This window comes from Narcine bancroftii, chromosome 7 (assembly GCF_036971445.1).
Source record: "Narcine bancroftii isolate sNarBan1 chromosome 7, sNarBan1.hap1, whole genome shotgun sequence".
Classification (NCBI taxonomy): domain Eukaryota; kingdom Metazoa; phylum Chordata; class Chondrichthyes; order Torpediniformes; family Narcinidae; genus Narcine; species Narcine bancroftii.
In genome coordinates, this window is record NC_091475.1 from 202,203,052 (window position 1) to 202,347,230 (window position 144,179).

General features: G+C 43.6%; 1 protein-coding gene across 6 annotated transcripts; it reads right to left on the reverse strand.

The window, feature by feature from the left end:
* Positions 1–16,765: 16,765 nt before the first annotated feature.
* LOC138739621 (CD99 antigen-like protein 2) lies at positions 16,766–103,992 on the reverse strand. Of its 6 annotated transcripts, none has more exons than XM_069892024.1 (11): positions 103,551–103,987; positions 71,103–71,162; positions 65,181–65,237; positions 64,785–64,844; positions 58,526–58,582; positions 58,130–58,189; positions 52,297–52,356; positions 31,072–31,146; positions 30,708–30,752; positions 26,233–26,286; positions 16,766–19,432 (listed from the first exon to the last, which is right to left on the reverse strand). In XM_069892024.1, the coding sequence occupies exons 1-10, from the start codon at positions 103,606–103,608 to the stop codon at positions 26,246–26,248; spliced, it is 573 nt and encodes a 190-aa protein (XP_069748125.1). In that variant the 5' UTR covers positions 103,609–103,987; the 3' UTR covers positions 16,766–19,432; positions 26,233–26,245. The 6 variants fall into 6 exon arrangements, with proteins under 6 accessions (XP_069748125.1, XP_069748124.1, XP_069748126.1 ...); XM_069892023.1 differs by having other exon boundaries at positions 30,708–30,809; positions 103,551–103,982; XM_069892025.1 differs by lacking the exon at positions 30,708–30,752 and having other exon boundaries at positions 103,551–103,986.
* Between the last annotated feature and the right edge of the window lie 40,187 nt (positions 103,993–144,179).

Consider the following 144,179-nt stretch of genomic DNA (forward strand, 5'->3'; position numbering starts at 1 on the left):
AACAGTTGCCTCTTCTATCCCTGTTAAATCTTTCCCATCTTAAACTCTATCCAACTCTTTCAACCTTCAGTAGGTTAAAATGAGATCTTCATCCTTCTAAACTCAACTACCTTCGTTGCCCTCTTATCTTGAGCGTATCAGCTCCCATCCCATGTTATGATGCATCCAGCAAGTATATGAATGTGTTACAAGTTTTCCGATAACACCACATTTGTCGGCAGAATTACAAATGGCATTGAGGAAGTGCACAGGAGGGAGATAGGTCAGGTCTCTGAGTGGTGTCACATCAACAACCTGCAAAGCCAAGGAGATGGCTGTGGACTTCAGGAGGAAGTCGGGGAACACAGAGGGTCAAGAATTTCAAATTGTCGGGTGTCATCATCTCTGAGGATCTGTCTTGGAGCCTCCATGTTTTTTTTAATTTTTAAAAAATTTTTCACACTATGAACCATACTGACCAAAATACACACAAACATTTCCCTCTTGAATATACAGTGTAGTTTTTTCCCCTTCCCCCCCTCCCTTCCCTCCCTCCTTCACCCCCTCCTCCCCACCCACTCAACGTTCAACCTATATGATACATTAAACCCATTAAACAATGTCGTCACACAATGAAAATAAACAAGAAATTTGTGTCATCTACTTTTACACACTGGGTCAGTTCATTTCGTCTTCTTCTCCTTCTGTCATTTTAGGGGGTGGAGGTCCACGGTAGGACTTCTCTGTTGTGTTCCATGTACGGTTCCCAAATTTGTTCGAATACTGTGATGTTATTTCTTAAATTATATGTTAGTTTTTCCAATGGAATACATTTATTCATTTCTATGTACCATTGTTGTATTCTCAAGTTGTCTTCTAATTTTCAGGTTGACATTATACATTTTTTTGCTACAGCTAGGGCTATCATAATAAATCTTTTTTGTGCTCCATCCAAATCGAGTCCAAGTTCTTTATTTCTTATATTACTTAGAAGAAAGATCTCTGGGTTTTTTGGGATGTTGCTTTTTGTGATTTTATTTCATTCCTGATTTAGATCTCCCTCAAACTTTTTCACTTTCTCACATGTCCAAATTGCATGTACCGTTGTTCCCGTTTCTTTCTTACAGCGAAAACATCTGTCTGATACTGTTGGGTCCCATTTATTTAACTTTTGGGGCGTGGTGTATAGCCTGTGTAACCAATTATATTGTATCATGCGTAACCTCGTTGATGCAATCATGAAGAAGGCTTGCCAGTGGCCATACTGGTAGTCCGAGACTTCTGACCTATGCGAGTTATGTCCACCCATACATACAACCAAAATTTTTAAAAATTATTTATTAAAACTACTGTATAAATTTATATTTTGTATTAAAAGTACTGTATACAGTGGTCCTTGCTCCTAGCGACAGCCGGTAGACCCCACTCCCCATTCCCTAGCAGCAGCCCGAGGTCCCCATTCCCCGCGGCAGCCCGAGGTCCCCATTTCCTGCAGCAACCCGAGGTCCCCATTCCCCGCAGCAGCCTGAGGCACTATTCCCTGAGGCAGCCCAAGGTCTCCATTCCCCGCAGCAGCTTGAGTTCCTTGTTCCCCATGGCAGCCTGAGATCTTCATTCCCCGTGGCTGCCCAAGGTCCCCGTTCCCCAACTTACGACCAACCCTGAGTTACAACCTATCTTTCAGTCGCCATTTTGGTCATAAGTCGGGGACTACCTGTACTTTATGAGGTGTTTGAGGAGATTCGGTATGGCACCGAAGACTCTCGAAAGCTTCTACAGGTTCTACATGGAGAGCACACTGGCTGGTTGTATCAGGTATGGAGGTGCCAAATCTCAAGACAAGGAAAATCTCCAGAGGGCTGTTAACTCGGCCAAAGACATCACAGGCACCAGACTTCACTCCATCGAGGACATCTACATGAGGCTGTGCCTTCAAAAAGCAGCCTCTATCCTCAAAGACTCGCACCACCCAGGCCAGGCCCTCTTCACTCTGCTACCATCAGGGAAAAGGCACAGGAGCCTAATGACAAGCACTCAAAGGCACAAGGACAGCTTCTTCCCCTCCACCATCAGATTCTTAAATGATCAATGAACCAAAGACACTGCCTTAATTTTCGTGCACTATTTTTTTTATATATTACTGTTATAAGATGGTTCATAATATGAATATTTGCACTTTGACGCTGCCACAAAACACTGAATTTCGTGACTTGTTCATGACAATAAATTCAGATTCTGAAGTGTATTCTTTATGTGGGACCCTCTGCTTAGAATAGAGATGTGGAGGAAATTCTTCAGCCAGAGGGTAGAAAATCTGTGGAATTTGTTGCCGCAGGTAGTTGTGGAGGCCAAGTCATTGGGTGCATTTAAGGAGAGAGATTTATAGGATTTTGATTACCCAGGACATCAAGAGTTATCGGGTGAAGGCCAAGCAGTGAAGCAGAGTGGGAAAATGGATAAGCTCATGATTAAGTGGCAGGACAAGTTTGATGGGCTGAATGGCCTACTTCTGTTCTCATCTTGTGGCCTTAAATTTTGCCGGGGGAAGTTTATTTTTACCAATGTGGTTTTTGCTTTGAAAATGTGGTTTTGTTTTTCCAAGTTAGCTTTTTGGATGGTTTTCCATTTGTTGTCAATTAAAAGTAAAAAAAAAATTCAAGCCTTAAATGAGTGAGCCACTAGAGGGGGGTGTTGGCCTGTGTTGATTTATCCCTCCATCTGTACTCCCATTCTCCAGGCCTTCAGGTTACTGGCTCTCCTCCAAAGGCATCCTCGAGCCCATTTCAGATTTCCTTCTCTTCTCCGTGTCAACTCCTGTCAAGGTTCTGAACTTTGGAATTCCCTCACTAACCCTCTAAGCCTCGTCCTGAAAATCTCTCCAACCTCGCATGTTCCAAAGTCTCCCAAAGCTTCCAGAGAACGATGTGTGGCGAGAAGGACTCAGTGGGATAGACAGCGCCCAATGGTCAGTCATTGTTTTGAGTCAAGCTGCTTTACTAATCTTCCTGTAGCCAAATACTTCAAGTTCCCCAATTATCCCCATACTTTGATGAAGACCTCAAGTCCAGATCGTTGGTTATGTATCTTTATCTTTGCTATATAAAGTGCACTGTTTGACCTGTTGAGTTTCTCCAGCATTGATATGTCTGCCCTCAATCTCATCCATTGTCAGGGTGAGGCAAAACACAAACTTGAGAAACAACACATCATATCCAACCTGGAAAGCATTAAACCTCAGAGCATAAACATTGATTTTCTGAATTTTAAGCAACTCTCACCCCCATTTCCATCTCTTCTTTGCCTACTGTATCTTTCTCTCTAACATCTCCCACGTCCTCTTCCAGTCTCGCCAACTCTCTCAAATTGTCCACTATCCTCTCATCTCTTGAATCCTCCCCAGCTTTCTTCCCCCTTCATAAATGTACTTAGACTCAACAGTGGATGCTGCCTGACATCTAGAACAGCTCATTGCTTGCTCAAGATTCTAGCATCTGCAATTTTTGTGTTTCTCCATCCAGCTTCAAATTAAGTTTGATAAAACTCTAGGTTCAAGGTTCCTTTCATTGTTGCACATTAAAATGTAATATACGATATAGATCAACTTTTGCCTGTCATAAGGTAAGAAAGAAGTTGTCGTGAGCATTACCCGGCACCCCCAATAATAAGAGAAAGAGAAGCAAAACTGTCCCTTCAGAGACACTGAGTGTCCGTGGATTTGCCTCCAGTGCTCCTGCAGCCTCTGCAGCCGTACAGACTTCATGCGCAATCCACCGGCCGCCCGAACTCCAGGTCCAAACTGCTGATACGATCAGCAAGCCTTCAGTACTCAAGGGGTTAGGAGTCCTTCTTGCTCTCAGCATATTCTTGAATTCTAATACCTGGTTACCATAGGCTAGTTTCCAGCAGCCCGCAGCCTGTGTGAGTCCTTCAGCCGCTGAGGCCCTGACTGGTCCATGGCTGTGGTGACATTCCCGAACAGTTGTCTCCTCCACTTCTCCTTCTCAACATCAAAGTGGGGATGGGGGGGTTGGGGGTGTGTGGGTTCTCCACATTTCACGAGACTTGGGCTGGTCTGCTGGTTGTGCCCACGCCTCTATATTGGGCATAAATCCCATGGTTGCAGGATTTAAGAGAAAACACTGTTGACTAATTTAACAGGCCGTTTAAAGCCTGTACTGAGCCATTGGAATTAGAACTGGGAGGTAGGTCTTGAAAGGGTTCCTGATGTTAAAGGTGCTTTATAATTACAAATTGTTGTCGTTGGATTCTCTACCAGGTCCTATACTGATATACTTTAGACTATTGTACTTTCTGCTCCACCTATGTATGAGTTAACTTGCCTGGATAACATGCGAAACAAAGCTTTTTACTGCATCTCAGTACACATGACAACTTAATTCAATTTGATTAAATTAATGAAATGAGTTGGCAAGGGTCTAGCCAATGGAATAAACAATTGGTAAATATTAGGATATCCACTTTGGAAGGAAAAATAGTGGTTAAAATATTGCTATTTTACCTACTGTTAAGGTGGCAAAAAATTACAGCATGCTTTTGTGCAGCGAAATCTGGGAGGGCTTGTTCATGAATCACAAAAGATTATTGTAGTTTCAGCTGGAACTGAAGAAGAATGTTGAGAGAATTTTAGAGCAGGAAGGTTCTTCTGCAACTGTACTGAGTACTGGTGAGGCTGTTCCTGGAGAACTGTGTACTGTTCTGGTCTCCTTACGTGAGAAAGGATATACAGTAAAAAAAAAACCCTGGCATCCAGCACCTTTGGGGATAGTTAGATACATTTTTTTGCCGGTTGCTTGAATTCTGGATAACAGAAATTTTACTGTTCAGGCTTTGGAGATGGTGCAGGGAAGATTCACCTAGCTGATTCCAGAAATGTGGTGGTCATCAGAATGAGTAGCCTAGGCCTGTACTCTTTGACGTTTAGAAGGATGGGGGTAGAGAAATACATAAAACTATTTAAGGAATAGATAAGTTAGAATCAGGGAGTTTGTTTCTTCTCATAGAACATATCTTCAAGATTGAGTGTAGTAGATTTAGGATGGAGATGAGGAGGGGCTGCTTCTGCCAGAGAGTAGTAAATCTATGGAAGTATCTCCCCAACAAGCAGTAGAGGTAGCTTCATTAAACATATTTAAGATACAGAAAAAGAGATTTTTGAATAGTATGGAAATAAAGGTTATGGGGAACAGTAGGGTTGAATGGCGGAGCAGACTTGATGGGCCAGATGTTCCTATTTCATATATTTTAAATCCTGTGATGATTGTGAAGTTATACCTTGTCACTGTCCTTAATAACATTGTTAATGACAGGATATCTAACAGTGCGGAAGAGCAGAGAAACTTTGGGTCCAAATCCACAGATCTCTCAAGGTTTCCATACAGGTTGTTAAGAAGGCCTACGGTATGCTGGGCTTCATTAATAGTAAAAACACTGTTAGAATCTTCCTACATCTCCAACACCAACTCCTGCTCTAAACTGACTTCTCTCCCCCTTTCTCCTAAATTACCTGTTAGTTTATCCTCTCTCAGTTTACGGAAACAAACACATGACCCTTCTTAGAATAGCAACCTTGGATCGCTGGCACCGGACGGAATAAGACTCTGAGCCTGGAAATCTATCCTTAAAGGGTAATAGTCCATTTCTTCCCATAACATCAGTCCAATTAGCACCTCCTTGTGAAGTCTCCATAGGCACTCCTCAAAGTTTCTGTAAAGTCACTGTGGACATGAAGTTTCTGCTTATGCACAGCTCTTGCATTTTAAATGAAGTGTCTTTAGTGAAATGTTAATGTCTGTTTGATGGGTCACGTCTCCAGAATGGAGGACCATCGCCTTCCCAAGATCGTATTATATGGCGAGCTCTCCACTGGCCACCGTGACAGAGGTGCACCAAAGAAAAGGTACAAGGACTGCCTAAAGAAATCTCTTGGTGCCTGCCACATTGACCACCGCCAGTGGGCTGATAACGCCTCAAACCGTGCATCTTGGCGCCTCACAGTTTGGCGGGCAGCAGCCTCCTTTGAAGAAGACCGCAGAGCCCACCTCACTGACAAAAGGCAAAGGAGGAAAAACCCAACACCCAACCCCAACCAACCAATTTTCCCTTGCAACCGCTGCAATCGTGTCTGCCTGTCCCGCATCGGACTGGTCAGCCACAAACGAGCCTGCAGCTGACGTGGACTTTTTTACCCCCTCCATAAATCTTCGTCCGCGAAGCCAAGCCAAAGAAAGAATGTCTGTTTGTGAAGTGACCTACATTAAACCCCCACAATCTGTACCTTTTAAAGACATATTTTAATCATAATTTTATTAACTCAATCTGTAACAACCCTCTTACATAATGGACCTTAAGACAAGAACATGGAGTGGGTGGATCACAGAATCAGAACAGTTCACTTGAAGTTCTCAGCAAGGAAAGGGGATTTAATTGAAACCCATCTGTCCTGTGCTAAATAAACACAGATTGGCCGGTTTTTGTGTTAATTAAGGAGTGTTCCCTAATCATAATGGATAATTGCTTGCATCTGCCTGAGGGAATAGAGTAATGCAACTAGAATGTACCAAATTTGTTCGCTCTTACACAACAATTCCACTTACCCACCACTCCCCATTATTTAGAAACAGCTCCTCAAGTGAGCATAGCAGTCCTGCAGTGGGAATTCTTTTATTGTATCTCTACAAGCCTGCAGGGAAAATACGTCCTCATACATTCCCTCACATAATCTAGACATCCCAAAGGCTGCTACACCGAATGATGGGAAAAGGTGTGGAGAGTAATAGAATGGGATAACTGTAGAACTGATGTAAATAGAGTAAAACTCCTGTTATCCAGAATCCAAGCAACTGGCAAAAAAATCGAGGAAAATAAATTTTAAGAATTAAAATAAATAAGATTTTAAAAACCACACAAGCTTAAAAGTGATGCATAAATCTTTGGTGAAGTTGGGTGCAAATATTTTAGCAGTGGAATGCCTTGACCATGCTTTGCTCGTAGCCGCTGTTGCATGAAACAGCAGTGTCTTCGCCCAGGATGAAGAGCTGGTTGATAGCGCTTACCATTGGGGTGACTCCCTTATGGATTCTCCTTATCCCTGCTTAGTAAGAGTCACCCCGGTCAGTGGCTTTCTCTGTAAACTTTTGGGGGGAGGGGTTAATTATCCATCAAGTTATTGTTCATCTTTTGGGTGGCTCCATGGAGGGGGAGGAACCTGCAGATGTAGCAACAGTTAAGTGTTTTCAAAGATTGTGACTGAAAATAGTGTAAAATACTTTATAATTTATAAATTCCTGCAAATTAAGTTTGTTCATTGTAAGCTCAGTAGAGTATTTTTGTCTTTTTCCGTGCTGAAACTGTCTCAATACTTCTGAAGTTGTCATGCTACAATCCAAAACACAGTCATGCACCAATCTGTTGTTGAGAAACTTAAAGAGAGATGAGGAGACATTTTTTAGCCAGAGGTCATGGAATTATGGAATTTGTGGCCACACAGCTGTGGAGGCCCCATCCCTGATGGAGTTTAAGGGGGAGATTGATAGGTATATTGGTCGGGGTACCAAGGGATATGGAGAAAAGGCTGGAAATTGGAACTAGATGGAAAAAATGGTTTAGCTCATGGTGGATTTGTGGAGCAGACTCAATGGGCAGTATGGCTTACTTCTGTTCCTTTATCTTGTGTGATCTTGCATAGGTTGGCACAACATTGTGAGCTGAAGGGTCTCTGTACTCTGCTGTCATGTCTGATGTTATAACTCCAGTTCTGTGGACCAAACATCACCCATGAGAGAGAACCTCGGCTTAATTCCAAACCTGCAGCAAACTGGGAAAGAAAAGAACTATGGCCAAATCATCCAGTTCGCTGGAGTGCTCTCCCAATGTAGGACTTGCAATGTGTGCAAATGGATATCAGATGACAACAGGATCAGATCCAGATGTGCTGTTGCCATTGCAGCAAACATGTGGGTTAGAGCACCAGATGTTGTCTGAGCTCTGAGAATTAATGCTCAGCTTGGTGTGTCAACTCAAAAAGAAAATTGTGGGAAAGAAAAGGCTTGAATTATAAGATGACCTCCTTCTTCAAAACACTTGGTTTCCCTTCTACCACCATCAACTCAGCATTTACCCACATCTCCTCCATCTCCCGCACATCTGCCATGCCCCTTCTGCCTTTGGATGCAACAACAGGATTCCCCTTGTCTTCACCTAACACCCCACCAGTCTCCGCACCCAACATATCCTCCACAATTTCCGAAACCTACCACATGATCCCACCACCCAACACTTCTTCCCCTCTCCACCTTTTGCAGGGACAACTCCCTCTGTGACTCCCTCGTCCACTCATCCCTTCCCACTTATTGGCACCTTCCCCGGTGACTGACAGAAAGGGCCACACTTACATCCACATCTCTACCCTCACCACCATTTGGGACCCCGAACAGCTCTTGCAAGTGAAGTGAAACTTGTGAATCTACTCCATCCAGTGCTCCCTTTGTGGTCTTCTCTGCATCGAAGAGACTGGCTGCAGACCGAGAGATTGCTTGGCTGACCACCTTTGCTCTGACTGCATCGATGACAGTGATTTCTCAGAGACCAACCATTTCAATTCTATGCCCCACTCCTGCACTGAGACGTCTGTCCATGGTCTCATCCAAGGCCTCCCAAAAATTTGAGGAGCATCACCTAATATTCCGTCTAAACAGTCTCCAACCGGATGGCATTAACATCGATTTCCCTGGTTTCTGTTACACCACTCCCCATTCCCCCTCTCTTTCCTATCCCTCTGTTTCCTTTGCTCCAGCTCTCTACCCTCCTTCCCTCTGCATTCAGAGCCATCCAATCCCCCCCCCCCATTTGTTGATGTGCCCTCCCTCCTTTATGCCATTGGTATCTCTTTCCCTCAGGTTCCTATCTATATGTTTTGCCCATCCCTTGATGAAGGACTTAATTCTGAAATGTTGGTGATGTATCTTTATCTTTGCTATATAAAGTTTGACCTGCTGAGTTTCTCCAGCATTGTGTTCTTACATCAATCATGGTGTCTGCAAACCTCTGTGTTTTACTGAAGTATAAGGAGTCTGAATTACCTGGTACTTTTCTACCAGGAGAATAAGAAGCTGAGGGAGAACTTTAAGGAGGTTTATAAAATAATGAGGGGCATTGATAAGGTGAGTAGTCTGTCTTTTTCCCAGAGTAGTAATGAAATAATCCTTCCCAACAGAGAAAATGGTTGGGATCAATATATGTCTCGTGGTGTGGGGAACGTGCTATGTTAGTGAAAATCAAACCAGAGGGCATTGAATTAAGGTGAAAGGAGAAAGATTTAAAAGGGACCTGACCAATAGAGTCACATAGAAGGCAGTGGGTGTAGGGAACAAGGAAATAGTTGAGTCAGGGACAATTGTAATATTTAAAAGGGAGCACTGGATGGAGTAGATTCACAAGTTTCATTTCAGTTGGAAGGGCTATTCAGGGTCCCAAATGGTGGTGAGGGTGGAGATGTGAGCCTAAGTGTGGCTCATTCTGTCAGTCACTGGGGAAGTGGGAAGGGATGAGTGGATAAGAGAGTCACAGAAGGAGTGGTCCCTGCAAAAGGTGGAGAGGGGAAGATGTGTTGGGTGGTGGGCTCATGGGGTAGGTTTCAGAAATTGTGGAGGATGATATGTTGGGTGCGGAAACAGATGGGGTGGTAGGTGAGGACAAGGGGAATCCTGTTATTGTTGGACCCAAGGGCAAGTTAGGAAAGGGTTCGAGGGATAGGAGATCATGAGGAGTTTAGTGGGCATGAAGGGCTTATTTCAGTGCTGTTGAATTCCGTGCCTCTATAAATATGACATTGTGTTTCTCTTTCAGTGTGTGCATTGTTGAGAGGAATTATGACCCTTCAGTGGCAGGCACCACTATGGTTTAATTACATCTGAAATTGGCTGCTATTAATATGAAATATTTGCATAAAGTATCCATGGGAGATTGAAGCATCACCTGTGATGATGTGCAGATAAGGGCAGATCCTTCAGTGAACTATCATTGAGAAAATAAAAAGTTATCCAACTGTTGTTCAGGAACCGAGAAACTAATCAATGCAAAAAAAAAGGACAAGGGACTCATGCCAAGGCTTCAACTCATCATCAAGAACAAAATGATCAGCAGATTATTGACTTATTTGCCAAATTTATTTTCTTCCAGAGTAGATTATCTGGGTACTGGTGCTTTTGAAGATCAGAGAATCAATGAAAGAAGGTACAACAAAGGAGGCCACTGGGCTCTTCATGAGTAGCCAAGCATGGCTTCATCCCATCATCCACCATTTGCTCCATAACCCCAAACATCAATATTTCTCAGAAACTCTTTAGATGATGCAGTCAAGTTTATTCTCAATCGAATTGCTGTTTCCTCGGGTTCTTCTTGTGCAATCGGATGAGAATAAACCGGACTGCATCTTCTAAAGAGTTTCTGAGAAATATTGATCTTTGGGGTTGTGGAGCAAATGGTGGATGATGGGATGAAGCCATGAAGAGCCCAGTGGCCTCCTTTGTTGTACCTTCTGGGAAACATTAGGGACGTGTGCTTTAAACTGTCCAAACACCAAATTCAGTTTGTGAAGGCCGTCTTGTCAGTAGCCAGGCAATGTATAGTGGTCATGTGGAAGTCCGACTCCCAACTAAATATTATACGATGGAATATGGAAATGCAGAAATGCATTCCCCTGGAGAAAAATGTGGATAATTTAAGGAGGAAATGTGACACATTCATTAGAGTGTGGCAACCTCATCTGCAGTATACAGGTCTTCAGATATGATTATCCCTAATCGGAATAAGGGTAATGAAATAATCCTTCCCAACAGAGAAAATGGTTGGAATCAATGATATGTCTCGTGGTGTGGGCAACGTGCTATGTTAGTTATTTTTACTTTTTATTCCTTACCTTTGATTATTTGGTAATCTTGAAGGCACTTTTTATCTCCTAGGCTTTTTCCTAGGTTTCTATAGGGATCGTTGACTCATCCAGTAATTGGGTTTTTCGTATTTGTATAATTTAAATGACTTTATCGGGGCAAGGGAGAGTGGGAAAGGGGTTGGAGATTTTTTTAAATGGGCACTGGGTGTTATACTGATATTGGAAGAGATTACATTGTATGTTTGAATTCACACTGTTCTGTGAAAATCAAAAATAAAATATTTTTAAAACCCCAGCATTCTCCGGAGCTCAGTGCAGACACACAACCAGACTTAACAATGCATGCAAGCAATACATATGCGGTAAAGTCTCATCTATACAAGGAAGTAAATGAAAATGGTGAATTTCTTGTGTAGATATTAAAAGGACAAAGAGGATAAGGACACTTTATCTGAATGCTCACAGTATTAGAAATCAGGTTAGTGAACTTGAGGCGCAAATCGGTACCCATGCCTATGATTTGGTCGCCATCACGGAAACATGGCTACAAGGTGACCCTAAATGGGAATTAAACTTTCAAGGGTATCAGGTGGTGCAAAGAGATAGACAGGATGGTAAGGGAGGTGGAGTTGCACTCTTAATCAAAGAGGAGCTCCAGGCAGTAGTGAGGAATGATATAAGATCTAAAGAGCATAATGTTGACTCCATTTGGGTCGAGATAAAGAATAACAAAGGGAAAAAATTATTGGTGGGTGTTATCTATCGCCCACCAAATAACAATAGTTTAGTGGCACAGGAAATAAATAGAGAGATAAGTGAGGCATGTAATAATGATACGGCAGTAGTCATGGGGGACTTTAACTTCCACATAGATTGGGAAAATCAAGTTGGTCGTGGGAGTCTGGAAGAGGACTTCATAGAATGCATCCGCGATAGCTTTCTTGAGCAGCATGTTAAGGAACCCACAAGAGAAAATGCTCTCCTGGATCTAGTGCTGTGCAATGAGATAGGTAGAGTAAATGATGTAATAGTCAGAGACCTTCTGGGAAATAGTGATCATAGTATGATTGAATTTCTCATTCAGATGGAAGGGGAAATAGTTTGATCTAAAACTAATATATTATGCTTAAACAGGGGTGACTACCATAGGATGAGGGAGGAATTGGGCAGAGTGGTCTGGGAGCACAGGCTAATTGATGAAACAGTTGAGGAACAGTGGAAGATTTTCAAAGAAATATTTTGTAATGTTCAACAAAAATATATTCCAGTCAGGAAAAAGGGCAGCAAGGGAGGGAAAATCAACCGTGGTTAACAAAGGAAAATATAAAATATAAAGGAGAATATAAAATTGAAGGCACAGATGTACAAAGCTGCAAAGAGCAGTGGGAAACTGGAAGATTGGGAAAACTTTAAGAGACAACAAGTGGTTACAAGCAGGTAATAAGAAATGGGAAAAAGGATTATGAAAGTAAATTGGCACAAAATATAAAAACAGAAAGCAAAAAATTTTATAAAGATATAAAATGGAAGAGGGTGGCCAGAATTAACATAGGACCCCTGGAGGATGAGAAAGGAAAACTGGTAGCAAAAAATGAGGAAATGGCCGTGGCATTGAACAAATATTTTGTGTCAGTCTTCACGGTGGAAGACATGTCCAGCATGCCCAAGTGTGGAGTTAAGGATGCGAATGTCGGGGAGGGCCTTGATAATGTAGTTGTTACAAAGGAAGTAGTGATGGAGAAACTAATGGGACTAAAGCCAGACAAATCACCTGGTCCTGATGATATGCATCCAAGGGTTCTGAAGGAAATGGCAGAAGTTATAGTTGATGCATTGGGGGTCATAGACCAAAATTCCTTGGATTCTGGGCAGGTCCCGGCAGAACTGGAAGACAGCAAATGTCACACCACTTTTTAAGAAGGGATGTAGGCAGAAGACTGGAAATTATCGGCCAATTAGCTTGACGTCTGTGGTTGGAAAAATGCTTGAAGCCGTCATTAAAGATGAAATAGTGAAACATTTGGAACGCAAGGGTTCAATCAGGCAGACGCAGCATGGTTTTAGAAAGGGAAGATCTTGTTTGACAAACTTGTTGTGATTCTTTGAGGATATAATGGGTGCGGTGGATAGAGGGGAACAGGTTGATGTTGTATATTTGGATTTCCAGAAAGCGTTTGATAAGGTGCCGCACAAGAGACTTCTCAGTAAGTTACAGGAAAGTGGAGTCCGGGGAAGTCTTTTGGCCTGGATTGAAAATGGGTTGTCTGACAGGAGGCAGAGAGTCGGGATAAATGGGAGTTTTTCAGGTTGGCAGAGAGTGGTAAGTGGGGTGCGCAAGGGTCGGTGTTAGGCCCACAACTGTTCATCATTTACATTGATGACTTGGAGGAGGGGACAAAATGTGGTGTCGCCAAGTTTGCGGATGACACCAAATTGAGTGGAAGAGCAAACTGTAATGAGGATGTGGAGAGTCTGCAGAGGGATATAGTTAAGCTGGATGAGTGGGCAAAGGTCTGGCAGATGGAGTACAATGTTAGTCAGTGTGAGGTTATCCACTTTGGCAAGAAAAATAAAAGAGCTGAATATTATTTAAAGGGTGAAAAACTACAGCATGCTGTTGTGCAGAGGGACTTGGGAGGGCTTGTGCATGAATCGCAAAAAGTTAGGTTGCAGGTGCAGCAGGTTATTAAGAAGGCAAATGGAATGTTGGCCTTCATCGCTAGAGGAATTGAATTCAGGAGTAGGGAGGTAATGTTGCAACTGTATAAGGTACTGGTGAGACCGCACCTGGAGTACTGTGTCCAGTTCTGGTCTCCATATTTGAGGAAGAATATACTGGCTTTGGAGACGGTCCAGAGGAGGTTTACTAGGTTGATCCCTGGGATGAAGGGGTTGACTTATGACGAAAGATTAAATCATCTAGGATTGTATTCTCTCAAGTTCAGAAGAATGAGAGGAGATCTTATAGAAACATATAGGATTATGAAGGGTATGGATAGGATAGATGTAGGAAGGTTTTTTGAGATGGCCGGGGAAACTAAAATGAGAGGACACAGTCTCAAGATTCGGGGGAGTAGATTTAGGACAGAATAGTTTTTCCCAGAGAGTAGTGAATGTTTGGAATTCTCTAACCAGGGAAGTGGTTGAGGCTGCCTCAGTAAACATATTTAAAATTCGGTTAGATAAATTTTTACATGATAGAGGAATTAGGGGATATGGGGAGAAGGCAGGTAGGAAGAGTTAGGTCATAAATTAGATCAGCCATGATCATATTGAATGGCGGAGCAGGCTCGAGGGGCCATTTTTGGCTGACTCCTGTTCTTACTTGCTATGTTCCTATGAATATGAGAGTCTCAGATAGTTAATGTGAGCAGATCCTTTGGTCGTTCAGCATTCTCACTGCCCGTGGGAACAAACTGTTACTCAGTCTGGTGGTGCTGGCTCTGACCCTCCCATATCTCTTTTCCGACAGGAGCAACTGGAAGATGCTGTGTGCAGAGTGGAAGGGGTCCTCTATGATTTTGCGTGCCCTCTTCAGACAACTATCCCAGTAAATCACATCGATGGTTGGGGTGGGTTGGGGGGGGGGAGACTCCAGTGATCCTCCTCTCTGCCACTCTTATGGTCCTATGGATTAAACTCCGATTCACTTCTCTGCAGCAACCGTACCACACTGCGAGGCAGGCAGCCAGGATGCACCCATTAGAGCTCCAAGGGAAGGATGACAATGGTGGCTGGTAGCCTTGCCCACCTCAGTCTTGTCAGGAAGTACAGTCACTGTTGCGCTTTCCTGACAAGCAAGGGGATGTGTGTTCAGGATAGATCACTTGTAAATGGTCTCTGAGGAACATGGTGCTCTCTACTCCCTCCGTTACTGAGCTATTGATGTGTAGTAGAGGGTGATCATTCCTAGACCTCCTGGAATCCACGATCATGTGGTAATAGGCCCATTCGTCCCACGAACCCATGCCGTCCAATTACACCCAATTGGCCTACACCTCCAGTATGTTCTGAAGGGTGGGAGGAAACTGGAGTACTTGGAGGAAATCCACACAGACACGGGGAGAATGTGCAAACTCCTTACTGACAGCACTGGATTCAAACCCTGGATGCTGGCACTGTAACAGCGCTGCACTAACCATACCGCTTTCAAAACTTGCTGCCTAAATAATGCACCCTTAGGTATTGCTCAACAGTACAATTCATCCAAAATTGGCTAAAACTCCAGAAAACAATTGTCCAATATTATACTGATTTGGGGAAAAAAAACTCCAGTGAATCATTAGTAGATCACATTAACAAATCAGGTTGAGAAGGAGAAGCTTGGGAGATGAGCCAACAGGAAAGTGACAAAGTCAGTGGACCAGCGAGGAGCTTCGCGGCTGACGGACCCATAGAGCCCGTTGGTGACTTCCGGTCAAAGGGCTGAAATCAGGCTGCGGGCTGCTGGAGACAGGCTAATGGGACGGAATCGGGATTCGAGAGTGCAAGAAGGGCCCCTGAAGGGCCTCAGGCGCTGAAAACTTCCTGGTCCTGTTGGAGGTTTGGGACTGCAGCTTGGATTGCCAATCGATTGAGGCTGCAGAGGCTGTGGGAGCGCTGGAGATGAATCCACAGACACTCAGTGACTCTGAAGGGGCTCTCTTTTACTTCCCTTTTTAATGTTCGGGGTGCAGGCAAAAGTTGTAGTCTCACGTATAATATTCTTTGTATTTATTACATGACGATTAACGGAAGATTTGATCCCTGCTGATTGAAGCTAATTATTGCTGGAAGCTTTCATTAATTGTACCCATCGGAGGCTTTTCAAGAATGAGCCTTGAATGAAAATAAATTGACAATTTTTGCCACTAAGTGCAATAAAAAGCTGGATTTGCACTGATAGCTGGCGCAGTTAGCGTGGTGGTTGGTGCAACACTGTGGCAGCGCCGGCAATCAGGGTTCGAATCCAGCACTGTCTGTTTGTATGTTCTCCCCGTATCTGCATGGGTTTCCACCGGGTGCTCCGCTTTCCACCCACCGTTCAAAATTTATGGGGGTTGTAGATCAATTGGGTGGCCCGGTCTCATGGGCCAAGAGGGGTTGTGACTGTGCTGTATGTCTGTGGCACATTCATTGACCTAAAGATAACCTGTTTGCAATGGGGATGGCAACATCTGTGCAAAACGAATAGTCATCAATGCTGTTTGGCACAACATGGAAACCTGAAGGATATTGGCCCATTGTGTGTGTCCAAGTCAGGTCAAGAGCTACTTAAACAAATTCCAGTTCTAAACTTTCATCCCTTGCTCATAGAATCATACAGCACAGAAGTGGGTCTTTTTGGCCCACCTCATCTCTGGCAACATTCAAAGCCATAACCTGGATTCAAATCCAAGGCACACAAGAGACAGCAGACAGCGTAATCTGGAAGTAAATGCAAACTGCTCGAGGAACTCAGCGGGCTCAAGCAGCGTCAGTGGGAGAAAAGAATGGTTGGCGTTTCAGGCCAGAACGCTTCATCAACATGATGAATGATTCCAACGCCTAACATTGATGACATTTTTTCTCCCACTGATGCTGAATTCCTGCAGCTGCTTGTTCATAGCCAGGACATGGTGCTGCGACCTCATGACCTCTAATTGTCACATGATAGGAGAAAGGGTGGCACGGTTAGCCTGGCAGTTGGCGCAATGCTGTTACAGTGCCGGCGACCGGGGCTTGAATCTGGTGCTGTCTGCACAGAGTTTGTATGTTCTCCCAGTGTCTGCATGGGTTTCCTCCCAGCCTTCAAAACTTGCTGGGGTTAACTAGGTGTAATTGGGCAGCATGGGCTTGTGGCTGAAAGGGCCCGTTACCGCGCTGTGTGTCTAAACTTAAGTCGACAATGAAGAAGACTGAGAATTCAAAACTGCTTTATTTACAAAGTTAGAAACTGCCCCATAAGCGGTTTTCCCAATTCAGGTAATTTATCACGGTGTACATCAGAGCCACCAAGTTGAAAATGGCTATCATCTTTGCCAATTATAAAAGTTCATAAATAATTAGGGCACCAGTCATCTTGTGCCTTCCAACGTGGACACTTGCAGCTCCACCACGTCAAAATTATGTCGTACAAATCAGGAAACAAGGCAAACCATTCTTCGCACAACACAAACCTGCCTACGTGACTGGACATTTAACAGCAACGCATTAAGTCCAACGGTAAAACATTCCTGATGTGAAGTGATTGTGATAGAGATTTCTTTAAATCAACAATGGGAGTTTTTAAAAAGTAAACAGTAAAAACCTTGGTATCCGGCACTTCCGGGGATTGGTAGATGATGGGTAAGTGAATTTTCCAGTTGCTGGAGACCACGGGTTGCGTGAATGGAGCACACCAATTTTAAAATTTCGTACTTTTTACCCATATCCTGTATTTTGCCTGAATATTTTTTCCCTGGTTGTTTTAGGTTGCTCATTGCTTGACTTCTGTACAACTTGGATTTTTCTGTACCATAAAGGTTATGAAAATTTTTTATGATTCCACTATCATAATTTTAACTAGGACGACTCCTTCCATTTGAATGTGCACAGAGCACTCTCAGTAGACTCCAGAGGACAAGATAACAAGTTCTTTGGCCCTTTGGATCTATACTAGCCCCCAGATGAGTAGTCCCATCAGTCTAATTCCCCTTTTACTTGCATCCCTGTAATCTGTTCTCTCTTTCTTAGATGTGATTCAATTTCCCATTGATCTATTTTTTGGCTACTTATCTCCATTAAGGGGTCGTTTCCAGGAACCAATTAATCTACCAGCCTGTTTTAGTGAATTAAAAGGAAACCAGAGCAATCATCATCCATACAGGGAGCATCAGACGTCAGGATTGGACTAGACTTCTAGGACTGTGAAGCAGCAGTAATGATTATTACTGTGAAGGCTCCAGAGCATTAACTGCATTCAATTTCCACGGCTACCATGCTAGGATTTGAACTCAGATTGCAGGTGACCAGCCCAGTAACCATTGTGCCGGCACCACACCCATATTATCCCCTCTCCAACCAGCAATAAAACCCTTTAGAAGCGATTGTGGTGAATGTAATAATCTCTCTGTCTCAATGAAATATTGTGCAGACATATCGAATGGTAACTGCATTTTGAAAACATAACAGGAATGCCTTGTCCTTGAAAAAAACCTTTTTAGCACGTGTGAATTCTTTGATCTGCTATTTTAGAGGAGACATTGATTTGTTTAAAATAAAATATATATACCCCAACATTTATGGTAGCTTGGGTGGCACAATTACCATGACCGCTATTAGTGCCAACAATTGGGATTTGGATCCGACGCTGTCTATCAGGAGTTTGTATGCTCTCCTCGTGATCTGGTTGGCTTTCCTTGGGTGCTCTGGTTTCCACCCACCCTCCAAACAACAGACGGGGATGTTGGGTGGCACGGGCTTAAATGGCTGGAATTCGGCTTCTACCGTGCTGCAAATAAAAATGGCCAAGGCAATGGTTGCATCTAAAACAGAGATCGGTAGGTTCTTGATGAGCCAGGGCATCAAAGGTTATGGGGTAAAGGCCGGGCAGTGGGGTTGAGTGGGAAAACGGATCAGCTCATGATTGAATGGCAGGGCCAGACTCGATGGCCTGAATTGCCTATTTCTCCTTCTTTCTTATCATTTTCTTCCTCTCAATATCAGCAATGTTCAAGCCCAAAGGTCTAAAATTCCCTCCCCAAACTCCTCTTTAAATGTCATCGAAAATTTTTTCAATCACTTGTCTTAAAATATCTTTAACTGATTTTTTTTAAATCATCTCGGGTTATTTTATGAGTTTGGTCTGATACTTCCTCCAAAATGAACAAAGAACTATAATAGCATTCTTCTGGTGGAGATTGTTTAAGATTCTGGGAGGGACTGATGCAGAGAGCAGTCGCCAACAGTGGTGGAGAAACTCACTAGGACATGCAGCACCCACAGGAAGTGAAAGACAGTTGAAGTTAAATATTTTGAGAATAACGGGCAGGACATTTCGCAAAGAGACGGGAAGAATCATCTTCATGAATAGGATTATAAATTCTCCACTTCAAGAAAGCTTTGGATGGTCAGAATTTGATCTAAATTAAGACCTAAAGCCATTAAAAACCACCAATCTGCATGTAAATTACATAGGTTCAGCGCAATATCAATGAATAATTCAGTGTGTTCAACCAAGTGGTGACATACATGCTAGAAATTAAACATTGACAAAGAATTTCCAAAACCACAAATAAATTTAAGCCAGTAATAAGAAGCAGCACCTGTGCAAGTTTGATTTAGTAGGTGCACAGAAACAACTGTTCTGGCACTTTAACCCCATGAGTTATCCTTTAAAATAAAAATCTTTTAAAACACGCACAATAATTAAATTCACCATGTCAAGCCAGGTTCACAAAACCAGTCAAACAACACATCTGAATTACAAGAAAATTCATGCAAAACCCAAAAAACCTGACATTTTACCACAGTCATGTGTTTTCTATGTCCAATGAACAGTTAGTTTGTTCTTTTCGATAGGTGCTTTGATTGTACTGGCCAAGCCTGGGTAGAAGACACAAAAGGATCGAGTTTAAAGGCCTTTAATCCATGCAGCTTTGGACAACAGTGAAGAAAACATTGTTGGTTGAATAATAGGAAATGTTGAGTCAGAATACAGGATGGAGATCAAGAATCTCGTTGGGAGGTACCAGAACAGCAATCTTCCTCTCAATGTCACCAAGACCAAGGAGCTTAAAGTGAAGTCAAGTCACCTTTATTTATCGTTCATACCATGCTCGCACGCTAAAGATGAGATTATGTTTCTCCAAAACCACAAAGCATAGTGTAAGGTAAAAACATCATGAGATGGGACCGGAGAAGGAGTCACCCAGTACTAAGGAGTCACAGAATGCAGATGTGACCTTGTACACTCAAGATAAGCTTTGCACTAACAAGAATGATGTGCAGGAGGCTAACAGAGAAGGATAGCAACAGTTTATTCATTGGACAATGTCATGGTATGATAATTTACTAAGTGCATATCCTGAGGTATAAAAAAAACACCACTTGCTGATAACGGCAGAATGCGCCTTCTCCAACTAACACTGTTAGTTGCAAGTGTTACAATCCGGTAATAAAGAACAAAGAACCTTGATTTCGACTCAGTCTGGTGTCTGACTCACTCATTCATGAACAAAGCAGACCTAACAATAGTTACATAAATATGTTAGAATAGAAGTTAAACAGATTGAAATATTAAGTCCACGGTACACTATCCACATATGTTCTGGGAATTCAGGAGCCTGATGGCTTGGGGGGGAAAAAAATGGGCGTTAAGGACCCAAGTGTTACGGTACTTCCTACCAGATGGCAGAATGGAGAAGAGTTTACATGATAGGTGTCTGGGGTCCTTCATAATGTTTATTGCCTTTCACCTGCATTGATTGTAGCTTGCTGTGGGTTTTGTGAAGGGGAGGCCAAGGGAGCACTGATGGCCTCCTTGAGTCCACTTAGCTTGTGACATATCCTGGACACACATCTCCTCACTTGTCAGGAAGGTGTAACAGCAATTGGACTTCCTGAGAAGACAGAAGGGGGAAAGGTTTCCGGCCGCCATCCTGTCAACCTTCTACAGGAGCTCTATTGGGTGCGTCCTGGCCGGCTGCATTGCAGTGTGGAATGGTTGGTGCAGAAAGTAGGATCGGATGTCAATCCACAGGACCATAAGAGTGGCTGAGAGGATCACTGGAGTCTCCCTACCCCCCCCCCCTCCCCTTCCAGGACAGTTGATTGAAGAGGGTGCATAAAATCTTTTAGGACCCCTACCACTCTGTAGGCAGCATCTTTCAGCTGCTCCCATTGGAAAAGAGATAGAGGAGGAACAGAGCCAGGCTGAGAAACAGCTTCTTCCCATAGGCAGTGAAAATGCTGAATGACTAAATGAGTTCCTCACACTAACCATCTGAGATGCTATTATTTATTAAACAATATTTATTTATTTGTGTGAGAATGTATATAGATATATATAATAGATAGATAGATACATTATCCTGCATATGTGTTGTTTGTCTGTATATGTGTTATGTCTGGTTGTTGTCTGCATGTTTTACACCGAGGACCGAAGAACGCTGTTTTGTCAGGTTGTACTTGCCCAATCAGATCATAAATAAGCTTGAACTTGAATTCTCCTGGAGCCAGCACATGGAGGCAATGGTGAAGAAGACACACCAATGCCACTACTTTCTAAGAAGTGGGAGGACATGTTGTCGAATACTCGATCCAACTTCCATAGGTATGCTGTGGAAAATGTACTGTCACATACAAACATGTCAAAACAGATCTCATTTAGAATGCCGGAGCTGTGCTCAAGCCAGACAGTCCAGGTACTGGCTGCCTTTGCAAAAACTTTGAAGGAGGCCTACAAGGACTTCACAAGTAGGTGTTGATTTGACATGCTGTGGAGTAATGGTTTATTGTTTTGGAAAGCAACAGATGACAAACTCAGTAGATTGGGTCCGGTGCCACAGTCTAAGTGCAGTTTGCTGTTCTAAGTGGGTCATGTGGGTTTTCTCTGAGAGAGAGCGAGAAAGCGAGAGAGAGAGAGAGAGAGAGAGAGAGAGAGAGAGAGAGAATTCAGTTCTACAGTTCAGCAGCTGTTGCTGGGACTGGAACATGACAAGCTGGCCAGCTTGTGGAAAAACTCCATTTTGAAAACGGGTTATGAGTTCTTAGTTCAGCCTGGTGAACCTTGTGGTCCATACATGAGGAGATGGCTGGCTATATAATGTTTCACTTGAAATAAGGGAAACAAAAAAGGAACTCTGTGGTGACCTGGAGGAAAGAGGCTATCATCTGAAAAATCATGATGGGCAAGCTTCTTCGGCAAGACACTGACGTGGCTGATCGGAAGAAATCAGTTGTGGATCTCCAACGAGCAACAAATCTCTCTCTGAAAACCGACAAGAACCTTCCTGAGCAGTAACCATTTACTTTTTAAGTACCAAAGCCTGGTGAAGATTCATAAAGGTTAAATTCTGTGCACAGTTTAAGAATTGCCTGATACCTATTAACTTGGAGGAGTGAGAAGTGAGATTGGACTGTGAATGAAAGAACTTTTCTGAATTTACACACATACACATGGACTTCGATTTAGAAGGGGGTTAAGTTAGGTTAAGTTAATTGCAATAAGTTAAAATTTGGTCCTCTTTTCACGTTTAAAGATAACTAAAAGCAACCTTTGCTTAAGTGACCATTTAACTTGGTGAATTTCTATTGCTGCTGGGTTTTGGGGTCCTCTGCTCCCATAACACTGATCATATTCACCTGGTGAAGGAGCTGGGTGGCTGCACAGGTTTGGCACAAACCTGCCACCACTCAATTTCTCAAACTCAAACAAAAAGAGCAGCTCCCCCATGTCCAAGTAGACAGCCTGCTGGAGTTGAAGTTCAACTAGTTCAGGCAAGTGTTTCCCATCAACTCCCCCCTATCACCACCTTATGCCCTGCTCCCGTTCAGTTTCTCCTGTGCTCCACTCAATCACTCACACTCCTTGTGTTCACTCCACTCATAGTAAGTTAATTGCATTTGAATTGTTTCTTGTCATGTAGACCAAGATATAGTAAAAAGCTTTCTTTTGTGAGCTATCCAGGCAAGTCAACTCATACGTCATGTTGTGCAATAACAACAAATAAAGGAAGTGTTGGGCCCTGTGTTACACAATGTAAAAAGGTGCAGGGCTTAGAGAAGACTTCTACTGTAAATGAAATTACCCTGCTTAGAGAGTGCAGGGTACAGAGGAAAGTACAGTTAAAAACAAAACATCGCTTTTGCCAGGATAAGGCCCATTTAAGTGTCTGAGAACAACAAGGAAGGAACTATTCCTAAAATCTGGAGGCTCACATTTTCAAGCATTTTTATCTTCCGCCTGATTGGAAGTTGGGGGGGGGGGGCTGGTATTGGTGGAGGAGAGTGTGTCTGGGATAGGATGTGTCACCTGCTTTTCCAAGGCAGCAGGAGTGAGTCAAAGGAAGGGGTGGGGGTTGGTTGGCGTTATGGTCTGAGCTGCGTTCGCCTCTCTGCAGTTTCTTCCTGTTTGGGAAACAGCAGTTCCCGCATCGAACTGTGATGCACCTGGACAGGATAGTTTCTATCGTACATCTACAAAAGTTGGCGAGCCCTCAGGAATGTGCAGAATTCTCTGGTTCCTGAAAAAGTAGAGACTTCGGTGCACTTTCAAGATTGTAATATCAGCACAGCTGCGCCAGTTTAGGTTGTTAGTGATAAACTTCTACAGGTGTACCATTCTGGCTGGTTGCAGCACTATCTGGTATGGAGGTGCCAACTCTCGGGACAAGAAAAAAACTCCATACGGTTTGTGACTCGCCCAACGACATCACGGGCATCAGTCTTCTCTCCATCTTGGACATCTACAAGAGGCAGCATCCTAAGAAGCATAGCGCAACGCCTTTACGGTGCCAGCAAAGTTAGAATCGCCTGCTGTTTGTACGTTCTCCCCGTGTCTGCATGGGGCTCCGGTTTCCTCCCACTGTTCGAAACATACCGGGGGTGTAGGGTAATGGGGTATAAATTGGGCGGTACGGACTACGGGCAGAAATGGCCTGTTACCGTGCTGCGTGTCTAAATATAATTTTTAAAATTTCTGAATGAACAATGAACCATAGACATTTCCAAACTCTCTTTATCTTGCACTATTTTTACTGATTTTGAAATGTGGTTGATGTATGTTTGCATTGTGACACTGCCGCAAAACAATAAATTTTGTGACGTGCTCATGAAAATAAATTCTGATTCTGAGCTCTTCACCATCTCCACAAGGATGTGTTTCCTGAATTTAATAACCAGCTTCTTCTGCATGCTCCCTTAAGATTGGCAAGTTGACTGTGAGCAAAAGAGAACCATGGCCCCAGAGTGTAACAGCATGTGTTTCAGGTTTCAGTTAAAATCTGACTGCCACAACAAACAGCCATGCTTCCTTAATGCTCTGTGTTAACACGAGGATACCTAATTAGAGCAGTTGGGGAAATCCCACGGTACCCGACACCTCCTCTCTGGAACTTCTTTGTACAGGTATTCCCCCACTGATGTCCGTAATTGGGACTGAAGGAAAGGTTGAATTCCGAAATGGACTTAATTCGGAAATTTGCGTGGATACCAAAGCCTTAAAGCAAACTTTTCAATCAAATCTTTTTCTCGTCGTAGATGTGACGATAATAACTTAAAGCTTCCTGAATTTGCCGATCAACCTTGACAAATATTTCCACATTCAGCTCCATGCCTACCTTGTTAGTCGGCGTCCCAGGATCTGTAGGCTGGGTGTGGTCATCTTAACATAACATATAACATAACATAACAATTACAGCACGGAAACAGGCCATTAGGCCCTTCTAGTCCGCACCGAACCAAACACCCCTCTCTAGTCCCACCTCCCTGCACAATGCCCATAACCCTCCATCTTCTTCTCATCCATATACCTGTCCAACCTTTTCTTAAATAATACAATTGACTCCGCCGCCACTATTTCTCCCGGAAGCTCATTCCACACGGCTACCACTCTCTGAGTAAAGAAGTTCCCCCTCATGTTACCTCTAAACCTCTGCCCCTTAATTCTTAACTCATGTCCTCTTGTTTTAATCTTTCCTCCTCTTAACGGAAATAGTCTATCCACATCCACTCTGTCTATCCCTTTCATAATCTTAAATACTTCTATCAAATCCCCTCTCAACCTTCTACGCTCCAAAGAATAAAGACCTAATCTGTCCAATCTCTCCCTATACTCTAGATGCTTAAACCCAGGTAACATTCTGGTAAACCTTCTCTGCACTCTCTCCACTCTGTTTATATCCTTCCTATAATTAGGCGACCAGAACTGCACACAGAACTCCAAATTAGGCCACACCAACGTCTTATACAGTCTCAACATCACCTCCCAACTCCTATATTCCATGCAATGATTGATAAAGGCCAGCATACTAAAAGCCTTCTTCACCACCCTATTCACGTGAGTTTCTACCTTCAGGGAACGATGTACCGTCACTCCTAAATCTTTCTGCTCTTCTGTATTCCTCAATGCTCTCCCATTTACCACATATGTCCTATTCTGATTCTTCTTACCAAAATGAAGCACCTCACACTTATCAGCATTAAATTCCATCTGCAATTTTTCAGCCCACTTTTCTAAGCAGCCCAAATCCCTCTGCAATCCTTGAAAACCTTCTTCATTATCCACTATTCCACCTATCTTAGTATCGTCTGCATATTTACTAATCCAATTCACCACCCCATCATCTAGATCATTAATGTATATAACGAACAACAATGGGCCCAATACAGATCCTTGAGGCACACCACTGGTCACCGGCCTCCAACCTGACAGACAATTATCCACTACCACTCTCTGGCCTCTCCCTTTCAGCCAATGTTCAATCCATTTGACTATCTTAAAATGTATACCTAAAGACTGCACCTTCCTAACTAACCTTCCATGTGGTACCTTATCGAAGGCCTTACTGAAGTCCATATAGACAACATCCACTGCACTACCCACATCCACATTCCTAGTCACCTCTTCAAAAAATTCAATCAGATTGGTCAAACATGACCTTCCTCCCACAAATCCATGTTGAGTGCTCCTGATCAGACCCTGTCTATCCAGATGTTTATAAGTATTATCTCTAAGAATTTTCTCCATTAATTTACCTACCACAGACGTCAAACTTACAGGCCGATAGTTGCCAGGCTTCCTCCTTGAACCCTTTTTAAATAACGGAACCACATGCGCAATGCGCCAATCCTCCGGCACTATCTCGTGTGCATGCACGAGTCTTTGGTTGGCACATGTGCAATGGGTTGGTGTATAGGAGTGCAGTTGGTGCATGCGCGGGATTTAAGTGCCCTAATGATATTGGATTCACGCCCTTAATTCTCACACATGCGCCAACCGAATTCTAATAAGCGAACCCACCGTACATGTGCCAATCAAAACCTCGAGCATGCACACAGGAATCTAGATGGCCGCACCCGGCCTTTAGACCCGGGGACGCCGACTAACAAGGCAAGTACGCGCATTTTGGCCTGTTTCCTTGTTGCAGTTTGTTAACTACAACATAATCTGTGTTTTTTTAAAATTCAGTCGTATGTGCAGATGGATGCAAGTCAGGGGAGTACCTGTACTGAAATCTTGCTCTAACTCTAACATTTGTTCAGCTCGATAAAATGGTCACTGATCTCAATCTTCGTCGCAGTTCCTCAGGGACTCCCTGAGCATCTGCTCATGTATATCCTTGTCATTTCTTCTTTCAATTGTACAGTGCCTGGAGAAATGCTGTTATAGTTTCACCACGTACCATGTGCTTCTTCTCATTGTTCCTGTTGAGTATTGTACAGATCATTCAACATTTCTAGTAATACAAACAGAACGGATTAATGAGCAAAACACTTTCTTGACTGTGTCTCAATAGACATTCAGTCAAATGTAATTTTACATTTCCTCTTTGCCTGCAACATTCCACTTTATGTTCAAAAAGATTATCTCTATTGACACCAGAGGAGAATCAGGCCGTCATGCAATCTCATATTTTTTTAAAATTTCATTTACGGTAGAAGTCGACTCGGGCCATTTAAACCCGTGCTGCCCAATACCATATAACAATTTATGGCATGGAAACAGGCCATCTCGGCCCTACAAGTCCACGTCGGTTCACTCGAGTAGCTCCACTAGCTCCCCCACCTATTCTCCGCCCATAACCCGCTCACCCCCTCCTATCCATGTATATATTCAGACACCTCTTAAGTTAAAGTATTGATTCTGCCTCAACTATTTCCTCCGGAAGATTATTCCATTCAGACACCACTCACTGAGTGAAGAAACATCCTCTAATATTTCTCCTAAAATTTTGCCCCCTTACCCTCAACTTGTGTCCTCTTGTTTCAACCTCCCCTGCTCTCAGGGGGAAGAGTCTACTTGCATCTAGTCTATCTATTCCCCCCCCACCGTACGTTTTTGGAAAGGTGGGAGGAAACCGGAGCACCCGGGGGAAACTCATGCATTCATTGGGAGAATATACAAACACCTTTCAGACAGCACCAAATTCGAACTCTGGGTCACTGGCACTGTAATAATGTTGCGCCAGCCATGCTGCCAATAGCACTGACACATAGAATGGAGCTGCTGTTTCATGGCTCCAGTGACCCAGGTTCAAATCTGACACCCCTCAGTGTGGCGCATGCACATTTTCCCTGTGATAGTGTGGGTTTCCCTTGGACACTCTTTACACCCCGTGTAAAAATTCTGTTGACCAATTTTTAGTGTTACATTTATGGGGTCAACTATTACATGGATAATATTTTTGAGGGGCTGAAATTCACACTAGAATCCAAAATACCCTATCAGTGGCAAAAGTCCAAATGATCCCAAAACGAATCATGCAGAAAAACACAGTGAATTAAGAGCCTGTGGATTAAAACGCACATCCTACCACGGGGCCCACAGGGGAGCTTGGGAGCGCGGTAACCATCTGCATCATGAGAGGTATCAGGAGCTCTGATGAAGACGAGGCGAGACCCTGCTTTGAGGCATCAGGAAATCCGATGAGTTGGCGGACGGTCAGAGATGTGAGTTCACGACAGAGGCATGGGGGAGCTCCTGCTTATGGGTGGCCAGGGCCGAGGTTAAAGACTAGGGTTGACTTTTACACAAGATATACGGAAAAATGCAGAATTTTCAGCCAAAAATAGGGGGGGGGGGCAGCTTTTACATGAGAATATGTGGTAATTGATCACTCCAAGTGTGTGTTGGCAAGTGGTGGATTCGAGAGAGGGTTGATTGGAGCATGTGGAGAATTCAATAAGGATAATGTCCGATTCAATTAAGATGACTAGTAAGGACACGATGGGCTGAAGGGCCTGTTTTCATGCTGCCAAATGAATTTTAGACACAGGGTATTGGGAGTAACCACTACTTGCTTTCCATGAGTGACTGAAGCCAAATTGCTCCCCACAGGCTCCAGGGTAAAAATGCATTATTGGAAACATGAAAATCATCTCCCATTTAATTAATTTCACCACCATCCATGGTGCTGTCAAGCTGCCAACATTTTAAGCTCAAATTCCCTCTGTTACTCCTTCTGACTTTTGTTCCCTCTTTTAAAATACTTCTCGCCACTTGGCCCTTATGAGACGTTAATCTCCACTCACCAGTCGAAGGACAACTTGTTAAAGATAGAAGTTGTAGGCAAGCGTTCAATACAAGGACATTTTTCAAAACTTGGCGCAGGACCAAAAGCAATAGGCCAGTCTGACAAGAGCAGCAGAGTGGCTCAATTGGCAGTTCTCGTGATCCCCATTCGATCCTGAACTCTGGTTCGTGTCTGTGGAATTTGCATTTTTTTTTCTCTGAAACTACCTGGATTCCCACTCCTACATGCAACAAAGATAGAATTCCTGTCATCCTCACCTACCACCCCACCAGTCACTGCATCCATCACATCATCTGCCGGAAATTCCGGCACTTACTGCAGGTTCGCCAGACACATTTTTCCCTCTCCTTCCCTCTCAGCCTTCCTCAGGGACCGCTCCCTCTGCGATTCCCTCACACACTCGTCCCTCCCCACCCATCGCATCGCATCCCCCCCCCACCCACCCCCGGCACCTTCCCCTGTGCCTGCAGGAGGTGCAACTCTTGTGCCCACACCTCCTCCCTCACCACGGTCCGGGGCCCCAAACAGGCCTTTCATGTTAAGCAACACTTCTCTTGTACATCCAGAGGACTTACTTATTACATTCGGTGCACCCTTTGTGGCCTTCACTACATCGGAGAGACTGGTCGCAGACTGGGAGATCACTTTGCTCAGCACCTCCGTATCCACTCTGTTCACAACTACAGCCACCTCCCAGTGGCCAACCATTTCAATTCCAAGTCACACTCCTGCACTCACATGTCTGTCTATGGCCTTGTGTACTGTCCCACCCTGACCACCTGCAGATTAGAGGAACAACACCTTATTTTCTGGCTGGGCCCCCTCCAGCCTCATGGCATGAACATTAACTTCACTGCTTTCTATTGAATCTGCTTCCCTTTTCTTCCCCCTCCCCCATTTCCTGTCCTTTCATTCTTTCGCCCACCCTCCCCCTCATTGCCGCTGTCCCCTCCCTCCTTTCTCCACCTATTATCTCCTGCCTTTCCACCTCCCCCTCCCTAACCTTTTGTTCGGACGTTTGCTGGCATTTTCTCAGACTCTGATGAAGGGCCCAGCCCAAAACATCTCTGCCCTTTGCTGCGTAAAAGGACAGTTTTTGACCAGCTGAGCTTCTCCAGCAATTTGTGTTTCTACTATGGGTTCCCACTTGTACTGACCATAACCACGCCACCAGAGCGAGTATAAGACAGCTTTAATAAACTATGTACACTAAGAGGTCTTGTCTCTCTGCAAGACAAACCTGGAAGGCTAGACTGTAGCTCTGGACTGCTTTATAGACAAGGTCACCAGGGCCTAGTGGTGTAATTACATATCACCACACCACTCCCATTGTTCCAGTTCTCTCCCAGATCCCTGGGATGTGCTGGGAGATAAATTGGCTGCTGTTAACTTGTTCCTGGTGTAGATGGATAATTGGTGTGTGAGAGGGGAGTTGATGGGCATAGGGAAGAGAATAAATTACAGGGAACTAAGTAATGGAATGTGACTGGTCTGATAGGCCAAAGGACCTCTGGCTATGCATTAAAGAATATATGAGAAAATATCAAAACATAAATGTAAGTTAATGGATGGACTTCCATTCGATACACAATAAAAAATAAATATGGGTGTCCTGCACCACTTATTTCTCACTTAAGGGCAGCAAAACATACAATCCCTCTAGCTAGTTGCAAGCTGACTGACAGCGGGTTCAATTCTACAGTACACGAACAGTCCCTATAAGTCCAGGCCTGATTGGCCAAGTGATGCCTTCTTCCCTGCAGACCTTTGTGAGGGATAATTTTTCTTTCAAAGGACGGGGTTCCAGCCACATATGTTCATCCTCCCTGGAATAAGGGTGAGGGCGGGGGGGGGGGGGTTTCGAGTGCATTGCAGCCCCTCAGCTCAAGGTGTTGGTGCTCCACCACAGCCTCATTGCTGAGACCCCTGGGAGATCAGATGTAGCAGCATCAGGACCAATTAACGCCGCACATCCACGTTGCAATGGACAGGCACAGAGATCAGGAACAGGGACAGACACGCGCGCACACACACATATGTATGCACATATATGCACATGTCTTCTTTGGCTTGGCTTCGCGGACGAAGATTAATATAAAATGTAAAACATGTCTTCTTTGGCTTGGCTTCGCGGACGAAGATTAATATAAAATGTAAAACATGTCTTCTTTGGCTTGGCTTCGCGGACGAAGATTAATATAAAATGTAAAACATGTCTTCTTTGGCTTGGCTTCGCGGACGAAGATTAATATAAAATGTAAAACATGTCTTCTTTGGCTTGGCTTCGCGGACGAAGATTAATATAAAATGTAAAACATGTCTTCTTTGGCTTGGCTTCGCGGACGAAGATTAATATAAAATGTAAAACGCACACATTACACGTAGAGATAACATGCTCACATGCATGCACAACACAGACATGCACATACACATGAACACATGCATGCTAACATACATTGCGCACGTGCACGCACACACACACACGCACACACACGCACACACACGCACACGCACACACACACACACACAAGCATCAAAATAAGTACACATAACACATGCACATAGACACAGATACACTCTGCAACTACCCAGTTGATCCCCATGAGCAGGGCACACAACCTTACCCAATATACTGAAGCATATCTTCTTAAACTGCTCTGATGTGCCACCTATTAGAGACATCAGAAGGTCAGTGATGAGGTCGGTCGCCGCTGGAGGGTCCTGAACTGGAGAGGATTTCGAATAGACCATTTAATACCTCTATAAATGTTTGGATCAATACAGAACTCTGTTAAAAGCACGGCATAATGCTCTGTGTATACATCAACAATAGTAATGACAGGAGAGCAGCAAACCTATAAATGTGTAACTGATAGAGATAAAACAATCTACCCTTCTGTGTTTTATGTACACCCAGAACTGTGTGGGCAAACAGCACTCCAATTCTACCCATAAATGTACAAAATAAAGTCAGCAATACAGGATTACCTTTGGAGTTGGTCTTGTCTGGTTTATAACCATTGTCTATGACATATTGTAGATCAGAATCATCAAAATCGGCACCTGCGGTATTATCAATAATAAGCAAAAATAATTGAAATGGGAATTGTGAAGATCGGTAAGTTTGAGCTCCTGCTCTATGTATATCTTGGAGTGCAAAGTTCAGATTTATTTTCAGATTACATACATGCCATCACATACAACCCTGAGATTCTTTTTCCTTCAGGCAAGGTGGAATTAACATTTTTTTTTAAAAACTGTACTCAACACACATAGGTAAACAAAAATAGAAATGTAAGTAAACTGACTGTACAATACAGAGAGGGGAAAAAAAATCAATAACGTGTACAAGTTTTTAAATGAGTCCCTGAACGAGTTTGTTGTTGAGGGGTCTGAAGGTGGAAGGGGCAGCAGATGTTCCTGAACCTGGTGGTGCGAGCCTTGTGGCTCTTTCCTGATGGTAGCAGCAAGAACAGAGTATGTGGTGGGTGGTGTGGATCCTTGATGATTATTCTGCTCTCCGATGGTGGGGAGGGTTTTGCCTGTGATGTCCTGGGATAAGTCCACTGTCTTTTGCAGTGCTTTTCACTCAGGAGTACCAGAACGTAATGGAGCTGGTCACCGCACATCTGTAGAAAATTTGCCAGGGTTTCTGGTGTCATACCAAGTCTGAGCAACTCTTGAGGAAGTAGAGGAGCTGACATGCGCTCAAGTGGTGTTATTGCTGAGTTACCAATGCTGTTGCCTGGATTGACCCCTTCTCTTTTACTCCTCTGCAGTACGTTTGGAATAAATAGGAAACTCAAGAGAAATTCATATCTAGCCATTGTGAAAAAGTATACATGTGGGACCCCCACTGAAAGTTTCCATTTTTGTTGGAGCAGAAATGTCTAATATCAGCCAAATTTACGGAAGCTGATCCTTGGATTGGATCAGTTCCAGCTAAATATGTGCTTGGCAACGATTGATGGTGGAAACATACCTTCCACTACCACGAGGACATGGATCAACAATTGAAACAGTTTAGTGGCTTAATTTCCCCGTGGCCAAACTGTACAAAGACATACAGTTTCCCAGCCAGAAAGATTGGGAATGTACCTAGTGTGACCAATGTCCGATTGCCCCAAGGACGAAATTTTCATGACAGTTTCTGCAGTGGAGCAGGTGTGCAGGGTTTGGGGGGGATGGAGTGGGAAGGTTGGACTAAGGCCCATGATGCAGTCATGTCTAGCATCATTCAGGCATTTTTAGGAGATAAATCTCATATCACAACAATTCATAGTGTTACAGGCCCAGAGGACTCCAAAACCCACCAGCAATAGAAATTCACGAAGACTTAAATGAAAGTTGCTTTTAATTTTCTTTAAACTTAATAACAAGATCAAACTTTAACTTATTACTATGAATTTAATTTAACTTAACTCCCTTCTAATTCTAAGCACATGTGTATGTAATGTGTATATGTTCAAGAAAGTTCTTTGTCTCACAGTCCAATCATTCACTTCTCCCAGTTCACCAGTATTAGACAATTCTTAGACTCTGCACAGAATTTAACATTTGTGAATCTTCACCAGGCTCTGGTGCTTAAAGTTAAATGGTTACTGCTCAGGAAAGTTCTTGTTGGTTTCAGATAAATATTTTTTGTCCGTTGGACACACACAAACTGATTTCCTCCAATCAGTCACTTTAGCGTCTAGCCGAAGAAACTTGCCACATCATGGGTTCTCTAAATGATAACCTCTCCTTCCAGGTCACCACAGAGTTCCTCTTGTTTCCCTTATTTCAGGAAAAACACTCTAGCTAGCCATTTCCTCTTGTAAGGGCTACAAGGATTTTGAACAGGTTGAACTCAGAACTCACAACCTATCTTCAAAATGGGATCTTTCAACAAGCCTGCCAGCTTGCCATTGTGCAGCCTCAACTGCTACTGTAGTACTGACCTCTCTCTCTCTCTCTCTCTCTCACTCTCTCTCTCTCTCACTCTCTCCCTCTCTCACTCTCTCCCTCTCTCTCTCCTCAGAGAAGAATCGTGTTGGTTTTTTCCTCTCTCTGCTTGTAAAAAACCAAAAACTTCTCACAAGGCTCCAAACCCAATCTTTGAAATATCTTATCAGTATCTCTGAGCCTAGACTGTATTGCCCACACACAATAGATCAGTATTCTTCATTGCTTCTGCAAAGCTACCGGAGCTTTAAGTCTGGCTTCAGAAAAACTCTTGCATTTTAAATGAGATGTCTTTTGTGAAGTGTTACTCTGTCTGGGAAGTGGCCTACACTAAACCCCCCACAATCTATCTCTTTTAAAGACATATTTATCTCTAATCATACTATTATAACCAGTAACAATAGTGTTTCACCACAGATGCAAAAAAACACGTTATATTCCATCTCGTCATTCCCCAACCTGTGACAAGAATATTTCGAGGTGGTTTGGACTCCGTAACAAACCAGACAGCATCAATAATCAACTTCTCCAATTTCTGTTAAACCATTCCCAGTCTTTCTCTGCTCCTCATCCCTCTGCCTTAATTTCTCTACCTCCCTAGCCCCTTCCCTTTCTTCTCCTAACAGAGTGCTCACTTTCTTACCCCTCTGCCCTCTCCTCCATCACCTTGGTTTCTACCCTCCCACCTATTACCTGTTAACCTGTGTTCCTCCTCTTGCACCTTCCCCCGCCTGACCATTTTTATTAAGGCGTCTGCCTAATTTTAAGCACACCTGAAGAAGAGCTGAGTTCCGAAAGGCTATGGATGCTGTGTGACACGGGTATCCCCAGCACTTTTGTGTATTGCACCATATACTAGTACCTACATATTTTCTTTTTGGTCCCACTTCTGACAGTCTTTGCATTTGTTTTAATCATTTACGGGAGAGGGGCTTTTTTAAATTTTATTTCAATTATCTTTTTTCTATCTTTTTTCAATATAAGGCATCACAGTTGGTGCAGCGGTTAGCGCAACACTTTTCAGCACCAGTGATTGGTGCTGGGGTTCGAACCGCACACTGTCTATAAGGAGGTTGTACGCTCTCCCTCTGTCTGAGCGGGTTTTCCCCGGGGGCTCTGGTTTCCTCCCACCATTCGAAAAGTACTAGGGGTGTAGTTTAATTGGGTGCAAATTAGCCAGCATGGATTTGTGGTCGAAATGGGCTGTTATACCTTGCTGAAGGCTAGCATGCAGGTTCAGAAAGCTGTGAAGAAGGCAAATGGCATGTTGGCTTTCATAAAGAGGGGATTGGAGTCTAGGAACAGAGACGCCCTTCTGCAGCTTTACAGGGCCCTGGTGAGACCCCACCTGGAGTATTGCGTCCAGTTCTGGTCTCCAAACTTGAGGAAGAACATACTAGCTATAGAGGGTGTGCAGCGCAGATTTACAAGGTTAGTTCCAGGGATGTGTAAGGTAAAACATCATGAGATGGGAATGTGTAGGGAGTTACCCTGTACAGGGCAGTAACAAGAAGGGGAGGTGTCCTTGTACTCCTGTTAGGTAAAACATCATGAGATGGGAATGTACAGGGCTGTAACAAGATGTAAATGCATCCTTGTACTTACAAGATAAGAGAGACATTGATGGATTGAGAGGCAGGAAGCTAGCAGGGAAAGGATAGCAACAGTTTTAGTCATTGGACAAGTAATGATATGATGATGTTCTAAGCATGTATCCAAGGGTATAAAAAATCACCATTTTGCTGATAACGGCAGAATGCATTCTCCGACTAACCTGGTTGGTCGCAAGTGTTACAATCCGGTAATAAAGAACAAAGAACCCTGATTTCGACTCAGCCTGGTGTTTGTCTCACTCATTCATGAACAAAGCAGACCTAACAATTTGGTGACCCCGACGTGATGGGTGAGTGAACACTGGACGACGGTTTCTGTTTTTTCTGACAATCATCTCAGCCGGCTGATAAAAAGGTCCAGAGAAGCCTGTTTTAACAAAATTCTCTTTTTTTTTAAAAATCTTTATGATTGTCAGTAAGAACTGGAGATCGGACAAATTAGACGACCACAATTGAAGGTCGCATGCCAGGATTGTAACACGTAAGTGATTACAGACAAGATAAAAGTCCTTAAGGTGTTTGAATGACATTTATTAAGTGCTTCGCAAGAAACTACTAGAGTTTAAAAGTCTTTATTGTGTCGTTGCAAAGTCCAATAGAGTGAGAAGGTGGTCTATAAACAATTGAGGACCTGAGTTTTCTGCCCTAAACTGGTTATTAAGAGGAGAAATCTCCCACGTGAAGGTTGGGCTTTGAAAGAAAACAAAGGTTCAGGCTTATTGGCCTCAATTGTATCTGAGAGACTGACTTATAAATGTCCGGTAGGTATGATAATGTCTGTACACTTGAGAAGTTAAGAATTTATTTCCCCAATTCGCCGTGGTGGAATACCACAGCAGACACTAGAGACCTTGAGACAACAAAAAAAGTACTCAGGGACGCCTGCCTGGTGAACAAGAACGACGACAGAAGGCTGCGACAGCTGTGTCCGGATCAGGTAGGAGATATTAATGAAAAAGTTGACAAACTCCTAAGAGACACCCAGTTTATTCGAAATACTTTTGATAAGTTAAATGAGGGTATTCCCAACATCACCAAGGAGATAAAGTTACGTAAATTCATAGATTGGTACAGGGAAACAGGACAAAAGTATAGCCCAAATATTTGGTTTTCTAGTTGTAATTTAACTTTCAGACCCCTTTGGGAAAACAGAGAGTGGAAAACGAGCAATCAGAGTATACAGGACAGTCTGAAGTCAATTGGAGGACAAGACTTAGACTGTTCCTTTAAAAGATATTAGTCATCCAGCTTGCAAGGAGACATTTTTAAAAGCAATTTTCGTTGACATAGATCCCCTAAACGGACAAAAACCTAAATTAAAACAGGCATTAGAAAGCGGTCCCGCAGCTATGGCTGTACACTTGCCTGCTAAGACTTTTGACCAAGTTATTAAGGAAATTAATCAGGAATTAGAGGAGCGAAATACCAGTAATGCGGCATTGGAAAAACAAAAAATGCTCCGAAAATGTGTAGACCGCTGGAGGAAGAGGGGTTGGTTACCCGGGGGCACTGAGATGTTCCTGACAGGTGAGGAAAAAAAAAATTTTAAAACGTAGAGGCTTAGATAAGCTGGAAGAAACAAAACACAGAAGGGAAAGGAAAAGTGCCTGTTTCCAGTTTACAGCCACGAAGTGTCCGGGTTTGCTCTCTCCCTCCCTCCTTTCACCCTCCTCTCTCTCTCTTCTCCCCCCCCTCCTCTCTCACCCACTCCCCCTCCCAATCCCAATCTGTGGCGGTGCTGCCCTGAAATCCCCAGGTTGGGCAGGGCAGAGAAATACAATTTGGTTTTAATTTTGTGCCCACAATTCCAGCTCCGCATCAAATGGGATCCTGTTTTATCCTCTCTCCCTCCCTCTTTCCCGCACCCCCACCATTGCGGGATCAGGGCAGACATTGTGGGCTGACATGTAGCTCACTCGAGGTGGGAGGGAAGGAAGGAGTGATAGTTCCCAGTGGTGGGAGACCCAATCTGATCCAGACCAGTGATCACAGGATGAGAACCTTTTAAAACCTTTGAAACGAAAGTGTTAATCTGAAGACTTTTCTCCCAGTGGGGCCAGTGCAAGGCATTTTCTCTCTCTATCTCTTGTGCTCTGTGTATCTGCCTCTCTATCTCTTTCTCTCGCTGTGCTCTCTCTCTCTCTCTCTCTCTCTCTCTCTGGCACCCCAGATGGGACACTGGAGTCACGTCCCTTATATTCATATATTGAGACACTGGGGTGTGACAAGAACCACGGGAATAGGGACACATCAGACGAGGTACAGGCCCCTTTAATAAAAATAGAAGGGGGAGTAATAGATGTAGAGACCCCTCTGGAGTCCAAGAAAATAGAAAAGGAGTTAGAGATACAGAAATGGAACATGAAAAAGGTTCAGGATAACATTAAAAAATTAAACAGAGATATTAATGTGCTGGGGCAGATCAGTGAGGATCAAAAAGAATTAATGGTAGGTGTATTGAAGGAAGTGGAAAAGATAACTACAACACTGTCAGGAGAAATTAAAGCTGAAGGAATGGTAATAGGAGTAAAGGACGAAAAGTGTAGTACAGATGAGGAAACGAGATACGATCCACCATGGGAGGAAAGTAGAAGGAAAAGACTCGGGAGGGAGAAAAATAGACATGCCTACCTGGACATAGTTAGGACAAAAGAGAAAGATGTGAAACAACTAAACTATGGCCGAAAAGATTATCTTAGAGATGAACGTGACCAATATACCTTTGACCCTGAGACATTGGAAGCTGATAGGGACAGTGACAGTGACGAAGAAGAGTCAGAACAAGGTGGGATAAATAAATGCATGCCAAGAGTAAAGAAGGAGCAGAAATCCCCAAAATTGAGATATCAATGCCCATTACTGATCACGGGACGGGGAACTCAAAAATATGTACCCTGGTCACGAATGGACTGTAATGAAGGGTTAAAACCATGTGCTCAGATGCTTCCTTGCTTATGTGAAACTAACAACACTGGGGCCACACTCAGGTCACCTTACTTTCAGAATTAGCAGATGTAATTAAACTCAGCCATGGGGATTTATCTGAAGATACACTTTGAAATGGAATTCCACCGTGAGGCCCAGGGAAAGCATTTGTCAAATACGACACTCTGAAATTGACGTATTGGTCACAACCTGTCTTGCTCAAGAAGTTTTAATGAGTCCTTGTATCTACGAGATAAACCAGGAAATCATAGCATCCTGGTTCCATAATAATCAATCTTTTTAAATTGTAGAATAGTATGCTCAGCTTTGATTTTGACTGACAAATGTTAGAGGGAGTGGGTGCATGATTAATTGTTTTTGGGGTATAAAAGTCTGTGGTCCTGCTGCTGAAGTTTAGACTCTCCGAGGGATGGGAACATCCCTTGTCAAGAAGGAAGAACAGCTAGAGTCCGAGCAACGTCCCGGTCGGGGGAGGTGAAGGAGCTGCTACCGGCGCCCCGGCAGCCTACTACAAGTGTGCCGTCATTGCCTCGCTTCGGCAGTTGGGACCAGTCCAGGCGTTGTTAAGTATGATTAGGCAGGCTTGCATATTGTAGTTTGAAACCTGCTTTATATTTGTAATAAACATTTGTGTAGACTGAACTGCTCTCAGTGTGTGTCTCTATTTTCTTTCGGTAGCTCAAACACTGTGACCAATCTAAAACGAACAAAGTGAAAGGTACAAGTTTACCCAAGACAATTGGCGCTGCGAGCAGGGTTGGTCTCAAGATGTTTCGCCGAAAGAAAGAGGTGAGCCCTGAGCAGTTTTTGATTCCGGGATGGACTTCCAAAGATGATGGGTTTGGCATGCTGGCTAATACCCTGTCTTTGTTGGGACCACCCATCAGTTGGGATGAAAGGTTAGAACCCTTAAGTGTGCCTCTGGGAGAGCGGGTTGCCACTCTCCTCCGAGAAAGTAAATTTCCAAAAAAACGGGGGACGCTGACAGACGGTTTTTGGCTGCTGGCCACAGCCTTACGCCACTCCGTTCAGCGTGAAGTTGAATTAGTTCAGCAGCAGGTAAAGTCTGAACATAAGAGAAAACAACTAGAGGAGGAAGTAGAGACTCTGCGACAGCGCTGCTCGATGATGAGCGAAATTGTTAGCACCAGTCAGGATCGAGCCAAAGAATGGGAGGATAAGCATGTTCAAACAATTTGCCGTAATATTAAACTCCGGCAACAGCTCTGTGCGAATAAGGAAAAGCAAGGGGTAGAACCTGATCCACACCGTATTCGTGCCATGATAAGGAATGGCAATGATCCTGATGTAATTGATGATTGGGACGGGAATATCTGGTATGATGATAATGGTAATAATGCAGATACCCCCCGGCATGTGCCTGGCATACTCCCCTCTCCCTCCGCTGTTCAAGCCCGCCCCGTAAGGCAGCGGACTGTCCAAGCAGATGAAGGCGAGAGGGGGGATGATGTAAGTGTAGAAACTGAAGGGACCGGTGCTCCGATCTCCCAAGCGGACCCAGGGGAAGGCTCCCAAACCCCTGCTTATGCTAGGTGGGCTCCCCCCTCAACGGGATGGTCTCAGCAGCCTCCCATGTGCCAGAGTGGTAACAGGGGTCGGGAGCAGTCAACAACAATACGTGACTTTACTATAAAAGAGCTGGCCGCCATTGGAGATCGTTTTAGGCAAAAGACAGGAGAAACTTTGGCGGCCTGGCTTCTGCGGGTTTGGGAGCAAGGGGGAAGTAGCATATATCTGACCCCTGAGGAATTGTTGGGGTTAGGATCATTAACTACTGATATTCGAGTCACTGCCGAATTACGTGGCAGAAGGAGAGATGTAGACTATTTACTTGCTACTCTAGGAGAAGCCCTGTTACGGGTGTATCCGTCACCAGTAGATTGGCATCTGCATTTGCAGAACCATTGGGGCACACCAGAGGAGGGTATAGCAGTGATTCGCCAAAAGGCCGTGGCCTCTGCTTTGTATGCGGGGCGCCTGAGGCTGTGGATGCATGGGGGGAGCCCTGATGAAGAATTATTCACAGCTGGAATGCATACCCGATTGGTTCGTTCAGCCCAACCTACTATACGGGGATTGGTCCTGTCTGTAACTAGTCCACTAATTGGGCACCTCGTATCTGAGGCGGTGCACGCCCTATCTGGACTCCAAGAACTGGAGTTGGGAGGTAAAATCCACTCACGTACAACCCAGGTTAAAGCAGACAGACAGGATGAAAGGAGAGGGGCTGCTGTTAATAATGGACTGACCAGAAAAGAGCTTTTTCTAACTTTGTTAAAGTTAGGCGTACCTAAAAGTGATATTGATGGGAAACCTACTGCAGTCTTGTATGCCCTTTATAAGAGGAAGGCAGGGGAACATCATCCCCAGATGCTGGGTCCTCCCGGCCCAGCTGTGCCTTCTGCTCCCACTGCTGCTTCTATCGAGTCGGCTTCTCCTGCCCCAGTTACCCGTGATGAGGTACAACAATGGGTTAAACAGGCTCTTAAGGATAACAATAGCATGTGGTCCTGGAAACCCCCGAACCCTTCTGAAGCCTGAAGGTGTGGGCAGGATTCCCGTGTCTATTCCATCGAGACACGGCGCACACACGGGGATCCGCGGCCCTACATACCATTAACAATTCACTGGGGTGGGGGTAATGATCGCCAATACTTGGCTTTGGTTGACACCGGTGCAGAGCACTCGGTGATTCCTGGTAACCCCGACCTCTGGAACGGACCCACATTTCGAATAGAAGGAATGGGAGGGGCAATCACCCTGGCAAAGGAAATAAAAGTCCGTGCCACGGTGGGTGATGGCCCTTCCCCCATATGGTTACATGCGTTGGTAGCTGCCACTGACGAGTGTATTCTGGGTATTAATATGTTGGCCGGTACAGCCCTTAATACTAGCCAAGGGGGGTTTGCATTCGGAATTCGGACTATTACAAAAAGATTAGTGGTGGGTCAGGCCAAGTGGGATCCCGTGGTGGTGCCACCCCCCTCAAAACCTGTATGCATTCCGCAATATCGCCTCCCTGGAGGGCAGGAGGAGATTACCGCCACCATTGATGCTTTGAAAGAAGAAGGGGTAGTGAGGCCTGCAACGTCGCCCTTCAATAGCCCTGTTTGGCCTGTCCAGAAGCCGGACGGCTCCTGGAGAATGACGGTTGATTATCGTTTTTTAAATAAACATGCCCCACCACTTGCTTCGGCAGTTCCGGACATTGTTACCCTTATTGAAAACATTGCTACTGGGAACTCAGGAACATGGTATGCTGTCATTGATCTCGCTAACGCCTTCTTCAGTTTTCTTATAGACGAAGTCTCACAGGATCAGTTCGCCTTTACCTGGAAGGGGCGCCAGTATACCTTCACCCGCCTCCCTCAGGGCTACGTACACTCTCCCACTATTTGCCACGGCCTAATTGCTCGTGATTTGGAGGCAGTACCAGTGCCGCCCTCCCTCTCGATCCACCACTATATTGATGATGTGATGATCCAAGGCGCCTCAGAAGAGATGGTACGAGAAGGTATGGAGAATGTCCAAGGTGCCCTGATGCAGAGGGGGTGGGCCATTAACCCTACCAAGATACAGGGCCCGTCCCAGATGGTTATTTTCCTTGGTATTCAGTGGCATGCTGGAGAACAGGTGGTTCCTGATAAGGTTCGCAATAAGATCGCAGTCCTAGCCAGGCCTGCGAATAAAAAGGAGACCCAGCGTTTCCTGGGGTTATTGGGATACTGGCGACGTCATATTCCACACTTGGTATTGCTTTTACGCCCCCTGTATAAGGTTACCCGAAAGAAAACAGACTTTGTATGGGGTGACGATCAGGAGAGGGCATTCCAGTCCGCCAAGCAGGCTATTCTTCAGGCCCTGCCCATCTCCCCCCGCATCCCAAATACCCCCTCTGAGTTACAGGTCTCCGTCACTGATCGGGTGGCATCCTGGAGCCTCTGGCAGAAACAAGAGGGTCGCCGAGTCCCGCTGGGATTCTGGTCACGAACTATGCCCGAGGCTGCCACTCGTTATTCTGCTTTTGAACAACAGCTACTAGCCTGTTACTGGGCCCTGCTGGAGACGGAAAGAATGACGGGCGATGCAGGTATTCAGTTGCGACCTGTGCTCCCCATAATGAACTGGGTCCTGGCTAATGATGCTAATTTAAAGATTGGACGGGCTCAGCAGTCTTCTATTGTTAAATGGAAATGGTACATTCAGAGTCGCGCCACCAGTGGGCCTGAAGGGGTGAGCCACATACACGAACAGGTGGCTGAACTTCCGTCTCTTCGTGAGGACATTGAACCCGCCCTGCCCCCTCCTTTACCCCCTTCACCAGTTCAATGGGGTAAACCATATGATTCACTCACTCCAGCTGAACAAGAGGATGCCTGGTTTACTGATGGTAGCAGCCGGTGGGTGCAAGGAAAGCAGAAGTGGAAGGCAGTAGCATACCACCCCAAGTCAGGAACTCACTTATCGGAGGAAGGGGATGGTGGCTCTAGCCAGTATGCCGAGTTGAAGGCGGTCACCCTACCACTAGACCCCCATGATCACCCTCTCCGCCTGTATACCGATTCCTGGGCTGTGGCCAATGGACTTGTGGTATGGATGTCTGATTGGCAGCAGAATGACTGGCTGATACATGACCGTCCTGTATGGGGCAAACAACTGTGGCAGCTGTTGTGGGATGCCTCCCACCATCGGGAGATAACTGTATACCACGTTGACGCCCATACTACTGCAATGACAAACATGGCCCAACATAATGCGGTGGCAGATCAGCTTGCCACGATCAGTCGCACCGATACTGTTCCCCTGGCTCGATGGGCGCATGAACAGAGTGGCCACCTGGGGGAGAAGGGATCAGCTATGTGGGCCCGTACCCATGCCTTACCCGTCCATCAGGATGATGTCCGCGAGGTCGTACATACATGCCCAGCCTGCCAGCTAGCAAAGTCCCGCACCGTTCCGCCTGGTCCGCATGGCCGAATAAGTAGGGGAGCTCGCTCTGCTGCAGTCTGGCAAATTGACTATATCGGTCCCCTGCCAGAATGTATGGGTAAGCGTTACGTCCTGGTAATGGTTGACACCTTTTCGGGCTTGGTCTTTACTTTTCCCACCAAGACAGCTGACCAAGCTAGCACTATTCAAGGACTAAACCATCTACTTTTTCGTTATGATGTACCAGAGGAAATTCAGTCTGATAATGGTTCCCACTTCTCCGGGAAGACAATCTGTGATTGGGCAAATGACAACGGTATCCTATGGGTTCATCATATTCCTTATTACCCACAGGCTGCAGGTTTAGTTGAACGGATGAACGGCTTATTGAAGGAACAAATTCGTTTGTTAACACCACAGGGAACTCTGAAGGGATGGTACCATGTGCTGCAGCAGGCAGTCGACAATTTGAATCATCGCCCTTTAAAGGGAGGTACACCTTTCCACCGGCTTCTTCACGCTTCTGAACTACAGCCTATTCCAGAGGAACGGTCAGTGCCTCCTTCCCCCATCCCCGAACCAGAGAACGTCGGACAAAAAGTATGGGTGGCACCACCAGTTAGTGGCCCTCCCGTAAAAGGGGAAATAGTGACACCGGCCCAGGGTAACACTCGGTGGGTTGCTATTGCGGGACAGGATGACTTGATGCGTTTAAATACTGAACGCTTACGGCGTCGTGAGTGACTTGTGTCAGAATTCTTTGTTCCAGGTTCTCTGTCCTGTGTTCTTGTTGATCTGGCTTAACAGCTGCTTTGGTGCCAGTAATTGGATTTGCAATGTGGAAGACGTTCCCAAGGAATTGCCTGTGGGGGACACGGCCCAATGCGTTACACCAAAGAAGTCCTCGGTCACCCGCCTCAAGTGCAGCTTGTATAAATATGTTATTGCCGATCACGGTTCCTTTGTTTTGTTTGTGGATGGACCGACTGATGGAGTCGCCCCCTACTTCTGTGATGATCGTGCATGTATCCACTTTGCATCGTGTAATGCCTCTGCACCGTCTGTAACTAAATGGTGGGCAGATTCCGGGTCCGTGAAGGATTGGTGGCCTTCATCATCAAACATTCCTCCAAATTTGTCCGACAATTCCTTTCTTCATGTTTCCTATGCGTACGCTCACCGATTGAATGTTTCTGATTGTTGGGTTTGTACCATAGGCCCTTTGCATTCCGGTTCAGGTATTCCCATGATCCCCATCCCTTTCACCCGGAAGGAGGTTGCTGCATGGAAATATTTTGATCCCTCCACAGGCAGGGTTGAAATTGATAAAACTGAGACTGCGCCTGAGGAGGCCCAGTTTTTTAATATGCGTGACATTCTGGGTATTTTTCAAGGATGGCATATTCCGACCCCTCCTTATAATATGGTACCCCCCCATTTTACCGTTTCTCAACATGTGAAGGGTTCTGTCTGCTTCTGTAAGTTCCCTAACAGGTCTGCTGATGCTTTGGGATACAGCGATTGTCCAGCATATTCCTCTTTTATTTCCAAGCACCCAATGAATGGAACATATTGGGTGTGTGGGTCCCGCGCCTACGCATGGTTACCCCTTACCTGGGGTGGTTGCTGCTACCTGGCATATGCTGTGCCCTACATGCATCATATTTCCCGTTTACAGAACCATCCCTCCCTTATGCGTGTGTCCTCTGTCCTGCGGCATAGGCGTGCCCTTTCAGGTGCCGAACTTTTCTTTGGCACCCTGATCCCAGGTTACGGCGTTGTTCGCCTTTCCCGAGAGGTTCATAAATTATATAATCTAATGAGCTCTATTGCCAATGAGACATCCTTTGCCCTTTCATCTGTCAACCGGGGCCTGGATGACCTTAATCACGAGCTTTCTGCAGTTAGGACGGTGGCCTTACAGAACCGTATGGCCCTGGATTTCCTTTTAGCAAAACAAGGTGGCACATGCGCCGTTGTTGGCTCTGAATGTTGCTCATATGTCCCTTATGTATCCAGTAATGTTTCTAATATTGTTCAGCATGTTTCCAAATCTGTTCGTGAGCTTCAACGTCTGGGTACTGTGGCCCATATGGACAGTATGAGCTTCGGGTGGAATCCTTTCTCATGGCTGACTGCTACATTTGGGGGAGTGGGCCACACTATCCTCCGCTGGTTGCTCGCATCATTGCTTATCTTTGTAATTGTTGTTGTTTTAATTTCTCTTTTTCGCTCCCTTTGTACTCGAATACTGGTTGGGCCTCGCAAATGACAGATTGTGACCAAGGGGTGGAATGTAATGAAGGGTTAAAACCATGTGCTCAGATGCTTCCTTGCTTATGTGAAACTAACAACACTGGGGCCACACTCAGGTCACCTTACTTTCAGAATTAGCAGATGTAATTAAACTCAGCCATGGGGATTTATCTGAAGATACACTTTGAAATGGAATTCCACCGTGAGGCCCAGGGAAAGCAGTTGTCAAATACGACACTCTGAAATTGACGTATTGGTCACAACCTGTCTTGCTCAAGAAGTTTTAATGAGTCCTTGTATCTACGAGATAAACCAGGAAATCATAGCATCCTGGTTCCATAATAATCAATCTTTTTAAATTGTAGAATAGTATGCTCAGCTTTGATTTTGACTGACAAATGTTAGAGGGAGTGGGTGCATGATTAATTGTTCTTCCCTAAATGCAGGATGGCACGGTATTGCTAAAGCCTTAGAAGTTTCAATAAGTCTTTGTATCTACGAGATAAACCAGGATATCATAGCATCCTGCTCCATAATAATTAATCTTTTTAAATTGTAGAATAGTATGCTCAGCTTTGATTTTGACTGACAAATGTTAGAGGGAGTGGGTGCATGATTAATTGTTTTTGGGGTATAAAAGTCTGTGGTCCTGCTGCTGAAGTTTAGACTCTCCGAGGGATGGGAACATCCCTTGTCAAGAAGGAAGAACAGCTAGAGTCCGAGCAACGTCCCGGTCGGGGGAGGTGAAGGAGCTGCTACCGGCGCCCCGGCAGCCTACTACAAGTGTGCCGTCATTGCCTCGCTTCGGCAGTTGGGACCAGTCCAGGCGTTGTTAAGTATGATTAGGCAGGCTTGCATATTGTAGTTTGAAACCTGCTTTATATTTGTAATAAACATTTGTGTAGACTGAACTGCTCTCGGTGTGTGTCTCTATTTTCTTTCGGTAGCTCAAACACTGTGACCAATCTAAAACGAACAAAGTGAAAGGTACAAGTGGTCACGAATGGACTTAGAGAGTTCAATGAAAAAACTACCTCCGTTGAGTAATGGGGCTAGTCCATGGATTTCTTGTTTTGAGCGAGAAACCTGCCAAGAACAATTAGCACTCGCAGATGTCAGAACTATCATGATAAAATTAAAGGCAGAAGGGGCCCTGAAGCAAATAGAGAAAATTGTAAGAAGCAGTAAATTGGGGGATGAAATAGAATTTAACCCACTTCGGAATAAATTTTGGGAAGCACTTAGAGAAACATTTCCTACACCCTATAGTTTGGATGCCTTGGTAACCCTTCAACTAAAGGAAGGAGAGACAGCACACGAGTATTTCACTCGAGCATGGGACTTATGGGAAACAGGGACTGGAGAAAGACCCGACCACAGCCCCTTAGGAAGGGCTCACTTTCATAATGGGATAATAAACGGACTACCTGCTACGGTTCAAGCAAAATTAAGGGACATTGTGGGATTAGAGACAATGTCAGAGGATTTGTGGAAAAGACACCTGACACATGCAATCAAACGACATCGTCAATCAGAGCATGCTAAGTCAGAAAGTGCGTCCCAGAAGGAGGTGGACAAAACAACCGATAAATTGGTGAGAGCCATAGAACATATAGGGGTTAAATTAGCGGCCCAACAGATAGTCCCACAGGTCATGGGGCCAGTGATAAATCCGGGACCCCAAGTAAGAAATGGTTGGGAAAGACAGCTAGGTACAATGTATAGAGGGGAACATGCAGTATGCTGGTACTGCCAAAATCCTGGACACTACCAGCGGAACTGTCCGGAGGCTGGGAGAGCAAGGGGAAAAAGATTACCCTCTATTAGAGGCTATCGGGGAAGAGGAGGAAACTTAAGAGGACAAGCAAGGGGTAGGGGTGGACACATTGATGGGCCCCAGAGAATCGGGGGGTGGCAGAGTGATCAACAAGTCCAGGCACCTCAGTGTAATGACTATATTGAGGAAGGTGCTGAATTTGATTATTGAAGGTGCCCTGGAGAATCAAAAATCACGCCTCCCTGGGAGCCACCAAAAATTTGGGGGACGGTAAATGGAGAAAAAATTGAATTTATGGTTGACACAGGGGCAGCAGTTACGACAGTGATTAAAAAACCCCCAGGGAGCACATTTTCGGGCAAAACATTATCTACAATAGGATTCTCCGGGATAAGGGAAACACAGCCCTATACAGATAACATCGACATGACATTTGGACGACAAAGGGTTAAAACGCCTGTCCTGGTTGTGCCAAGTTGCCCCATTAATTTATTAGCAAGGGACATTCTTACCAAACTAGGAATAACCATACGATGTTCTGAGAAGGGCCTTCGGTTAACATACCCAGGGGATACAATAAGAAGGGGAGGACAGTTTATAGTAATGACCCCATCTAACGCTTCAGAAGACTCTGTGGAGGTTAGTATTTTCTGGAGTCGGCTACTGTATGATGAACCAGGCCCAGGGCTGATTAAACAGTTTTTTGAGTGGAGGGCCAGTATTCCTCGGTATGGGGATTACCATTATCCACTAGATCCTATGCATGTTACATTAAACTACACCATCCACGCGGACCAGGAATATGAGGAGAGGTGGGACTCTCTAAAAGAAGGGAAGACAGAAACGATACATTGTCCATTTATCTTTGTAGGTAAGGAGGGAATAGCTGCTATGGTTGTCATGACAGAAGAACAAATGGAGTGGTTCTGCTTAGGAGTAGAAAGTGTGCCTCATGTGACCTTGGGTATTGACAAAGATCATCACGCTCGACAGCTGGGTCCGATGGTAAAGGAAGCGATAGGGTGTGAATACAGGCAGACAGAAATCCCGGGATATTCCACCTCGGAGGGAGGAAAATTTGTCAGACTGAATATTGAAGCATGGGACCAGGTAGTGAATGAGAAAGTAGAAAGAGACCGAGCCATAGAAGGAGAAAATATTGATCACAGAGACTCAGACAAATATCTTTCTAATCTGAGTCCACATATATGGACAACGGGGCCCTATGATGTGGGAGTAATAAAAGGAGAGGTATTTCTAGAATTGGCCAACCCCGGGCAGAAACCAATATGGAGAAAACAATACCGCTTGTCGCCCAGTCAGGAGGAGGGTATTAAAGGAACGATAGAAGGGTTAATGGAGTCAGGGGTTTTAAGGGCGGCACCTGACAGTATGTGGAACACGCCCATCATGCCTGTTCCCAAACAGGGTAGAAAAGACTGGAGGATGGTACACGACCTCCGGGAGATTAACTTGGCTACCAAGACCATCGGGAGACCAGTCCCAGACCCATATGTAGCACTTAGGGCTCTGAGTCCGGAGCACGAATACTATACTGTCATTGATCTGGCAAACGCATTCTTCTGCTTGAAATTAGCTGAGGAATGCCAAGACTGGTTAACTTTCACTTACCAAGCACATCGGTACACATACACTAGATTACCTCAGGGTTATAAGGACAGTCCAGGACTGTTCAATCAGGCCCTTAGCGAAATCCTAATGAAATTAAAGCTCCCGGAAGATGTTACACTGATTCAGTATGTAGACGACCTACTATTAGCAGGGAAAACGCCACATGGGTGCCTGACAGGGCAGCCAAACAGGTTACTGGTTATCATGAACATATACAGGGGATGATTTTGAGGTCCCATAACAAAAAAAATGAATCTGAAACTAAGGAGACTTGTAGCAGATTGAATGACTACACAGATGAGTTTTGTGGAGGAAGAGTGCTGTACAACTGGCTCCCCGCTAACTGGGATGGTCGGTGTGGTCTAGTAACCCTTAATGCGCCAGTGCTGATTGTCAAAAGGCAGGAGGGAGACGAGGATTCCCTAGAATTGCGCCACACAGAGAGTTGGCTGTGGAGAAAAAGGAGGAGTGTTGGACTCTTGGGGCCGGGAGGAAGGAACCCTGATGGGGTATGGATTGATGCCATTGGCCAAGCCCGGAATATTCCGGACGAATTTAAATTAGCCGATGAGATTGCAGCTGGGTTTGAAAGCTTTCCTGTTTTTAGTGCAATATTTCCCATCACTGTAAATAAAAATGTTAATAGGATCAACCTTATTCACTATAATGTCCAGCGCCTTGCAAATTTGACCAGGGACGTTGTTGAGGCAATACATCAACAACTGTCAGAAACTTCCCTTATGACACTTCAGAATAGGATAGCGATTGATATGGTCCTGGCAGAGAAAGGTGGAGTGTGTGCTATGTTTGGAGATCTATGCTGCACTTCTATCTCTAATAACACAGGGCCAGATGGATCACTCACTAAGGGGTTAACGAAACTTAGGGCATTGGCGAAAGAATTAAAAGCCCAGTCTGGAGTCTCCAATCCTGTTTTATTCTGGTTACAGGGAGTGTTTGGGAGATGGAGCACATTGTTAGGACAACTTTTGCTGGGTTTGTTCATTTCTGTATCAATTTTTATCACTTGTGGCTGTTGTTGTATTCCATGCATTCGAACGCTGGTCACGAGGACCATAGAGAAAGCCTTTGCTGACCGTGATGAACTGCCTCCGAAATATCAAGCTGTGCAGGCTGTGGAGCAAGACTATCTCACATTACAGGAGACGGAGAAAGTTGCTGAGATCGATCTGGAGTCTGAAGGGGAATGTGATGGGAAGGAGGGATTGTGAATTAGATTGTTACACATATAATTTTAACCTTGCTTGTAACCTAAATATTATAACCTTGATTGTAGAACAAATATTATAACATTGATTGTAACACAAACATTATTAATCAGATTGTAGACCATATGTTAACTTGGGTATTTACTAATGTACGGGGGGTTAGCTAGTTTTTTGCTTGGGGGCAAATGGGATGAAACTTGTAAACGGGCAATGGGATCGGGGTGACGGATGGGGGGTGTACGCAAAGGAGGGTTGGGGGAGCCCTCGCCCACCAGCCGAACTACCCTGTGAACAGAACCCGTATAGAGCTTGGCAATAATAGGCGAACTAATGTAACGCGGTGGTAGCATAGTCAGGGCGAGATTGTCCTCTAAAGAGGACAAAGGAGGGATTGTAAGGTAAAACATCATGAGATGGGAATGTGTAGGGAGTTACCCTGTACAGGGCAGTAACAAGAAGGGGAGGTGTCCTTGTACTCCTGTTAGGTAAAACATCATGAGATGGGAATGTACAGGGCTGTAACAAGATGTAAATGCATCCTTGTACTTACAAGATAAGAGAGACATTGATGGATTGAGAGGCAGGAAGCTAGCAGGGAAAGGATAGCAACAGTTTTAGTCATTGGACAAGTAATGATATGATGATGTTCTAAGCATGTATCCAAGGGTATAAAAAATCACCATTTTGCTGATAACGGCAGAATGCATTCTCCGACTAACATGTTTAGTCGCAAGTGTTACAATCCGGTAATAAAGAACAAAGAACCCTGATTTCGACTCAGCCTGGTGTTTGTCTCACTCATTCATGAACAAAGCAGACCTAACAGATGGCGGGGTTGTCATATGCAGCAAGGCTAGAAAAACTGGACTTGTATCCATTGGAGTTTAGAAGGATGAGGGGGGACATGATTGAGGTATACAAAATCATCAGGGGGATAGACAGGGTGAAGTCGGATTACTTGTTCCCAATGATGGGGGAGACGAGGACTAGAGGGCATAGTTTAAGAATACAGGGTAAGCCCTTTAGGACGGAGTTGAGAAAGCATTTTTTTACCCAGAGAAGTGTGAATGTGTGGAATGCTCTGCCACAGAGGGTGGTGGAGGCGAATTCGCTGACTATGTTCAAAAGAGAGTTAGATAAGACTCTTGTGGGTAACGGAGTTAAGGGTTATGGGGATAAGGCTGGAAAGGGGTACTGATGGTAATGATCAGCCATGATCTAAAATGGCAGTGCTGGCCCGACGGGCCAAATGGCCTACTCCAGCTCCTATTGTCTATTGTCTACATTTTAAAAAAATCATTCCATGGACCCAGGTTGAACCAGCATTTAATTGCTTAATTGCTCCCTAGAAGATGATGATGAGTTGCTTGTTGAAGAGTGGGTCGTAAACATGGCTTAGCCCATCACAAAGATCCCCCGCCCCCAAACTACCGACCTTGCCTTGGAAAAAAAAGCCAGCACATAAAACACTCACCCAACCCCAACAACATTCATTTGACCCCTCTCCTTTCCGGAAGCAGATTCACAACTACAAGATCACGTATCACCAGATTCAGGGACAGTTTCTTTCACCCCCCACCCCCATTATCAGATTCCTGAACAAACCTCAAAATAATTTTTAAAAATGCTGCCTTTGCTTCATACGAACTGATCTCTCTGTAACTCATTTGTCGTGCAACTTACCTGCTGTACTATGTGTGAGATATCTAACTGATCTGCTCACAAAGTAACTTCCATCACTGCAACTGTGATACATGCTTGAAACAGAAATTTCTCAAAGTGGAGGCTAGAGTTAAACACACGTCCACTAAAGCCCAAGAAAATTCTGGCTCACTTATCCTGGCTGTGATGCATCCATGAACGGCAAAATAGGAAATACTATTTTGACAACACAGTGCAGCTTCTCATCTTCAGACCGGATGCATCACCATTTCATATGGGGGTGTCAATGAACAGTACAGGAAAAAAATTCCAGAAAGTTGTTAACTTGGCCAGTGAGATCACAGGCACCAGTCTTCAGTCCATCAATGACATTTACTAAGAGGCAGGTATCCTCAAGGACTCTCACCACCCAGGCATTGCCTTCTTTATTCTTCTAACATCAGGAAAAGGTATAGCAGCATGAAGACCAAGACACAGCAGCACAAGGACAGCTTCTTCCTCTCTGCCATCAGATTTCTGAATGGACAATTAACCGTAGACACTACCTCTCTTTATCCTATTTTCTTGCACTACAGGTTGTACCTGTGACAAACTATATAAATAATTGGGGCAGGTTTGTAAGTGTATGTCACATTCAAGCACTTTAAAACAGATGTTATTTAAAAATACTGGAGCTCTGCTAATGCTCGACATGTCAGGGCCTCGGAAAAAAGCTTTGGAGAATGCCCAAGAGACTTCACTAATGGAATGTTGTTTTCAAAAAGGCATCAGATTAAAGAATTTGTCGGAGCCGCAGACTGTCTGGGGTGGAACTTGCTATTCTAAGAGGGTCATGTGGTTTTCAAGCAGAGAGAGTAAAACAGATTTTCTGAGAGAGAGAAAGAGAGAGGGGGGGGGGTGAAATTCAATTCTGCAGGTTTACAGTCATCAGTAGTTTGATAGATCTTCCCTGCATGGGACTCCTCCAGGTGCTCCCACATTACAAAGGCGTATGGGGTGAGTAAGTTCATTGGTGCATTTGGTCGGCACTGGCTCATGAGAGTGAAGGCCTTTTTCCATGCTGCAACTCTAAAATTTAGAATTTTATATTTAGAATAAACCAATATACCTATAACTTCATCTACACAGGTTCACAGCAAAAGGTTTAAATTAATTTAAGATACTGAATTATAATCCAAGACCAAAGATTGTCATGTATACATACCTGGGGATTGAGTAGTATCTTCGCTGAAAGCGTCACTAAGATCAAAATCATGATGGGTGTCTGAAAGGTAAATGGTAACAGTCACCTACTTTATCTTGCATTTTTTTCCAAAGAGCACGAGGATCAATTTAAGTTCAAATTAAGTCCTGGTTCGATGCACGAGTTGCTCATTGTCTGCAGGCCAGCTTTGGAAATTACAGTCTCTGAACATTACAGCACAGAAACGGGCTCTTCAGCCAACTAGTTTGAATTTGGGCAGAAGGGTTAGCGTAGTGTTCAGCGCAATGCTGTTACAGCCCAACGCTGATGGGGACCTGAATTTTAAAAAGTCTGATGCCTCACACATATTCCAGAATTGCTTTTGAGCAACAATTTAAAGAATCTGAGTTTCAAAACAAAACTGACTGAACTTTAAAATTATTTCCTCAGAATTATGCCTGAACTGTAATGGTTTGATGGCACGCAGCGCAGCCGCACGCAGCGCAGCCGCACACACACTCTCTCACACACACCCACACACAGTCTCTCACACTCTCTCACACACAGTCTCTCACACTCTCTCACACACAGTCTCTCACACTCTCTCACACACACCCACACACAGTCTCTCACACTCTCTCACACACAGTCTCTCACACTCTCTCACACACACCCGCACACAGTCACTCACACTCTCTCACACACACTCACACCTGCACACACACTCACACCCGCACACACACTCTCACACACACTCACACCTGCACATACACTCACACCCACACAAACACACACACATATACTCACTCACACACACTTATACCCACACACACTCATACCCACACACAAGCAAACATACACACACACACACACACACACACACACACACACACACACACACACACACACACACACACACACACACACACACACACACACACACACACACACACACACACACAAACACACGCATTCACACCCACACACTCATTTTTGCATCATGGGGTTAAGACAGAGTTAGGTAAGAAGTGTTATGCTATGAATAGTTATTAAGAAAAAATATTGTTTGGAAGATACCATTGCCTGGATGCTGGTCTAGTAAATAACACCACTCGACTCACTGAGTTCCTCCAGAAAAGTGTGCTTAACTTCAAAATACAGTGTCTACTGTGATGGAATATTTGGGAATGTTTTTGGGAGATAAATTTGTAAAATTAGAGAGGGTTACATACAATCACACACTTTAAAACAGATCTTATTTGAAATTCTCATGAATTCATATTCAGTGGCCTTACCGAAACTATGGAAAATGCTATGCACATTTCACAAGAAGGTGCTAATTGAAATGATGTTATGAAATGAATGGAATGGAATCAGGTCATCTGTGTTGGAGATTTTTCAAGGCTTCTGACCTCTCTGCAAAATGCTCACTCAGAGGTTATTGAGAGGTTTGTTTACCTAAAACTACAGATAGGAGCAGAAGACTGACTCCTGTTGTTTGCTGGAGAAGGTGCGGGGGGAGGGGGGAGGGTTTGCAAGTGAGAGAGAGAGAGAGAGAGAAGGCCATGTGGCTGGCAGTTGGAATATCAGATGGAGAGTAAGACTGAACAGTGTCAGCCAGGAGAAGCTTGTTGGAACTGAAACAGATACTCCAGAGTGGCGGATGGCTGGAAGTGATATCTGTCTGATGTTTCTCTTGGAATATGTGGAACATAAAGGAACTCTGTGGTAGCCTGAAAGAAAGATGTTATCATCTGGAGAACCCTGATGGGGCAAGTTTCATCAGTGAGACATTGAGGTGACTAATGGAGGACCCTCAGTTGTGGAAATCCTGGAACACATCTCTCTCTGCAAACCCTACAAGAACCTTCCTGAGCAGTAAACATTTACCTTCCAAGCACCAAAGACTGGTGAACTTCACACATGTTAAATTCTGTGCACAGTATAAGAATTTCCTACAACTAGTAAACTTGGAAGAATGAGGTGAGATTGAAATGTGAACCAAATAGTTTTTCTTAAATTTATACACTCACTACATTCACGTGGACTTAGAATTAGGAGGGCTAAGTTAAGTTAGTTAAATCTCTGGATTACTCCCTGTGCCACGTGACAGTGTGAATAGAAATAGAATGAGGTGGAGGATTAACACGTGGCTGAAGGGGTGGAGTAAGGGGCAGGGTTTTAAGTTTCTGGATAACTGGGACCTTTTTTGGAGGAAATGTGACCTGTACAGTAAGGACGGGTTACACTTAAATCCCAGGGGAACCAGAATCCTGGCAGAGGTATTTGCTAGGGCTACTCAGGATCCTTTAAACTAGAATGGTTGGGGGGAGGGAACAAAATAGTACAGAGCAGTAAGGAGAAGGTTAGAATGCAAACAAAGAAAGTTTGTAGTAAGTATTTGAATATGGATGGGCAGGTGATAGAGAAAGGAAATGCTCTGGAAGAAGATGAAGGGCAATTGGCAGGAAAAGGAAATAATGTTGTTATTAAAGATGAGGGAAAACAGGGATTAAAAATTGGGAAATCTCTGAAATTCATATATTTTAATGCTAGGAGTATTGTAAAAAAGGTGGATGAGCTGAAGGTGTGGATTGATACTTGGAAGTATGATGTGGTAGCGATTAGTGAGACATGGTTGCAGGAGGGATGTGATTGGCAGCTGAATATCCCTGGGTTTCGTTGCTTTAGGTGTGACAGAGTCGGAGGGGGAAGAGGAGGTGGTGTTGCATTGCTTGACAGGGAGAATATTACAGCGGTGCTTAGGCAGGATAGATTAGATGGCACATCCACGGAGGCTATTTGGGTGGAACTGAGGAGTGGGAAAGGAGAGGTTACACTTGTAGGGGTGTATTATAGACCACCCGGAGGGGACCGAGACCTAGAGGAGCAAATCTGTAGGGAGATAGTAGATATTTGTGATAAGCACAGGGTTGTAATTATGGGAGATTTTAATTTTCCACATATAGATTGGGAAACACATTCTGTGAAAGGACTGGATGGGCTAGAGTTTGTGAAATGTGTGCAAGATAGTTTTTTACAACAATATGTAGAGGTGCCGACCAGAGAAGGAGCAGTGTTAGATCTACTGTTGGCAAATGGGATGGGTCAAGTGACGGAGGTTAGTGTTGGCGAGCACTTCGGGTCCAGTGATCATAATGCCATCAGCTTCAATGTCATTATGGAAAGAGAGAAACCAGGGCCAAGGATTGAGGTTTTTGATTGGGGAAAAGCTAGATTTGAGGAGATGCGAAAGGACTTGCAGGGTGTGCATTGGGACAATTTGTTTTATGGGCAGGATGTAGTAGAGAGATGGAAGTCTTTTAAAGATCAGATTTTGAGAGTGCAAAAGCTTTATGTTCCTGTTAGGTTAAAAGGAGGGGCAAAAGGTTTGAGAGAGCCGTGGTTTTCAAGGAATATTGGAAACTTGGTTCGAAGAAAAAGGGAGGCGTATATTAGATATAAGAAGCATGGAGTTAAGGAGATGTTTGAAAGATACATTGAAGGTAAGAGGAATCTTAAGAGAGGAATTAGGAAAGCTAAAAGAAGGTACGAGAAAACTATGGCAAGCAGGGTGAAAACTAATCCAAAAGAGTTCTACAAATATGTTAATGGTAAGAGTAAAGCTAGAGACAAAATTGGTCCCTTAGAAAATCAGAGCGGAAAACTGTGTGTGGAGCCTAGAGAAATGGGGGAGATATTGAACAGTTTCTTTTCTTCGGTATTCACTAAGGAGAAGGATATTGGGAGATGTGAGATAAAAAAAGCAAATTGGGTAAATATGGGGAATATAGAGATTAAAAAAGGTGTAGTTTTAAGGCTTTTGAAGAATATAAAGGTGGATAAGTCTCCGGGACCAGACGGGATCTTCCCCAGGACATTGAGAGAAGTGAAGGAGGAAATAGCAGAGGCTCTGGCAGTAATTTTCCAAATGTCATTAGATATGGGGATAGTGCCGGAGGATTGGCGCATTGCGCATGTGGTTCCGTTATTTAAAAAGGGTTCAAGGAGGAAGCCTGGCAACTATCAGCCTGTAAGTTTGACGTCTGTGGTAGGTAAATTAATGGAGAAAATTCTTAGAGATAATACTTATAAACATCTGGATAGACAGGGTCTGATCAGGAGCACTCAACATGGATTTGTGGGAGGAAGGTCATGTTTAACCAATCTGATTGAATTTTTTGAAGAGGTGACTAGGAATGTGGATGTGGGTAGTGCAGTGGATGTTGTCTATATGGACTTCAGTAAGGCCTTCGATAAGGTACCACATGGAAGGTTAGTTAGGAAGGTGCAGTCTTTAGGTATAAATTTTAAGATAGTCAAATGGATTGAACATTGGCTGAAAGGGAGAGGCCAGAGAGTGGTAGTGGATAATTGTCTGTCAGGTTGGAGGCCGGTGACCAGTGGTGTGCCTCAGGGATCTGTATTGGGCCCATTGTTGTTCGTTATATACATTAATGATCTAGATGATGGGGTGGTGAATTGGATTAGTAAATATGCAGACGATACTAAGATAGGTGGAATAGTGGATAATGAAGAAGGTTTTCAAGGATTGCAGAGGGATTTGGGCTGCTTAGAAAAGTGGGCTGAAAAATGGCAGATGGAATTTAATGCTGATAAGTGTGAGGTGCTTCATTTTGGTAAGAAGAATCAGAATAGGACATATGTGGTAAATGGGAGAGCATTGATGAATACAGAAGAGCAGAAAGATTTAGGAGTAACGGTACATCGTTCCCTGAAGGTAGAAACTCACGTGAATAGGGTGGTGAAGAAGGCTTTTAGTATGCTGGCCTTTATCAATCATTGTATGGAATATAGGAGTTGGGAGGTGATGTTGAGATTGTATAAGACGTTGGTGCGGCCTAATTTGGAGTTCTGTGTGCAGTTCTGGTCGCCTAATTATAGGAAGGATATAAACAGAGTGGAGAGAATGCAGAGAAGGTTTACCAGAATGTTACCTGGATTTAAGCATCTAGAGTATAGGGAGAGATTGGACAGATTAGGTCTTTATTCTTTGGAGCGTAGAAGGTTGAGAGGGGATTTGATAGAAGTATTTAAGATTATGAAAGGGATAGACAGAGTGGATGTGGATAGACTATTTCCGTTAAGAGGAGGAAAGATTAAAACAAGAGAACATGAGTTAAGAATTAAGGGGCAGAGGTTTAGAGGTAACATGAGGGGGAACTTCTTTACTGAGAGAGTGGTAGCCGTGTGGAATGATCTTCCGGGAGAAATAGTGGCGGCGGAGTCAATTGTATTATTTAAGAAAAGGTTGGACAGGTACATGGATGAGAAGAAGATGGAGGGTTATGGGCATTGTGCAGGGAGGTGGGACTAGAGAGGGGTGTTTGGTTCGGTGCGGACTAGAAGGGCCTAATGGCCTGTTTCCGTGCTGTAATTGTTTTGTTATGTTATTTATGTTAATAGAGATAAGTTAACGTTTGATTCTGTTTTCATGTTTAAAGATCATTTTTAAAAACTTTTGTTTAAGTTACTTCTTGTTGTGGTGAATATCTATTGCTGCTGGGTTTTGGGGTCCTTTGGGCTCATAACACTGCAGTCTCCTTGTATCTCCAGCAGTCCTGAATGGCTGGAATGAACTCTCCATGAAATATTTAACTTGCATTCCCATAGATTTAGCAATTACTTTCAAAATATTTATGGAAATTAATGGCATCGCTTTTTTATGGACAATGATTTATTGGATGCAAAGGTAGGTGGAGTGACACCTGTGCACACAGGGGGCTAGGGCAGATGTGCAGGAAATGGAGGATATGCAGGTGAAGGCCATGCGGATGGTAGCAGAGGGCTAATGAGCAATTTACAGCCCAATCAATAAAGGTCTTCCTCTTACCTTGGGGTTGAGTAGCATCATCTGCGAGAGCATCATTCAGATCAAATCCGTCACTGTCATCTGAAAGGTAAATGGTAATTGTCACCTATTTAAGCTTGCAGTTATATCCGGGAGCTCTGGGACCATTTTAGTAAATTTGTTACTGGTCCGATGAACCAGCTGGTCATTGCCTGTACACCAGTTTTGGAAACAAGAACCGTGAAACAGTACAGCACATAAACAGGAGGAAGGAGAAGAGTATGTGTCCGGGATGTAATGAGTCCTTGAATATGTTGGCTGCCTCCCTTAGCAGCAGGAGATGTGGATGGAGAGGGAAGATTATGTTACGTTCTAAGCTACATTCATCGCGTAAGCATGTAAATATGGTCCACTGATATTCTGTTCAATGGCACCTACCTGCTGCATCATGGGGGTTTTCACTGAAAGCCTGATTAAGGTCAAAGTCATCCTGCCCTGGAACATAAATAGCAGTGGTCACTTAAATGCACTTAGATCATTTTCCGTTTCATCAGTTAAAGAAACCAGAGGTACAGTTAGCGTAGCGGTTATTGTAGCAAGCGTTAACAGCCCGAGTGGGAATCCAGGGCTTTCTGTATTAGTTTGTATGTTCTCCCCGTGTCTTCGTGGTTTTCCTCCGGGTGATCCGCTTTAGTCCCAGCTTTCAAAATGTACCTGGGTTATATTGTAGTTTAATTGGGGCATTTGGGTGGCACAGGCGCATGGGCCGGAAAGGCCTGTTACCTTTTTGCACGTCTAATTTTTGTTAATTTTTAAAAATTAATTATATTTTCTTTGTGGTGGATAGATCAGTGGGCTCGTAATCCAGGGCTCTGGGCTGAAGATTCAGAGAAATGAATTCAGACTCCATATGGCCTGCTGCAGCTATTTAAATCTGATGATAAACTTCTAATTGTTAGTAATCTAGTGGGTTGCAAAAACTTATCGGGTTCACTAACAGAAGACTGCTCCTCTCACCCAGTGTGGTCTAGCTGCAAAGACAGATCTACTCCATGAGGCTGAGTCTTCGAGTGCTGTGAGTATTCCCAGTAAAATCTTATGAAGGAACAAATTAATGGCTTGCCTTTCTCGACAGAGATCATCATGCTCTTTTATCCTAGAGCGCGAGGACACCCTTTACACCCATGGTTCGTGTGCCGTGGCCAAGCAAGCTGGGACGTGGCAGCGAGGTCCTTGGGTCGTAGGTTTTATATCGAGTGGCCTTCTCCTAGGCAGGTTTCTTACCCGGGCTGGAGGGGCCTGCCTCCCCTCCTAGGTTGGTCCATACTGCCCGGACCGGGGCCGAGGCCGCCGCAGCTCACCCTGTGCCTGGACTGGGGCCGCCGTCTCCCCCTTGCTCCTGCCCGGATCGAGGCCGCCGCCGTCTACCCTTCGCCCGGACCGGGGCCGGGGCCGCTGCTGCTGTCCCTGTGCCCGGACTGGGGCCGCCGCCTCCCACTCCCTGTCCGGACCGGGGCCTCCGCCTGCCTCTCTCGACCGAGGCTGGGGCCGCCGTCTCCCCCTTGCTCCTGCCCTTATCGGGGCCGCCGCCGTCTACCCTTCGCCCGGACCGGGGCCGCCGTTTCCCCCTTGCTCCTGCCCTAATCGGGGCCGCCGCCGTCTACCCTTCGCCCGGACCGGGGCCGGGGCCACCGTCTCCCCCTTGCTCCTGCCCTTATCGGGGCCGCCGCCGTCTACCCTTCGCCCGGACCGGGGCCGCTGCTCCTCTCCCTGTGCCCGGACTGGGGCCGCCGCCTCCCACTCTCTGCCCATATCGGGGCCTCCGCCTGCCTCACTCGACCGAGGCTGGGGCCGCCGTCTCCCCCTTGCTCCTGCCCGTATCGGGGCCGCCGCCGTCTACCCTTTGCCCGGACCGGGGCCGGGGCCGCTGCTGCTCTCCCTGTGCCCGGACTGGGGCCGCCGCCTCCAACTCTCTGCCCGTATCGGCCGCCGCCTCCAACTCTCTGCCCGTATCGGCCGCCGCCTCCAACTCTCTGCCCGTATCGGGGCCTCCGCCTGCCTCACTCGACCGAGGCTGGGGCCGCCGTCTCCCCCTTGCTCCTGCCCTTATCGGGGCCGCCGCCGTCTACCCTTCGCCCGGACCGGGGCCGGGCTTCGCCAGCTCTTCAGCGCTTGACGTCCTGCTTTGCGGAAACTGCCAAAATGTTTGGCCTGGAAGTCAGCCTGAAGAAAACTGAGGTCCTCCATCAGCCAGCTCCCCACCATGATTACCAGCCCCCCCACATCTCCATCGGGCACACAAAACTCAAAACGGTCAACCAGTTTACCTATCTCGGCTGCACCATTTCATCAGATGCAAGGATCGACAATGAGATAGACAACAGACTCGCCAAGGCAAATAGCGCCTTTGGAAGACTACACAAAAGAGTCTGGAAAAACAACCAACTGAAAAACCTCACAAAGATAAGCGTATACAGAGCCGTTGTCATACCCACACTCCTGTTCGGCTCCGAATCATGGGTCCTCTACCGGCACCACCTACGGCTCCTAGAACGCTTCCACCAGCGTTGTCTCCGCTCCATCCTCAACATCCATTGGAGCGCTTACATCCCTAACGTCGAAGTACTCGAGATGGCAGAGGTCGACAGCATCGAGTCCACGCTGCTGAAGATCCAGCTGCGCTGGATGGGTCACGTCTCCAGAATGGAGGACCATCGCCTTCCCAAGATCGTGTTATATGGCGAGCTCTCCACTGGCCACCGTGACAGAGGTGCACCAAAGAAAAGGTACAAGGACTGCCTAAAGAAATCTCTTGGTGCCTGCCACATTGACCACCGCCAGTGGGCTGATAACGCCTCAAACCGTGCATCTTGGCGCCTCACAGTTTGGCGGGCAGCAACCTCCTTTGAAGAAGACCGCAGAGCCCACCTCACTGACAAAAGGCAAAGGAGGAAAAACCCAACACCCAACCCCAACCGACCAATTTTCCCTTGCAACCGCTGCAATCGTGTCTGCCTGTCCCGCATCGGACTTGTCAGCCACAAACGAGCCTGCAGCTGACGTGGACTTTTACCTCCTCCATAAATCTTCGTCCGCGAAGCCAAGCCAAAGAAGAAGTACTGATTTGATGCACACGTTGCTCATTGTCTGGAGGCCAGTTTTGGAAATTAGAATCACTGAACATTTCAGCCCAACTAGTTTGAATTGGGGCAGGATGGTGAGCATAGTGTTGAGCGCAACACTGATACAGCAGCAGCGATGGGGACTTGGGTTTGAATCCCGCTCTATGTAAGGAGTTTGTACATCCCCCCCCCCCCACCCTCCGTGTCTGCGTGAGTTTCTTCCGGGTGCTCTGGTTTCCTCCCCCTGTTCAAAAATGAACTGAGGGTTGTAGGTCAATTAGGTATAAATGGGCAGTACGACCTTGAGGGCCAAAAGGGCCGGTTTCCGTGCTCTATGTCTAAATTCAAAAACTACAAATTTAGTCCACGCCACACTATTATTCTGCACACTCCCACTGACCTGCTCCGGATCATAGCCCTCCATCCTCCTCCCATTCATGTATCTATAACATAATAACATAACATAACAATTTACAGCACGGAAACAGGCCATTAGGCTCTTCTAGTCCGCACCGAACCAAACACCCCTCTCTAGTCCCACCTCCCTGCACAATGCCCATAACCCTCCATCCTTTTCTTAAATAATACAATTGACACCGCCGCCACTATTTCTCCCGGAAGCTCATTCCACACGGCTACCACTCTCTGAGTAAAGAAGTTCCCCCTCATGTTACCTCTAAACCTCTGCCCCTTAATTCTTAACTCATGTCCTCTTGTTTTAATCTTTCCTCCTCTTAACGAAAATAGTCTATCCACATCCACTCTGTCTATCCCTTTCATAATCTTAAATACTTCTATCAAATCCCCTCTCAACCTTCTACGCTCCAAAGAATAAAGACCTAATCTGTCCAATCTCTCCCTATACTCTAGATGCTTAAACCCAGGTAACATTCTGGTAAACCTTCTCTGCACTCTCTCCACTCTGTTTATATCCTTCCTATAATTAGGCGACCAGAACTGCACACAGAACTCCAAATTAGGCCACACCAACGTCTTATACAGTCTCAACATCACCTCCCAACTCCTATATTCCATGCAATGATTGATAAAGGCCAGCATACTAAAAGCCTTCTTCACTACCCTATCCACGTGAGTTTCTACCTTCTATCCAAATTTTTCTTGGAATGAGTAAATTCTGCAAAAAAACAAATGCTCTGTTCTGATTGTCACCTTCATTTTCATCCTATCTACTCAAAATATCCTTTCAGCCCTTTTGCCCGTGCCGCCCTGTAGGCTCTGTTTCCATTGTCCTTTACTGATCTGCAGAATAAAACTTTTCCCTCACCTCTGTCTCAAATCTGTAATTTGATTCTGTAAGACTTCTTCATATCCATCCTGTTAAGTCCCAAAGCATCTCAAACGTTTTGATCAAGTCCTCTCGCACTCTTCCAAACTCCTGTTGATGCAACTCGTGATTCCCATCTAAAAGCCCATCTACCCCAACCTATCAAAACATTGCTATCCTTCTTCAAATAAGTAGACTACATTACTGCAGATGTGGTCCCACCAGCACCCTTTATGACTGTAATAGAGCCATTCTACCTTTGTGTTCAATTCCCCTAGCAATGTAAAATAACCACCAGCACCCTTTATGTCTGTAATAGAGTTATTCTACCTTTGTGTTCAATTCCCCTAGCAATGCAAAATAACCACCACCCTGAAGTCCTATAATTTCCTCATCATGCACCATTTCAGCAGACTGATCCTTAATGACTGATACTCTACGATGTTCATATCCCCTGCATCTTTGCTAAATCTCACCAACTGGCCTATTAACAAGAACACTGCTTTGAGACATGACCGACACTCTTGCACCATGGCACATCCCCCTTGGATTCATTTACATGATACTCACAAGCACACATCAAAGGTTTAAATTAATCTAGCCCACTGATTAAAGTCTAAGACCAAAACTCTTAACGAAAAGGCTCTCCTACCAACATAGTTCCATTTCCCTGAATTCGCTGAATGGACTGATCTATGCCAATTAAAGTATTAAGTTTATCTGTCCAACTTCACCTCTCCCCTCTCCACCATTGCCCACTATCCACAATTCCATCCATCCCACCCATTCTACCAGCTCTTTCTCCTTCATACCATCAATCGTGACAAAGAGTTCTGGCCCGCTACATTGACCATTCTTTTTTGGTTTAGACACAAGAACACTCACAGACACAGACCCTTACACACAGAAACCATCTTGGAATTAGAAATGGCTGCTAAATTCATTGATTAGTGGAAGCTGTGTAAACAGCCATCAAACAAGCAATCGTCCATTGAAATAATGAAGACAATGAATGTTTACTCAGAGAAACAGCTGTATTTACAAGGAAGCCATTCATGGCTTCATCAACAGACAAATCGGAAGCACAGGCTTGTAAAACTTTTGGAAAAGATAAAGTAATATCCTTTTAGCATATAGATGTGACTTCAAAGACAGCAATGAAGTCATGTCACATGATTAAAGACACTTCCCGTGAACATATTTCTGAAACCAGAGACAGTAATATGTCTTGACCATCCTGTAAATCACAAAGGATTGAAATGCTGTAACATTCCATGAGTAGGGCAGATTGACAATGGCTGCAGAAGGGATGACTACTTTGCTATTTCTCTGAGGGGGGGGTAGAGAGAGAGAGAGAGAGAGAGAGAGAGACAGACAGAGAGGTGCTGCAGTGGCATTTTAAATAGTCAATTGTGACTGACCCAATTCTGGGGATAGGAAAGCAAGATCATCCCTGCTTCTGAATCATAACCTATTGTAATAGTTACTTCGACAGAGTCAAACGTGAATTTGTGAAATCATCGTGGAAGAAAACAGAAGTAATGAAACCTCCATGCAAGGTGGGGTGGGTGGGAGGGGGGTTGGAAATCATTCGGATGATGAAAGATTTTTCTGAGACTACTCGACAAGAAGCTTGTGAATTTTAAGAAATCTGATGCCTCACACTTACTCCAGATCTGCTTCTCAGCAACAATTTAAAGATTCTGAGTTTCAAAAACAAAGCTGACTGAACTTTAAAATGTTCTCTTTAGAATTATGCCTGAACTGTAATGGTTTTGGTTTTGCCACACACACATTTTTGCATCGTGGGGTTAAGACAGGGTTAGGTAAGAAGTGTTATGCTATGGATAGTTATTAAGAAAAAATATTGTTTGGTAGATACCATTGCCTTGGTGCTGGTCTAGTACATAACACCACTCGACTCACTGAGTTCCTGCAGCAAAGTGTGATTAACTTCAAAATACAGTGTCTGCTGTCTCCTTGTATCTCCATCAGTCCTGAATGGCTGGAATGAAATCTCCGTGAAATATTTAACTTGCATTCCCGTAGATTTAGCAATTACTTTCAAAATATTATGGATATTAATAGCGTCGTTTTATTGGGACAATGATTTATTGGATGCAAACTGGCCAGTAAGGACAAGGGGAATCCTCTCCTTGTTGCACCTGGGGACACAGGGGGCTGGAGCAGATGTGTTGGAAATGGAGGATATGCGGGTGAAGGCCATGTGGATAGTAGCAGAGGGCTCATGGGCAATTTACAGCCCAACCAATAAAGGTCTTCCTCATACCTTGGGGTTGAGTAGCATCATCTTCGAGAGCATCATTCAGATCAAATCCATCACTGTCACCTGAAAGGTAAATGGTAATTGTCACCTACTTAATCTTGCAATTATATCCGGGAGCTCTGGGACCATTTTAGTAAATTTGTTACTGGTCCGATGAACCAGCTGGTCATTGCCTGTACACCAGTTTTGGAAACTAAAACCATGAAACAATACAGGACATAAACAGGAAGAAGGAGAAGAGTATGTGTCCGGGATGTAATGAGTCCTTGAATATGTTGGCTGCCTCCCATAGCAGCAGGAGATGTGGATGGAGAGGGAAGATTATGTTACGTTCTAAGCTACATTCATCGCGTAAGCATGTAAATATGGTCCACTGATATTCTGTTCAATGGCACCTACCTGCTGCATCATGGGGGTTTTCACTGAAAGCCTGATCAAGGTCAAAGTCATCCTGCCCTGGAACATAAATAGCAGTGGTCACTTAAATGCACTTAGATCATTTTCCATTTCATTAGTTAAAGAAACCGGAGGCACAGTTAGCGTAGCGGTTATTGTAGCAAGGGTCGTCAGCCCGGGTGTGAATCCATTGCTTTATGTCAGGATGTTCTCCTCGTGTCTGCGTTGGTTTTCTCCGGGTGATCTGCTTTCCTCCCAGCTTTCAAAATGTACCCGGGTTACACTGTAGGTTAGATGGGGTGTTTGTGTGTCATGGGTCAGAAGGGCCCGTTACCGTGCTGTAGGTCTAATTTTTTATTTCAAAAAATGAACTCTATTTTCTTTGTGGTGGATAGATCAGTGGTCGAGTTAATCCAGAGCTCTGGGCTGAAGATTCAGAGAAACGAATTCATACACCACTGCAGATATTTAAATCTGACAATAACCTTCTAATTGTCAGTAATATTGACCACAAATCTAATGGATTGGGGAACCTGATCAGGTTCACTAATAGATAACCGGCCCCCTCACCCAGTGTGGTCTAGTTGCCAAGCCAGATCTATTCAATGAGGCTCTTCATCTTCAAGGGCTTGAGGTTTTCCAGTAAAATCCTATGAAGGAGCAAATTAATGGCTTGAATTTCTCATCAGAGATTATCGGTACATGATATTAATAGTCTATTGGCCCAGCGTCTTTCCTTTAAAGTCTTGTCTTGTTCTAATACCACTCCTTTACTCCATTCTGCTGTTCCTCTTTTTAAAAATGTAGACCCACAGCTCAGTAACAGCAGCCCATGAGCCTGTGTCACCCAATTACACCCAAATGGCCTACAACCCCGGTACATTTTGATGGGTTGGAGAAAACCGGAGCACCCAGAGGAAGCCTACTCAGACGTGGAGAGCATACCAACTCCTTACAGACAGCACTGGATACCTGTGCAATCCAGATTGTGTTTTTCACACTTATCCAATCGGATGGTTTAATTTTATCTAATCTGCGCTGATTATTAAAGATTTTTTGAGATGTGTGGGCTTTTTTGATCTCGGTCACCTCTTCCAAACATCCATCATGTTTCAGACAACAGCATCTTTCCCACCTCTCAAAATCAATTCTGAAAGCTCAACACAATCTGCTGGAGGAACTCAGTGGGTTGAACAGAACATGTGGGAGAAAACAAACTGTCGACTTTACGTGTCAGAACCCTTCATCTCTGTTGAGACCACTCTTGGAGTACAGGGAGGTCCCTGAGGATTCGGGGGAGGTCCCTGAGGATTGGAGAGTGGCTGATGTGGTGCCGATTTTTAAGAAGGGAGGGAGGGAGGGAGAAAACGGGAAATTATAGACCGGTCAGCCTGACGTCGGAGGTGGGGAAGATATTGGAGTCTATCATAAAAGGAGTAATAGCAGAACACTTAGGCAGAAATAATAGTATAAGGGCTAGTCAGCATGGATTCCTTAAGGGTAAGTCATGCTTGACTAACCTTATGGAATTTTTCGAGGATGTGACAAAGAGGGTGGACTTGGGAGAGCCAGTGGATGTGGTGTATTTGGACTTCCAGAAGGCCTTTGATAAGGTACCGCACGGGAGACTAGTGGGCAAGATCAGGGAGCATGGAATTGGAGGTAAGGTGCTGACATGGATAGGAAATTGGTTAAGAAATAGGAAACAAAGGGTTGGGGTAAGCGGGTCTTTTTCAGGATGGCAGGATGTGACGCGTGGAGTGCCGCAGGGATCGGTGTTGGGTCCTCAGTTGTTTGTAATTTATGTAAATGATTTGGATGAGGGGATTATTAATAACTTGAGCAAATTTGCAGATGACACGAAACTGGGTGGCGGTGTGGGGTGTGAGGGGGATGTCAGGAAAATGCAGAGGGACTTGGACAGGTTGGGGGAGTGGGCTGCTGAATGGAAGATGATGTTCAATGTGAGCAAATGTGAGGTTATCCATTTTGGGGGCAATAATAGGAAAGCTGAGTATTATTTAAATGGCGACAAGCTAGGGAGTGGGGAGGAGCAAATGGATCTGGGAGTACTTGTTCACCGGTCACTGAAGGCTAGCATGCAGGTTCAGAAAGCTGTGAAGAAGGCAAATGGCATGTTGGCTTTCATAAAGAGGGGATTGGAGTATAGGAACAGAGACGCCCTTCTACAGTTATACAGGGCCCTGGTGAGACCCCACCTGGAGTATTGCATCCAGTTTTGGTCTCCAATTTTGAGGAAGGACATACAAGCTATAGAGGGGGTGCAGCGCAGATTTACAAGGTTAGTTCCAGGGATGGCGGGGTTGACATATGCTGAAAGGCTAGAAAAACTGGACTTGTATCCGATGGAGTTTAGAAGGATGAGGGGGGACATGATTGAGGTATACAAAATCATCAGGGGGATAGACAAGGTGAAGTCGGATTACTTGTTCCCAATGATGGGGGAGACGAGGACTAGAGGGCATAATTTAAGAATACAGGGTAGGCCCTTTAGGACGGAGATGAGAAAACATTTTTTTACCCAGAGAAGTGTGAATCTGTGGAATGCTCTACCACAGAGGGTGGTAGAGCCAGATTCGCTGATTATGTTCAAAAGAGAGTTAGATAAGACTCTAGTGGGCAAAGGAGTTAAGGGTTATGGGGATAAGGCTGGAAAGGGGTACTGATGGTAGTGATCAGCCATGATCTGTAAAATGGTGGTGCTGGCTCGATGGGCCGAAGGGCCTACTCCAGCTCCTATTGTCTATTGTCTAAAGTGAAGGGAGGAAAGTTAAGGGGAGACATCAGGGGTACCGTAAGTTTGTTAAGCAGAGAGTTGTGGGTGTCAAAAATGCCTTGCTATTAATCATGGAGGAGGCTGAAATATTAGGGGAATTTAAGAGATTCTTAGACAGGCACACGGATGAAAGAAAAATAGAAGGTTACAAGGTAGGGAAAGTTTAGGTTTTTTTGAGGAATATACAGGTCGGCACAACATCAAGGGCTGAAGGGCCTGTCCTGCGCTTTTGTGTTTTATGTTCTGTCAGGTCAGTGGTTGTGGAAGCTGGTAATAATGAGGACAGGGTGGGAGGGATAGAAACAGGGAACAGTAGGGGATTGGTGGACCAGGAATGCTTACGGGCAGAGGCAATTGACTGGCAGATGCGAGATAGAGAGGGATAGAAGTAATTTATTTCAACCCCCCTTCCAATTTCTACACCAAACTCTTTTATCCTGAGCTGTGTTCACTCCCAGAGGGAAGTCTAACATAAACTAGAGGAACAACACCTCATCATCTGCCTCAGTAGAATACAGCCCGTTGGTATGAACATAGACATTTCTAATTTCAGGTAGTAGGTATAAATCACCTTCCTCCAACTCACTCCTTCGCTTCTTTTTCTCAAATACTTCATTGACACAAATACATCGAGTTAATCAAATAAATTCAAAACATGAACAGCAAGACAACTACAGATCTATATTCAAATGTTTCCATCACAAAACCCCCACATGTTCCCTTTTTAAGGACACCCGAGTGTGATCGTACCTCCAGAAGATGGCTCGCTCATCACTGCAGGTAGAGCGATTAAAGAGGGTGAGGCTAAATTGAAGCTAGAATGTGAGGAGCAGGCCACTTCAGAAAGGCAACGAATGGCTGCAACTTGTACGTGTACTCCACGTACACATACACTGTCTCCTCCATCTGGCAGAAGTGACACCCAGCTGGGAGATCTGTGTACCAACTTAAAAACTTGCTAGAGGGTACCGCTAAATGCAGTATCATCCACCCCGATCCACACGGACCAGAAACCTGCATAGGGGGACCGCCACTGAGGTACTCCCTGTCAAGCATATAGTAAAACCGAATGCCTATGAACAAGGGCGAGGAAGTGTAAGGTATGGAGCAGTCACCTATACAGGAACTTCCTACCCACCTCTCAGAATGGCATAGTAGGCATTGACGAGAGATGGCTCAGATTGTGTGGGGCAGGTTCTCGGGTGAGACCCCAGGGCCTGTGTTCAATGAGCAATTCCTGCTGAGCAGAGGTGAGTCCAGCCAGAATCATTTCCCCCATCCCTGGCCAACCTCTTCCCCCAATGTGGCATGGCTGGGGCAGGTTGATCCCACGGGACACTGCCACCTGCCAGTGCATTGTAATCTCAGCCAGAGGCAAAACATGTTACAGACTTTCAGTAGGTCCTGTAGTAGATGGCCACTTCCTTTGCTTCTCTGTCATCTGCCATCTCTCAGTCAACTGCCTCTATCACCCTGATGTACCAATCCCCACTGGCCCTGGTCCCATCAATCCCACCCATTAAACCTACTTGCTTTCCTCACACTCTCAGTCCTGACATAAATGTTCAGCCTGCTAGACTGACCATTCTTTTTTCTCTCACTAATGCTGTTCAACTCGCTGAGGTCCTTTAGCAGACTGTGGTTAACTTCAAAATCCAGAGTCTTCAGTCTACTTCTTGTCCCCAGCAGTTATGAAACACTTGGAATAAACTTTCCATGAACGTTTTAACTTGCCTTCTTGTAGATTTAGCAATTACTTTAAAAAAAATTATGGATAGACATGAAGGAATTGTATTATATTAATCTTTATTTATTTTATATATATTTATTTATTTTTTAAATTTTAGTAAAGTTATTTTTGGAGTTGCAAAGTGTGGTAAGCAACCCCAATAAAACTGGAAGTGTTTGTTCATTGGAATATCTAGGACAATGGGGTTACTCAAGGAGGACATCTAATTAAACAGAAGGCCCTTTACTTATTTACCTATTGTGGTAAACCACTGTTTGTATATTTAAATGTCTGGGCACGCTCATTGGCTGACTCTACCTGTGACCCCTCCCACAGAATAAAGGTGACTGATCCACAGTCCCCTCCCCAGTTCAGGGAGGTCAACCAGCATGGATGTGGCTCCATCCTATTGTTAATAAAAGCCTAGCAAGTTTTATATAACTTCCAGTCTTTTGGAGTTATTGATGGTATATCACCTATGTTGTTAAAATGGAGACTCTGATAACATCTGTTTCAACAAAAAGAAAAATGGGTTTTTGCTTGTGGTCAGAAAACTTTGGGAAAAGATAAAGTCATATGCTTTCAAAGTAACTTTGAAATAAGCTTGGAAAGACAGGAATGATGTCATGTCATTTGATAAAGATTCTTGAAGACAGAAAGCATTTTTGAATATTAAGGAACTAGTTTCAAACTGAAGCCAGAAGATGCCATACCATTCTGTAGGTAACACAGGATTGAAGAATGTGCCTGGCCATCCTGTAATTCACACACAGGCTTAAAAAACAGTAGCCTCTACAGAGAGAGAGAGGTGCTCTTCTATATTGTATTCTCTTTATCATGGGAGACACACAAAATTAGTGGCAATGAAGAAGAGCCACTTCACTGTCTCTTTTCAAAAAGAGGGCAGTTCTACTGTGTCCCATTTCTACATGGCGCTTTTTTGTAACCCTTGCCTGGGTTTGTTGAGATCATCGTGGAAGAAAACAAGTTCTGAAACCTCCATGGAAGAGGGAGAAATTATTTGAATGAATAAACAATTGTCTGAAAACTACGCTACAAGAAATTTGTGAGCTTCTGGAACTCCTGATTCCTCAGATCTCCTCCATAATTCCTGTTCAAAACCATTTAAAGAATCTGAGTTTCAAAACAAACCTGACTAAAGTTTAAAATCATCTCTTCAAAATGAAGCCTGTACTGTAATGGTTTTGTTTTTGCCCTCACCCACACATACATTTGCGCATAGTTTAACGTTAAGTAAGAAGTGTTAAGCTATTAAATAAAAGTTATTGTTTTGAATATACCATAGCCTTGGTGAATTTCTGCTGGTTTAGTTTGTAACAATAGCATAAATGAGCAATTAACAGCCCAATCTGTAAAAGTATTTCTTCTGGATACATACCTTGGGGTTGAGTGGCATCATCTTCGAGAGCATCACTCAGATCAAATTCATAACTGTCACCTGAAAGATAAATGGTAGTAGTCACCTACTTAAGCTTGCAGTTATATCTAGGAGCTCTGGGGCAATTCAATACACAAGCTGCTCATTGCCTGCAGGCCAGGTTTCGAAATTAAAAGCATAGAACATGGCTGCACAAAAATGGGCCCTTCAGCCCATTTTGTCTATGCCAAATGATTATTTTTCCTAGTCCCAATGACCTGCACCAAGACCATAGACGTCCAAATCCCTCCCATCCGTTCACCTGTCCAAATTCTTCTTGGCACAGGTAGATTCTGACAAAACCAGGTTATAACACAAACAGCAAGCTCCCACCTATAGCCACTTGCTAGAAACACCCATCCACAATGAGAACACAGGGATGGAGCATCACCACATGGCTTCTCGAGCATACTTTTATCTGATTGTAATCTCAACTCTGCCATCACATAATCTTTCACATACTTTGCTTATTGCCTTACTTTGCTATTACATCAACTGAAACAATTTTTTGCAGACCCTGCTTCCATATAACCATATAACCACTTACAGCACAGAACAGGCCAGTTCGGCCCTACTAGTCCATGCCGTCACAAATTCCCACCCTCCTAGTCCCACTGACCAGCACCCGGTGCATACCCCTCCAGTCCTCTCCTCTCCATGTAACTATCCAGTCTTTCCTTAAATGTAACTAATGATCCCGCCTCAACCACGTCTGCCGGAAGCTCATTCCACATCCCTACCACCCTTTGCGTAAAGAAATTTCCCCTCATGTTCCCCTCATAATTTTCCCCCTTCAATCTTAAACCATGCCCTCTAGTTTGAATCTCCCCCACTCTTAATTGAAAAAGCCTATCCACATTTACTCTGTCTGTCCATCGCCCTTTGAAATTTGCTCGTCTTTAGACAGCCAGAGAAAAAGCATTACCTCACCTTAATATGATCCCACAAGGCCCCTTCACATCCATCTTGTTAAGATCCCAAAGTATCTCAAATATTTTGATCGTTCTTTCTTCCTCTTCCATGTTTTAATTGACTGTCATAAAAATTGCCTGTCCCATGCTATAGAATAGTAACCAAAAATAAATAAGCCTTTTGTTGACAACATTGCTTTTTTTCAATTTAAAATGGTCCACAGAGTACATATGTCAAAAGTTAAATTATCTCAATTTTATTCTGATATAAACGCTCAACGTGACAAATGTAAAATTGCTGAGGCTTCTTTGATTCACATGTTTTTGGACTTGCCCAAGTTTTGAAAAATTTTGCAAAGATATTTGTCAAACATCATCAGTGATTCTTAAGGTTAAATTCGAACCTTCCCCTTTAGTTGCTCTTTTTGGATCATTTCAAGATGATGACGTTTCACTGACTTCAACTCAAAATTGAATTTTATCTTTCGCTTCAGTGATGGCCAGATGTGGAATTTTGATTAAATGGAAAGATAATATTCCTCCTATAGTTAAGTGATATTATGTCTTCTTTAAGTTTAGGGAAAAATTGATATCCCATTAAAGATTAAATACTAATTTCCTAAAGACATGGGACCCTTTTATGGACCATTATTATAATCTAAAGCAGTGGTTTTCAAACTGCCCCTAAACTTACATTCTATTTAAATAATCCCTCTGTGCTTAGTAAGGGATTGCTTAAGGTGGTATGTGAGTGGGTAGGGAAGGTTCTAAACCCAATTATTTGGCTTGAGAAGAATCTTCATTGGCCCATTTCCTTTGGAGTGATAACGAGTCAATGAGGTACGATTAAAAAAGTGGTTTTCAAACTTTTTTCTTTCCACTCACATCCCACTTTAAGCAATCCCTTACTAATCACAGAGCCCCTATGGCATGGAGATTGATTAGGGTGGAATGTGAGTTCAGGGGAGCAGTTTGAAAACCACTGCTCTAAAGTTTCAGGGTTGTTATAAGCTTTGATGCTGTGCTGTCTATTTCCAAGTTCTCATCACTTGATACCCACATTATTTTGTTTCCCATCCTTGTATAGTGGTGGGGGATTTGAATTAATGAGGGTGTTTTTCTTTTTCTTGTAATTTGTATTTCAATATAAAATTGTGTTGTTTATTTCTTGGTATTATTGCAAACTTCAATAAAAAAATATCTTGAAAAGAAAGAAAAAAAATACATAAGTAGTGCAAAAAAGAAGTGAGTTACTGTCCATAGATTCATTGTCCATTCAGAAATTTGATGGTGGAGGGGGAAGCTGTATTTGTAATGTGTCCTCAGGCACCTGTACCTCCTCCTCCTCAATGGCAGCAGTGAGAAAAGGGCAGGGCTTGGGTGGTGAGGGTCCTTGATGATGAAAGCTGCTTAGACGGATGCCCATGATGGTGCTGGCCAAGTTTACAACCCTCTGCCGCCTTTTCTTGTCCTGTGCATTGAAACCTCTATACCAGTCAGTGATGCAACCAGTCACGCTAAACCTGTAGAAAAATGTTTAAGAATCTTTGGTGACATACCGAACCTTCTCAAACGCCTAACATAATACAGGCACTGATGAGCCTTCTTCATGATTGCATCAACATGATGGTCCCAGGATAGGTCCTTGGGGGGGGGGGGGGGCAGATGAGAGGACAAGCCAGCAGGTGAGCATGAAATTTGTTGATGAGCACCTGAGCCTACACAGTCATTGATTGCGTCTCCACTCAAAGCCATCAATCTACTCTGATCTGCAATGCTAACGAATTTTACTCCAACGTTTAGTCACAATGTGACAGGCGCAGGACTGAAAAGAGTACTCTGTTACACATGTTCTTGTCTTGCACTTTCCCTTTTTTGGGAAGATCTTTTTCATACCTTATCTTTAGTCCTTAATGTAAATTTGAGACCAAATCCCTTAATTGCCCCATATGGATTAACTAAAATAACTGACTTGAATTTAACAGCCTCTCAAACCAATGTAATCTCCATTACTTCCTTTCTTGCTGGACGTTTAATACTGATGAAATGAAAAGGTGTAGTCCCACCTAATCATACTCAATGGCTCTCCAATATGATGGCATATTTAACTTTGGGGAGGGGAAAAAAAATCAGATGCTCTACCAACGTAATGCTTTTTATTTATTTATGGGACCCTTTTATTAATTATTTTCATAGTTTATAAGATACTCTGATATTGTTTTGTGATTTTAGTCTTCTCTAGATGGCAGTAAATTCTATGCAATAACCAACAACTTCGGAAGGGAAGGAGGTAGATTTTGTAGAAAAGTAATATCTTTTTTTGTCTTTTTCAATTAGCAACTTTATATTTGTTTAAATGCATTTCTATCTTTCTTTTAGTCTGTTTGTTGAAGTACTTTTTTTATAGATAATAATTTTTTTCTACATAGAATTACTACACCTGTATCTTCCTTTTTATGAGCTTACTCCGTTTAATGGTGTTTACTTGTTTATCATTATTGTAACTTAAATTAAAGTATTGAAAGACCCAATTCCAACAAATTTTGTTAATCATAAAATTCAAGTTCAAATGTACTTTCACAATTTTAAATCTATGTATCTTTCTTCTTATTTATTAGTTACTAGACGCTGCCGGTTGCCTGAATTCCGGATATTCTTCATAAATATTTTTAAAAATAAAGCTGTGAATTAGTTACACCTAGTCCTAAGCATGGATTAGTACTGATAGATCTCTGATATTGGTATTGATAACCCCGAGTATAAACTTCTGTTAATCTGTAATATGTCGCCATGTGAAGGAAGTAGCAATATCTTCTTTGGATAACAGGTGTGTAGTGACGTTTCCTTCATTGCATATAGTTATCATTGTCGGTGGTATGCATGGAGCTGGCCTACCCATGGATGACTCCTCCCCCGTGGTCCTGGGCCATAAAGGTCGAGCCACCTTTCCCTCGCCGCCATTCCTATTCTGGGATCCAAGCCAGCAAGGTTCTTCTGTGTATTAAGGCCTATCATTTTCTTAGCTTGTCTCTGTGGTTACTGGTAGTTCCCTACAAGGTGGAAGATCACAAGCAATTGTCGGTGAACCGGAAAATCAGAAGGTGCTGGGGTCGAGTGCAATGCACAAAAGTGGTGGAGAAAGTCAGCAGGTCACACCACATCCATAGGAATTCCTGAAGACGCTGCGGGACCTGCTTCTGTGCACAGCTGCAGGGGAGTAGCGGGAGTTGGCAAATCGCCAGTAGTACAAGAAAGCTCACGTTCAGCACTGTCCAAAGGACAATTAGGAATGGGCCGCACTTGGTGAGCTTGCCATTGGCACCAACATCCTAATCCATCAATAAATAACTCGTATCTCAGTATCATCATCCATCATATTCCATTTCATCGCAATTGACAGCAATGGATTGTGTCAAATGCTGTCAAATTTAGACTGATCACATTCATGACTAACAAAGTTCAATTCATGTACAGTAAAACCTCTGGGATCCGGCATTTATAGGGATTGGTGGATGCCAGTTAAGTGAATTTTCCAGTTGCTTGAGATTGCGTGTTGCGTGATTGATGACCTAGGGCAAGGCAGGCTAATTTGAAGCTTCTATGTATTTTTACCCCTTTTTTTTTCCCAGTTGCTGGTGGCTTGAATCTCCGATAACAGGGCTTTCCTTGGATATAAAGATCAAGTGTTAATGTGAATATCATCTGATGTGTCATCTGCTACCCAAGAGGGTGGATTCCTGGTCACTCAAAAGCCACCCTGAATCACGTGAATTTACTCGCTCCACCCATGGTAAAAAGTGGACAGCAATATCCATTGAGAGGGCATCTACGATACGCAGCCTCTATCCTCAAGGACCCTCCTCCATACCCAGGCCATGCCCTCTGCTCGCTGCTACCATCAGGAAGGAGGTGCGGAGCTGGAAGGCGAACACCCATCTTCTTCAAAATCAGCTTGTTCCCCACTGCTATCAAGATTTCAGAATGGATGATAAAACATTTTTTTTTAAATGCAACTTATAGCAATATTTCCACCAGTGACGCTGCTGCAAAGCAATGAATTTTGTGTCACATTCACAACAATAAATTCTGATTCTGAATCAGGGCTTACAAACAGGAATTAGATTGGTGCTTAAGGAAAAATAAATCGCAAAACTGTAGGGGTGTAGTGGGAGACTGGATTGCCGTCCAGAATAATAAAAACACTGCTATGTGCCTTTCTGTGCTGTGACGATACAAAATGTTATTTCCAAAACCACGGGATACCAATACACACTCCAAGATTTAACTTGGTCGGATTTCTCAGAGCATTGCCGAGATCGAACCCCACATACTCCTCTGAAGAGGACATTTTATGCAATCAATGCAGCTTGAAACAACATCAAGATTTTAGATGTTAAAAAGCAACAAAAAAAAAAACCTCAGCCAAACACAAAATATGAACTTTCAAGCACACTTGACAATAGTTGGACTGTTTCAAGCTTGGTATTTCTCCAAGTTTTCTGTTTGAGACTGCAACAGCTATCCGATGGGCCAACCAGGCGTTGTGTACACTCCAGCTGTGAGGGTGGAGATCATTCTTTCCAAAATAGATTCCTCATGAGTAGCTTCACAGCTAATTGCTACAATTTACCAAGACTTGAAATGTTATGAATTAAGAAATGGTAATGGGATTAGTAGATATGGTTATTTGATGGGCAGAATTAAAATAGGTATCTATATGGCTCCACAGATTTCTCAAAGCTCCTTTGCTTTCTTTTACGATTTCTTCAAGTGTGTCATGAAAAGCAAACTTATTCAATGCATCACATGGGGATTACTCTGATCAACATCAGAAGCTACAGAAAGTACTGAGTGCAGCTCAAAACTTCACACAAGCTTCCATCCCCTCCGATGGGATCTATCGACATTTCCCACTGGGTCTTGAAAAGCAGCCAACATACTGAAGGGCCCATCACACCCTGGAGTGAAACGAGATTGTAGACGTTGAGATTGTAGTAAAGACACACAGAAATGTTGGAGGAACTCGGGCGGTCTCACAGAGGTAAAGATATATCACCAACGTTTCGAGCCTGAGCTCTTCTTCAAGATAGAAGCAAAAAGAGGGCAGGCATCTTGATTAAAGAGATTTAGGGGCAAAAATGAGAATGGGAGGAATCCAGAAAACAGCCAAAAGGTGTTAATTTGTTATGATATCTGGAAAGATTTTGGCTCTGTGGAGAGGAGACAGAGACAGACAGACATAAGGACAGAGGGATACATAACAGAACTAGGAGGAAAGAGATAAGGAAGGAGAAAAAGGAGGGGGTGTTCATAACAGAAACAGAGAGGTTGATGTTAATGCCATCCAGTTGGATGGTGCCCAGACAGAAGATAATTTGTTGCTCCTCCAATATGTCTGCAACTTCAGTCTGGCATTTCATGAGACCATGGACAGACATGTCAGCAAGGGAGATCCATGCTATTACAGCGGACAGAGCTGAGGTGCATAATGAAGCGATCTCTCCCGGTCTGTGCCCAGTCTCTCTGATGTCGAAGAGACCACAACAGGAGCACTGGATGCAGTTGATGACCCCTGCAGATTCTCAAGTAAAATATTGCTTCACAACTTTCCTCTTATTATATCCAATTAACATCATTTGGCTGTTGGGGTGGACACCTCCTCTTCCCATTCTACCCCCTTAATCTCTAACCTGCCTGCCTCCTTTTTGGTTATACCTTGAAGAAGGGCTCAGGCCTGAAATATCAGCAATATAAATTGCAGTAAACTAAGATTCACTGGTGGTGTGTTATACTAATGGCCAGCTGCGCCCCATCTATCTGTATATAAGCTTGGTTTCTCGCCTAAACCCTGAGCCCTTCTGAAGACCACTGTAAGATCCTACTCTCAGTTATAAGCTAATAAAAGCATATGTTCTCCTTTCAGTCATGAGAACTTTTATTCGTGCTACAATTTTATTAGCTTATTCCCTAGAAGATGGAAGCGCTACTCAAGCCAGGTACGTTGCTGACAGACCTTCTGTCCCCCGACGCGGCTGAGGAGTTCACGTACTGGCTAGACTGCTTCCAGACCTACCTGAATGCGACCAGGGATGTCTTCCACACTGATGAACTCAGGAGGTCCGCACTCGTTTCGAGGGTAGGAACAAAAGGGTATGCAGTCGACAGGGACTGCACTACATATGATGCTGCCATCGAGGCTTCGAAAGGTCGGTACCTGGTCGAAAAAGGAGGTCCTAGTGAGGCACAGACTCACTCTACGGCGCCAACGGCCAGGAGAGACTATCGATGATTACCTGCTGGATCTGTGGACACTTGCCAAGAAGTGCAGATATGAAGTGGCTACAGGCCATGTTCTTAAGGAAGAACAGATCTGGGACCCTCTAATCGCAGGGGTCCATATGAGGTAGCGACTGTGCGAGTTGGATACGAAGAACCTGGCTAGCCATGTTGAACTGGCCAAGTCGCTGGAAGAGGCCAAGCTCAAGAACGACAAACGACAACCTCGAAGCCAGTGAGCTCGCTCACCCAGGTGACCCCTTCCAAGGACCGGCTGCCCCGGCTACCCCAGCCCTGACAGCTGCCACTATCCGTGCTAGGGAGCACTTTTTCTGTGGCAAGAGCAAGCACCCCCGATCTCGTTGCCCGGCTAAAGACACAGCTTGCTCCAGCTGTGGCAAGAAAGGGCATTAGGCAAGGGTTTTCCACGCGAGGGAAGCCCGGGGAAGTCGATGGGTTGCACTGCTCCCAGATCCGATTCCAGCTCCAAGCCATCTGCCCCAAATTCGCCTGAAACCACTTGCTGCGCTACACCCCGAAGGAGGGTGCTGTGAGAAAATGGTATGAAAAGCCTTGGTGGCCATTTTGCCGCAACTCAAATTCAAACTCAGTGCCATCATTGTCAGATTGACGCCATCTTGCTGCACCACGAGATCGATGCCATCTTGCTGCACCACGAGATCGATGCCATCTTGCTGCACCACGAGATCAACGCCATCTTGCTGCACCACGAGATCGACGCCATCTTGCTGCACCACGAGATCGACGCCATCTTGCTGCACCACGAGATCGACGCCATCTTACCCACGGGCATCCCAGGATGGTGGACCTACTCGAATTCACAAGAATATTGCATAGTACATTTGTCATTTGAGGGGGGAGTTTTGTACAATATGCCTGTACGTACTTGATGAATTGTTTGCTCCGGTGCTGTTGAGTCTGGACTTCCTGTGTCACCTTAAAAGCATGACCTTGGAGTTATTCTGGCTCCCTACCCCCAATAACGGTTCAGAATGGAGGGACTATAAAACCAAAACCCACATGCAGCCTCTCCACACTGAATATCGACACCCCCCCACCCCCCCCCCCCCCCACCACCACCTCTCTTCCCGAATCTGTTTCCCGACTGCAAACCTATTGCTATCAAGAGCAGGAGGTACAGCACAGCAGATCGAGACTTCATAAAGTCTGAGACACAACGTCTACTCAATGAAGGTATCATCGAACCTAGCACCAGCCCGTGGAGAGCGCAAGTGATGGTGGTAAAAGGGGGAAACAAGTCCAGGCTAGTATAGCCAAACTATTAATCGGAACACACTCCTGGGCGCATACCTCCTCCCACGAATTTCGAACATGGTGAATGACATTGCGCAGTATCAGATCTATTCGACCATTGACCTAAAAGCTGCTTATCACCAGCTGCCAATCCATTCTGGGGACCGTCCATATATGGCATTTAAGGCTAACAGTCATCCCTATCAATTCCGGAGGGTCCCTTTCAGAATTACTAACGGGGTTTCTATTTTCCAGAGGCAGATGGACAGAGTGGTCAATGAGTATGGGTTGAAGGCTACCTTCCCCTAACTCAATAATGCCACCATCTGTGGCCATACCCTGGAGGACCATGACGCCAACCTTCAGAGTTTTCTCGACGCAGCGAAAGCCCTGAACCTCACTTATAACTCTAACAAGTGCGTGTTCAGTACTAAATGTCTGGCTATTCTTGGCTACGTGGTGGAGAATGACATCACTGGTCCCGATCCCGATAGGATGCGCCCCCGTTAGAGGTCCCCGATCCCAGGACCGTGAAGGCTTTGAGGAGATGCTTGGGGTTTTTCTCATATTACTCCCAGTGGATCCTTCAATATGCTGATAAGGTTCGACCTCTCTTAAAAGCCACTTCTTTTTCCCCTCTCAGCCAAAGCCCAAATGGCTTTTAACCACATTGAGAAAGCTGCCATGCATGCGGTGGATGAGAATGTATCTTTCCAGGTGGAAAGCGAAGCTTCGGACATGGCCTTGGCTGCTACCCTCAACCAGGCGGGCAGCCCGGTTGCATTTTTTTCTCAGACATTGCAAGGCCACATTAGATTTCATCTGGCCCAACTCCAGTGCTCAAATGAATGGAAGGGGGTTGGGAAGATGGCTTTTATGGCTAGGTAATGGGGGAGGGGTTACAAAGGATCGAATAATCAATGAGCGGGCCAGCCACTTATACACAGAACTGTATATACATATCACCACATGCTGACATAGTAAACTGGAGTCAACATTGGCTATAAGGGAGAAGCCAGAAAAAAGCGGTGGATGGTGCTTCTCAGACTGGAGGCCTGTGACTAGTGGTGTGCCTCAGGGATTGGTGTTGGGACCATTGTCGTTTGTCATCTCTATATATGATCTGGATGATATTGTGATAAATTGGATCAGCAAGTTTGCAGATGATACAAATATTGGAGGTGTTGTGGACAGTGAGGAAAGTTTTCAAACCTTGCAGAGGGATCTGGACCAGCTGGAAATATGGGCTGAAAAATGGCAGATGGAATTTAATGCAGAAAAGTGTGAGGCGTTGCATTTTGGAAGGACAAACCAAGAAAGGACATACATGATAAGTGATAGGGCACCGAGGAGTGTGGTAGAACAGAGGGATCTGGGAATACTGATACAATTGCCTGAAAGTGATGTCACAGGTAGATAGGGTTTGTAAAGAAAGCTTTTGGCATCTTTGGCTTCATAAATCAAAGGTTTGAGTACAGGAGTTGGGATATTATGTTAAAGTTGTACAAGAGATTGGTGAGGCCAGATTTGGAGTATTGAGTGCTATTTTGGTCACCTAACTCCAGGAAAGATATCAATAAGGGTACAGAGAAGATTTACTTGGATGTTGTATGGACTTCAGTCACTAAGTTACAGAGAAAGGTTAAACAGTTTAGAACTTTATTCCCTGGAGTGTCAAAGAATGAGAGGAGATTTGACAAAGCTATTTAAAAGTATGAGGGGAATAGGCAGAGTAAATGCTGGTAGACTTTTTTCCAGGAGTAGGTAAGATGCAAACCGGAGATCAAGGGTTAAGGTTGAAAGGGGAAAAGAGGAACATGAGGGAAAATTTCTTTACAGAGAGTAATGGAACAAGCTGCCAGCTGAAGTAGTGAACGAGGGCTCAATTTTAACATTTTAGAAGAATTTGGATAGATACAGGGATTGTGGGGGGGGGGGGGTCTGGAGGATTATTGGTTGCATGCAGGTCAGAGGGACTAGGCAGAAAAATAGTTTGGCACAGATTAGAATCTGTGCTGTAATATTCCATAGTTCTAAATGACAGGACCCCCAGGAGAGAAAGGACTTGGAATTGCTTCTAGAAAATGGCAACACAAGTGGAGAGGGTGATATACGAAAGTCTGCAGATGCTGTGATTGTAGTTAAAAACACAAATTATTCTGAAGAAGGGCTCAGGCCAACATTTTTATGTTTTTTATGCTCTAGGGTGATAAACAGGCTGTACAGCACATTTTTCTTCATGGGTTCGGTGGGGGGGGGAATTGACTACAAAATTTGGAATGTCTTGTTGCAGCTATAGAAAACTTTGGTTAGGTCACATTTAGGAAAGAGGTGTAGGTGCCACAAGACTCGCACCACCAGGTTCAGTAAAAGCCTCTACCCACCCCTCCCCCCTCCACCATCAGACTCCTCAATGACCAACTCAATCAGCGACTCCTTTAAGGACTCTTATTTTTGCCCTTTATTGGTTTTTCTTTCACTCTCTGCAGTTTGTTTACATTTCTTTATTCTGCCTTTATTTCTTTATTCTGTAATTCTGCCTCGCCCACAGGGGAAAAAATATCTCAGCATTGTACGTGATGCCATGTATACACTCTGACAATAAATCTGAAATTTAGAGTATTGTGTACAGTTCTGTTTGCCACACAGAAAGAATGGAGACTTTGGAGAGGGTGCAGAAGAGGTTTACCAGGATATTGCCTGCATTATGGAGTATTAGCTATACTGCTGGGCAAATTTGGATTGTTTTCCCTTCAGAGGCAGCGGAGTAAAGTGTGGAATGAGCTGCTAGCTGAAGCAGTGAATGTGGGCTCTATTTTTATATTCATGAAAAATTTGGATAGGAGGACATGGAGGTCTATGGTTCGGGTGCAGGTCAATAGGGCTAGCAAAGTAATGTGGCACCATCCAGATGGACCTGTTTTTGTGCTACAGAGTTCTATGATTTGAAATAAAATTGTATACGAATTCAGAGTTCTGGTCGCAGCATTACGGGAAGGATGCGGAGTGATGTAGATAAACAGAGATTTTTCTCCAAGGTGGAAATATCAAATTCTGGAGGGCATAGGTTTAAGGTAGAGGTGATGAGTTTGCAGGAGAATTGTGAGGCACGTTTTCCTTACACACAGTCTGGAATACACTGCAGGAGAAGTGGTGGAAACAGATACGAGAGCCACATTTAAAAGGAACTCAGCAGATCGTGGGAGGTCAAGAACGTCCGAGCCGAAACCCTTTATGGGGACTAGGGGGAATGGATGGACTAAAGTACATTTGGGGTAGCAACTCTTGACAAACCATCATCTGCAATAGGCACATTGCCAGAGAGCATACATGACTTTATCCCTTGCAGGACAGTTTGTCTGTGGCAGGATGAAGGAAGGTGGCATTACTTCTCCCTACCTCCTTTCCACACAGCCCATCTTTGCACCGACAACAACTCACTTGCAGATTAATAGTCTTCCTCTAACAATGCCCGGCCATGCCATTCAGACCATCCAGCTGCACTTTATCAATTAAATCGGTTTTAGTACTTATCTGAATGGGGGAGTGGGAGGGTGGCTCATTTTTTTTTTAGATGGTTCACTCCTTCATCTGCTTATACAGTGTTTCAGTGTGTTCTTGATCCATGGCTTCAAAGTTCAATCAACAACACTGAAGCATTACACAGGCAAACCAATTTTTACTCACGCAAGATTAATTCGCCTGAAGTGATCAATAGCAATAATTACAATGAATCTCTGACCTTTCAAATAGTTTATTAAGACTTGTGTTTTTAAAAACAACATTTAGCTGCATTATAATACCAAAATTGTTAAGGTTATCAAAAATAATTATGACATTTGTTCATTTATTTCATACATTATACGAAAACTATTTCTTAGAATAATATTTGTCCAAAGTTGACTGCGCAGATTTTGATTTTTTTTTCTCATTGTACAATTTACTACAGCTAGCGATTGCTTTTCCTAAACTGCTGCAGACTTCTAGACTTCCCTCCATGTTAGGATTGACATTAAGATAAAAATCTTTGGTGGCCTCAATAAGCTCAAATCCTTTCTGAAAATTTTCTGGAAATTTTTCCAGCAGCGTTTTTATCAGCCCTGGAATTCTTACTTGGTGTAATCTTGCTCTACGTTTAAAGCAGTCAAACCAACAGAAACTTGCTGCAAACGTTCCCATATCCCCTTGAAATTTAATTTTCTTTAAGCATCAAAAGATGCTTTGGTTTGAATGTTTTTTTTTTGTACAAAGTGGTATTCACTTTTGGTTACAATCTTCAACTCAAAGATGAAGTAGCCGTCCCATTTCAATCATTAATGGTCGTCTGTTGCGAGTCATTTGCGCTTAGAAAAACTGAAGCAACTTTACCTTGTTCTTTATATTCATGCTTCTGACTTAAAATTGCATGTAACTTTGACCATGCCCGATTTTCACATCGCTGGCACCGTCTTCATGTGGTTTAATAACTTTGTTTTACTTCTAAAGTAATTGCTTTTCTTTTCCTTTTAACATCACTGTCAGATTCTGTCCCACATTTTCTTTTATCCATGTTTAATAGTCTGACTGGCATTTGCACATATTTTATTTATTCGCACAATCTACTTCTGACTCAAGATTTCCAGAAATTTCTAGAAAGATCTCACAGTAACTGAATACAGTACATCTCCAATTATCTGAAATGGTCAGGACCAGGCCCATTTCAGATAAACGTTTTTTTTTCTGGAGAATTGGCCATTTTTTTTTTTAAAACAGCCCAGAAGCAACAGCAAATCACTTGTAACAGTGTTTAAACAACATCAAACAACAAGGGAAGGCATTTAATCATTAAAATAATGTTAATCCTCACTAAAAAAAAAAATGCTGGACACTGCCGATCAATGACACCTCCTCACTGAGGCCCCGCTCGTGCCAGAAGCCTGAGGGCCCCACTCCTGCCTGGGAGCTTGAGGTCTGTGGCTGCCGCCGCCAGGGGCCCAGGGTCCACTCCACTGCTCCTGCCACCAGGAACCCAAGGTCCACTGCTGTCAGTGCCGGGAGCCCAATGTCCCCGGTCAGTTCGGCACTGAAAAACTTTTTAGATAAATGAGGATTTCCAATATCCTCATTAATCCAATTTAAAAAAAAATTTTGGATAACTGAGGATTTCATTGAATTCGATGTCAGATAATCAGAGTTTTCTTGTAATTACACACGTAATACAGGAAATGGTCACAGTTTTCCAAATCACAATAACTGAATTTCACGTTAACTGAAGTATCGTATGGAGGGGTTTTCCTGCATCAGGTTCTATCTCACTGCTGTTTGTGACAGCTATCTTCTCACAAGTTGTGTGTGTGTGTGTGTGTGTGTGTGTGTGTGTGTGTGTGTGTGTGTGTGTGTGTGTGTGTGTGTGTGTGTGTGTGTGTGTGTGTGTGTGTGTGTGTGTGAGTGAGTGAGAGAGTGGAAGAGAGGGACGGCATATATTTGTGTGTCCGAGAGAGAGAGAATGAGAGGGACAGCATATGTGTGTGTGTGTGTGTGTGTGTGTGTGTGTGTGTGTGTGTGTGTGTGTGTGTGTGTGTGTGTGTGTGTGTGTGTGTGTGTGTGAGTGAGTGGAAGAGAGGGACGGCATACATTTGTGTGTCCGAGAGAGAGAGAATGAGAGGGACAGCATGTGTGTGTGTGTGAGAGAGAGAGAGAAAGAAAGAGAGATTATCATCATATACAGTAATTAGTATAATGTACAGATTTATCAAAATTCTTACCTACTGCAGCCATAAGGAATCCCCAAATGCAATAATATTAATGAACGCTATGGAGGATTCTTGCAAAATGAACTAAACAAACATGCAACTTCACTTTTAACCACATGAAAAGTCGGTTACATTGAAAGCCTTGAGTAATAGATATGAAGCAGAAAAGAAAACAAAGGTAGCCTGGTCCCTGTTCAAAGCATCCACGAGTTTCTGTTGTGGTTTTAGTTGACATTAGACAACTCACATACTTTTTTCCGTTAGAGGAATAGAGAAGAAACTAAAAACCAAAGAGTGATTTCAATGACAATAACAAAACTAATCATTACTTGTGAGCGTGTTTACACTAAAACACACACACACGACGTGATGGTGCGTATCCAACATATAAAATTGACAGAAAAAATAAATCACAACAGCTCTGAAATAGGTCCTTATTTCAAGTGAAACATTATACAACCAGCCATCTCCTCTTGTCTCGACCACAAGGGCTTTGAACAGGCTGTTCTAAGAACTCATAACCGGTCTTCAAAATAGGGTTTTCCCACAAGCTTGCCAGCTTGTCATGTTCCAATCCCCGCTGCCGCTGCTGACTGTAGAACTGAATTTTCTCTCTCTCTCTCTCTCTCTCTCTTTCTCTTTCTCTCTTTCTCTCTCTCTCAGAGAAAACCACACAACCCTCTTAGAACAGCAAACTGCACTCAGACAGTCTGCGGCACCGGACCCAATCTTCTGATTCCGTTCATCTGTTGCTTTCCAAAACAATAATCCATTACTCCTCAGCAGGTCCATTTAACACCTACTTGTGACATCCTTCAGCAAAGCAGTTTCCTTTGCCTTTACAAAGGTCCTGGGAGCCTGGACTGTTTAGCTTGAGCAGTACTCTGGTATTTTAAATGAGATCTGTGTTGTGAAGTGTTTGTGTTTGATTGTGACCTGCACTAAAAAAACGCACAATTTATCTCCTTTAAAACATATCTATATATAATATAAAATATAACATAATCTGTCACAACAAAAAGTGTAAGAACAAGAAAAATATGCTGAACAGGTACAAAGTAATTAAAATGTATCCTAGAATAAACATGAACCTCGCAACTAATAAATAGACAGAATTGTTATATCTCTTGTTCCTGCAGAAAAAAAAACCGAACTGAACCAAACTGTAACTAACTAATCCAAAATCTATACCCCCTAAAATAAAGAGAAAAAGCCACTGGGTTGCCTTAAACCACCAAACGGGTAACGGTAACCGGGACATTGGTGAATTGCCCAACATGTAAATAACGAACTTCAGGAAGAAATTATAAATGTTTTATTTGTTATATACAATATAGTAAACCACTGCATTATTCATTAAACATTGAAATATTCCATAAAAGTGTGCCACTTTTGATCAAACTTAACTTCAGTTTTCAAAACATTACATCTAATCTTCGAGGTTCAATCATGATTTGAGTCGTCCATTGTGCATAACTGGGAGGGAATAGAGTCCCTTCCATCTTAGCAAAATAGACCTTCTAGCCATTAAAGTGGCAAATCTATCACATGGCAATCCGACCCCGATAATCAACTGTTTTCTTCTCATCACACCAAGTAAGCGAATGAGGTTGAATAATAACCAAGAAAATACAGGTAAAGGTATTAAAAATGTCTTTCCAATAGTGACTTAATGCTGAACAGGAGCAAAACATATGAAAAAAAGGAAGCTAATTTATCTTTGGATAAATGTGCTCTATGTACTCTCTTGAAATGAATAAGTGAATGACGTGCACAAATGGAGGAAGAATGGATGAATTTTAAACACTTGGTCCTTATATCCTTGGAAAGAATAGTTTGTAATACACTCTCCCAAGCACTCTTAATTTTAATCATAGAAACGCAAGGTTTTTAGAAATTAATCCATAAATGAATCCCATTAAACACTTTTGACAAGGATTTAACCAGAAAAAAAAAGTCAATACATTTACTATCATGGGAGAATGGAAAAGTAGTAACTTGGTTTCTCAGAAACTCTCCAAATCTGTAAATATATTAAAAAATACTCAAAGGTCATATAACGGCCGTCTACAAATAGATCAAAAAATGAAGTGATAGCCCGTTTCTCTCCATTAATGAAAAACAACAATCAAGGCGAGATGGAGATTAGTCTATAAGAAGCAAAATCCATCGGATTTTTTTTTAGGTATCGACAAAATAGAGGCTTCATAAAAAGTAGCAGGAAGCTTACCCTTGGACAAAGCATCTGATAAAACTGTTAATCACTGAGGAGCAATTAATTGGACAAACAATTTATAAAATTCAACTGAGTAGCCATCAGGGCCAGGAGCTTCTCCTGACTGCAATGCTTCAATTGCTTTAGAAATTTCCTGTAATGATATGCGTTGATCTAGTTTATGTTGCCTGTCTGGCAAGAGCCCTGGAACAAACAAATCCTTCAGAAAATTATCCATATGAATTTATCAGAAGGGGACTCCGACGTATACATTTTTATAAAAAGCTTTAATTGCGTCATTTATTTCTTTATGATCCGCAGTCAGATTCCCATCTTGTTTACAAATTTTGGTAATTTGCCTCTGTATTCAGGCAGTTTTTAATTGATTTGCCAGTGAAATATTTATACTGCCTAATCCTACTGACCAACACCCAGACCATTGCCCTCCATACCCCTCCCATCCTTTTATCTGATCCATCTGCTATGTTTGCTCTTTCAAGAAGAAGAACTTTATGTGGGTTTAGCACTTAACCAACTATTTTCCTTAAGCTGCTTCAACCAACTTCCATAGGCAACCCCCGTTATATGTCACATCCAGTTTCTGACCAACCATGCATATTGCCTGCTGGGAAATGTAGTTCTTTTTAATTGGTTTTTATAAGAAATGCAATACAATGAGGAAAAGGGAACGAAATTGAAAATTCAATATAACATCTGTATATATTAAGATAAAACAACAAAGAATAAACTTGGTCCCCCCCTCCAGTGCAAAAGGTGAAAATTTAAAAAAACCCACCTAACCAAAATAAAATCAATAATTTGGGTGGTGTCGCATTTAAAAAATTGATGAAAGTTTGAACAAGCCTTTTGTGTGTACGAAGGAAATTCCAGATCATTCCAAGAAAACTGGAATTTCCACTTTACAATAATGATCATATTTCAAACTAATTCATTAGCTGCAGGGCATTTGGGAGGACACCACAAGATTACAAAAGTGTAAAAAAACCATCTGCCTGTTGTCAACAGGGGTTGGCTTTGGATCATAGACCATCCACTTACCACTCCAACTCCATCTAAAAGTTTGCAGATAACACAACTGCCATAGCCCAGATCTCAAACAATGAGATGAAGTACAGGAAGTGAAACACGCAAGTCTGCAGTTGCTCTGATTTGGAGGAGAAACACTGAATTGCTGGAGGAACTCAGCAGGTCTTGCATCATTCATAGGTGGTAAAGATATATAACTGACATTTCGAACCTGAGCCCTTCTTCAAGCCACTTGCAAAAAGCAGGCAGACGCTGGAATCAAACAGCTGGGAAGAAGGGAAGTAAGGGCATTGGGAGGAGATGGACAGACAAAAGCTGATAATAGACAGGAGGGCATGTGAGGAAAGGAGAGAATCGATTGGGGAGGAATGGCTTCTATGAATGAAGAGCTGAGGAGAGGAGACAGAAAGAGGAAAGAGAAAGAGAGCACTAGGGGAAAGGAGAAATAAGGATAGATGGGGGAAGGGGGGTGTAACAGAAACCGGAGAAGTCGATGTTAATGCCATCCAGTTGAAAGGTGATCAGAACAATTAACAGGTATTGTTCCTCTAATTTGTGGGTGGTCTCAGTCTTGCAGTGCATTGGACCATGGACAACATTGTCGTCATGGGAAAGGGGCGGGAGGTACAGGAAGCCGACAGAGAGTCACGAGTCATGGTATCAGAATACCAACTGCCTCACAATGTCAGCTGAATGAGGGAGCTGGTCTTTGATGTCAGGAAACAGAGAGGAGCTCCTGTTCCTGCATATACCAGCGGTGCTGAGTTGGAGAAGATGGAGAGCTTTAAGTACTGAGGAGTAAGTGTACATGACACTTCCCAGCTTTTAATATTTCTCAACTGCAAAACATGTCAGCTTCTAAGAGAAGTAAGCTTCGATATTCCAATGGTCTCTTATTCATCCAAATAAATCAATATATTACACACCCTCCCCACCCTGCATAAAAAGAAACCTAACTAAACTAAACTTTGTAATTGCAGCTGTAGTTTTAATTTTCCGTTGATAAAAGCAAATAAACATTTTCATAGCTTCATACTTCATAATGATGAGTCAGACAAAGCATATTGTAAATGATAACGATACTCAACTTCAAACAAATATAAACAAATTAAAATGATAATAAATGATTAATAACAGATAATAATGATCAATACAAAGAAAAGTTTTTCGAGGGCTCACATCTCTTCCATGCTTGTTCCAATAATGAGAACAACCGGTCCACTCAGATCTTATGACATATGACATCTTAGTAACAATGGTAACTCTACAAAAATAATTAATCCTTAAAGAAAAAGTACAAAAAAAAACATAAATCATAAACACAAGGTTTTAACCTCTACACTAAGTATCACCAACAATCTGTCCTTGTCCAACCTCTATTGAAGTTACAACCATTAAAGTACCCCAGCGATCCTACTTCCACAGGCACCTCCGGAAATTCAGCCCATTCCCCGTGGTCTCTTATCACGTAGATCCATCTTAGAAATGATCCTGTCTGGATGCATCACAGGTTGGAATGGGAACTGCTCTGCCCAAGACTGCAAGAAATTGCGAAGAATTATTCAACACTGGGGTGTCCCTTTCCTCTATTGACAACATTTACTGGGACTGACGCTTCAATAGGGCTTAAAGAGTTGTGGAGAACCCTTTCCATCCAGCAGACAGCATCTTTGACCCACTCTCATCAAGAAGGAGGTACAGGTGCATCCAAATCAGGAGTGCCAGGCTAAGAAATAGCTTCTTCCTCCCGGCTGTGAGATTGATGAACAGTAGCTGAGTAAATAATCCCAAAATATTTCTATACTGATATATTAATTTTAAATTATTTCTTTAACTACATATATGATTATTATGTGCTGTGTATTATGTGTGTTTCTGCATCCCCCGTGGTTCGAAGAAACGTTGTTTAGTCCGGTTGCAAATGTACAGTCAGATAATAATAAACTTGAATTTGAATTAAATGCAGCTCAGACCATCATGTAAGCCAACCTCCCTTCCTTCGACTCCATCTACACTCTGTCTCAGACATGCCACCACAGTCACACGCAATTCTCTCCCATCCCATCAGATAGAAGCCCTGGGCTTGACAACACCAACTGAGTTTAGTTTAGTTAGGTTTTTACTTTTGTGGGGTGAGGTGGGTGGGTGGGGGGGGGGGGGAAGGGTGTGAAATATATTGGTCAGGACCACATCATGTGCTGATAATGTGTAACGTTCTATATTCTAACATCTAGATTCAAGGACAGCGTCACTTACTACATTATCAGATTCTTGAAAGGATGTCTCATTGGTAAAAGATTATACCCTGAAACTTTTTAACCATATTGTTCCTTATATCCTGTCGGGTGATGCTGTCGTGGGTTTCTGAAGTCTAAAAAAAATTCAGGCAATGTGGAGGATTCTTCAGGAAGGTTTAACCTTTATTTGCAAGTAACAGCTGAGGCAATCAGAGAACAGGTCGCTGACCTCTTGCCAGAAACTGAATGCATCCTCTTTTGATGTTACAATCCTAAAACCTTGCTTGCTCAATCTATCAATCGATCTTTAACCTGCTGCCGTTATTCCTCATTCATTAATCTAATCATGTTTTGTTGGGACCAAGGAAAACTGCCTCAGAACCTTCGTGATGCCACCATCATCACCCTGTACAACAACAAAGGCGAGAAATCAGACTGCTCAAACTACAGGGGAATCACGCTGCTCTCCATCGCAGGCAAAATCTTCGCTAGGATTCTCCTAAATAGAATAATACCCAGTGTCGCCGAGAATATTCTCCCAGAATCACAGTGCGGCTTTCGAGCAAACAGAGGAACTACTGACATGGTCTTTGCCCTCAGACAGCTCCAAGAAAAGTGCAGAGAACAAAACAAAGGACTCTACATCACCTTTGTTGACCTCACCAAAGCCTTCGACACCGTGAGCAGGAAAGGGCTTTGGCAAATACTAGAGCGCATCGGATGCACCCCAAAGTTCCACAACATGATTATCCTACTGCACGAAAACCAACAAGGTCGGGTCAGATACAGCAATGAGCTCTCTGAACCCTTCTCCATTAACAATGGCGTGAAGCAAGGCTGTGTTCTCGCACCAACCCTCTTTTCAATCTTCTTCAGCATGATGCTGAAACAAGCCATGAAAGACCCCAACAATGAAGACGCTGTTTACATCCGGTACCGCACGGATGGCAGTCTCTTCAATCTGAGGCGCCTGCAAGCTCACACCAAGACACAAGAGAAACTTGTCCGTGAACTACTCTTTGCAGATGATGCCGCTTTAGTTGCCCATTCAGAGCCAGCTCTTCAGCGCTTGACGTCCTGTTTTGCGAAACTGCCAAAATGTTTGGCCTGGAAGTCAGCCTGAAGAAAACTGAGTTCCTCCATCAGCCAGCTCCCCACCATGACGACCAGCCCCCCCACATCTCCATCGGGCACACAAAACTCAAAACGGTAAACCAGTTTACCTATCTCGGCTGCACCATTTCATCAGATGCAAGGATCGACAACGAGATAAACAACAGACTCGCCAAGGCAAATAGCGCCCTTGGAAGACTACACAAGAGTCTGGAAAAACAACCAACTGAAAAACCTCACAAAGATAAGCGTATACAGAGCCGTTGTCATACCCACACTCCTGTTCGGCTCCGAATCATGGGTGCTTTACCGGCATCACCTACGGCTCCTAGAACGCTTCCACCAGCGTTGTCTCCGCTCCATCCTCAACATTCATTGGAGCGACTTCATCCCTAACATCGAAGTACTCGAGATGGCAGAGGCCGACAGCATCGAATCCACGCTGCTGAAGATCCAACTGCGCTGGGTAGGTCACGTCTCCAGAATGGAGGACCATCGCCTTCCCAAGATTGTGTTCTATGTCAAGCTCTCCACTGGCCACCAAGACAGAGGTGCACCAAAGAAGAGGTACAAGGACTGCCTAAAGAAATCTCTTGGTGCCTGCCACATTGACCACCGCCAGTGAGCTGATATCGCCTCAAACCGTGCATCTTGGCGCCTCACAGTTTGGCGGGCAGCAACCTCCTTTGAAGAAGACCGCAGAGCCCACCTCACTGACAAAAGGCAAAGGAGGAAAAACCCAACACCCAACCAACCAATTTTCCCCTGCAACCGCTGCAACCGTGTCTGCCTGTCCCGCATCGGACTTGTCAGCCACAAACGTGCCTGCAGCTGACGTGGACATTTTACCCCCTCCATAAATCTTCGTCCGCGAAGCCAAGCCAAAGAAAAGAATCTAATCATGTTTCAAACCACATGCTCCATCATCTCCCACTGCTATTATCTTTTTCTCATCTTCCTTACCACATGTCCCATCCCATCTCGCCAATCTTATCTTTTACCCATCCATTATTATGGCATGGAATTTGCAAACAGTACATGGTTACATAGTGATTGTTCAATAGATACATATAGATACATAATAAGTAAAACAGTAAATGTCTATAAGTGCAAAGTAAATGTAAAAAGTAATTGTTAAAGGATACAAAATAAACATTTCCATAATGTCTATGTCCATTGATGATGCAATGCTTTGAGAGGTTGGCAATGGTGCAAATCAACTCTCGCCTCAGAAAGGACCTGGATCACTTCCATTTGCCTACCGCCACTACAGATCAATGGGGGGGGGGGGGTGGCATCTCACTGGCCCTTCACTGAATGTTGTACCACCTGGACAATGAGCACAACTACGTCAGGCTGTCATTCGTTGTCAATAGCTCAGCGGTCAATACCACCACACCATCAAACTGATAATCTTACTCTCAGATCTGGGACTCAACTCCTCACTTTGCAGTTGGATCCTTGACTTCCTCTTCGGCAGGCCCCGCCGTGCAGCGTGGATTGGGAAACCTCTAGCCCGAACTTCGACTGAACAGTCTCACGGTCCCTCGGTGACATGAAACGTAAACTTCATGACTTCGATGGGCTGAAAGGCATGTTTCCATGCTGTAACTCTCCAGGATTCTATGACCACTAGATCACAACCAGTGTACAATACCATGTGATAGCAACCCTTATTTGTGGCAATGAAATCTGGATTCTATTAAAACATCAACCACTCCAACAAAGAATGTATCAACGCTGATTTTGACAATTTCTCAGATTCTCAATGGAAAGACAATTGCATCGACCACATCCTGCCTAAGGTTAATGCTTGCAATTCCGTTCGTAACTGTCTGCACGCATTGTATGCGTACTTCACCCATCAAGTTCCCTACTTCTAGTTCAGTGATGGGCAAAGAACTCACCAAAGTCAAGAGCAACATTACCAACAGCAGGCTCAAAAACAACTCTGAAAAGTATTTAATTCACACGAAGTTGGCAAGTTCAAGCTACGAAGAAACTACTCTGGTCCAAAGTAAAGAAGAGGCCTGCAGGCACTCGGGTCGAGTGCAGTGCTGCAGAAACCCAGCAGGCCATGCAGCGTCCACACAAAGCAGTAGATGTTAAATATTTCGGGCCTGAGCCCTTCTTCGGGTATCAGACCCCACTTCGGCACATATCTGAAGAGGGGGTTGGGGATGAAACATCAATCACCCATTGATTTCCATGGATGCTACATGATCTGCTGAGCTTTTCCACTACATGGCACTCTGGCGTTGAAGCCTTCAAAAGGGGGAAGCTCCTAGTTTCTTATGTTCCATTCAAGTCTTCCCAGTATGAAAATAGTTGACCTGTTCTGACCTCAACTCCTCTTTTGTGCTAGATAAGCATTGTCCTTAATCTTTCAAAAACATACCTACCTTCTTTTTAAATATATAGAAGATAGAAATCTGGAGCGCAGTATTTTGCCGACCTAATAACCTACCCATGTACCTCTCTAATAGCCTCTCAAAAGGTCTTATGGTATCTGCCTCCACCATGATCGTCAGCAGCGCAGTCCATGTGTGTGAAAAACTTACATCCCCTGTACTTAACACCCCATCAAGTTAGCCATTTCAGCCCTAGGTTAAAGCATCTGGCCATTCACACAATTAATGTCTCTCATCATCTTATACATTACTATCTGGTCACCCCTCATCCTCCGTTGCTCCAAGGAGAAAAGACCAAGTTCACTCAACCTATCCACATGGCATGCTCTCCAATCCAGGCAGCTTCCTTGTAAATCTCCCCTGCACCATCTCTATAGTATCCAAACCCTATCTGTTGTGAGGTAACCAATGGTTCATCTTCCCCAACCCTCAGAGGTATTGTAACAGAGTATATAGATATGTTTTTGGGAGATAAATTGGCAAAAGGTTTTGTGGTGATATGTAATTACACCACTAGATCACCAGGGGTCATCCCAGTCACCTTGTATATAAATCTGTCTTATACTCGCACTGCTGTTGTGGTTATTGTCAGTACAATTTAATAAACTAACATCATAGCTACTAGGATAGAAGCTGCTTCTGCTCCAATGCGCATTCCCAACCACCTGGAGACTCTTCCTGAGGAATGGAATCCAGGAGTGACCAGCACACACGTGCATCAGAGGTCAGAGACGGTGAGGGACCACTGTACTGGATTCGTGGTGAAATGCAGGGAAGACCACAGAAGTATGATAGGGTAGGTAAGAAATGGCCAAGAACCCTGTCTGCCCATGGGTTTGCCGGTACAGAGGCCGCCGACCCTAAACCCCAGTCCGATCAGAAAGGGGCCACTACAAGTGTGGGTGGAAGAATCTCTACAAGCCATGATCCCGATCACCACATATGTGCAGAATTCCCGTCCGCTCCAGAGCCAGGGAATAACAATTTTTTAAGGGACGGTGAATGTGGTGATATGTAATTACATCACTAAGTCACCAGGGGTCATCCCAGTGACCTTGTATATAAAGCTGTCTTATACTCACACTGCTGGTGTGGTTATTGTCAGTACAGGTTTGTTACTGTAGGTCACATGCAAACACTTTAAAACAGATCTTATTTAAAATACTGGAGCTCACCCGCATGCTAGACATATCAGCTCCACAGTTTTTGCAAGAGCTTTGAAGAGTGCTCAAGACACTTCATTAATGGATTATTGTTTACAAAAGGCAACAAATGAAAGATCTTGGTGGTGCCGCAGACTGTCTGGAAGAAAACTTGTTCTAAGAGGGTCGTATGGTTTTGCAAGCAGTCAAATAGGCTTTCTCTCAGAGAGAAAGAAAGAGACAGAGATCATTCTACAGTGTTATAGCCAGCTACAGCAGCTGGGACTGGAACAGGACAAGCTGGCAAGCTTGTGGAAAACATCATTTGGAAGATGGCCTGGTCAAAGCCCTTGTAGTTCATGCAAGAGGAGAGGACTGGCTGTCCAATGTTTCACTTGGAATAAGGGAAACAAAAAGGAACTCTGTGGTGACCAGAAAGAAAGAGGTTATCATCTGGAGAACCCTGAAGGGGCAAGATTCATCAGCAAGATACTGAAGTGGATGATGGAAGTACATCAGTTGTGGATGTCCTGGAACAACAAATCTCTCTCTGAAAACCGACAAGAACCTTCATGAGTGGTAACCATTTAACTTTCAAGCACCAAAGCCTGGTGAACTTTATAAATATTAAATTCTGTGCACAGTATAAGAATTGCCTGCAACCAGTGAACTTGGAGGAATGAGAAGTGAGATTGGACTATGAACCAAAGAACTTTTCTGAACTTACACATACTTGTGCACTTAGAATTAGAAGGGGATTAATTTAGGTTAAGTAAGTTAATAGTGATAAGTTAGTTTGATTCTATTTTCATGTTGAATGATAATTAAAAGCAACTTTTGTTTAAATAACCATTTGTCTTGGTGAATATCTATTGCTTCTGGGATATGGGGTCCCCTGGGCTCGTAACAGTATAGAGTTCCAGAGATTCGCTGCCTTCTGTGAGAAAAAGACTCTTGCAAACTTCTACAGGCAAACATTGGAGAGTATTCTGACTGGTTGCTTCGCAGTCTGGTATGGAGGCGCCATGCTACAGAGAGCTGTGAACTCGACCTGCACCATCACAGGCATCAGTCTCCACTCCATTGAGGACATCTACAAGAGGTGGTATCTTAAGGAGGCAGCCTCTATCTTCAAGGACCTCCACCACCCAGGCCATGCCCTCTTCACTCTGCTACCTTCAGGCAGGAAGTACAGGAGCCTGAGGATGAACACCCAGTGCCACAAAAACAGCTTCTTCCCCTCTGCCATCAGATTTCTGAACGGACAACGAACCACAGGCTCTATCTCACTTTCTCCTATTTTTGCACTAATTTATTTATTTTTAAATGTAATTTTATAGCAATATTTCCACTGTAATGCTGCCACAAAAACAATAATTTTGTGCCATGTTCATGACAATAAAATCTGATCCTGAAAATGTTCCTGCTACCTTAATTTTAAATGACCATCTCCTAATCTTGTAACCATGTCCCCTTGTTTCCAGCAGTAACATCTCAAATTCTACTTTGCAAAGCCACATACAGATTAATGACTGGAGTTCTGGGCATTGCCTTACAGGAAGGATGTGAAAGCTTTGGAGAGGGGGCAGAAGAGATTCAGATGAATATTACCCAGTTTGGAGGGTATTAGTGGGAAGGAGACACTGAGCAAACTTAAGCCCCTTTCACACTTGCATCCCACTAAATTGGCTGTTCAGTGTCCCAGGAGAGGAATGGGGGTTTGGCTTTTCACACTTGACCACTCCTGACTGGGACACTGAATGCTTTCACACTTGCAAGGAGCCATCCCCAGGGTTAGGACTGTTCTACCTTCTACCGGTGACATCATGATGCATTGAATGATGGTGGACCTGTCCTAAATCTGATCAATGTATTATCGTCTTATATTCAAACAAAATTAATTATGCCTAACTATATCATAATAAAGCTTTATGTACAGCACAGTTTGAGCCCTTCAGACCCTGTTGTTGTGCCGACCTATACATGTCCTACCAATAAACAGCAATAGCGGACAATTTTTAAACAGTGTGGGAAAGTTGGTAGCGCTTTAGCGCACAATTTGTAAAGGGGAAAGACCCAGAGCATGCATGGAAGGGTTTCTCTGCCACCCGGCATTCTGGGAAGTCAGGACCTCCATCGCTTTCTTGCCCACAGTCTTTATAAAGTGTGCACTAAAGGGCAACCAACTTTCCCACACTGTTTAAAAATTGTCCGCTATTTCTATTTATTGCTATTTATTTCCACTTTCTCTCTCTCCCGCTGGAACTTTCCCACGGCAAAGTTTATACCTTCATTTTAATCTTTTCTTCCTTCATGTTCCTCCACTCATGCAAAAACTTGGGTCATTTCAATTCCACAGTGAAATTGCCCGTTCTACACTTGCCTCATCTCAGTACTGGCATCTGCAAATTGTACTAGGGGTCTAAACTGTCAATCATCGGCATGAGTTGATGTCATCTGATGCGCCGGCAAGTCGATTTTCCTTTCACACTAGACACTTTAAAGTCCGTTTGGCCGCTAATCCTGGGACCACTTGCAAGGAGCTTTAGGTTGTTTTCTTTCAAGCAGCCATTCTCAACCGGGAGCATATCCATCCCACCCCCACCCCCGACTCGCCACCTCTGTGGGAGATGGGGTCGCAGCGCATTTAAAAGGGGACCAAGGACTGAAAGCATAGTGCATTTTAAAAAAAAATAATTTTTATGTCATCAAAAGGAAAAAAAACATCTAAACTTGACTGCTTCACAGTGAGGGGCCCCGCAAACTAAGGGGACCATAGGCAAAAAAAAGGTTGAGAAAGGCTGCTACGGAGTATTGAAGGCTGACAGGAGAGCTGAGTGATTGTTCAGATAAACAGGGACATAGACAGGAAAGATATTTGGAGTCCTTCTCTTAGGGTAGAAATATCATACATTAGGGGCATAGCTTAAGGGGAAAGGGGAAAAGTCTATGGAAAATTTAAAACACTTCCATTTATTAGTTAGAGAGACACCTGGAATGTGCTGTCAGGGATGTGGTGGAAGCAGATATAGTATAACAACAATGTCCAAGAGGCATGCAAATGCAGAATAGATGGAGCAGAAAGTGATATAGACCACGGGCAGGTAGATATGCAGCTGAGACTGGCATCAGACATCAAGAGTTAAAGGGTCTGCTTCTGGGCTGCATTGTTCCATGTGCTATGCTTTGTCATACAGTCTTGAATGGAGGGACATGGCCCAGAATTTCAATCATGCCTACCCATATGCTGCCTGACCTGCCGCGTTTTGCTCGCATTCCTCTGCTCTTATTTCAGATTTAAACTATCAGCATTTTAAACAAAAAGAGATGGCCTTAAAAGAGAACCCAACATTAGATCACAAGACTTAGAAGAAGTAGTCCTATCGAGTCTGCCCCGCCTTTCTAGTCATGAGCTGACTCATTCTCCCACTCACCCCCACTCCCCGGCTTTCTCCCCATCACCCTTGATGCCCTGACTAATACCTGTCAATCTCTGCCTTCGATACACCCAACCATCTCGCTTACACAGCCGCCTGTGGCAACAAGTTCCACAGACTCACGACCCTCTGACTAAAGAAATTTTCCCGCATCTCTGCTTTAAATTGACGCCCTTTTATCCTGATATTGTGCCACCTTGTCCGAGACTCCCCTACCATGGGAAGCATCCTTCCCGCATCTACTCTGTCCATCCCTTTCAGTATTTGAAATGCCCTGCAATTAATTTCCCCTGTAATGAGCAAAGCTTGCACAGTGGGTCCGCCTTAAGCCATACCAGGGCAGCATGGTTAGCGTAGGGCGGCGCGGTTAGCGTAGGGGATATCACAACGCTATTATAGCCCCAGTAACCTGGGTTTGAATTCAGCACTCTCTGTAAGGAATTTGTACATTCACCCAAGTCTGCCCGAGTTTCCTCCGGTGTTCCGGACTCCTCCCATATTCTAAAGACATATGAAGTCAGCAGGTTAATTGGTCACAAGGGTGTAATTGGATGGCATCAGCTTGCGGGCTGTTTACAATGCTGTATTTTTAAATTTCAAAAATAAATTAAAGCAGCTAACAGAAGCTGTTGGGAAGTCTAGTTTCTTCGGGAGAGACTTCCTCATTCTTCATTAAGACCACGGCTTCTGGCCTTTTGTGTTGCAATGCATATAAAGGTGGCTGTTTTGACCAATCTGGGCTTCAAAGTTCCTTTCACACAGGTGGCAGAGGTACAGGGATTTTATGGCAGCGATTTCCGAAATTCTCTTTTCCTCTCTGCTTCCTCTATTCTGGGTTCCTCAGATGAATGAACACTGTGTTTCACGCAGATACACCAAACAGGACCGTCCAGTTGCTGGTTGTTGAGTGGTGTATGTCAATGCTGAACCTCTTCATGCTGTTTGAATCTATTTTTTGTTATCCCCCACAGATGGTGTGCCCTCTGCCATCTCTCCGTGGAATAGCTCGTTTAGTATTCTGTCATCAGGGACATCTCTCACATCCCCTGAGTAATGATGGTCACCACAAGTTCCAACTTCCAAGCTCATTATCATCTAACTCTACATTTAAAACCAGACAAAATCGCGTTTCTCCGGACCGAAGTGCACAGGCACACACAAAATTTCAGGATGATTGACTCAGTTACAAGATACTGTTCATCGATCTCACATTCTGTGGGAAGAAACTGTTAAAAGCTCACGGAAATGCTGGAGGAACTCAGCCAGTCTTTCAGCGTCCATAGCAGACAAAGATATATCACCATCATTTCGGTCCTGAGTCCTTGAAGAAACGTCGGCAATATATCTTTGTCTCCTATGGACGCTAAAAAGACTGGCTGGGGTCCTCCAGCATTTCGTTGCGTTTTTATTACAATCACAGCAATTGCAGACTTTGGTGTTTCACTCGGGAAGAAACTATTTCCCAGCCTGGCAGTTCTGAATTTGATGCTCCTGTACCTCCTTCTTGATGGCAGTGTGTCAAAGATATTTTGTGCTGGATGGAAAGGGTCCTCTACAATTCTTTGAGCCCTACTTAAGCCACACTCCCGGTAAACGTCACCAATAAAGGGAGACACCAGTGATCTTCTCGGCTGTTTTCATTATCCTCTCTATTGACTTCTGATCCAATGCTTTGCAGTTCCCCTATCATTCAATGATGTGGCCAGACAGGACGGTCTCAAATGTGCTCCTGTAAAATGTTGTCAGGATGGGGGCTGGTGGCCTTGCCTTCCTCAACTTCCTTAGTGTAGATGATGCTGCATCTTTCTTGACTAATGAGGAGGTGTTGTGGGTGCAGGAGAGGTCATCCTCTATATACACACCACGCAACTTTGTGGTCTCTGCTCTCTCCATGACAGAACTATTGATGTGTAATGGAAAATGGTCGACCTTCATCCTTTGTCCATTATCTCCTTTGCCTTGTTCACTTCAAGACTCAGGTTCTTGTCATCATGCTATTTGACGAGTCTCCCAACCTCATTGCTGTTGATGAGGCTAGCTCCTGTTATACATTTATCATTCCTGATTACTCTGTACAGAATCTGGCAGTGCAATCATGAGCTAACAGCTTGAACAGTTGTGGGCACTAATCTCCAAAATGCACAAGTACTCAGTGTGATGGGATTTGAAATTTTGCCACCATCCCGGATTGTCTGTGGTCTTTTGGTCATGAAGTCCAGAATCCAGTTGCAGGTAACAACTATTTGGTTCACTCATATTTTCTAAAGTTTTTTTTTCTCTCTCTCAGAGGGCAGAAAACCCCTGAAATTCTCTGTCCTCAAAGGTGGTTGCAATGGTTCTCAATCTTTTTCTTTCCACTCACACACCACTTTATGCCACAGGTGCTCCGTGATTAGTAAGGGATTGCTTAAGGTGGGATGTGAGGGGAAAGAAAAAGTCTGAAAACCACTGTTTTAATCGTCCCTCATTGACTCGTTATGTGCATGGTTTCGTAACTCCAAAGGATATGGCCCAATGACCATTTTCCCTCAAGCAAAATATTTCGGTAATAAGTGGATCTAGAGCAGTGAATCTCAACCTTCCCTTCCCACCCACATCCCACCTTAAACAATACCTTAAGGTGGGGATTACTTAAGGTGGGATGTGAGTGGGAAGAATAAGTTTGAAAACCAAAGTGTAGAGACTGGATTATTCAATGCATTTAAAATGGAGTGAGATGAACATTGGATTTTTTAAATTAAATGTAATGATACAGCACAGTAGAAGACCCTTCCAGTCGCTTAAACATGTACTGCCCAATTAACCCACAGATGCCAGAGCAGTGATCCATACTCTCTGCAGATTGTTAGTTCCTTTCTCCTGGACCCTGCTGACAGGGATGACCTTTACATTTTGGAGGGTGCCAGGAAACTGGAGCACCTGGAGTAATCTCACGAGAACACAGAAAGAATATATAAACTCCTTACAGACAGCACCGGATTTGAAGTTGGGTCACTTGGCACTGTAATATCTTTGTGCTAACGACTACACCAACTGGGCCAAAAAAGATTGAGGCATGAATAGTCCTGGGGAACTGGCACAGAGGAAGAGTTGAGGTTAACACAGATCACCCATGACCATCATAATGGCAGATCAGGCTCGAGGGGCCTTTAACATCCTTGTTCAGGATGGAAATCTGTGGCACTCTTCCAGTCTGACATGTACGCGAATACAGACAGCCAGCCACGTTATTGCATCTTAAAATATCATCTCAAGTATCCAAGCAGAGCACACTGTTCTGGGGTAATGGGGGAATGAACAGTAAAGGTCATCCCTGTCAGCAGGGTCCAGGAGAAAGGAACTAACAATCTGCAGAGAGTATGGATCACTGCTCTGGCATCTGTGGCATGATCCTGATCCAGTCATTGTTTTTTTTAATCTTACCCTGACCACCTCCAAATGATGCGGAATTAGACGCACCTCTAAGTGACAAGGAATAACTAGGAAATGCTTTTGTTTAATTGAAGTATTTTCTCCATGGTAATTCTGGCAAAATTCACCTGATGCTTGGAGAAGCTACCTGATAGTAAACTAAATTGGAATAAATATAGTTCCTGCATAGTACTAAAGCACATGGATAACTGTTCTGATGTCTATCGTGCACCTCTCGGTGCAGCGCTCCAGGATGAAAATCGTAAACTTCGCACAATTCATGAAGATTGAATTTTCCCCACCCTGATCCACTTTCACGGTTTCCACCTGTTCCCATTCTCTGAGCCCATTCCAGTACTTACTTTTCAGTTGTCTCCACCTCTCCTCCATCAGCCTACTCTCCTGTCAGCTCCTTGCCCATTCCCATCTCCATGTTTTTAGGCTTTCTCGCCCTCCCAGCTTGATCTCCAAAGACATGCCCGACCCAAAACTTTGCTTATTTCTCTTTGCGGATGCTGCCTGTCCAGCCTCTTGGTGTTGGCTCAATCCCAGCTGTGTCTATAATGTATTGGACAATGCTGACAAACAGGAGTGGGGGGGGGGGGGAAACGCAATGCCATCCAAATATGATTCTTTCGCCCTTCACAGGTAAAGAAGGACCTTTTACAACCTGTTTAGCCATTAGCCAAAATAAGCATGTGCTTAAGACACCAAGGGAAGGGGGCAGCACAGAGTTTTTTTTTCCCCAAGAGCTATACTTACCAATGGTGCAGCTGAACGCCCCCCCCCCCCCCCACCCCACCCCCACACAATAATTTTAAAAACACATTTAGTTCTGGGGTCTGGCCACTGAATTTTTAATCTATTATTTCATTCCTAATGTCTTGCCAGTGAGACTGGGATGAGGGTGGGGGGGGGGGGGGAGAACCATTATTGGGCTGTGCTTAGGGGATCAGTTGGCCATAATCTGGCCCTGCTGAGGAGGACACTCGGCCCACTGCACCTGTACTGGGCCAGCTGGTCCAGCCCTGGAGACTGGCAGGAGGGAAAAACTCTTCGCTAACTTCGCTGCCAACACATCCTCTTGACTGGAAGAAGGGGTTTGGGGGGGGGGGCACACATCTCGCCCTTAAATCCCCCAGTAATGAGGTGTAAACAATCTTAAGACAGACACATGGCTGGAAATTACATTGGAGCCTTACCGTACGCTGTGACAAGACATAGGAGGCAGGCAAAGAGGAAACTTCTCAAAAGCAGCATCGTGCAATGGGGAACCTCCAAAGTTGCACAAAGTTCCTCGCAACCCCCGTCACTCCCTCCAAAATCAACTTTGATCCTTGCGTGGGGTGCAAACTTGCAACAGCGAATGGAGCCAGGGCGCCGCCCCCTCCCCTTGTCCCTCGACGTGACGGACGGGCCCCTCCTCCAATGAGAAGCAAGGACTCCCCTGGACGTTCTGAGGAGCCCCACCTGGTTGAAACTGACAGCTGTCAGCGCCGGGGATTCCCGCTGGCGACCGGCTTGCGGCGGGCCTCACCCATGAGAGCGGGAACAAGGAGTCCAAATTGGGGGGGGTTAAAAATAAATTGTAGAAAAACCCCAGAAGCAAATAAAATCTCAATGCAAAGGTAAGACCTGCTTTACTTTGCACTTTTTCTTCCCACTCTGAGTGTTTGAAACTTCCCTCTGGAGGTGAAATTGAAGACTAGGTGGACTGCAAATACTGTTCAATGTCTGCAGAAGGGCGTGTTTCCCTCTTGCCATTGTGGTTAAAACGTCAGTGCAAAGCATATTACTGAGGTGAGTCATGGGAAAGATTGGAATACAGTCAAGTACAAAGCAAATAACATAATAAAGTACTTCTGGGTCATGGAAACTGCCTCTCCTGTCCATTGTAACTTATCCTGATCAAAATACTCGCCCCATTTCACAGTACGGTAACCGGCCAATTCGGCCCCATGAGTCCGTGCCACCCAATTTACCCCCCACCCAATTTACACCCCATTAACCTACACCCCCCCCCCCCCACCCGGGACGTTGTTGAAGGGTGGGCGGAAACCGGAGCCCCTGGAGAAAACCCACGCAAGGCACGGGGAGAGCGTACAGGCAGCGCAGGAATCGAACCCAGGTCCAGTCCCGCTCGCTGGCGCCGTAAAGGCATGGCGCCAACCGCGCCGCCCAGTGCCCTTGGTGACCCTCTGCCAGGCTGTGAGTTCTACATAAAAACACCAAAATGCTGGAGGAACTCCTGCTGGTCTTTTCTAGGAGATATATTGCCAGCGATATATCTTTGTCTCCTATGGATGCTGAAAAGACCAATAGGAGTTTACACTGTTTACAGTGTCTGCAGCCTATCATATTTCAGTGAGTTCTACATAGCTGGCCCTATCCTGGAAAAGATCGCAGAGTCAAACAGCACAGATTTGACCCACCATGTCCATGGAATGCATTGCCAGGAGTGGTGGTGGAGGCCTGTACAATAGGGACACTGAAAAGACTCTTAGACAGGCAAGTGGGTGTCAGAGAAATAAAGGGTTACGGGTGTGAGGAAGGGAAGGTTTGATTGGTTGAGTTGGTTTGTCTAGGTCGGCAGAACATCGTGACCTGGAGGGCCTGTGCTGTGCTGTGATATTCTCTGTTTGATGTTCATGCTGACCATCCTTTTCATGTCCTGAAATTTCTTGTGCCTCCACAGGTGCTTCTTAAATATTGTGACAGTAACCGTCTTCTCTACTTCCTCAGCCATTTCAGATGCAGATTTGATTCAGATATTCTAACCATTCTCTTTGTGGGAAGAGAAACAATGAACACTTTCACGAACAGAGATCTTGAAGGGACTCAGTGGTTCAGAAAGCGTTGGTGGACAGATTTGGATCGGGACCCTTTATCGGAATGTTATTCTGTCTCAATGAGAGGACCTGACCCTATACATTGACCGGCCATTTCTATCCATGGGTACTGCCTGATCCACTGGGCCCTTCCAGATTCTCTCTCTACTTACTCAAAATTCCAGCATCCGTTTTTCTCATTTGTGTCAGGTCCTGGTATTCTTGTTAGGACTGGGAAAACCAGAAAACAACTTCATTTCAAATTGCAGAGCAGGTGGAGCAGAGTTGGTTAGGCTAAAAGGAATATGTCTGATAGGGTGGGGCCCAGGTTGTCAAAGTGATTCCAATGTTTGCAGGACTGTCTGCTTAGTAGTGGTATGAAAGCAGAGAGAGAGAGAGACAGACAGACAGAGTGGAGAGAGAGAGAGGAGATATCTGAGAGAGAGTGAGAGAAACAAATTAAAGGCAGTTTTAAAGCCATGAAGTGCATCAATAAATGTTTTCATCATCAAGAGTGCTGTTGAAAACTGAATAAATGAGGACAATATTGTTGAACACCTGGATCATCTGAAGCTTTAAGGGAATGACTCAGTGCATGTGTAACTGCCTGCTTCTGAGTCACTGTTTGGTCTTGTTTCCAGTTAACTCAGAAACACTATCATCTTGATTACCCTGTGTGCAACACTGTTTCATGTTTAGGATTTCCCTCCATTTTTGCCTCTTCCTTTTCCAGTAAGGCAAAGGCCGTTCCTCACACCTTTTAGACTCATTGATGCCCACACTGAAACCCACTCTTGTGCCTGCACTCTCGTTAGTGAAGTTTTTGGAAGCCCAGAACAGTTCGGCATGGTTCACGCCCTTCAGCCCAACTCTGAAAGCCTACTCCACAACAATCTCATCCTTCCCTACCTCATATTCCTCTACTTGTGGCTATCCCGAAGGTCTTTTAAACATCCTGATGATACCAAACTCCACCCCCACCCCTAGAAATGCACCCAGACAAGTACTGCTCTCTGGGTCAAACATTTACCTCTGACATCTCCCCTAATCCTTCCTCAGCTCACGTTAGACAGATGTCCTCTAGTATTTGCTATTGTTATAGCTGGCTGTCTAAGCCCCTCCAAATCTTACCGAGGAGAACTTTATTCGAAGGAAAGCAGCAGATCAAGAAGATAACTCACTGTTGTTCTGTTGTACTTGCTACTTTCTTGATGCGTGGCGTGCAGTCACCGTTTGTTACTCACACTTTAAGGTTTAGTCGAGCAGGGGAGTAGCTACATCACATACCCTACACCGGTCTTCTTCTGGGGGGGGCTATCTTTGCGACCGAGCGCTGAGCTTCGGGAGGGACACACATGGAGCCGTGAGGGAAGGATAGCACCCACCTTGACAGCCAGATCAGCCAAATCATCCCTCGCGATCAACGGGGGTGACAGATGTCGCAGCCAGATCGCCCTCACCCCCATTTATTACTCTTACTTAATTGAAGTCAACTAGGAGACTTCTTGAAAGGTTAAAATGCATTGGATCCAGGATGCGAAAGTGAATAGGATACAAAATTAGTTTGATGGTCGGATAGAGAGGGTGGTAATGATGTCGGATTTCAGATTTCCAATTTCAGATTTATTGACAGAGTACCCTTTTTCCTGCGGCGAGGCCGAGTTATTACTTATTGGCAGCGCAAAATAAAACTGTACACTATGTGCACATGTAAACAAACAAAGGTAAACAAACTGTGCAATACAGTGGGAAACCAAAATCAAAAAATGCACGTAAGAAAATTAGCTTGTTTTGAGGAGGGGTACCAGCTGTTCCTGAACCTGGTGTTACAAGCCTTGCGGCACTGATACCTCCTTCCTGAGTTACACCTCAAACCAGCACAACAGACGATGCAATTCAAAAGGGTTAAATTTTAACTCTAAATGTATTCATGACTATTAACAATATAATGTCTTAACCCAATTAACCCCACTATAAGTATCTATAACAAATATACAAATATCATATCTTTATAAAAAATTTACCCAGACCATTACAGTCTGGGCCCAATTATTCAAAGAGAGAAAAATCCGTCAGTCAGTCAAGTAAGTCAGTCTGAAAACACAGTCCACAGAATTCAATCTCAAATCCCAATGTCCAAATTCAGTTCTTGACCTGACTAACAAAAGGATGACGTACTGAACGTTGGAGAGAGAAATGACTGAGATTGAGTTTTTCAAGGCTTCCTTAGATGACTTCCCTCCGTTCTCAAATTGTGGTTTTTAACCCTTAATTAACTTAGGAGTCATGTGCCTTTCACACAGCTCTCCAGTTGATCTCTGCTGCTCCCACTGCCATTGAGAACGTTCCATTCTCTCACAGCTCGACCCAACTGCATCACGAGTCACAACAGAGTTCCCAGCAGAATTCTATCCTTTATGATGACAGTCCACGGTCCAAAAAGGTCAGTCCATGGTCCATAACACCTGAATGTAGCAGCGAGGACAGAGCGGGTGCTGGGTGATATGACTCCTTGATGATTGCTGCTGCTCTCAGAAAGCTGCGTTCCCTGTAGATGCTCTTGATGGTAGGCTGGGTTTTGCCTATAATGTCCTGGACTATTTACAGGGCTTCACGCTCAGGGGTACTGATGTCCCTATACCAGATCATGAAGCAGCCAGTCAGCACACTTTCCACCGCACATCTGTAGAAATTGGCCAGGATTTCCAATTTCAGACCAAACGTCCGCAAACTCCTGACGAAGTAGAGATATTTCTTCACGATGCCATTAGGATGTTTGGTCCAGGAAAGATCCTCTGAGAGTGTGTCTCCCAAGAAATCAAGTGGAGAGTTGCTTTTCAGAACTCTGCTGTGTTCTTTTAGGTTTGTCATTTCTGTTAGCGATCTGGAGACAACGTTGGTGGCATGAAAATTAAGGCATCAGAACTAATGGTTTTTCATGGGCAGTGCAGATATAAAACCTACGACCCAAGGACCTCGCTGCCACGTCCCAGCTTGCTTGGCCACGGCATATGAACCATGGGTGTAAAGGGTGGGGCCAGAACTGCGCATACTGCACTCCACCTAAAAGCTCCTTTGCGCAAGCCCGAGGACGTCCTCCCCCTCCACGTCCTCCCCCTCAAATAAATCTCTTGGTAACCACCGCCAGTGGGCTGATCTCGCCTCCAACCATGCATCTTGGCACCTCACAGTTCGGCGGGCAGCAACCTCCTTTGAAGAAGACCGCAGAGCCCACCTCACTGACAAAAGACAAAGGAGGAAAAACCCAACATCCAACCCCAACCCACCAATTTTCCCCTGCAACCGCTGCAACCGCGTCTGCCTGTCCCGCATCGGACTTGTCAGTCACAAACGAGCCTGCAGCTGACGTGGACATTACCCCTCCATAAATCTTCGTCCGCGAAGCCAAGCCAAAGAAAAGAAGGTATATTACAAGATCTAGATCCATTAGAAAAGTGGACAAACAAATGGATGGTGGAATTTATCTCAGGCAGTGTGAGGTGTCGTGTTTGGGAAGTTAAACTAGGCTAGGACATGCCCAGTGAAATTGCAAGGCCCTGGAGAGTCTGATTGTACAGTATTTAGTTTCCTAAAAGTGGCGAGACAGTTAGAAAGAGTGCTGAAAAGTGCATATGGCCTGTTTTTAAAGCACTAAAGATGCTGGACAAGAAAGGATAGAAAATAGAAGTCAATCAAGGTTTTGGGCCTGAACCCTTCATCAAGAATCAACTGAGGCATTGAGTACAAGAGTTGCAATAAGCACACCAAAATGCTGGAGAAACTCAGCTGGTCTTTTCAGTTCATCATCAATAGAAGCCAAAGATATATTGCCAACATTTCGGTCCTGAGTCTACCTAATCCTTTATCATGCCCAATTTTGTTGGTCTGGATTCTTCCCCCATTGTTTAAATTCTGAGAGCTTCTGATATCTCCAGGTTCTGACTTCTCCTGATCTTTCCTTGAAGAAGGGCTCGGGTCCGAAACGTCGGCCCATATGTCTTTGTCTCCTATAGACGCTGAGATGACCAGCTGAGTTCCTCCAGCACAGCATCTGTGGTTCACCAGGAGATCTGGTGTCCGGTTATAATTGTGCAAATCACTGGCTGGCCAGAATTTAAATACTGTGAATTTTTGAATATTTCTATGTTCTACTTCGTGAGGAGTTTGAGGAGATATGATACGTCATCAAAGACTTGCAAATTTCTACAGGTGGACCGCGGAGAGCTTTCTGACTGGTTGCATCACTGACATGGACGTGCCAATGAACAGGACAGAGAAAGGCCACAAAGAGGTGTGAACTCAGCCAGCGCCATCATGCGTATCAGTCTTCACGCCATTAAGAGCATCTACCAGAGGAAGTGTGTCAAGAAAGCATCCTCGATCCTCAAAGATCCTCACCACCCAGGTCATGACCTTTTCTCACTGCCACCATCAGGAAGAAGGTACAGAAGCCTGAAGTAGTAACAATGGTACGGAAACAGCTTTTTCCCCTTTGTCATCAGATTTCTGAATGGACAATGAAACACACATGCACGTACATCCTCACTTTCCCTTCTTTTCCACTAACATTCATTTTTTAATCCAATTTAGAGCAGCTTTTCAATCGCAAAGCAATGAATTTCATGACATGTTCATGACAATCAAATCAGATTATATTCTATTAATATGAATTTTTAATACTTCTCTGTATTGAACGACAATCGCAATGTCTGCAGACTTTCTTGTTAACTTTGAACACTGTGGGCAGTTCTGGTCAGCTCACTTAAGGGAGAAGGTGATCAGTTCAAAGTCCAGATTTATTGTCAGATACATACATGACATCACATACAACCCTGAGATTTATTTCCTGTGGGCGAGACAGAATTACTCCTTATTGGTAGTGCAAAAAAATCTGTACTCAAGAAGATATGTATACAGGTAAAGAAATGTAAATAAATTGTGCAACACAGAGAGAAAAAAATCAATACAATGCAAAAGAAAAGGTCCTAAATGAGCCTTTAGCCCAGTGATTCTCAACCTTTTTCTTTCCACTCACATACCACTTTAAGTATTCCCTCTGCCAAATAGGTTGATAAAATAGATACTATAGGAGAGATGGTCAGTCACCTGCGTGGGTTAGTAATCTAAAATTAGAGGCATGGGTTTAAGGTGAGAGAGGAAAGATTTAATGGGGATCTGAGGTCCTTGTTTTTCCACATCCATCAGTCTCTATGGAATGAACTTCCCGAAGAGGTGGTGGAGGCCTCCGCAATGACAACATTGGACAGGAAATGTGTAGATGGTTATGGGCCCAATGCAGGCAAATGGGATGAGCATGAAAGAGTTAGGCCGAAGGGCCTACTTCACTCCAGGGGAAATAGTCGCAGCCAATCTGCTCTCTTCTTATAACTCATGGCAACGTTCCTGGCAACATTCCTGTGAATTTTTTCATGAATTTGTGGATCTGGACATTGCCAGCTGTTTTTCCACTTATCATCGGCCCCTAATTGTCCCTGTATTCAGAAGGGAGTTACGAGTGGATTGTGATTGTGAACCTAAAGATAGCTATGGGACAGATTGGTACAGGAGGCAGATAACTCTCCCTTAGGGACTTATTGAGTCAGTTAGGTTAGCATTTCAGACACTAGCAACTTCTAATTCCAGATCTATTTAATTTAATGAATTTAAGTTTTCTGCAGAGTGGATTTTGAACTCATGCCACTGCATTTAATGCCCCTATTACAGAGCCAGCGACCCGAGTTCAAAACCAGCACTCTTATTAAAGAGTTTGTACCCTGTGACCTGCATGGGTTTTCTCAGATTTCATGGAACACTACAATACAGTACAGGCCCTTCGGCCCTCAATGTTGGGCTGACCCATATATTCCTTTAAAGAATGTACTAACGCCCCCCCCACCCACCCCATAACCCTCTATTTTCTTCCATCCACTGTCTAATTCTCTTAAGTACCCATAATGTTTCAGCCTCCACCTTCAGGCATTCCAGGCACCCACTACTCTCTGTGAAAAAAACAACCTTACTCCAGATGTCACCCTTAAACTTTCCTCCCACCCTTCCAAATGTACGTGGGTTGTAGGTTAATTGGGTGTATTTAGGTGGCATGGGCATGTGGGCTGGAAAGGCCTGTTACCGTGCTGTATGTCTAAAGATAAAAGAGTAAAAAAAAATGTAAGGCAGCATGGTTAGGGTAGCTGTTCGCTCAACGCTATTTCAGTGCCAGCGACCTGAGTTTGAAACCGATGCTGTCTGCAAGAAGTTAGTACATTCTCCCTGCGTGGGTTTCCTCTGAGTGCTCCAGTTTCCTCCCACACTCCAAAAAACGTGCGGGTTTGTATTTGGGCACAGCGAACTTGTGGTCCAGAAGGGCCTGTTGCTGAGCTGGATTTCTAAAAAATATATCAAAACAGTTCTGACCTTTGGCCACGAGCCCAATAACTAAAACTCTCAATACCCTCCCCCCCCGCCACCCTCCCTGTTCATGAATAAGTAAAATGTAGCCACTTAACCTCACATACTTGAAATTAATAGAAAAATAAATTGAGTGTGTTCTGTGATGGAAAGATTGAATAAGCTGCCATACCACTTTAAGTATTCCCTATGCCAAATAGGTTGATAAAATAGATACTATAGGAGAGATGGTACGTCTTTTCCCCAATGGTTAGCAGTAGAGACAAAGAATACACAAGTTGAGTACCCTGCTTTCTAGATATAGAACGTTATCGCAAAGAAAATAAGCCTTTCAGCCCATCTAGCCTCTACTGAACTCTTATTCTGCCTAGTCCCACTGACCTGCACCCAGTCCATAACCCTCCATACCCTTCCCATCCATGTATCTGTCCAAATTTTTCTTAAATATTAGAATTAAGTCTGCATTTCACCACTGCAGCTGGCAGCATGTTCCATACTCCACCGCTCTCTGTGTGAAGAACTTCCCCCTTATGTTCCCCCTAAACATTTCCCCATCACCTTTAAACCATTTCCTCTAGTTTATACCCTCAATGGAAAAGGCCTACTTGTAATTATTCTATCTATATCCCTCATAATGTTGTACACTTCTATCAAATCTCCCCTCATTTTTCCCTGCTCCAGGGAATAAAGTCCTAACCAGTTCAATCTTTCCCTGTAACTCAGTTCCTGAAGTCCAGGCAACATCCCAGTAAATTTTCTCTGCACTCTTTCAGTTTTGTTTATATCTTTCCTGTCGTTAGGTGACCACAGCTGCACACAATACTCCAAGTTTGGCCTCACCAATGTCTTGTACAACTTTACCATATCATCCCATACTCCATGTTTTGATTTATGAAGGCCAATATGCCAAAAGTTCTCTTTACATCCCTATCCACCTGTGATGCCCAAAGGATGAGAAAAGCAGAAAAGTGGCAAAACAAGCAATCCAAGTTGGACAATTTCATTATGCAAGAGGAAAGCTTCTACCGGAAAATTTGGTAACTTTGGCAGGAAAGTTATTTTTGGCTGGCCCAGCATCGAAAAACCGGGATCGTAAATGTGCGACAAATCCAGGAAGGAATTTAAGAAAAGCAAAACTTCAAGTTCCAGTTTATTGTCAAAGGTACTGAGGTAAAGTAAGAAAATGTATATTGCCAGCAATGCGGCGTTAATCTATGTACAGTGCAGCAGACAAAAGAGGTACAGAGTGCAATGATAGAGAGTTCCAGAGAGCGATCAGTTAGAACAGATAAAAAGCACATTGTGTGGTTTGTTCAGGAGTCTGATGGCTGTAGGAAAGAAGCTGTTCTTGAATCTGGTGGTATGCACTCTCAGGTTCAGAAATCTCCTTCCTGACGAGAGGATGGAGAGTGTGCCTGGGGCAGGGTGAGTCTTTTCAGATTTCAGATCTATAGAGTGCGTACATGCCATCTCATACAAACCTGAGATTCATTTTCCTGCAGGCAAGGCAGAATCACCACTTATTGGCAGTGCAAAAAGAATCGGACTCAACCTAAACAAATTTTTAAAAGGTGAACAAACTGACTGTAATACAGAGATAGAAAAAACAATCAATGAAGTGCAAAAGCAGGAGTCCTTAAATAAGTCTCTGAATGACTTTGTCATTGAGGAGTCTGATGGTGGAAGGGTAGCAGCTGTTCCTGAACCTGATGGTGCTAGTCTTGTGGCCCCTGTACCTCTTTGCTGAAGGCAGCAGCAAAAACAGAGCGGGTGCTGGGTGGTGTGAATCCTTGATGATTGCTGCAGCTCTCAATAGACAATAGACAATAGGAGCTGGAGTAGGCCATTTGGCCCGTCGGGCCAGCACCGCCATTTTATGCCCTGTAGATCTTCTCGATGGTGAGGAGGGTTTTACCTGTGATGTTCTGGGCTGTGTCCACTACCCTTTTCAGGGCTTTACACTCATATTTTTAATATGGTTTTCCAAGACAGTGGGAAGTATAGATGTGGTCGATGTCCTCGAATCTTATGGTCCATATTCTCAAGCTCGTGAATCTTCCTCCTGAAGAGAGGATGATGACAAAAAGTGTGGCTGGGGAGGGAATGAGTCTTTTAATATGTTGGCTGCTTTTCTGAGATAGTGGGAAATGTAGACGGAGTAGATAGAAGGAAGGGACCTTTGTGTGGTGGTCTGAGCAGAGTTGAACAACAGGGTCTGCAGATGCTGTGGTTGAGGGCAAAACGCAAGTGTGCAGGAGAAACTCAGCACGTCACCCAACATCCAGAGGATGTAAAGAGTAACCAACATTTTGGGCCTGGGGCCTTTGTCAGGCATCTGAAGAAACAGACAGGGAGGCCTAAATAAAAAGGTGGGGAGAGTGGGTTGGAGGATAGGGGGTGAGGACAGAGGGGGAGGAAAAGAGTGAGGCTTACAGGAGGAATTTAGCCACAATTGGAGGTTGATGCTAATTCTGTCTGGTTGGAAAGTGCCAAGATGGAATATAATGTGTTGATCCTTTAATTTGCAGGTAGACTTGGTTTAGCAGGGCATAAGATCATGTCGGTGTAGCTATGGTGTGTCGCAACTCTCTGGAGTTTCTTGGGGTCTTGGGCAGAGCAGGTCCATGGAGTAATGTACAATGCCTTCACAGGGGCATCTGTGCAAGTATCTAAGATACACAAATGACATCTTGAACGTCCTCAGGCTTCTGAGGAAGTGGAGGCACTGGTGCACCTTATTGGCCATTGTGCGGACCAGGGACAGGTCATTGGAGAGGCTTACTCCTTGGATCAAAGCTACCTACAATATCCATCTTAGCACCACTTATGAAGACAGGTGAGAGAGCTCCAGACATCTTCCAGAAGTCTATGACCCGTTTCTTCACCTTGCTGAGAGAGAGGTGGTTGTCCTGACTCCAAATGAAAAACAATGTGAAGTCAGCTTGTCCGTTAGCATCCATGGACAGTTGACATTTCAGGTCAAAGACTGTGCTTCACACCTGGCCCATTGAGAACTCCTCCAGCATTTTGATAACTTGCTCCTAATTCCAACATGTGCAGTATTTTATGCTTCCTGGTGCATAGAATAGCAGATTTTATGTGTGAAGAAAGATCACATAGATAGCAAAGGCCCTTCGCCAATTATATTTGCCAACCTATATATACCTACAAAAAAAACCTCATAACCCTCTATTTTTCTTTCATTCCTGTGCCTGTCTAAGAGGTTCTTAAATGCCCCTTTTGTTCTACCCTCCACTGCCACCCCTGGCAAGGCATTCCAGGTACCCACAACTCTCAGTGTAAAAAGCTTACCCCTGATGTATCCCCAAAACTTTCCTTCCTTCACACTGAACTTATGTCCTGTGGTGTTTGCTACTCCTGCCCTGGGAAAAAGGCACAAGCTGTCTACCTTATAATCGTGTAGACCTCTATTAAGTCACCTCTCAAACTTCTTCACTGGCCTGTTTTCTCCTGAGTTCAGAAAAAAAATCTCATTGAAGTTCAGGGCTAGACAGGTTGAATGTTTATTGTGACTGATGAATCTAGAACTAGGGTCAAAGTCCCATGATCTAGGGTGAGCCATTTAGGACAGAGAAGTTCCTACCAACAGAAGGTGGTGAATAGTTTGCATTATCTGCCCCAGATGCTAGTGGAGAATTAGTTATTGTGTTCATTCAAACCAAGTATCAAATAATTTCTGGATAATTAGGAAATTAAGTGATCTGAGGATAGTGTAGGACAATGGTGTTACAGATGAAGATCAGTGATGGTTTTAGATGAATGACTGAGCAGGTTCTAATAACCAGATAGTCTACTCCAGATGAAGTCTTGTCCCAAAATGTTGACTGTTCAGACTTGATGCAAAGTCTCAAGCCAAAATGTTAACTATTTTGATTCATGGATGCTGCCTGACCCATTACGTTGAAGCATTAACTCAGAAACATGCAGGGGTTGTAGGTGAATTGTGTGCAATTGGGAAGCACGGGCTCATGGGCTGAAAGGACCTGTTACCACGCTGCATGTCTAAATTTTATTTTTAAATTACGTTTAAAATTTAAATGTAAATTAGGACATCGAGAATGGAGCATAGAGACCAGAACAGTACTGACAGGATGATGTCTGTGCCAAACCTTATCCCCAAATTAATTAGATCTCTCCATTATCTCTTCAATTAAACAAAATCCTCCTTCTCCACCAATTTGTTTTTTTTGCTCCATATTCTAATGTCAGCATTCTCTTGGATAGCTCCGGACCACTCCTAGCCCTAATTCCAATGTTCATGTGTGGTCTCTTTACACAGAGAACAACTGGAAATGTGCAATTTCCTGCAACATGCCATAGCTGACACAAATTTAGTTTAAAGGGATAATACTTAAGTCAGGGGATATAGAAGGAGAAACCAATAGGCTTTGATTATGCAGGGTGGGGGTTGCTTGGCTGGGACCTCAATGCCACCAGAGATCAGTTGTACTAATTGAATTGTAAAAATTTTTTAAAAATTGGTACAATGTAAAGTAGTTTTCTCTGAGCTGCATTATTCAGAGAAAGAACCCTTAACTGGTTGCACATGATGCTAAAGACCTGCTGGAATATTCCCCAGGAATGTATTCAGACTGTAACTTAGCTTCTTTCATTGAAGAGCCAACGATTGTATTTTTTATAACCGAGCCAAAGAGAAGAGTTAAGAAATTATCCACATGACTAAAGGATCTTTTCAATATTTGAAGCAGTGTGGCCTGATAGTGATTCACAGTGAACGACTTGCTAGGGGAACTTGGTAAAAACAGAAAATAGTGATTCATTTTACAGCCCTTTGTTGACTCCTCCCTCTTATTCGCAAAGTCAAGAGGAAATTCATTGTTTGTGCTGTGGCACAGAGGCTCCAAGAGAGGAATCAGAAAGGGGCAATGATTCATTTGTTTCAATTTAACTCCAATCATTTCCTTTTCCAGAAAGCATGTTTTTAAACTGCCAGTGATATAAATTCCTTTCCTCTATCTCAGACTGCTTCTATGGAGGGTATATAGTATTGCCATGATTATTTATCATCTCCATAATAAAGCAGGAATGCATCACACACTTTCAGAACAATGTGTGTGTGTGTGTGTGGGCGCTCGCATGTGTGTGTCAGTGTGTGCTGCATGTATGTCTGCATGTGCGTGTGTGTTTGTGTGTGTCACTGCATATCTAGTGTGGGCTTGGCATATGTTTGCATGCACATATGCATGTGCATGCAAATGCTTTTGTGTATCCATTTGTGTGTGTGTGTATGAATAGTGTGAATCAAAGAGGAAGAGATTGAGTGCGAGGCGAGTATATATGTGCGTGCTCGTATATACCATCTATGGTGTTGAGTTAGAAAATAATATGGGTGCGCTTTGTACAGTCAAGGTCAGATAGTCTCTTCACTATTATAAGGACAAAAAAAATCATGAACTGCAAGGCACCAAACAAATCTTTAATCCCTACATCTTCATTTAACTCGTTTTGAACTCGTTGCTCGTATGTTATAAGGGATTAGCAGAGGCTAAATTTCTAAACTATCTTGTGTGAGTCTACATGGATTATTAAAACTCATGCTTGAATCTAGAACAATAGAATACTACCGCACAGAAACAGGCCCTTTGGCCCATCTAGTCTGTGTGGAGCTATTATTCTGCCTCATCCCAATGACCTGCACCCAGACCATTGCCCTCCATAGCCCTCTCACCGGGCTATCTATCAAAATTGTTTTTAAATAACTAAACCCACAACAGGAAGGGATAAGCTGCTCAAATGAACTCGTGTTGGAAGCAAATTCAACAGTGACGGGTTTGCTGTTATGGAGGAGTAAGAGTGTGGAGAAAGAACAGCACAGAGGAGTTGGAACTAATACGGAAGCAAAGTGCTAAAATTGCTGGAAATCAAATCAAACAAAAGAGCTATTTTTCAGTTGAGAGAATGAGAAGTGAGATTGGACTGTGAACCAAAGAACTTTTCTGAACTTACACACATATTACATACAAAAGCGCTTAGAATTAGAAGGGGGTTAAGTTAGGTTAAGTAAGTCAATAGTGATAAGTTAAAGTTTGAATCTATTTTCATGTTTAAATATAATTAATAATAACTTTTATTTAAGTAACCATTTGTCTTGGTGAATATTTATTGCTGCTGGGTTTATGGGTCCTCTGGGCTCATAACATTACAAACACTGTTAGTTCCTTTAACAGGCAATTGAAAGCCTCTACAGAACCTGTGGCATTAGGTTGAGGCGGTTGAGCCCTTTTGAGTAGTGCTGCTGTTGCAACAGCTCCGGCAAAACGGAAAAAAAATATTTTCCAAGATAGAGGTTGTATTGTGAGCAAACCAGTAGACATTTCATACAAAGTACAACTCAAAAGAAAAGTACAAAAGTACAAGTTATAGAGAAAGATCAGTTGATGCAGAGCAGAGGCTACACATAATTTTATTATTCTGGGTATGATATGGCAGGAAAATAACTGTCCTTGAATCTGGTGATTCATGATCTCATACTCGTGAATGTTCATCCTAACAGGAAGTGAGTGACAGCAGGGAGGCTGGTGTGAAGTGAGTCATTTAATATGCTGGCCTCTTCTCCAAGGCAGCAGGAGTCAACAGAGGAGCAGGAATGTGTGAGCCACATTCACATCCCTCTGCAGTTTCTTGTGGTCTTCAGTGGAAATGTTCCTGTTCTCCCGTAGCGAAGCACCTTGACAGGATGCTTTCAGCGGTGCACCTGCAGTGGTTGCAAAGGGATGCAGGTGACATGCCAGATTTCTTCAGGCGTCTAAAGTAGAGGTGTATGGATGTGGGTGGCCTATGACGAGTCTCTGGAGATGTCTACCCCATGGATCTTAAAGCAATCTACTATCTCCACCTCAGCGCTACTGATACAGTCCAGGGAGCGAGCTCTGCCCTTCCTCCGGAAGTCTATCGCCAGCTCCTTGGTCTTGCTGACACTGAGCGAGAGGCTATTGTCCTGGCACCAAGTCACAAGACCCCCTATCTCTATGCTGTACGCCACTTCATCGTTGTTTAAGATCCTGCCTGGAATGGAATCCATGAATATATAGATGGAATCAAAGCTGTGCTTGGCCACGCACTTACGAGTACACAGGGAACACGCAGCCTTGAGATGCCCTGGTTGATTGTGGAGGAGGTGCTGACTGAAAGATTGGAATAGGAAGTGTTTAGAAGAATATGGACCAAATGCAGGCAAGTGGGACTAGCCCAGAATGCCTCTTGGTCCGCATCTTAATTTTAGGCCCAAATGTATTGCTTCTCAGCCTTTTGGCTAAGATCATGTGTAATTTTAGTCCAGCTCTTTTGTGTGTTGTACCAAACACCTGCAGATTTTCTTGCTCAACTTAGCCTGCCCGGACAATTTGGTTGTATGACTCATTGTTAAAATGTCTCTGTAAGAACTAGTCATCAAGTAGCTATGAGAATCCCATGAAAATTATCTTGTTCACTAATAACCTTCAGGGAAAGCCACTCTTGCACCATATGTGTCTCCATGCCCCTGTCTTAGCAATTCACCGGTGAACAATAGATATGATTCAACAATTTGAGGTAATGAATACTTTCTGAAAATGTTCAGAAGCAAGGCACACATGCAGCAATGTTGACAAGACATGAGAAAGGACAGCAGGATAATGGCAGATCTTTTACCTCAGATACCATTTTCCTGCTCTATTTCTGCACTGATAGATTTCTCTAATACCCAGGAATGTCACACCAATGGCATCGTGAAGAAAACATGCCGGCGCTGCTACATCCTCAGGAGTTTGTGGAGGTTTGTTTCGACATCAGAAACCCTGGCGAATTCCTACAGGGTTGTGGTGGAAAGTCTGCTGACCCGCTGCAGCACAGTCTGGTATGGGGGACACAAATACCCCTGAGCATAGAGCCCTGTAAATGGTCATGGACACGACCCAGGGCATCATAGGCAAAACCTATTGAGAACATCTACAGGGAACGCTGCCGTAAGAGGGCAACAGCAATCGTCAAGGACCCACACCACCCAGCACATGCTCTGTTCTCCCTGCTGCCATCAGACTCTCACCACCAGGTTCAGGAAGAGCTGCTCCCCCTCCACCATCAGACTCCTCAACAACAAACTCAATCTGAGACTCATTCAAGGACTCGTACTTGTGCACTTTATTGAATTTTTTAAATTCTCTCTGTATTTCACAGTCAGTTTGTTTACATTCATTATCTGTTTACTGTTTGTTTACATGTTTAGGCTGTGTACACTTTATATTTTGCACTACCAATTAGTGGTAATTCTGCTGTGGCCGCAGGATAAAGAAATCTCAGGTTTATATGTGATGTCAGGTATGTACTCTGACAATAAATCTGAAATCGGAGGGTCTCCACGGCCCTCCACAATAAAAATTCAAGATATATGATTCCAAAACTCCTTTCTTGTCATTTGTACAGGAATGCAATAACCATAACCATATAACAATTACAGTACGGAAACAGGCCATCTCTGCCCATATAGTCCGTGCTGATTTAAGTGAAACTTCTCTAGTCCCATCTACCTGCTCCCTGCCCATAACCCTCCAACCCCCTCACATCCATGCACTCATCCAACCTTCTCTTAAATGAAAAAATTGTCCCTGCTGCAACCACCTCTTCCAGAAGGTCATTCCACTCAGCCACCAGTCTCCGAGTGAAGAAGCTCCCTCTTATGTTACTTCTAAAGTTTTGCCCCCTAACCCTTAAATTATGACCTCTTGTTCCAATCTCACCAATCCTCAAGTGGAAGAGCCTATTCACTATCTATCCCCCTCATAATTTTATATACCTCTATCAAATCCTCCCTCAACCTTCTACACTCCAATGAATAAAGACCCAGTCTACTCAATCTTTCTTTGTATTCTAGATACTGCAATCACGGCAACATTTCAGTAAATCTTCTCTGCACCCTCTCTACCTTTTTGATATCCTTCCTATAATTTGGAGACCAGAACTGCACACAATATTCCAAATTTGGCCTCACCAAAGCCTTGATGAATCTCAACATCACCTCCCAGCTCCTATATTCTATGCCTTGATTTATAAAGGCCAGCATACCAAAATCCTTCTTTACTACTCTATCCACATGAGAATGCACTTTCAAAGAACGATGAACCGTTATTCCAAGATCTCTCTGTTCCTCTGCATTCCTCATTGCCCTCCCCTTCACTGCATATGTCCTGTTTTGATTATTCTTCCCAAAATGAAGCACGTCACACTTATCTACATTAAACTCCATCCGCCACCTTTCAGCCCACTCTTCTAAGCAGTCCAAATCCTTCTGCAGCCCCCAAAAACCATCCTCACTATCCTCAATATTACACGAAATTGCCTGGTGCTGTATTCAGTAAGAAAGAAGGGGAAGCAAGAGAATCTCTCAGATTCACTGAGTGTCCTTTTATTTGCCACCAGTGCCCCCACAGCCTCTGCAGCCATAGACTCCTGTTTGATCCATTGGCCACCCAAGCTCCAGATCTAAATCTCCAACATGATCAGGAAGCCTTCAGCCCCTGAGGCCCTTTTGGAACCCCTTCTAGCCCTCGGCACCCTCTCGACTCCCGGCTCCGATACCTGGTTCCTACGAGCTAATCTCCAACCCTTGCCACGAGGGTCCCCTCGACCATAAGTTGCCCGCAGCCTGTGCGGGTCACTCGGCCGCAGAGCTCCTCACTGTTTTGCTCACTGTCCTGGCGAGTCATCTCCTCTGCTTCTCCTTGTCAATGGGCATGGGGGCGGGGGGGCAGTGGGCAGCACTAGTCTGCTGGTCCCCAGGTCTCCAGCCCCTCGTGGCCTCTGCCGAGCGCTTGCACTGCCATCTTGGACAGAGACCTCCGCGGTTGCAGGACCTTAGTTTATAAAACACCTTTGGCTCCTCAAACAGGCCATTTAATGGCTGTATGGAGCTGCCAGTATGAGGACCGGGCCCTTCAGAGAAGCACTGTGTCTCTGTTCTCCACTCTCCCAGGTCCTCACCAGTGGCAGCTCTGCCATTACCAGCAGCTCCAGTAACACCAATGTTTTCTCATAATTCTCCATCTCCTCTGATTGATGAAAGTTTTCCTCATTTTATCTCTTAATGGTCTTTTCCTTATCTTGACACTGTTCTAGCTACCTTGTGTCGTCCTCTAAAACTTCATGATGATCAACTATCTTGAATTCAAGGCACTAGAAAATTGGAGAAGGATTCGACCACCCCCAAGTCTGTTTCACCATTCAATATGTTGCGGCTGAGCTATGCATTTGTAGATATATATAAAATATAAAGGGTTTTATTGTTGTAAATCTCACCGTTTCAACAGCGATTACACCTCCTACACATTTCATTGACCGCAAAATGAATGAATTCAAGTTTTCCTCAATCTATTTGTATTTTTATCAGCCTATTTAGAGATAATGAAGTGAATTCCATTAGCCAACAGATGCTGGATTCTTGAGCAGACAAAGAATTGCGGGAAGGACACAGCAGGTCGCACGGAATCCATGGGTAGAAATGGTCGCTCAATGTTCCAGGTTGGGACCCTTTCTCCAGACGTGTTTTGATTAACTGCAGGCATTTTCACAGTGGGGAAAATAAAGTGAATGTAATGGTGGATATTCCCCATCTTTACATCGCTTCACTTACCTGAAGAAAGCCCCGAGGGCGGACTCACCAGGCGAACTCTGATCCGTCTCGAAGGTACACTCAGAGATGGAGCGAAGCCGCTCCACCTCCTCCATAAAGGCAATACTGCTGAAAGCGGCTGGAAAGGGGCGGGCTGATGACGTCGTCGACCCACGACCCAGGAGGGCGATTTTTAAAATCCCGTAATGCGGCAGTTGTGCAGGAGATCTGCCTGAATCCTAAGACTGCTTGAACAGATCTTACCTGTTCTTCGGTCACCATTTCAGGTACAGGCGCCTTTCCCTTCTTGGAGTGTATGTTTGACGTCACGGCAATGGGCAGAGCTACTGCACCACTCACCCCGCCTCCTTCAGCTTTGGAACACGGTGTCCAAAGCTGCTCATTTATGAAGGGAATCAGCCTTCTAGGCCTTCTCCATAAAAGGTAAATTCACCTTCATTGAGCCAGTTTTAATACGTGATTGCACCATAAAAAAAGAGCTAGTGCCGAGCCGAACCTCTGAGTGAGCATTTCTACCTATGGATGTTGCCTGACCTGTTGAGTTCCTCCAGCAATTCTTTGTCTGCAGAATGACACAAGACGTTGTTTTGAATTGTAAATGAGTCTTCTTCATTTCTCTAAAAACACAGAAATGCCGGAGGAACTCAGCAGGTCTTGCAGCTTCCATTAGGAGGTAAAAATATATCTGCAACGTTTCAGGCCTGAGCACTCTCTTTATCTCCTAAGGATGCTGTGAGACCTGCTGAGTTCTTCCAGCAGTTTTGTGAGTTTACTTCAATCACAGCGTCTTTTCGAGCTTCACTCCTCGTCTGTTCCCCTGGTAACTATCTGTTAGGAGGATTGGATGATGTCACTTCATTCCTATGGGAAAGTGAATGAGTCACCGCTCTCTGGTCTTCCACTAGCAGAAACATAAATATTGTACCATAGAAGGTAAGGGCAAAAATAATCATTCAGCCCTTCAATATGATCCTGATCCATCATCCACTTCGGGATTCCGTTCCGCTCTCTTCATAACCTTGACCCTCCTAACATTAAGGAATGGAGTTAGCATTTTCATGAATGCATTTAATGACTTCCACTGCCTCACTGCTTGAAAAAATTCCACACATTCAACTTTGATGGAAATGTGGGAAGAATAAAAATGGGATTAGCAACCATGGTGCTGGAATCTGGAGACACGGCTTCTCTTTTTTTTTTAAATTTTTTATTTTTCACACCATAAATCACATTAGCCATGATATACACTTTTTCTTTTTCACACATATACAGTGACTTTTTCTCCCCCCCCCTCCCTCCTCCCAGGCCACCCCCCCACCCCCCCCCCCCTCATCCATTTTAGGTATACAATCTAGGTTGCATTAAACTAGTCAGACAATGTTGTCATTCAACAAAAATACACCAGAAATTCTACTGAGTCCATTCTTTTCTTTCCTTCTCCTTCCATCAACTTAGGTAATGATTGTCCCCGGTAGGTTTTCGCTATTGTATTTAATGTAAGGCTCCCATATTTGTTCGAATATTTCAATATTATTTCTTAAACTATATGTTATTTTTTCTAATGGAATACATTTATTCATTTCTATATACCATTGTTGTATTTTCAAATTATCTTCCAATTTCCAGGTTGACATAATACATTTTTTTGCTACGGCTAGGGCTATCTTTACAAATCTTTTTTGTGCATCCTCCAAATCAATTCCAAATTCTTTGTTTTTTATGTTACTTAGGAGAAAGATCTCTGGATTCTTTGGTATATTGTTTTCTGTTATTTTATTTAATATCTGATTGAGATCATCCCAAAATTTTTCTACTCTCTCACAAGTCCAGATTGCATGAATTGTTGTTCCCATTTCTTTTTTACATCGAAAACATCGATGCAAGGTCTAAATATCTTGCATGGCATGCAGAGTTACCCCGGCATGTTTGTGCACTGGAGAGTTCCCCAGCATCTGCAAACTGCTTGCTTATCTCTTTCCCTCCCCAGTTGCTGTCTGACCCACTGTTCTTTTCATTTCTAGAGATACAGCATGGTAAAGGTCCACAAGTTTGACCCACAAGTTCGTTCCGTCCAATTCACACCCAATAGACCTGCATCCCCAGTACGTTTCGAATGGTGCGAAGAAACCAGAGTCCCCAAGGGAAACCTGCGCAGACACGGGGAGAACATACAAACTCCTTACGGACAGCGCAGGATTCGAATCCCGGTCCCAATCGCTGCCGCTGTAAAGGCATTGCGCTAACTGCTACGCCAACAGTTCTTCCAGGAGAGATGTATTGAACTGCAAATGCTAGAGACTAGAGCAAACAAGAAGAAGCCAGAGAAACTTAGTGGGTCAATAAAGGGCCTTGATCCAAAGGATTTATTGGTCATTTCTACCTATTAGGATTGAAGGTTAGTAAAAACACAATGCTTGTGGAACTCAGCTTGTTAAACAGTGTACTTTATAGACCAAAGATAAAGCTACATAATCAATGTTTTGGGCTTGAGCCCTTCAACAGGGTATGAAAAAATGTTGGCAGGCACCCGAACAAAATGATGGAGTGGAGAGGCAGGGGGAGGAGCACAGTCCCAAGGGCAGGAGACAATAGGTGGATAAGGCACACACACAAACAGGTAGGGTGAGGAGGGATGTCTCTACGTATGAAGAGGGAATGGGGTGAAGAGGTGGAGGAAAGAAGATAAAAGGAAAAAGAAGAGAGGGAGAATGGTGAGAAGGCAGCAGAAACTGGGGTAGTCAAGAGGTTTGAAGGGTGAGCACTTAGAACGGAAAGGCATAGGAATTTCTTCAGCCAGAGGGCGGTAATATAAATCCGTGGACTTTGTTTCCACGGGAGGGTGTGGAGGCCAGGCTGCCATACTGATGCTCCAGACAGCATAAATCGCTGCGCACAACCACAGAGTGATGACTCCGACTCTGAGAAGGTCCTGGCCGCTACCACACTGACCAGGGTCATCCCTCACAACCTCAGGCGCTCTATGATGGACATGCAAGTCAATGGGCAGGTAATGAAGTGCCTATTCGACAGTGGCAGCACCGAGAGCTTCATTCACCCGAGCTTGGCTGAATCTCACTCCCTGAGATTAAAAGTCCACCCCACCACCTGCTCGATCGCCCTCACCACCAATGATAAGACTGTTGGTACCCTTGGGTGCTACTCGGCCGATATAACTGTGCGAGGGGAGACTTACACAGGGTTCTGGCTCCTGGTCATACCCAAACTCTGCACCCCAGTCCTCCTGGGCCTAGATTTCCAGTACCACCTGCAGAGTGTCACCCTTGCCTTCGGGGGGCCCCAACTTCATGGCTCCGAGCTAGGGCATTCCGCCATTGAAAAGGAGGCCCAGGGGATTGTGGAAGTGGTCCACACTGGCGCCACTACCTGGCCGGCGGGAGATTCACCCTCCACACGAACCAGCAGGGTGTGGCGTTCACGTTCAACACTAACCACAAGAGCCACTTCGAGAACGACAAGATCCTGTGCTGGTGAGTCGAGCTGGCAACCTACAGCTACGACATCCAGTACCGCCCCGGGAAGTTTAACGACTCCCTCGATGCCCTCTCTCCCACCTGCGCGTCTATGCACGACGACAAGCTGCAGGCATTGCATGAGTCCCTCTGCCATTCGGGTGTCACCAGGCTGTTCCACTTCATTAAATTCCGGAACCTGCTGTATACCATCAGGGACATCAGGGACATGACTGAGGCCTGCCGGGTCTGCGCGGAGTGTAAACCCTGTTTCTGCTGCCCGCCCCAGGCCCATGTTGTAAAGGCTACTCAGCCCTTCGAGCATCTCGGCATCGACTTCAAAGGGCCCCTGCCTTCCACGAATCGAACGTCTACTTCCTCACGGTAGTGGACAAGTACTCACGCTTTCCTTTTGCTATCCCTTGCCCGGACACCTCCACGACCACCGTCATTTGGGCCCTGGGGCAGATCTTCAGCATGTTTGGCTACCCCACTTTCATCCACAGTTGACCTGGGGTTTAGTTTCATGAGTGATGAGCTGCGCCAGTACCTGACAGCAAGGGACATTGCAAACAATCGCACGACGAGCTATAACCCGAGAGGCAATGGGCAAGTGGAACGCGAAAACGGGGTGGTCTGAAAGTCAGTCCTCCTGGCTCTCAAGTTGAAAGGGTGGCCTATTGAGTACTGGCAGGACGCCCTGCCCGAGGCGTTCCATGCCATTCGGTTGCTGCTGTGCACGGCTACCAACGAGACCCTTCATGAACGTCTGTTCTCATTCCCCAGAAAGTCAGCGATTGGAATGTCTCTCCCAGCATGGCTCACATCCCCGGGACCGGTGCTCCTGCGTAAGCACATACGGACACACAAGGCCAAAGCCCTGGTCGAGCAGGTCTTCCTTCTATATGCGAACCACAACTATCCCTACGTTAGGTTCGGCAATGACAGGGAGGACACCGTCTCAACCACGGACCTGACCCCAGCAGGAGCACCCACCACAACATGCCATCCTTCAGCCCAGCACGATGCCGACTGGGCATACATCCCCGTCCCCAGGCAGCTATGGGACGCACAGGTCCTCCTTGACCACTAGGGGCCCACTTCAGCACTGGGAGACGAACCAGCCCCCCCACCCATCCAATATGACCCTCATAAGTCGACCCTGGCCCCCCCGGCCACCCCTCCACACGGCACCACACCAGTCACACAGATCCCTGCCGCCAGCACCCCCACTTCCCCTCTGACCAGTGACCAGGAGCCAGTCCTACGACGGTCACAGAGACCCCGGCGGCCGCCGGATCGTCTCAACCTGTAAATTTTGTATGTTGTATAGTGGGTATGATTCCTTGTTACTGCACCCCCCCCCCAGGACAATTTTAAAGAAGTGGGTGAATGTGGTGGGTCACCACCGGCCTACTTCAGGGGGCAACACCTGTACCTGCAGGAGTGTAAAGGGACAGGACAACACCTGGCCGGCTGTCAATCAGTTGGCCTGAAGGGACCAAGCCCCACCCGGTCGAGTGTCAATCACCCTCCGGGATATTAGCCTGTGCCGGCCTCCTGAAGCTCACTCAGAGTTACTGCAGCTACAGCCAGCTTGGCTCTGTGGAAATCTTTGTGGATTAAAGCCTATTGTACAGTCTTTACCTTGTATGTGTCTGATTCTGGTTAACAGTGCACCACAGTTATGAGGAGGAGGGGTTAGATCGGATGGACAGCCAGCATCGGTTTCGTGGGGTGACAATGGCAAAGACCAGAGGACATCTGTTTAAGCTAAGGGTTCCATTATTATCACGTTTAGAATGTAACATACATGAGATTCTTTAACTTTAGTCTTCTGTATGGCAGACACTTTGTCCAGCGCCTCTCACGGAAACCTACAGTTTCCCCTTCAAGTACCAACCAGGCCTGAACCTGCTTAGCTTCCCAGAGCAATCTCAGGTGCATTGAGACTATTCGGCTTCTGTGAATGGAGGACAGTTTAGGGGAGATGTCGGAGATAGTTTTTCTTCACACAGAGGGTGGTGGGTGCATAGAACGTGTCGACAGAGTGGAGGCTGGTACAATGGGGACATTCAAAAGACTCTTGGTTAGACACATGGATGCAAGAAAAATAGAGGGTATGGACAAATTAGATTGTCGTGGAGTCAGTTTAACAAGGTCGGCTCAACCCTGATGTGGATGCAGATGTGGCAAGGTTGCTCTCCCCTTTGAAGGAAAAATGGGTTGACATTGAAAAATCAGACTGTGATCAAGATTTGGACAGAAACTTTTCTGATTGAAAACCTAGGCCAACTGTACCACACCCATCAGTAACAAAGCATTCTGGAATAACAATTGCAAGCAGACCAGCAAAAGCACAATTGGGCAACACAATAATCTGCTAAATGATTTCATGATGTGTATGTATGCCTTCCAGAATTCAAGCCAATTACTTGCTTTAGTCTGGTGCAGCTGCCTTGATTTTTTGCTGAGCTTTTGGTATTTTGCCATGGCTCTTATCCGCGAGACCTGCAGCATATAGCTGGGAACCAGCTGCCAGTAACACTTTCCTGTTCAATTCGCCTACGGAAGTGGCCTAGGTAAGGTTAACCAGGTTCCCTAACCAGCTCTGAGGTAGGTCAGGGGCCCGGTTGGATTCCGACGGGGTTGACCGGGTCGGACCCTTTCTAACTGCTGCGTAATTGGGGCACTAACCGGGCAAATTGCCCAGTTAACCCCTTTTTACCCGGCAGTTGAAAGGGCCTAGTGGCGATTCTGGCCTGAGCACTTCATCAGGAGAGCTAAAAATGATCAGAGGCCTGAATAAAATGGTGGGTGAGGCATAGGGGAGGGATGCAACATGGGTAATTGATTCACGATTCCTTTGTGTCATGTAATAAAACAGAAAATTCAATTTTATTAGAGCAAAAGAGTCCTCCCAGCTGCCTCTAACATGGTTACATATTCTGCTGCAACGCTTTTGACATAGGCAATGAGGTTAGCGATCATCCTCCCCTCGTTACTGACACACCTTCACCTGTAGGCTCATTTTTATCGAACATTTTTGACGGCCAAAGTCTATAGCAAGCCTGTTCAGCAAAATTCATCTAGAGCCCCTTTCACCCTTGCAAATGATCCCTGGAATTAACCGCCAATCGGCCTTTAAAGTGGCAAGTGTGAACGCAAAATCAGCTCAACGCCGGGGATTGACGGCCTCGACCCCAAATACAATCCCCGGTGTCTGTAGGCGCTGGTGTTGCAATCAGGCAAGTGTGAAACGGGCAATTAGATTGTGGGAATGAAATGGCATTATTTTTTTTGTGCGTCCACGTTAAGCCCTAGGTGGAAGTGTGCTGCAGACGCGCTGGAATCCAAAGGTAATCCAGACACTCCTCCTCCATCTCTCCTCTGAAGTTATAACTAGCAGGCACATTAGCTGGGCTTGTTAAGTGCTGTTATTTAAGAGATCTGAGTTTATTTGGGTTGACTTTAAAGAAGTTCAAATCAGCGAAGAGTTAAAAGAAAACAATAGCTTCTGCAAACTGGGGTGATGGAGGGGTGCAGCAGGTCCTAACCCTAAGGTTGGAGGAGGGATCGGGATATGAGTTAACGGGCACAATTAAGGATGGGCGAATTTATGAGGTCATTACTTGGGGTATGAGAGGGACAATAAAACAGGTCTTCATCAAGTTAAAAATACACAAGAGGGGGGTTTCACCATAATGGGAGGGGTGGTGCAGACTGTTGGGACTGGCCTTATTTTAACCTGGCATTCGTCATCTGTCTGGGGTACAAGCAGGGAAGCTCGCCCTTGTGGGCAACCTTCAGGCTGGGGGGCGGTGGTGGCCTGATGCGCAATCCCCTCAACCCATTTTGCAACCTGAGGGGGAGGAGGATGAGGAGGAGGGTGTGGTGCAGGAACAGGAGGCCCTTGGTGCCTCGTCTCCCACAGATCCGTCGACCACCCCTGGTCCCTCATCTGTTCCTGGTGACAATAGACAATAGGAGCTGGAGTAGGCCATTCGGCCCGTCGAGCCAGCACCGCCATTTTACAGATCATGGCTGATCACTACCATCAGTACCCCTTTCCAGCCTTATCCCCATAATCCTTAACTCCTTTGCCTTCCCTCCCCACCCCCCCCCCCACCCCCATACCTCGACTCCTCTCAGTGCTTCATCCTCTGCCATGACCAGACGGCAACTGACCCGACATCAACTGGTGATAATACAGGGATCACACCTCCTGCTGTGCTGGGAGCAGGTAAGACTTGTAATTAATCTGTTCAAAGAAAATTCCTGTTTTAATTAAAGGTGAGGGCATGGCATTTGATTCGCATATTTGCCTCACCGATATCCAGGTGCCAGAAGGAGGCAGAAACTTAAGACGACCATGAAGAGGCAGGAGGCAGCAAATGAGATGCGTGCGCTCTTATGTGAAATAGACCAGATGGAGCAGGAGAGAGAGAACGAGACAGAAGGGAAAGGCATTTGGAGATGTTGCAGAGGCTGATGCAGGAGCACTGGCTGGCTCTGCAACAGGGTGAAAGTCAGGAACATGCTACCGGCAGACAGGAGCACCGGATTGAAAATGATGGATTAACACGCCTGATAACGGAGATTCGACAGAAGATGTAGCCACAGACGGCAGTGATAACCAGACTTGCCTCATCAATCGAAGTGATTGCGTGAGTCCCACCTTGGCCCTCCACCATTCAGTCTCATTGCACCCTTGGCAGGCCTCCTGGATTCCCCCTTCCCACCAGCCTCCCCATCATTCCCACCATCCTCTGCCACCACAAGCCTCATCGCATACCCCCTCCTGCCATGCACCACTATCTGCCCTCCCCATTCCATTCTCCTCCCTCTTGGAGACCTACACAGCCTTCCCGCGGCCGTCTTATAATCTCCAGTGGTGCAGCCAGCCTACATGCCAACCATTATCAACCCCTCAGGTGGGACACACTCGTCACCAGTAGGCACTGATCAAGCCATTATTGGCCAATATCTCATCTCCTACATTCACCTGCTGGAGGATGAAGATCCAATGATCAGTTTACATCCTTCGTTTATCACCAATGTCATTATGTTTACAATTCTCTAGTATGCTGAAGTCAAGTTAAAGGTTTAATGTGAGGGAAAAGTTCCCTAAAATCTGTTTTCAAGATGTTAAAGTTTTATTCAAGAAAGTTTTTGCACTGCCTTTATTGACAATCATTATCTGTTAACATTGATGTTGCACGATAAGTTCCAATGGTTATTATACAGTTTTTATTTTAAAGTTCAGATTTGTTCAAAGATGAGCCAAAGTTTTATTGACTTTTAAAGGATTAGACTCAGTCATTACCCTCATTTCCACACAGGTCTGCCATAATAGCCTCACGTATGGCCTGCGGAGCACGGTCTGTGGCACCTCTGTCAGGGACATTTTCTGGAGGAGGGAGATTGGAGGCTTCAGCCCTCCACTCTTCCAGGAATTGCTCGCAGATATGATGCAAGACACAGAAGGCAAAAGCAACCTCTGACACAAAGGCGGTGTAAAGGATAAAACCTTGTGTTTTCACTTTGTAGTTAATTTTATGACTATCCCTTTAAGGAAGATTGTTGTTTGTAGTGTTACCGTAGTTACCATGACATCATATGTCATAATATTTGGGCATGCTCTCATTCTTCGAAGAACCCTGGAGGAGGCGTAAGCATCGAAATACTTTGAATTCATCTTATTTAATTTTAATTTTATTTTATTTTAACTGTTTAAAGAAGAATATCATTATTACACTCAATATACTCATATTATGAAAATCTTGATGCAAAGTCATGCCAAATGTTTAATCATTTTCAACGAATTAAAGGCTACATAAAGCTGCAAATACAAAGTTTGATTCATTGGAGTAAGAAGATAATAATTTGGAATATCGCTTATGTTTCTGTGAAGATGACGTTTTGAAATTGGGAAATAGGAGAGATTGGAAAGTGTCATCTACAGGCAGTATTAATATCTATTCATTTGGACAGGCACCTCCAGCGATCTTTGCGATGACCAAATCCACTCTAGCAGAGCTCAGCCTGAAGTTGAATGTGGCCTTACAGTGATCGATGACGTGATGTTGAGTGAACCCCTTTGTCAGCCATTTTCGCAGGGTCCTCGATCAAATGCGCAGGCATTTCCACACCATTCACATTTCCGGAGACCTGTGATACAATCAAATGTGTGAATGAGAGGGGAACAGGTCCAATGTCAACTCACCAACGGCGTGTGTCATGTTCAAAGCTGGGGTTTATCACAAACTTCAGATGATCGCATGCACTTGCTAAGGCATCATAATGCACTTGGTCAGAAATCACTTAGGCCACCGGGAATAGCCGACCACCTGCATCTTCAGCGATTCTGTAAATGGAGAGTTAAGAATAATGTGAGCATCATCAGGGCATCCTGGCCAATCCACATATACATCCGTGAAGCTGCAAACACAGAGCTTGAACCACATAATGCTTATATTTTCAAATGAGGATAAATGCTAATAATGGAAAGATCAACCTTACCAGCAGCTGTGGTCGACATCAGCTTGCAGAATGATGGAGAGCCATCCTTTTCGATGGTGGTAGGATGCTGGATCATCCCATGGGGTGATGATGGGAATATGTGTGCCATCTATGGCACCGGCACCGGCACACATTGGATAACCATCCCTTCTTTCAAATGCCTCCATTGTCTCCAGGATATGCTCCCCAGTTGGCAGCCCAATGAAACATGGCATGAGGTATATTTTCAGCGCTGCGGTCACCTGTCTCACCACGTAAATATAGTGGAGATACCCACACCAAAAACCACAGTGATCAAATGATACTCTACGAGAGTGGCATACCACCCCAAGGCTAGTGCAAGTCTGACCAGTGGTTCCAGAGGTCTTCAGCATTTTGTTTTTACGTCTCAGGTGTGGCCCCAGTATCCCAGCAATGAAATCAAATGTGTCACAAGGCATACGTAGATTCTCACGCCACTGGTCATCATCATATTTTTCAAATACTTGATTCCAGAATCAAGGTCTCTCCCTCTTCCATATCCTTCTTCCTCTATGCACACGTTCAAGATACTTCATTATAACCAAGCGTTTTTTTTTTACGGGAGACTCTCAGCTCAGCCAAACTCTCCTCCTCAAACACATCACAGGTTATACTCAAGATATTAAAATTCTACCACCTGAGATCAGGAGCTCACTACCTTTTAAGACCAGTCACTCTTTGCACCAACATGTAGATAAGAACGCTGATAAGACCTGACTGTCTGGCAATTGATTCACACATCTTCAGGATGTCCAAAATGATCTATCTGATGTCTGCCATTGTACTTCCATTTTTTTGCATGCCGCGTTATGCAGGCACTTCCGATTGAAGATAAAACAGACCAAACGCCAGGGATAAACCCTTGCAAGTGTGAAAGTGTTCAGTGTCCCGGTTAGGAGTGGCCTAGTCCAGTGGTTCTCAATCTTTTTCTTTCCACTCACATCCCACTTTAAGTATTCCCTAGGCCATCGGTGCTCTGTGATTAGGAAGGGATTGCTTAAGGTGGGATGTGAGTGGGAAGGGAAGGTTGAGAATCACTACTCTAAACCCAACCTTTTTTTGAATACTTTATTTATAATCAATAATAAATGATACACAAAATACAATGCAATACACGTTTTATTCCATAAAACCCCCCACCCCACATCCCTTTCCCACCCACCTAAATGAACCCCAAAAAAAGAAAGAAAAGGAGAGCAATTAAAGCAATACATTCAAGTCTGTGTCACGGTTTGGGACCACATCACATCATCAATGTATGGGGAGGAGTCACGTGATGGAGTAGTGGCCGGACGGTGAACTCCAGCCCTCTCCAGAAAAGTCGGAAGAAACAAAGGAAAACACAAAGGCACAAAAATAAAAATTAAAGTAAAGTGAGTATAAAGGTGGAAAGAAGATGGCGACGAAAAAAGAAAAATCGAAACCAATGGTAAGAAGAGAGGAAGAGAAGACAACGGAAGAAGAAGGAGAAGGCCTTACCTGTTCAAAGAGGCCCGCGGTGGAGAGAGAAACCCGCTCCCTCAGGTCGGTAGAAAGTGGACTACAAAAATGGCTCGCTGAGCCGAGTAAAAGGAGTCGCGCATGCGCATCGCGCATGCAAAAAAACACACCGACGGGAGGGGTGACCAGCTGGGGAGTCGATCTCCACAGCCGGCAATGACAGCTGCAGAACACCTGCAGGAAGAGGAGAATATAGAAGACAACGAAAACAAGAAAGAAGAGAAGAAAAGGGCAACAAAGAAACAACAGATGGCCAACCCAGAGGAAGAAGAAGAGGAAGAGGAAGAGTACAGTGAAATAGAAGAAGAAGGGAAAGGCAAGACAAAGGATATACTTTCTCTTATTAAAGAATACATTGAGTCATTTAAAGAATGGCAAGCGCAAGAATTTAATGATTTAAGAAGAAGAATAAACAATACAGAAGAGAAAATGAATAAAATAGATATGACCTTATCAGAAATGGGAAAAAGAATGGACAAGGTGGAAGAACGAGAAGCAGCAGTAGAAATGGAGGTAGAGGACTTAAAAAAGAAATTAGAGGAATCTAATAAAAAAGTTAAGGAGACACAAGAGCTGTTAGCTCAGAAAATAGATATAATGGAAAATTATAACAGAAGAAATAACATAAAGATAGTGGGCCTTAAGGAAGATGAAAAAGGCAAGAATATGAGAGAGTTTATAAAAGATTGGATCCCTAGGATCCTAGGATGTCCAGAACTACAGCAAGAAATGGAAATAGAAAGGGCACATAGAGCATTGGCCTTTAAACCACAACCACAACAAAAGCCAAGATCTATTTTAGTAAAATTCCTAAGATATACTACAAGAGAAAAGGTACTGGAGAAAACAATGGAAAAAGTAAGAGAGGGCAACAAGCCACTGGAGTACAAAGGGCAAAAAATCTTCATTTATCCAGATATAAGTTTTGAACTCCTGAAGAAGAGAAAGGAGTTCAATACAGCAAAGGCGATTTTATGGAAGAAAGGGTATAAATTTATACTAAAGCATCCAGCGGTATTGAAAATATTTATTCCAGGACAGCAAAACAGACTATTCTCGGATCCAGAGGAAGCACGAAAATTTTCAGAACAATTACAAAATAGACTGAGAGATGAAGACATGTAACGAGAGTACAAAAGACTGCGAACTAAAAAGATACATAAGTTTTGAACTCCTGAAGAAGAGGAAGGAGTTCAATACATCGAAAACGATCTTATGGAAAAAAACTATTCTCGGATCCAGAGGAAGCAAGGAAATTTGCAGAACAACTACAAAACAAACAGAGAGATGAAGACATGTAATAAGGGTAAAAATGACCACGATTTATATGTATGTGGGTAAAGAGGTATATGTGTGTATATGTATAATGTGCATACATGAATGTATCTGTATTTAGAGGAAAATATAGATAGTATAGACAAGAATTAATAAGGGAAGGAAATGGAATAGAGGGAATAAGGAGGGAATTAAAAGAGTGACCTTTGTTACATATGAAAAGTGAAATCTTTTCTGGGGGGGGCTGGGGGGGGAGGAGTTACGGTCACTGCAAAATCAGCTGACGCTTGCGAGTGAATTCGCAAATCCAAATGGAGAGGGGAGATGTGGTTGTCCGACAAGGGATAAAGGACAACTCAGGAGGGGAAGGGGGGATTGGGGCTAAAGAAGTTTTAAATAGGAGAATAAGGAAAATGTTTGATGTTTTAGGAATGTTGTCTTATAAAGGGTTCAAAACAAGAAAACAGAAATGGATAAGAAGGAAAGGTAATGATGGAGAAATGGAAAGGGAAGATAAACAAAGTATAAAATGGCTACGTTGAACTATATGACTTTAAATATTAATGGAATACATAACCAAATTAAAAGGAAGAAACTGCTAAATTTACTGAAAAAAGAAAAAATTGATATAACATTTGTGCAAGAAACACATTTAACTGAATTGGAGCACAAGAAATTAAAGAGAGATTGGGTAGGACACGTAACAGCAGCATCGTATAATTCAAAAGCAAGAGGAGTAGCTATATTAATTAGTAAAAATGTGCCATTTAAAATAGAAGAGGAAATAATAGATCCAGCAGGGAGATATGTAATGATAAAATGTCAGATATATTCGGAGTTTTGGAATCTACTCAATGTATATTCACCTAACGAAGAAGATCAAAAGTTTATGGAAGATATCTTTTTGAAGATAGCAGATACGCAGGGGAACATATTAATATGTTTTATTCAGGATTTCAACCTGAATTTGGATTCAAATATGGATAAAACTGGGAAAAAAAATTAACAGAAAGAACAAAATAACCAAATTTATAATTAAATCGATGGAAGAAATGCAACTTTTGGATATATGGAGGAAACAACACCCAAAGGAAAAGGAATATTCATATTACTCAGCTAGACATAAAACATACTCAAGAATAGACCTATTTTTGTTATCAGCTCGTATGCAAGATAGAGTAAAAAAAACAGAATATAAAGCTAGAATACTATCGGACCATTCACCCTTAATATTGACAGTAAAGTTAGAGGACATCCCTCCAAGAATGTATAGATGGAGATTAAACCCCATGTAACTTAAAAGGCAGGATTTTAGAGAATTTATTGAAAAACAAATTAAAATGTATTTTGAAATAAATACGAAATCAGTGAAAGATAAGTTTATACTATGGGATGCAATGAAAGCATTCATTAGAGAACAAATAATAAGTTATGTAACCAAGATGAAGAAGGACTACAATCAGGAAACAGAGCAGTTGGAAAGGGAAATAGTAAATATAGAAAAAGAATTAGCAATGAAGGAAGATACAACTAAAAGAAGAGAATTGGCGGATAAAAAAATAAAATATGAAACACTACAAACATATAAGGTGGAGAAGAATATAATGAAGACAAAACAGAAATATTATGAACTAGGTGAAAAAACGCACAAAATCCTAGCATGGCAGCTTAAGACAGAACAAGCTAAGAAAATGTTATTGGCATCAAGGAAAAAAGACAAACAAATTACATATAATCCAAAAGAAATTAAGGAAAACTTTAGAGAATTCTATGAACAATTATACCGAATTGAAAAAGAAGGGAAAGAAGGGAAAATAGATGAATTTCTAACTAAAATTGAACTACCAAAACTTCAAATAGAGGAACAAAATAAATTAACAGAACCATTTGGAATAGTAGAAATACAAGAGATAATAAAAAAATTACCAAATAATAAGACACCAGGAGAGGATGGATTCCCAATAGAATTCTATAAAACATTTAAAGACTTATTAATTCCACCCCTCCTGGAAGTAATCAACCAGACTGATAAAACACAAAGGTTACCAGATTCATGTAAAACAGCAATAATTACAATAATACTAAAGCAAGGGAAAGATCCACTCACACCAGCGTCATATAGACCAATACCTTTACTTAACACAGATTATAAGATAATAGCTAAACTATTAGCAAACAGATTAGCAGACTTTGTACCGAAAATGGTAAATCTAGACCAAACTGGATTTATCAAAAAAAGACACACAACAGACAATATTTGTAAATTTATTAACTTAATTCATGCAGTAGAAGGGAATAAAGCACCAACAGTAGCAGTTGCTTTAGACGCAGAGAAGGCCTTTGACAGAGTAGAATGGAATTATTTGTTCAAAGTATTGCAAAAATTCAGTTTACCGGAGAAGTATTAAAGCATTATATAAGGGACCATTAGCGCAAGTGACAGTAAATGGACATGTATCAAAGCAATTTAACTTAAGCAGGTCAACACGGCAGGGATGCCCACTATCACCTTTATTGTTTGCATTAGCTATAGAACCACTAGCAGAATTGATAAGAACAGAAAATAATATAAAAGGGATAAAAATAAAAGACAAGGAATATAAAATCAGTTTATTTGCGGATGATGTTATAGTATACTTAACAGAACCAGAACTATCAATAAAAGAAAGAAATTGAAGGAATATGGAGAAGTGTCGGGTTACAAGATCAATGTAAATAAAAGTGAAGCAATGCCTATGAATAATGCGGATTTCTCAATATTTAAGAAGGAATCACCATTTAGATGGCAAATGCAAGCAATAAGATACCTAGGTGTACAAATAAACAAAAATCTCGGCCAACTATATAAACTCAATTATTATCCACTAATGAAAAAATTACAGGACGATTTAGAGCATTGGAAAGATTTACCACTAACACTAATAGGAAGGATAAACTGTATTAAAATGAACATTTTTCCAAGGATATTATACCTATTTCAGGCATTGCCAATACAACTGACAGAGAAATTATTCAAGGAGTTAAAGAAAATAATAAGGACATTTTTATGGAAAGGGGGGAAACCGAGGATAGCACTAGATAAATTAACAGAATGGTATAAACAAGGAGGCTTACAACTGCCAAACTTTAAAAATTATTATAGAGCCGCACAATTAAGATACCTATCAGATTTTTATCAAACAAGGGAAAAGCCAGATTGGACTAGATTAGAATTAGATAAAATAGGGGAAAAGATACCTGAACACATATTATATAAATGGGATGAAAAATTGGTACAACATAGAAGTTCTCCAGTATTACATCATCTACTCAATATTTGGAAGAAGATTCATGTAGAAAGAAATAAAACAAATTATCAATTACCAAAACTAATATTGACGCAAAACAAGTTACTCCCTTTTACAATAGATAACCTTTCCTTTAGAGAATGGGAGAAAAAAGGGATTAAAAGAATAGAAAATTGTTTTTCAGGAAATAATTCTTATCCTTTGAACAAATGAAAGATAAATACAATATAACTCAAGATACAGCACTGGCATATTACCAACTGAGATCCTACTTGAAGGATAAATTAGGAAGCAGTTTGAGTTTGCCAGAGGGAAATAACTTTGAATATGTGATTACAGATACAATGATAATCAAAAGATTTATAACAAATATGTATATTAAACTGCAAGAAAAGGAGAATGAGGAAACAAATGGTAAAACTAAACAAAAATGGGAACAAGATTTAAATATAAAGATAAAAAAGGAAACATGGGAGAAGTTATGCTCTGGAACGATGAGAAATACAATAAATACGAGGTTACGTATGATACAATATAACTGGATACACAGGCTATACATTACACCTCAAAAGTTAAATAAATGGGACCCAGCAGTATCTGATAGATGTTTTCGATGTAAAAAAGAAATGGGAACAACAATTCATGCAATCTGGACATGTGAGAAAGTAGAAAAATTTTGGGAAGATCTAAACCAGATATTAAATAAAATTACAGAAAACAATATACTAAAGAATCCAGAGATCTTCCTCATAAGTAACATAAAAAACAAAGAATTTGGAATTGATTTGGAGGATGCACAAAAAAGATTTGTTAAGATAGCTCTAGCCGTAGCAAAAAAATGTATTATGTCAACCTGGAAATTGGAAGATAATTTGAAAATACAACAATGGTATATAGAAATGAATAAATGTATTCCATTAGAAAAAATAACATATCGTTTAAGAAATAATATTGAAATATTCGAACAAATATGGGAGCCTTACATTAAACATAATAGCGAAAACCTACCGGAGACAATCACTACCTAAGTTAGCGGAAGGAAAAGGAAATGAAAAGAATGGACTCAGTGGAATTTCTGGTGTATTTTTATTGAATGACAACATTGTCTGACTGGTTTAATGTATCCTAGATTTTATACCTTAATGGACGGGAGGAGGGAGGTAGGGAGGGTGGGATGGGAGGAGGGAGGGTGGGGGGGGAGAAAATGGCACTGTATATGTGTGAAAAGGAAAAAGTGTGTATCATGGTTAATGTGATTTATGGTGTGAAAAATAAAAAATTTAAAAAAAAACATCATCAATGTATGGGAAAATAAGTTTTAATAATTAGAACACATCCAATCCACGTACGGGCTCCAAACTTTAGCAAAAAAAGGATAATTATTTCGTAAATTATATGTCATCTTCTCGAAAGGAATACATGACCTCATCTCCATGTACCATTGTTTAATATTCAATTTAATTTCATTCTTCCATGTAACCACAAGTCATTTTCTAGCTACTGCTAATGCCAATCTTATAAAAGCAATTTGAGATTTATCTAATTTTAACAATGGCTTAATATAACCCAATAAAAATATCAGAGGGTCAAATGGAATTTTAAATTTAAACATAACTTCCAAAAATTATTTAATTTTATTCCAAAAAGGTTTAACCATCTCATATAGCCAAACTGAATGTAAAAATGTTCCCACTTCCTTATGACATCTAAAACATAAATCTGAATTAACATATTTAAATTTCTTCAATTTCTCCAGAGTTAAGTATAATCGATGAATCAAATTATAATGAACCAATCTGTATCGCACATTCACAATTTTAGTCATACTGTCTTCACTTATTGACATCCACTCATCTGGAGAGGTAGACATTCCTAAGTCTTTCTCCCATTTCATTTTAGTTTTATCTACATCCGGCTTAGGCATTTTACCCTGCAATAAATTATACATGTTCAATATAAAGCCTTTCTTACCACCATCAGTTAGTAAACTCTCAAATTTAGATCTTCTTGGAAGCCACATATTATGCCCCAAATTGTCTAACAATACAACTTTAACGTGATAATAAGTAAAAAGAGTACTTGAAGGTGCATCATATTTCTCTCTCATTCTTTGGAAAGAAATAAAATACTCCTGCCTCATATCAATCTTCTACCAATTTCACTCCTTTTTGTTCCCATAATTTCAAGAGTTGATTATTGATCATAAATGGTAAAAGCTTAGCCCGAAACAAAGGCATCTTAGCTGAAATATTACTCTCTGTACCTAAAAGTTCATTCTTAACCATAATTCATGCAAATGTTTCAAAATCGGTAAATTATAACTGAGAATTCGAAAAATAAATAAATTTATCCATCTTCTTTTCTCCAATCTGAGATAATTCAATCTTAGCCATCCTATTTATAAATTTCAACTGAGCTGATTCATAATAATTTTGAAAGTTAGGAAGTTGTAAACCTCCTAATGCATATTTCCAAGTCAATTTCTGTAAAGAGACGCTCGCCATTTTTTCTTTCCACAAAAACTTTCTTACCAAAGAATTAAAATCCTTGAAAAATTTATAAGGTGTCTTACATGGAACAGATTGGAACAAATATTGAATTTGAAGAAAGATATTAATTTTAATACAATTCACCCATCCCACCAACGTTATTGATAAATCCTTCCACCTATTTAAATCACTTTTAATTCTAGCCAATAATGGTAAATAATTCAAAGCAAATAAATGTTCATAATTATTATCAATTACAATACCCAAATATTTAATATGATCAGACCATCTGAACTTCACAATCTGTCTACATGACAAATAATCCATTTCAGCCAGAGGCATAAATTTACTCTTCTCCCAATCTACTTTATAACCAGATAATGCCGCATAAAGTTCCAAACGTCTATGTAAGATCTCTAAAGATTGTAAAGGATATGTTAAATATATCAACACATGATCTGTAAACAGGTTTATCTTCTATTCATCAGAGTTCACCTGAATGCCTGCCTAATCATCTGCACCAAAGGTTCAATAACCAGTGCAAATAGAGCTGGTAACAAAGGACAACCCTATCTAGTTGATTTAGCTAATGTTAAAGGTAAAGATATCTGGCCATTGGTCACCACTCCTGCAGTAGGATTTTTATACAAAGCCTTAATCCAACCAGTAAAAAGGGGCCCAAAGATAAATTTTTCCAAGACCTTAAACAAAAAGCACCACTCAGCTCTATCAAAGGCCTTTTCAGCAACCAAAGAAATTACCATCGGTAGGTTGGATTGCTGCCGAGAAATATTTATAAAAGAAATCAATTTTACCACTTTGGCTGCTGAATAACAGTTCTTAATAAAACCTGCCTGATCTACATGAACCAAATCAAGTAACCATTTTGCCAATCTATTAGCCAGAACCTTGGCTACTATCTTATAATCCACATTTAACAAAGAAATAGGTCTATATGTTCCCCCGTTCAAAGGATCCCTATCCTTCATAAGAATAACAGTAATAATTGCTTTAGAAAAAGAATCTGGTAAGGAACCAGCTTGATCTCAAATGTCCATTAAAGAAACTAGTAAATCTTGAAACTCCTTATAGAATTCAGAAGTAAACCCATCATCGCCCGGAGAGTTACCACTTGGCATATTTTGAAGTGCCTCTGTTAACTCATTAACAGTAAAACAAGCGTCCAACTCCTTAACACCCTTATCATTTAAAGAAGGCTAAAGTTAAACCAGATTTAAAAAATCATCAATAACACCCTCATCTTGCTCTACCTCAGACATATACAACTTCTCCTAAAACATATGAAACTCATCATTAATTTCTTGAGGTTTATAAGTCATATTCAACTGATACCGGATCACATTTATTGTTCCAGATGGTTGTTCTGTTTTTAACTGCCATGCCCTCTCTCCCCTAACTCATAATACCATTGTTTAGTCCTCTATGCAAGCCTTTCAAATTTATAAGTTTGTAATGAATTATACGGTAATTTTAAATTAACTAATCATATTTTTTTAATCTTCCATCAAACAAATTTGTAAGTGCTTCTCCATAATCTCTATCCAACTTATCAGCCTCAGCCACTTGCCGTTTCTTAACTTCAACCATACAACTAATGATTTATCCCCGTAAATAAGCCTTCAAAGCATCCCACAAAACAAATTTAGAATCAACCTACATTTATCTTCAAAAAACTTTAAATATGTTCTCATATAAATTTACAAAATTCTGGATCTTTAAGTAAGAAGGAATTAAAACGGCTCCAGTACACAGTCTCCATCCTCTCTGAACCACAATGAGTAACCAACAACAAGGAATAATCAGACAAAATCCTAGGTCATAGACAGCTTCTGTAATTCGACCTTGCAGTTGTGCCGACACTAAGAACAAATCTATTCTGGAGAAGGAGTCATGAGAAAAGAATAAAATGAAAAATCTTTTTCTTTAGGATTCAATTTTCTCCATATATTTACTAAATTCAACTCCTTCATTAACATGATCAACTGTTTAGCCATTTTCGTTCCAATTACTGTTTTTAGGGATTTATCCAATAATAGATCTAAGCAACGATTAAAATCACCTCCTATCATAATCTTATCATAAGCCTGATTCAAATTAAGAAAAGAATCCCCCATAAATTGTTCATCATCAATATTTGGAGCATAAACATTCATTAAAGTCCAAAATTCTGAAAAAATTGTACAATCGTAAGTCGACCAGCCGCTTCAAAAACTGATTCCAATTTAAAAGGTGATTTCTTATTAATCAAAGTCGTGACCCCTCTTGCTTTTGAATTCTGGACTGAACTGGCCTGCCTGAGCAAGTTCCATTTTCCTGCATTAGGCCCACATCCTTTTCCAATCCATTTAAATGTCCTTGCAATTGTTTGCACCTCCATTGCTTCATCTGGCAGTTCATTCAATATACCCACCACTCGGGTGAAAAATTCACCCCTCAGGTTCTCCTTGATTTGTTTTTTATTAATTTTAATTTAGACAAACAGCACGGTAACAGGCCCTTTCGGCCCACAAGCCTGCGCCGCCCAATTACACCCAATTGACCAACGGCCTCCGGTATATATTTTTTTGAATGGTGGGAGGAAACCAGAGCCCCCCTGGAAGAAACCCAAGTAGACAACCACATATCCCATCTCTTTTCCCATCGTGTTACCCTCTGCTGTGATCCTAAGGGAGCTCATCATGAATTTGAGGAGTATTATGCCCAACATGAGAGGACTCTCACAGAAATGCAATTAATTTGTGAAATAATGGAAATACAGGGAAAGGCGCTATTAGCAGTAAAGGATACACTTTTCTGGAAACAAACGGCCCTTGTATTCCCCCCCCCCCCCCCCCCCCCCACCCCACGTCGCTTTCCAGATTGCTCAAGGCCACTGAGAAAAGGAATTAGGCTTTTTAGTGTACAAGATTGCATAACAAGCAGACCCACGGAGTTTTAATCTGCAAGAGTTTCGGGATGGAACTTTGCAGTTCTGGCCTCATGTGCAATCATCTTCGGCAATAATCCGTCATCACATTTGAAAGATTCTAAATTACACAAAAGTACACAGATTTACCCCAGATTTATGGACAGCTTCAGCCTAAGAGGTGGGCCTAACCATGACTCCACCAGTCCATATCCACATTAAGCCACATGTAGCCCTCTCCTCTACCCCACAATATTCACTCAAAGAACGGGTCAGACAGCTCATCGTGCCCTTATTGTATCAGAACATATCTATGGCTTGCCAGTCCTCTTGCAATACTCCAATTTTGCTCATCCCTAAGCCTGCGCGACAGGAGTGGAGGTCATAAAATCAATGAGATAGTTCATCCAATGCATTCCATTGTTCCAAACCCCGTCACTGACCTTAGCCAGATACCTGC

Coding starts and splice junctions, on each gene's coding strand:
- LOC138739621 (XM_069892023.1), bottom strand. CDS start 103,608: ATGCTGCTTTTGAGAAGTTTCCTCTTTGCCTGCCTCCTATGTCTTGTC. Junction 65,238..71,102: donor TGATGCCACTCAACCCCAAG/GTATGTATCCAG, acceptor TTTATGTTCCAG/GGCAGGATGACTTTGACCTT. Junction 52,357..58,129: donor TGATGCTACTCAACCCCAAG/GTAAGAGGAAGA, acceptor TTTACCTTTCAG/ACACCCATCATGATTTTGAT.